The sequence below is a fragment of the Adiantum capillus-veneris genome, chromosome 10 (genome assembly GCF_014529385.1).
Source record: "Adiantum capillus-veneris isolate H3 chromosome 10, ASM1452938v2, whole genome shotgun sequence".
Classification (NCBI taxonomy): Eukaryota; Viridiplantae; Streptophyta; class Polypodiopsida; order Polypodiales; family Pteridaceae; genus Adiantum; species Adiantum capillus-veneris.
The window spans coordinates 19,963,031-20,107,209 of record NC_140940.1 but is presented as its reverse complement, the minus strand read 5'-3'; the positions used below and the strand labels follow the sequence as shown (position 1 = coordinate 20,107,209).

The following is a 144,179-nucleotide window of genomic DNA, read 5'->3' as shown; positions in this document are numbered from 1 at the left end:
TCTTGATGGCTGGGTTTACGGCTTGGCCATTAAAAGTGAGGTACCATGCTGGAACCCTTTCCAATACTTGGAAATAGCTTGGATGTGGTGGAAGCTGGCAGACTGTTTGATTGTGATAACTCATAGATATCCAGTCAATTACCATCTGTCTGGCCCCCACAAACAAAATCTAGAACCTATCCAAATATGAATAAACTATATCATCATCTAAGTATTTTTGGATCTGGAATTATTTTTTTCCAAAGACTTTTGTTCAATGTGAGTAGCTCAGTAGAGTGATTGTGGTGAGATTCATAGTCAGCTCCAATAAAATAGTTTTGACCTTAGTATCTTTGCACTGACTATGAATCGCATGTTGTCCAACCTCGTGTTGGTCAGGTGGGTTCTGTTGTTGAGTATTATCTTAAGATGGCACTTGGGCATTGTGATGACCCTCCCTGGCTTGATTCAAGGATTGACCTCTAGTTGGTGCTGCCCCACCCATTGCTGATCCTGTGTTAGTGTGCCCACCCTGATAATCATCATCATCATCATCGTCATTTTCATGGTGGTGCTATTGATCCTGCATCTCCTTCTCTTTGTCCTCTTCTTCATAGTCTTCGTCATTGTTACACTGATTATTCATATACCTCTATTATTGCTTCATTCACTAGTGCTGTACTGTATACACCAACCTTCTCTTAGAGGTCTGACTAAATGGATTTGAAGGCATTTTGTAGATTGGTCACATTCAAAGTTAAATTTCCATTTATCTCCCATTTATATCCATTATTTGTACTAGAGAATGATAGATATATTTGTCCATTATAGCATCCTTTGTAATATGATGCTTCTGGTGCAGCTTTTGGTAATCCGCTCATTTTTCTTCCAGCAAGATTTGAAATTTGTCAATGTTTTGCTGAGCAATTCCTTTTTCCTCCTCCAACACCCTGTTTGCATCAGTTAGTTTGTCTATCTTCTTTTGGAGGCCTTACACTTGTCTGTTGTGGTGTTATTGTAGAAGCTGTAGCTCTAAAATTTGTTGTGTCCACCTAGCTTTGTCCTTTTGATCCTTTCCAGCTCAGCTCGAGTATCCTGAAGATCTTTCTTCAATTTATCCAACTTTGAGCTGGAAATTGATGCCTGGGCTTCCATTATTTTCCCTATAGACTTAATAATGGTATTCCAGCCAGATTGAATTGCCACAATGCACCCTTGTGTGATAGTATCTGGATCAATCCGGTCTATTTCATACACCGTCATTGGGAACGCATAAGCTAATGCTGCACGACTTGGCTTCTTATCACATAGTCTCCCATTGAGCGATTGCTTTTGTAGATGCTGCAACCTGTCCCATTTTACAACGGTCGTCTGATTTTGGGTGGGCTCGATGCCTGGTTGTCACTCAGGCCTGGTGTTGGTCTGAGCTCATTCAATGTTGGTCTCTTTTCCAGTGCCTTGTGTTGCTGGCGGCCAGCCTTCTTATCCTTGCATTGTGTCTTATGATGGATTTTCAATGCCTACTGTCTGTTGTGCTCTAGACTTAAACCCTCTCAGAGCAGATCCATTTTTTAAACTTCTTGCTAGCTGACCCAATCCCTGTCCGTTTTGCTCCAATTTGCACAGTCTCTTTCCAGATTGCTTTGTTGCAGTGTCCATCATCTACTCAACTCTCGTCTTGGATGTCTCTCTAGTTCCAGCTTCTTTAGACGACTTCACTGTGATCTTTGATGCTCTGTCCTTAGTCACCTTGTCCCAAATTTTCTGAACATTGATGCGCACTGGCGCAAAATCTTCCCAATAGAGGAATCGCTAGACATACCAGGCTTTAAATAGGTTTTTGGATTTAGCCTTTCCTGCCTACTACACCACATTGGTGTACATGAACTCGCTTATGTTTGTACTAGATTCTGGGTTCTAGATTTTAGCTTGTAACATGGAAAATGAATTTTCACAAAGGTATGGCGGGTTATTCTTCAAGCTAAGAATTTTTGCAATGAATCTATATACTGTAGTGCATTCCAATGCTACTACTGGAATGCTCTGAGCACCAAATTTTTATTTCTTTCTTGCCTGATCATCTTCCTTTAAAGATTTACTGACCTCATCAATTGTAGCTAGTCTAGGATTTTAAACACGTGGGCCAACTCACTAGGTGTCAGTTCTAGTGTTCTGCCATTGACCATTGTTGTGCCCTTGTCTGCTTGGTATGTGGTGAGCACCTGCTAGGTAATACCTGCATCAAAGGGCAATGCTGCGGCCTCCACCAGTACCTCCAACCTCCATAAGCTCAACATGGCCTGCTCTCTCTCTTGGAATACATACTTTGCAATTTTGTTGTGCTGTACTACTCCTATGCTACAGAAGCTTTGAGGCTCTCCACTTTAGCAGTCATGGTGTCTAATGTTCTTGCATTGTTTTTTGGGGTTTTTGTTTGCCCATACAAGACTTAGACGAGCAAGTTCGTGTAGAGGAGAATTTACTTGTGGTGGTGAAAGAGCCATATAGAGAGTATCTAAGAGTGTCGGGTAGCATCATTGCAACTATTGAAGAAGTGGTGTGTAGCAAAGAAGGTCTCTGTTGCAAGCTCAAAGAGGTCTTTGCAAATTGTGAAGCAAGCGACACAAGAGGATGCGACTAAAGTTAAGATGGGCAAACCTTTTGCATAGTTATACACAAACCCACCATGAATGCACCACTCCTTGGCTTTTTTGAAATGATGTGCACCATTTGTGACGTGTCACACATGTATTGGTCCATTATAATTATTATTACTGACAAGATCCTTTTGATGATTGTGGCCTTTATTTTTTGTTGTTGGTGACCGTTAGGTGATACGACTAAATTGTCCCACGAGTTCTTTACTAGCTTATCGGTTTTGGGTTAATATGAGGTTGAGTCTGCATTGGTTCTAGATTTTTTCCCAATGTTTTGATATGAAACAAGTTCAAAGGTTCATTATTTGATTCAGGTGATATCACTAGTACTGGTTCTACTAGAATTTCCTCTATTTTGGAATAGTATAGCTTGATCTTGGTCCCAGTGTATCCTCTTGGTAGCAGTAGCCCTAACAAATCTCTAATCCTTACAATACCATTGGAGAACACCCAATTCACCTCATAGGGTCTTGACCAAGCTATTTTCAGATTTGGTTTCTTAGGTCCCATCTTGAACTGATAAAGCAATACCAAATCACCTTTCTTGAATTTTTTGACCTTAATCTTACTGTCATGCTAGTGCTTCCTCTTCTGTTGGACTAATCTTGTTCTAACATGTATCTCTGTCTGATGTCATCCAATCATAAAATCTCATCCAATCTCTGCTTCAGATTATGTTTAAACTCCATTCCATATTCAACTGCCATTCTTAGACTGGGAATAGCAAATTCCATTGGTACTACTGCCTCTCTGCCATACACCATCCTGAAAGGTGTCATGCTAGTAGTGACCTTGTAGGAAGTTCTATAGGCCCATAATGATGACTTAAGCTTAGTGTCCCACTTAGCAGCTCCTTTTGAACTATCTTGGTGAGGATAATTTTGATGCTTTTATTATTGCTTTTTGCTTGGCCATTGCACCTAAGATAATACGGTGTTGATTTTCCGTGCTTTACTAAAAACATCTTGACAGTATTTGAATAGTTTCATTGGTAAAGTGCATTCCTTAATCAGAAACTATTTCTAATGGGCATCCATATATGCATATGATGTTTTCATACAAAAAATATAGTTGCTGATTTAGCAGTGTTGTCCAGCAAGGCCTTTGCTTCAACTCACTTGTTGACATAAAGGTGGTCACAACAATATTGGTCAAGTGGTTGTTAAGTGGTGGTCAAGTAGTACAAAGTGCTGTCCAAGTGGTTCAGGGGTTTGGTCAAGTGGTTCAAAGTGCTTGTCAAGTGGTATAAAGTGCTGGCCAAGTGGTTCAGGGGGGTGGTTAAGTGGTTCAAGGGGCTTGTCAGGTGGTATAAAGTGCTCAAAACTGCTGTTCAAGAGGTCCTAAGTGGTTCAAAGAGCTGATCAAGTTTTTCAGGGGGATGGTAAATGGTGGTTAAGTGGAACAAAGTGCTGTCCAAGTGGTTCAAGGGGTCGGTCAAGTGGTTCAAAGTGCTGGTCAGGTGGTTCAGAGTGCTTATCAAGTGGTATAAAGTGCTGGCCAAGTGGTTTAAGGTGTGGTCAAGTGGTTCATAGTGCTTGTCAAGTAGTATAAAGTGCTTAAAAGTGCTGATCAGGTGGTCCTAAGTGGTGCAAAGAGCTGGTCAAGTGGTACAGGGGGCTGGTAAAGTGCTCAGAAGTGCTTTAAGTATTTTTGGGGGCTGGTAAAGTGGTTCAGGGGGGCTAGTGAACTGATGGTCAATTGGCCAAGTGCTAAGAAGTGCTTTCAAGTGTTTTAAAAGACATCTTTTATCACTCTGCTATGAAAAGTGCTAGCTTTTCAACAGGGGTGATTAACTGTAATTTTAGAGATAGTAGTCAGGTGATCCCCCCCTCCCCCCCATCTTTGATGTAATCCTTCCCAACTCTCTTTAATATAGTTCACTGCCTCCCCCCCTTTTTTTACAGTGCTAGCTACTGTTAAAATTGCTGGCCAAAGTCAAATTTACAAAGATAAATCTTACAAGTTCTCATATGGGGGCATGTTGTTATAGATTTACGCGAATACGTCATTTGACATATCATATGCATTATGCTCACCTTCCCTCGGGGACATGGAAAACCTGATGCATCGCACCAGATGGGAGTAGATTACAACAATGGGCTTGTTGTCCAAAAGGACATAAGTATCATCTCGGCCATTTACCTTGTCATAGAATAGGCCCTCAACCACATAATTTTTTTTCTTAATGATGTTGTTCCATTGATCCTTTTCTTCTATTTTGGTCAGGTGCTTTGTGTTGGTGTATTTCAGGACATAGAAGTCTACACTTGCCTCCTCTGCAGTCACTACAAAGTTCTGGCCAACCATCAAGGCATTGCTAAGGTCATCATGGTGGCCAGCATACATGGGGGCGTATTCAACTTCATCCTCGCTCGACGCTTCTCCATCGCTTTCATCCATAACTGTGGGTTGTATTTGCAAGTATACCCACCCCTACACATGACTTTTGTTGGCACATCTCCTCCATTGACCTTTGATGCACGCACCACAAAATCAAGAGAGCAGTCTATGCCTTAGTCCGTGCATATCCATTTGACTATAGCCATTGACACAGTGCCAGGATCGAGACCATGTCATGCACTTGCAATCCCACTCTATAACTCTATCGACATCACCGAGCTTGACCTCCCAAAAAGCACGATCGATTTTCTTGCCTGTCTGTGGGCATTGAGTTCTAAGAGTTGCATTGAGGATTGCAATAACGCTTGAAGCGTTATGCAGCTCCCACCCGTCAGATTTCAAATGCTCCTGTGTGAGGGCTCTTTTGACCACTGCACTAGCCCGGTCGTGTTTATCGTTTCCCTGGCTTGAAGCAAAGAAATTGTGAGTCATTTCGACACCTATCATACTGAAAAAACGTGCAACAAAACAAAATGGCCACCTTGCTTTAAATTGTGACGTAGCACCATCCGACCACACCCAATGTCGCTTGACATTATAGCCATGTCTTTTCAGCCATTCATTGTGCAAAAGAAAATAGTGCTGCACAAACAAAGTGTCATGTGTCTTGTCGTTAGAGATGTAGAAGTGAGTCGTCTTTTGTATAGCACCAAGTGCATCACGTAAGTATGAAATGTGAACAAAGATTGTGACCTAAGATGAATAGCAATGCATTGAATGGATCTCATTCTGCACCTTGAAGGAGTAATCCTCTGCAAAATCCACTATAGACATCACTACATCGTCAAGAAAATTGGCATTGCAAAGCGTGAATTCCATGAGGAGATCATTGACATCATCAAGAGGAAGAGGCAAACCCTTGTTGAAGTTTCTCGTCCACAGGTTGAAGGGGAAACCTCAAAGACACAAGGGATGCAACTGCAAAATAAGGAGAATGATGGAGCTGTGGTAGGATGCTACCAATCTAGTGGGAGAGTGAAGCAAGTGCATTTCTCAAATGATGATGAAGAAGTTGAAGATATTCCTAGGAGTTACTATTCACGAAGTCATTGGGCAAGGGCTACTACAAAAACTTTGGTCAAGGTAGGTGATCTTGAAGAGCCATTTGTTGCCTTGATTGACCATGGTTCAGAAATAAACATAATGTCAAAGAGTCTCTACAACAAGTGCAAATGGCCGATGGACACAGATCATGGCTGGATGGTAAAAGTGGCAAACAATTCATCCGGTAAATTGTATGCAGCATGTCCAGGTGTGAAGGTAACAATAGGTGATGTAAAGATTGACCAAAACTTCTTTGTACAGGATACATCTTCATCTCATCTCATCCTTGGACAGCCCTACATTGTGGGAGTTCGAATGGAAACAAAGGTAATGGATGATGGTTCAACATATGCTAGGATACGTAGCAAAGATGGTAAACGAGCTGTCCAATTTCTCACAGTTTGTGTGAACCATGAAAGAAATCGTGACAACCTCAGAGAACATCCTCTACCAAAGGTGAGCAAAGAGTTTCATGATCATAGAGAAATAATGGGTTTTGGCCAAGTACCATTGTAAAGCGGGATTGCAGTGGTACAGAAAGAAAAAGGGTCTCGCCTGATCCAAAAATAGGTGAAGCGTTTTCAACGAGCTCCTTGGTAACAAAGAATCGATCAGTATGTTTTACAAAACTTGAAGATTTGAAGAGATGTGAGAGGCAATATGTGCATAATGTACAAATAGGCATGAAAAAGAGTGGGTTGCTAGAGCCTACTGAAAATGTTTTGGGTTTGTGTGAACAAGTTTCTTTTGTAGATACTATGGGTGAGCTTGATGCTACAATGGGGTCTAATTTGCATCTTGAAAATGAAGTTGTGGAAGTTTGCTCTATGGAAATGTATCAAGTAATAGAAGCCTTTAAAGAAAGCCAAACAGTTGGCCTAGAAGTCCATGTTGAAACTAAATACAAGAGTGTAGCAAAGAAGGTGAAACCAGTAGCTTCACCCTTACCACCAAACAACAGGGAAAAGATTGAGCAGGCTTCTTTACAACCAAGTTTGAGGAATCCTAAAAAGATTGGGCATACCTTCACAAAGGAGTCTTTCCAAGACTTGCAGATTGGTCGCAAGGAGTTTCTAACACAGGAGGAGACAAAGTGCTTCAAAGAAATGCTTTCAAAGCATGGTAAGGCTTTTGCATTTGAGCCACATGAGATAGGATGTGTTGATCCTTCTATTGTAGATCCTATGGTAATTTTCATAATACCTCATGTGCCTTGGAATCTGCGGCCTATTCCGGTTCCAAAGGCTCATTTGCCAAAGTTAGTAGAGCTACTGAATGAGAAAATCAAAATGGGAATCTTGGAGCCTTCTTGTGTTCCATACTCAAACAGGTGGTTCACAGTTCCGAAGAAGAATGGTTCTCTACGCTTCATCCAAGATATGCAACCAGTGAACAAGGTGACAATTAGAAATGTAGGTACAGGTCCAATTGTGGATGAGTTTGCAGAGGCATTTGCAGGGAGGGCAATCTACTCAATGGGGGATCTCTACTCAGGGTATGATCAATTTCAGCTTGCAATCGAAAGCAGAGACTTGACAACCATGAGAACACCTTTGGGTTTGGTAAGGATGTGTACCTTGCCACAGGGAGCAACCAACTCGGTTGCACATATGATGAATGGGATGAATAAGGTCTTACGTGACTTTATTCCTCAAATCACAATGCCTTTCATTGATGATTTGCCTATCAAAGGATGTGAAGAAAGTGACAAAGATGAAGCTTTGGATCTCAAGGGATGTCGCAGGTTTGTGATAAATCACATAAATGATTGTGATAAAATTTTGTCTAGGTTGGAAGAAGTGAATCTTACATTGTCAGGGAAAAAGTCTATGTTTGGTGTCAATGAAGTGCTTATTGTGGGACACATGTGCGGGCCATATGGTAGGAAACCTTGTCCAACAAAGGTAGATGCCATCCAAAGAATGAAAGAAACGTGCACTAGCATCACTGAGGTTAGAAGGTTTCTGGGAGCATGTGTCTTCTATGTTATTTGGATTCCACATTATGCACATGTAGCTGATCCTCTTTATCAGCTGCTTAGAAAGAATCAGAAGTTTAAATGGACAGAAGCACATGTAAAATCCATGAAAAAGCTAAAGGAGTTGCTCCAGTCAGCAACAACTTTGAGAAAGGTAGACTATGAGTGTCAAAGGCCAGTAATTGTGACAGTAGACACCAGTCCTACATGGATTGGATGGGCAATAGGGCAAGATGAGAAAGAAGGACACAGGTATGTGGTAAGATGTGGAGCAAAGGTGCTAAGTGCTCGCCAAAGAAACTATCCACAGATAAAGAGAGAGTTATGGGGTATGGTTACAGCCTTGAAAAGTGGGAAAGAGTACCTAATTGGTGCATGTGTGGTTGTAGAAACAGATTGTCTACCACTTCTTGGGATGATTACAAGCTGCTCAACTCCAGACATTGCTATGTTGCGGTGGATTGCCTACATTAAGTCCTTAAATCGTGAGTTTAAGCACATTGTAGGTAAAGACAATACAGTGGCAGATATGCTATCAAGGGCAAGGTATGAAGATGAGTCACAAATGATTGATGAGGGAGATTATGTAGGCACAAAGTTCTATTCTATCTCTCGTATCAAAGGTAACAATGTCTGCATGACTAATCTACTTGAATCATTCTTGAAAGTGCTTTATGAAGGTGATTGGCTTCTTATTGGAAGCTACTTGAGTACTCTAACAAAACAGGATGATTGGTCTGAACAAGAATTCAAGAGGATACGTAGGAAAGCATATGGGTACTTTTTGAGGGATGGTTACTTGTGGAAGCATCCTAAACAAAAGGGTGCTACACCACAAAGGGTTATATGTAGAAAAGAGACTCAAGTAAAGCTCATGCAAGAGTTTCATGAGAGTTTATGGGCTGGACACAGGGGTGTATGGGCAACCTTCTCCAAGTTGAAAGAAAAATACTGGTGGAAGTGTATGTATAAAGATGTATCTCAGTTTGTAGAGACATGTGTAACTTGTCAAGTGTATTCAAATGTTCGACATTGTGATGGATTGCACCCTACATATCCACTAGCCATGCACTATAAATGGGTTGTGGATCTAGTCACAATGCCTCTAGGACTCTGGCAGATGAGATACTTGGTTCTTGCACGAGAAGACCTAACTAATCAGGTTGAAGGAAGAGCATTAAGAGCTAAAACCACAGAAGTTGTGTGCAGATTCCTTCTTGATGAGGTGATTTGCCGTTATGGTTGTGTGGGAAAGATCACTGTAGATAGAGGTGAGTTGGATGCCGAAGAAGCAAGGGAGTTCTTTTCTAGATTAGGAATCAAGCTTTCTCTTACCACAACTTACAACCCTGAAGGCAATGGAAAGAGTGAAAGAGGGCTGATCTTACAAAGAAATAATGTGGCACATACCGGAGGATGTGCAGGTTTAGAGGGGGTGGATGTCGTGCTGTGACACGTACAAAGTGGGAACGCATGCTACAAGATCTATCTTGTAACTTTTTAGATACATAATTATCTTTCCTATAATGTACATATGCATATTTAAGTATAATAATAAGCCTTCTATCTCATCCTATTATTTTTCTCAAGGGTAACCTATCCTTACTTTACCATCAGAAAATACTATGGGAAAAGCTCAATAGCTCCGCCTCTTTAACTTGGGGCAAAAAGCATTGATTCTTTATTTCTACTATCTCATTATCATCTCACACCCTAGCTAGATCCTATATCTAGGGTAAACTCCAATATCTATATATTCTATGTATTTTTTATACTTTTCTTATTTTTCTTTTTAAATAGCTACTAGGAGGGAATCAAATCCTAGTGGGACACTAGGTGGCATGATTTCAAAGATACACTTATTTTAATGCATTATTGCAAGCATGATTACAAAACTTTGTCAAGGAGCAATGTCATGCTTTCATATGGCATGAGGTGTCCTTTGGAATTAAATGAAAGTCTAGGCTAAGGGGACCACGGGAAGACTTTTGCTGCCAGAAATGGATCCTATTTTGATGAATTTTTTTACAAAAGGTTCCAATCCAAATTGGAAAATGATTTTAAAATGAAAATCGTAGATAATGAGCTGAAGTTTCTGCCCATATTTTTACTTTTTTATTTGGAGCCACGGTTGAGGAGATATGATCAAAATACTGGACCCTAGTCTGCCCACATCATGCAGGGACAGCTCATTTCCAACTTTTCCAATTCCTATTCACACTGGCTCCTTGGGGGTTCCCTTCACCTATAAAAGGGGACCTCTTCTTCCTTGAAAAGAAACTCAAGCATTCAAGCCATTGATGAGAGGAATTCTTGAGGGAGTGAGTAGTAATGCCTAATTGTACTTAGCCCCATTAACATAAGCCCAAGCCTACACTTTCTCCTAGAGGAAGACTAGCCATTCTTGTACACTATCCTTGGAAGATCAACTCTAATCAAAGAAGGTGTTGTACTTGGCGTATCAATCAACATTGAATTCTCCCCTCTTCTTCTCTCTCCCATCAATAATGGTGCCGAAGGGTTTCAAGTAAGATGTGTTTTACATTGATGTTTTCTTGATTTCTTGTTGTTTTCATTTTCATCTCTAATCCAACATATATATATGTATCTAATCTCTTCTCCTTAACCAAACCTATCTCTCTCATTCTTAGTAGTTCATCCTCTCTAGGTTCTCTTTGCTACAGGTACATCTCTCCCCGCAGTATCCTTATTGCCTACGGGCAAGAATAGGGCTTGGGAGGGAAACTTCTCATCTCTTCACTTCTCTCATATCTACATTTCTCACATACTATCCTGGATGAATAACCCACATGATGATCATTTCTATCGCTTTCACTCTGTACGATCTATTAGAATTAACGTATGGATTAGCCGTAAAATACACTTTCAACAACGTATAGTGTTTCTCTTTGGCCCTGAAAGGCTCAATGAAATACTTCTATCACCGGATCTCATCATAATAACTCTCATAGACTATAATTTTTCTTTTGATGTAAGCGTAGTTATCTTGCTATGAACCAAGAGGATTTGTACACACAATTAATCCCAATCACTAGACAAAATATATATATTATGGTAAGCACAAAACTACAATTCCAAAGAACAATTCGTAGCCTATTTGGTCAGCCAAGATTGAATGCCATTAACTCATCCATTAACCCTTTCATATTACCCATGATACGATATGACCATAGCCTTGATGTTTTCATCTTCGTATTGTTTTGACATTCTCTTTTGTGTTCTTTGTTTGTTTGTGTGAGTGCAAGAGAGAAAGAGTGAGTCTTCTTTGATTGCACTTCTTTCCAAACCCTAGTCTTCATGGCATCTATGGTTTAACTCCTTCATATAGTTTTTGTTGAGTTCTCTCACAAACTCTCACAGCCATAGCCCGGTGCTTTCCTATCAAGACCGCAAATTTCTCGACAGCGTAGGATGTCTAAGGCATGATTTAGAGTCCAAATTCAAACTGTGGACATAGCAGGGTGTTGTATAGCCTTAGGCAAGCCTCCTAGTCAAATTTGGTCCAATTTGGAGTTGATTTGACTTAGGAATTCATCAGAACAGAGATCAGGCTTTTGGAGCAGATTCTTGATCATTTGACCAACCTATAGTTGTCAGAATCAAAAAGTAAAAATAGCTGTGAGTTAAGCACATCAAGGGGAAGCTTTAGTGCAAGTTTGAGCTGAAACAGAGCAAAAAGACATCCTACGCGTAGGATGTCTCAAGCTTGATTTAGGACTCCAAATCAACCTATGAGCACACCACTGTGATCAGCACATCAAGGAGAAGCTGGGGTGAAAATTTCAAGTCATTCAGAGCAAAAAGACATCCTACGCGTAGGATGTCTCAAGGCCATTGTTAGGTCCAAATGAAATTCTGAGCATACCATTGTGTTGCTGAGCATATAGACATCCTATGCGTAGGATGTCTCTAGGCCAGTTTTAGGGTCCAACTGTACCTTTAACCATACAGAACTGTTCACAGTGTCACAGAGATCCCAAATCTTCTTTCAAAATTGAATTTGGACTCATTTTGACCAGTCTAAACTGCACTTCACTGTTTTGGCCATAACTTTCACAAATGGTATCGGATCAGAAAAGTTTTTATATCAAAACGTAGCCTGAGAGCGGCTCTACAGATCTTAGAGCAAAACATGAACTAAATGCATGCCTATGGCAACCATTTAGATCAACTTTGAAAAAAACATCGTTTGAGGCTTCAAAATACATCGGCAAGTTAGGAGGTGTCTAAAAGCGACAATTTGCGAGAATTGTGACGAAACGGTTGCGGTTTTGGACATAGTTTTGACTTTTGCCTAACCAAAGCACTTGAACACAGTGGACTAAGTCTACTTGAACCAAGCAAAATCTCTTAAGCCGGTAAATCATGTCTACCCTAGATTCAAACGCATCTTACACTAGCTTGGAGATCCCGACGATAGAGGAATATCCTCCCACAATGGATCTTCCAAACTTGCAATTGATAAAGACCCATCTTGTTGAGAGAGTTTGGATGATTGGTCATGAGAGCGAAGGACTATATAGATACATTGACGACAATGAGGTCAATCTTTATAGGTGCTCAGATCCATACCTAGAAGAGATAACGGATTACAAGCTCTTATATGTCTACACTTACGGAGTCGACTGTCAATGGAGTATAGTTGTCGACAAGTATGGACGAGAATACAGAGTTGTAGAAAGCACAAATCCATAGACTGTACTAGAAAGAGGTGGATATTTGGTCAATGAAGGACCACAAATGCCTCCACCAAACACGAGAATTCCTATAGGAATTCCAAGAAGAGAGCCACCATGATTCCCTTCAAGAGTGATAACGAAAGAAGGATTGGGAGAGTCTGTGGTTAGACTTGTAGACAATCGACGAGTTAGACCATCCCAAGTCCAGAAATGGGTAAACAGAAAATACTCCGGATATAAAGATCTGAGAGATCACGTAACGGCTTTTAGAAGAGTGATTAGAGTAGAGGAAGTTTTAGATTTTGCGACACAGTTTGCGGGATTCGGATTGACTCTAGAAGATGATGCAGCTACATGGTTTGACTCGATGGAAAAATGGGATTTTGAGACCCTAGATGAGTTGTTTGAGGAGTTTATTGAAGAATTCTCGCCAAAAGGCATTGCTCACAAAACGGTCTCACAAATCCATATATTCAAACAGAAAGAGGATGAATCAGTACGCAAAGCATCATTACGGCTCAAGAGATATGTTAAGCTCTGTCCGAGAGCGGAATTACCTACGCAAGCACGACTGATGCTGATCTTTATCCAGGGAATGAGACATGCGGGCCTTCAGAAGGATCTGCATATTATAAGGAGGATGACGCTAAACGAGTTGATCAAAGAAGCTCTTTATCTAGTGGATAACTGTGAGGCATACAAAGAAAAGGACTTAAAGAGTCAAGGAGATGACACATCCTCTCAGCACAGTGTTTCACAGATAAGTGAGTCCATTGCCAAGCCAATGGCACCTATTGATCAAGAAAAGCTTATCGACGACTTGGTCAAGAGGTTGGTTCCTCTTGTAAGGTCTGATTCAGGAGAGCCGAAGTGCTGTGAAATTGAGAGAAAATGGACGAACCATACGGGGGAAGAGTGCTATTATAGCATGGAAAATGCTAGGGAGAGGTATGCACAACCTGTTCCAGAAGCACCTACTCCACCTAGATACATTACGGGGAATGCGCCAGGACCAGTAGGAGTTTTAATGCCACAGCTTGTCTTAGGACAACAACCTCTGCTGCCAGGTGCTAGAATGCCGGTAGACATGAGATACATGCCAATGATGGAAGCATCAAATAAACCAATGCTAGTACCAGCTACAATGTGGTATAGCAACCAAAGTGAGTACTACCCTTCAGAGCAACAAAATGTGAGAGAAACACATGGAGTGGTGAGGCCAGTACAACGTCCACCTCCTGGGTTTCAGTCGAAAGAAAGAAGGTATGAAATGGACGAAAAGACATTGCGATTCATTGCAAATGGCGGCTTATCTAGGTCAAATCTTGCTTATAGCCAAGAGGAAATGCTAAAAGAATCTCCTCAACCAGAGACAGATTGTAACAAAAGTCGTGACAACCACTTGGTCAAACAATGTCCTCATACGGAGATCATTGAAGTAAATGCCTATTGTCTTGAGTGTGGCATCACTCACTTGATCCCCGATTGCCCAAAAAACCCAAACCAAATCAGGAAAATCACAAGAAATGTATCAGGGATTGTTCAGCTACCTAGTAGCTCAGAAAATGAAAACGTCGTACCAGTTCAAGTGGTTACGAGAGCACAAGCCCAAAAGAAAGCTGATGAGAATCCAGAGACAAAGAACATGGAAAGTGACACGAGTCCAAAGACAGATGATAGACCAAAGACAGACGCACCAAGTCAGAAAACCAAGAGCAAATGAAATAGTTGGAAAGCTAGAAAGACTAGGATGAAAGCACGCAGGGAACGAGAGCAAAAATCCCTAGCTGAGAAGCTTACCGAAGCCGAGGAGAAGATAAAACAACATGAGGAAAAGGAGGCACCTTCTCTTACACAGATGGTTAAACCTCTAGAAGAACCATCCACGGATGAGAAACTGAGACGTGCTAGTTCAGGAGGATCTGTGTTGGCAGAGAAGGTTAATGAGACATTAGATGCCCTCTTGAAAGCCTATGATGTGAGGCTCAAAAACAACCAAACCCAAGAACACAGGTGGATGACATATCCCTATGCGGAATTAGAAAAGCAAAAATTTGAAACGTGCCATAAAATGATTCAAACAGCCCAAGCTTTACTAGAACCACTAGTTGCAAAACCTGAGGATGTGATCCGTGTCATGCCTACACAAGTAATCCCACCAAACGAGGAACTAAAAGAGCCAGATTCTAGTCATGAGCACAGACCAAACCTCAAAGACCCAGCATTAGAACCAAGGATAGTACTGAATACGGATAACTCTTCCGAGGGATTTCACCAAGCTATACGTGAGGATTGTAAAGAGATAGATGGTCTTGACGAATTGTGGAAACAAGTCAGAGAGTCCAATGAAGCCGATGAACTAAGGAGATGAGTAGACAAGACTGGTACCACCAATAGAGGAATTTGAGACTAGATCTCAAATGAATCTAGAGGTGCGATCGTATTGGGGCGAGAAAGGATATGTACAATCTATGGATAGTCAACCCCATTGGCTAAGAACACTACCTTCCTACATGGGAGAGTACGAGACCAAGTCAGATGTGGTTGCAGTCCCATCACAGAGACTGTCTCCCAACAAAGCCATCGATTCGAAGGGGCTAGTAGATATTCTATCTACCCCAGTCACCTGTACAATAATGTTTAGCTGAGTTGCTCAGAATAAGACCAAACATGTGGGCTAATGTGGGTAAATGTCTCGAGAAATTTGGTGTAAAAACCCCAATGACTCAAATCGAGGAAGGCATCAAAGAGCTTGAAATGCCTCAACTAGATACTAGGCCAGTGCCATTAAACAAGGTAGGCGAGTATTACGAAGGAGAAGATGGAAACACCACCCTTCCTTTGGAATTCAATGGTGTAAAAACCATGGCAATCCTTGACAGTGGATCTGGTGTAGCCATTGCAACCAAAGAGGTTTGGAAAAAATGGGGAAAACCTGCCTTGATATCCACACGAATGACCCTGCAGCTTGCAGACGGACACAAGAAAAAGCCCCTAGGACTGCTAGAAAAAGTACTTGTTACTTCTTGTGGCATTGAATATGAACACACTTTTGCTGTTGTTGACTTTGGCAAGAAGAACAACTATGACATCATTCTGGGAAGACTATTCATGCGACAATTGAAAATGGTCCAAGATTGGGGTTATGACCATATATACCTGAGACATATGGAAACCATAACAAAGATAAACTTGAGTGACCATAGCTATAGGGATGTGACGAGAACACCGATTGAGGAGTTTGATTCCACCACAGTATCAGGATCAGAACCTTCAGCTTGGTTAGGTAAGCCTAAAGAACTATGGATGTGTGGAGCTTCACAATGTGGTAGCTTGAAACGTGAGGATTGTATCCTAGAGCGAGTTATAGAGGATAGGGACTATACCCCAAAACCATTTCCTGAAGAAGAGGTAGAGCCTTTTGGATGGGAACACATCTTGGCTACTCTGGACGTGTGCGCCATGGAGGATGCTCCCACAACAAAGTTTTGTGATGAAAATGGCTATGATGTCGTTCCTTATTTTGCAGTGAGTGTAATCCAGGAAAACAAAGAGAACCAGACATCAACAAGCTCTCGAACTAAGGAGCAAACAAAGAAATGTGGAGAATCAAAAGATGAAGAAGACGACGAGTTGTATGACTCTGTAGAACACTTCGAGCTTCCAAAAGATCAACGACCCGGGAATCAATGTCATCGCTACACGAATAAAGTGCATCAAAAGTGGATTCCAAAGTCCTCGGTGAAGACACAGCCACCACAAACATCCTTATACATGGCTCCTAATAAGGATGCAAAGACTCAGCTAGGAGGAATACGACCAGAGCAAAGAGCTAACAATGCTCTAATCAATGGGCTAGAAAAGTCCTCCAAGAAACTACCACCCACGAGCAAACAGACAGTAACTTTCCACTACCAGACAAAAAATCAAGGGAAAGTACAAGAATTCAACCTTGCGGAGGATAGTAGCAATAGTGATGAATCTTACGACATCCCTTATCATCAACTCAGGCCATCACTATCACCAACCCCTTCAGTAACAACCATGACAGGTCAAAAGAACAGGACAATAAGTCAAAGCCAAAAAGCTCGACAAATTTGGATACCAAAAAGCCAGATCGGCCAAAAACAAATATGGATCAAGAAGACAAAGATCTCTAATGACAAATCACAAGATCCAACACCAAAACAAAAACAAGGAAAGCGTGCACGAACGGGTATGAATATCACAAAGTCGCAAGCTTTCACAACTCAGTTTTGGGCTCCAAAGAAGTTGATTCAAGCAAAAAAAAGTCAGGAATTCATTTGGATTCCAAAACAACCACAGTATCAACTTTCAAAGCTTAAATCCCGTCCCCAACCCAGCGTACAAGGGGTGAAGCAAAGACCACTGTCGACTCACACAACAAAAAGGTGGATCCCAAAGAAGTCTCTTCAAACACAAACGAAGCACGGGCAAGTATGGGTTCCCAAACGAGTGTCAGCAACAAAACAGCCAATAATCGCAAAGAAATGGGTCCCAAAGAAGAACAACAAAACTGCTGTCAGTGCATCGCCGCTTGAATTCTTACAATTCTTCCTACGATTACAGTACAGTTAGAAGAGAGCAAGTCGCTTCAATCAAGCAACGATACAGGAGCTTCAAAGACCATTACATTGCTTAGAATAGGAAGCCTTGCCAACAAATACCAATAAGCAAATTGCTTATACCCACATCTTGCACAACATAAATCTTTTCCATGCATTGATTGTGTATGCATAATAGGGCTACATTACAAGGCCTGCATAGGCACAACTTTTAATTGCCCAAGCACAACACATACCCTTTGCGATACACTGTCGTAAAGGATGACTCCAAATAGGAAGGGGGGAGGCATTCTGAATGCGTACCTAACATTATGACTATTAGAGGGCAATGTTTTGTGAGATGCATTGAATTTTTGCGTTTTATTGTGATAATTTTTTTTGACGAAATTTAGAGTATATGCCCTCATAGTAGTGTTACAGAGGAGTATGGGGACAAAATCCATATATGAGCCCCTAGGGACATGGGTATAGTGTACATAGCATTTAGATTTCTATTTGAATGATTTTTCTTTTGTTGAGTTGTTTTAAGATTTTCTTTGTTTATTATTAAGAAAAAAATTAAAAAAATCCATAATCCACATGAAGAAAAGACTGACGAGAGGCCTGAGCACTACAAAGAGAAGAAGGTACAAGAAAACGATGAAACTTCACGAAGTATGTCTCAGCAGCCACTACAACAACCGAAGAACTTGTCACAAAGCAGTGTCAACATGCAATCGACAAGTCATACAAGTCAGAGTCGAGTAGCTAAGCCACAAAATGAGTGAGGTGTTAGTCCCAAAGCTTCAAGTAATATTCTCTGTGGTCTAAGCGTCTTAGCTATTCCAGGTACTGCTCAAGCTGGAAGAGTTGAGCATATTTACGTTGTGTCGCTCATGCTGGTATAGGTGAGCAAAAGAGTTGAAGTTTAAGTACTTAAGTTTGGTGAAGTGAAGGAGAAGGTCCAAAAGACACTCACGTACTGAGCACAGTGAGATATGAGTGGAGAAACTTCTACATCGAAAACCCTTCTTGGAAAGGTGAAAGCTATTGAGACATCTTTTGATGTCACATGTGCTACATTTATTCCTCGAACGCCCATCATCTCCTTCTTTCACATTGCATGCTTTTGTTGACAAATTTCTCATATGCATATAGAGTGTCCCATAATTGGCACTTGCATTAGGCACTCTTTCCGTGTTTCACCCAAGCACTCACCTTTCATGAACATGTACTTCACGTTCAACTGCTGAACTCCAATAAGAGCGTATACCAAAGGCATTTTTTTCCCACCGAGTTTTTTCCCTTTGGTCATCCAGGTTTCAGACCCTAATCTAAAGACACCTATCACCACCCTCTTGTACATACTCCTTCTACATCAAAAATAAAGAAATGCTACTCAAATCAATTGACAAATGAATTGGAGCACCAATTTCAGATCATAGCATACTTCTCCTCAATGGCGAGTCGAAAAATGGCCTACAATGACAAAGCTACAGACAACACTAACAACATGATTGCACAGGAACAAAGAAGTTACCAATGAAGAAGAACGGACACAAAAGTAATCAGAGGATCGCAAAAGCTTGACCTTGATAATGCGCATCGAATGCTCGGCAGGGTTTTGAACCTCAAATTAGAATAATTAAGTCTTGGATTTGGCCTGACAGACAGACTTTGCATTGGAGTGCAACTTGGCCTAAAGAAGTTATGGGTATAGCCATACAATTTCTACAAAATCCTTACAAAGTTGTCATTGGCTCACAAGATCAGAAAGCTAATCACTCAATTCTGTAGATTGTAGAAGTTGTTTCTGAGAATCACAAATACTCCGAATTGACAGATTTGCTGGAGCAAGTGATGGATGGAGCTTTCTCTATCCATGATGATAAGAGTCAAGTTAAACAACATTGGGTTCTTTTTGAATTTAGATCTGGCAGTAGACCTATAATGACAGAAACAGATGCTGCAGCTCGGAGCGTGGATATGAAAGACATAAAGTTCGTCATCAATTATGATTTTCCTGAATCATGTGAAGACTATGTACATCGGATTGGACGAACAAGACAAGCTACTGCAAAGGCTATAGCCTATACTTTCTTTCCAACAACAAAACGACAACAAAGACCACATCGCCATCGACAATCACGTCATGTCGGGGATAACATGAACGCGGAAGGGGGGAATGTTGACCGTTGGGTCAACAACACAACATAACTCAAGTTTCGTACCAAAGTCTTATCTTTTGCGAGTTATGAAATGCTGTGGATTATGGCTATAAACGTCATTTGTAATGAGTAGTTATTCTAGTTTCAGAAGCCGGGGTGCAATGGCACTTCCAGATTGTAAATACAAAGCCATTTGACCTTTCAACCCCATTTTTGGTTAAACCTAAGGTAGCCTTAGTATATAAGGTACCTAGGTCATTTTTGTAAGAAGACTTTTAATCATAATCAAAGTTTTAGCGCTGCCGTCTACTGTGTGTGAGAGAGAAAGAGAGTGAGTGTGAGCTTCATCCTCTCGCTACACCCGGCTCGCTCAACACATTGGAGATCCGACTGCACCATTGCTGTAGGCTCGAGGAGAGCTACGCGATGACGCGAAGCATTCCACGCGAGACGAAGCGCACACGCCAACGCATCTACGAGCTATTTGTGGCCATAAGTGTATCAAACGATGTCTGTTTTCTACGTGCTAGTAGTCTATAGAATCGTGGCCACATAAGCTACGCATAGGTACTCATAAATTTTAGTTTCGAGCACTTTCAAAATTCGGCTCTTTCATCCTACGCGTTTTCTACAGATGGGTTTAGAGTGAGGGTTTTGAGTGTAGAAGCTTAGGGACATGTGTATCCTAGTGAGGGGATGGTGTTCCTTAAGTTTCGTACAAATCTGGCATGACTAGGTGAGTTACCTTTCGTATGTGTGTATGTGGCTAGGTGGTGTAGTTGAGAGCAGTGAGGTTCTTGATTGTGGTTTAGTTGGCCTTCTTGAGTGTTGTATGTGTAGGATGGTCTCAGCCTGACAAGCTAAAGAGATTTCCTCTGTGTGCCTATCGTGTGATCTGTGTCCTCGATTGACATTATGTTGATCTAGGTAGTGTTTGCATGCACTTCATGGGTGTGTGAGTCTCTCCCGTCCAACATGCCTTTTGCAACATCATTATTTCTCATTACATTGTCAGCACCATTGACTCCATTAAGGCATGCCATGACAGTAGCCCATTTCAAAAATAGCTCATTGTTTGAACGAGGAGTCTTCACCTCAGACAATGTATGACAAATGTTAGAGAAATATAGCCTCCCAAATGTCTCTGATGTGGGTTGCAACACCGAGAATGTTGGATGACTGAGAAGTTGCAGTAGAATGCTCCATTGAAGACCCTCGAAAAGCCCATTTGTTTAATTACGCCAACACTTAGCAACTGCCCTACATATTTTCTTTGCCTCCTGCTCATCAATGTCACCATCCTCTTGTGCTCGTGCCATCCTTTTTTGCATGTTTCTTTGTTCCCTCTTCTTTTTGCAACCAAGTAGTTTTGTAGACTCGGCATAAGATCCCTTGGGATATGCTGTGTAGCAGATAATGGAGGAAGGTAGAAGGGGCTTTGTACTACCATTATGAGTATTATGTGATTCCATGTGGAACATGCGAGGATGCTATTGACACAACAATGAAGACAATCAAGCCTATAAAAATAAATAAATAAATTTTTTGACCTTAAGATAAGTATCACAACTTAATTCTAATATAGATTGAGTCTGATAAGTAGCACATAATTATCTAGCTTGATTTGCTAATTTTCTTCTTTAATTTGTGGCAAAAAACAGCTAATTTTACCTTAATTAATATTTAGATTAATTTTATGTTGATGAGGTAATTAACCCATGTTCCTAATAGTATTTCTTAGCTATAATAATTAACTTAGGAATATTTGAGTTAATTAAGTAGGTTTCCCATCAGTTTTTGATTAAAAACAACTAATTTTTGCCTAATTATTTAAGAGAACCTAATCAAAGGATAATGATATAATTTTCCTAGCTTCTTAACAATCTTATCCATCTTTGATAATTATCTTCTACTAATCTAAGCTTAATGAGTATAATTATCCTTAATTTAAGGCTAAAAGGATTAATTTCAATCCTAATATGGTTTAATAATTAATTAGATTAATATATTCGCTAATGTTAATCTAAGCAATTAGCAATCTATTAAGAGTTAAGAGAGTAGTTTATAATGTAAAGAGGTTTAATCTTCTTAATATATTAGATTAGTTAAGAAAATAGAGGTCAATTATCATAATTTTGCTAATTTTAAAGAGACTAGGATAATTAACGTTGAGAATCATCTAGAGTTCTTGCTCTCTATTGATTTTTTTATAGAAAACTGTCTATGTGAGAGAGAAATGGCTAGGACTCCGAGTCTAATTCAAATTAGAGGCTTAGGGCCCTATTTATAGCTTTTAAGGCACACACAGGCTCTTTGTGACTGTATCTGGCAATTCCTTGCTGCTCAAGCAGCTCCCATCCTCAAGAAGGTGCCATTTGCTGCTATTTCTATCCTGACAGGTCCTAAAAAATCAACCTTGCTAATTTTTGACTATTTTTATAAATATTTAAGAAAAATATCTAGGAGGCCATTAGTAAAAGTCTATACTTAAATGATTATTGAAACCATTCAATTTTTCTTAACAATTTAAGTTACATTGAATCTTTTGGAGGGACTAGCAGGGTCAGTTTTTGTCCAAATTTAATTTTGAAAATTTCTAGCCCTGGGTTTGCTGTGCTTAAGATTCCAAAAATACCAATTTTTAATTTCTTTTGAGATAGTGTTTTTCCCTGATTGTATGACCAATGCTTTGAATTCATTCGTGGCAACTAGAAAGGTGGAAACCTTACAGTTTAAAAAAATCCCTCAGTAGGTGAAGGCTAAGGATCCACCAAATGGTATGAATAAACACTTGAAGAAGAGAAAACCAAGGTCTTCTTTCCTTTTGGTGGTCAAAGTGCTGATATGATCTGCAAGCAATACATTATCGATTGATTGTCATCTTAAGAATGATTTCCAAAAATCATCGATGGGCACATCATGCACATTGTGCATAGTAGCTTGAGTGGTAACGAAGGCTTTCCATAATGCAAGAAGAGACTCCAAGAAAAGCATAGGTTGTAGGTGCTATAAGAGGACTTTATGAGGAGAACCTATCCTTGGGTTTGTCAGGTAGCACCTCTTTTGTTCTTCCCAAAGTTGGAGTTTTTTGAGATAGAGATCCATCCTAAGCTTGAATATATGGTAATTAGCATTGGAGCACTGCGAAAAGTCCTTTCATGTATGCACACTATGTCTATTGCTATCTTCAACATCATACTCTACTTTAGTGCTGAAATTTATATTACATGAAAGATTGCTTCCCTCAGATTTTCAGTTGAGATCATTCCCTATATACTTTTCTGTCTCAACCACTTGTAGACCCTCAAATCTATGCAAATGAATGGAAATTGCTAAATCTAGTCACAACCTTGTTGTGTTGAGAAAGTTTCTTTTGTGGATACTATGGGTGAGCTTGATAAAATAATGGGGTCTAGTTTGCATTGTGTTAGTGAGGTTATGGATGTATGCTCTATGGAGATGTATCAGGTGATAGAAGCGCTTGAAGAGGAGAAATGCTTAAAGAAAGTGACAGGACCCGAATTGCAAGTGGAAACTAAATACAAAAGTGTTGCAAAGAAGGTGAAACCAGTGGCTTCACCCTTACCTCTAGACAATAGGGACAAGATATAACAGGCTTCTCTGCAACCAAGTTTAAGTAATCCTAAAATAATTGGGCACAAATTCACTAAGGCATCTTTCCAAGAGTTTTATGTTGGCTTTGGCAACTTTTTAATACAACAGTAAAAGAAGTGTTTTGAAGAAATTCTTCCAAAACATGGTAAGGATTTTACATTTGATCCTTTTGAGATAGGATGTGTTGATCCTTTTATTGTTACTTCTAAGGTAATTTTCACAATACCTCATGTATCTTGTAATTTATAGCCTATTCTAGCTCCAAAGGCTCATTTTCCAAAGCTAGTAGAATTGCTAAATGAGAAAATTAAAATATAATTTTGGAGCCTTCTCGTGCTCCATACTCAAATAGGTGGTTCACAAACCAAAGAAAAGTGGTGCATTGTGCTTCCTACAAGACTTGCAAGTAGTGAACAAGGTGGGATTTAGGAATGTAGATACAGGTCCAATTGTGGATGAGTTTGTAGAGGTGTTTGGAGGGAGGGAAATCTACTTAACAGGGGATCTCTACTCAGGGTATGATTAATTTAAACTTGCAATTGAAAGCAGAGACTTGACAACCATGAGGATACCTTTAGGTTTGGTAAGAATGTGCACCTTGCCTCAAGGGGCATGATGATTTTCCTATCAAAGGATGTGAAGGGTGCCACAAGTTTGTGGTAAATCACATAAATGATTGCGATAAAAAAATTTCTAGGATGGAGGAAGTGAATCTTACTTTGTTAGGGCTCATTGTGGGGCACATGTGCGGGCCATATGGTAGGAAACCTTGTCCAGTAAAGGTACATGTCATCCAAAGAATGAAAGAAACATGTACTAGTATCACTGAGGTTAGAAGGTTTTAGGGAGCATGTATCTTGTATGTTATTTGGATTCCACACTATGCCCATGTACCAGAACCACTTTATTAGTTGTTGAGGAAGAATTAGAAGTTCAAATGGGGTGAATAACATATAATAGCAATGAGGAAGCTAAAGGAGTCGCTACAGTCGGCACCAACTTTGAGGAAGGTGAACTATGAATGTGGAAGGCCAGTCATTGTGATTGTGGTTACCAGTCCTCTACAAAGATTGGATGGGAAAATGGTAAAATGATAAAGAAGAACACATGTATGTGGTGAGATTTTGAGAATTGGTACTAAGTGCTTGCCAAAGAAATTATCCAAAGATAACGAGATATTTGTGGGGTATGGTCACAGCCTCACAAAATGAGAAAGATTACCTATTAGAGCATGTGTGGTTGTAGAAACAAATTGTCTATCACTTCTTGGGATGATTACAAGTTGCTCAATAGTAGACATTGCTATGTCATGGTGGATTGCCTACATTAAGTCCTTATATCCTAAGTTTAAGCACATTGTAGGTAAAGCCTAATACAATGGTGATGATGTAGGCACAAAGTTGTATTCCATCTCTAATGTCAAAGGTAACTATGTATGCATGTCTAATCCACTTGAATTGTTCTTGGAAGAGCTTTATGAAGGTGATTGGATTCTTATTGGAAGCTACTTGAGTACTCTATCAAAACAGGCTGATTGGTCTGACCAAGAGTTCAAGAGGATACATAGGAAAGCATATGGGTACTTTTGAGGAAAGGTTACTTGTGGAAGCATTTAAACAAAAGGGTTCTACACTACAAAGTGTTATATGTAATGAAGAGACTCAAGTAAAGCTCATGCAAGAGTTTCATAAGAGTCTATGGGTTAGACACAGGGGTGTGTGGAAAACCTTCTCTAAGTTGGAAGAAAAATATTGGTGGAAGGGTATGTATAAAGATGTATCTCAGTTTGTAGAGTCATGTGTAACTTGTCAAATGTATTCAAAATGTATGGCATCGTGATGGGTTGCACCCTATATACCCACTAGCCTTACTATAAATGGTAGTGGATCTAGTCATAATGCCTTAAGGACTTTGGCAGATGAGATACTTATTTCTTGCACAAGAGGACCTAACTAACCAGGTCGAAGGGCGAGCATTAAGAGAAAAAATCAAAAAGTTTGTATGCAAATTCCTTCTTGATGATGTGATTTTTTGTTATGTTTATGTGGGAAAGATCATCGCAGACAGAGGTGAACTAAATGCCGGGGAAGTAAGGGAGTTCTTTTTTAGATTAGGAAGCAAGATTTTCCTTACTACAACTTCAACCCTGAAGGAAATGGAAAGAATGAAAGCGGGCATCCTCCAATCATCAAAGCTTTGGATAAAGCTTGCAAGGAAAAACTTGGAGAGTAGCCAAGATTATGCCATATGCTTTATGGGTTGATCGTACAACATATACATCTGTAACTAGTTATATATAGCTGGTTATATGCACGCAGAGTTGATGTGTGGTCAAAAAGTTATCATGGGTCAATTGAAGAAGACATTTCCACATGGAATGTTCTACCTTTGCAGGATGGGGTTAGCATGGAAGAGCTTCTTGCCTTATGTGGCAACTAGAAAGGAGGCATGAAGACATTGAGGTTGCAAAATTGCACTTGAAGAATACAAGAATGAAGAACAAAGAATACTTTGGTAAGACACACATGCCTAAAATAAATTCTATTGAAGAGGGTGATTGGGTTTTGATGTATGATACTAGTCTTGATAACCAGTATACTGTCATTCAAAAACTCTCAAGAAGATGGTTTGGACCAGCTTCAGTCCAAAATCAAATTTTGGAGCGAGCTTTTTTTCTTCATCTCTATGTGTGTGTGTCCCTCCCCCCCTTCTCTCTCTCTCTCTCTCTCTCTCTCTCTCTCACACACACACACACACACACACACACACACACACACACACACACACACACACACACACACACACACACACACACACACACACACACACACACACACACACACACACACACACACAAGCATGAGAGTCGAGCATTTACAAAGAATCAAGATTTAGTGCATTTTAATTCTCTAAAATTGCAAAATAGTAGGTAGATTCTCTATTTAGTTTATATTGGAAAATGCTTCAAATTTTTAATCTTAAGTGTGCCCTTTTGTTTTTCTTTTGGATGGAACTTAGAAGCCATGTTTCTAGCATTAGAACATTGTTTGGGAGCTTAGCTTCTAGAGCACGCTTCACCCTTGTCCTAGAGTGAATCTTAGCTGGCTTTTGAATCACAAAACCATCTTTGACTAGCTTCCTGATGTCATGCAATGAATTTTCCGTATAAATTTGGTTAACCTCAACAGGGTTGAGCCACACTTTTCGCTTCCCACATTTGAGAACACTAGCCCATGAGGCGTTTCTATAGTTTGAGAGAAACCATGGCCTTCACCCGCTTGAGAGAGAGAGAGAGAGAGAGAGAGAGAGAGAGAGAGAGAGAGAGAGATAAAGGAGAATTATAATCTACCAATGTTGCCCTTGTGTTGGGGCAGCAAGCCAACTCTCGAGGATGAAAGGGACCGGCTAGGGCTTGAAATATAACATACCATGTTTGAAAAAAATCAATTTCACAAACATATAAACATCCCCTTAGGATAGATTCAAAGAAGAAGTTTCCTAAGTAACTGGCATTTTTTGCAATTTAACTCTATTTTCTTAAAGGAAAAATGATCAAAATACCCCTCTAATTTGTGGAAATTCCCAAAATACCCCTCAAATTTCAAAAATTTCCAAATTACTCTTGTATCTATTTTGCTTCAATTGTTCACGATCCCTAATCTTTATTCTTTTTTGACAATTGAGATCCCTATTTGAATGCTTAGCAATTAGTTTGTCACAAATTACCTCCCAAAAAAGGTAATTATGTCAAAAAATAATGAAGCGATTCATCTCCAAAGCCTACATAACAAGCTCAAATTCTAGTTTAGTATCTTGTATCAATAAACAATCAGTCTCCTTGTGAAAAGCTACATATTTTTTTATCTTTTGGGTGTTTTTGAGAGGAAAAAGTTTTTTCTTACAAAGATGGCACGATGTATGGTCAAGAGTCAAGATTTACCACATTCATTTTGTCTTGAGGCTGTCATGTGTGCTATCTATGAAGCATGGCATGATAAGAAGCCATCTATTCTTCACATGCACGTTTTTGGCTGTTTAGATATGCTTTGGTGCCACAAATGAATTACAAAAAATTAGATAATAAGGTTGTCAAATGCATGTTGATTGGTTGCAGTCTTGAAAACAAAGGTTATAGGTTATACCATCCGCAAACAAAACATATCTTGGTTTCATCAGATGTTGTATTTGAGGAAGATTCTATTCAACCTTTGTTATCATGTACTAGAGATAATAATGAAGCTCACAACACATTTATGAAACTTTTTTATGATGAAAAATTGAATGTAAGTTCTAATGAGGTAAATGTACAACCTATGGGGGTTTCAAAAAATTCTACAAAGCAGCCTACTACTAATGCATATGTCCATGATGTACTTGATATGGAAAGAGTTGAGAATGAAGAGGCTAGGTTATGCCAAATTCATTGATGCATATAGTAAGTTCTAATGTAAGTTCTAATGAGGTAAATGTACAACCTATGGGGGTTTCAAAAAATTCTACAAAGCAGCCTACTACTAATGCATATGTCCATGATGTACTTGATATGGAAAGAGTTGAGAATGAAGAGGCTAGGTTATGCCAAATTCGTTGATGCATATAGTGCATGATAGTAAATTGGATGGACCTATGTCTAGTCATACTCATTTACATTCTTGACATGCATTATATGCATCAAATTGTTATGAATTGGCTATTTCTAGTTTATGTGATGAAGAGGAACCTCTTTCTTTTGATGAAGCACAAAATTCAAAAAGTTGGATGACTGCCAATTAGAATATAATGCATTTGTGAAACATGTAATTTATGTCATTGGCCTCAATGCAAAAAGGCCACCGGTACAATGTGGGTTTACAAATTGAAACGCAAGCCGGATGGTGAGATTTATCGCTACAAGGCTAGACTTGTTGCAAAAGGTTATGCATAGCAATAAGGCATTGACTACGACGAGACTTTTTCTCCTACTTGCCGTATGACCATTGTTTTTTTCTATGCGCATTAAAAGATTACTTTGGATAGAATGTACATCAATTAAACATTGCTACTACTTTCCTGAATGGTGATATATTTGAGGAAGTATATGTAATGTAGCCTCGCGATTTTGTCAAGAAAGGACAGAAAGAAAGTGTGCAAATATAAGAAATCTTTGTAAGGGTTGAAGCAGTATCCTCATGCTTGGCATGAGAAATATGAAACTCACTGGGTTAAAGAAAGCTTTTTTAACATTCCAACTGAAAGCACTTTGTATGTCAGATATGGGGGTGATGTATATCTCACTATCAATTTGTATTTAGATAGAGACATTACTATGTAAGTTTGCACTTGAGGACTGCAAACCTATTGCAACTCCAATGGAAACACTTTTAAAATTGAGTCTTCATGATGTTGGAGATATGTGGATGTCAGTCTTTATCAAACTGATGTTAAATGACTTATTTATGTATGTAATATGAGGCCAGATAGTCAGTTTGTAGTCTCATAGGCCATCAAATTTATGATAGCCTAGGGTTTAAGCATTAATAGGCTGCTAAAGGATCTTTTGCTACTTGAGTGACACTTTACATCTTGAGTTGATTTATCTCAAGGGAGGACCATTGCTATATTGCATTCAATTATTGAATTTGCATTTAATTTTTCAGTGCGCATTTTGACACTGGTTTTTGCATATTTTGTGACTTTAATTAGTCTTGTTCAAAGCATCAAATCATTGCATTGGAGGTGTGTGAAGACAATACTACTTGAGCTCTCTTTGAAGAGCTCTTTAGCACTGAAATCGGAGATCGAGAACACCTTGCTTGCCATTGCTCAATTTTATCTATTAATAGATGTGTGTGTGTGTGTGTGTGTGTGTGTGTGCACGCGTATTTTGTGTGTGCAACAGCAAGACCAGAGAGCCTAAGTGTGTGTGTGTGTGGTGAGCATTAAATGTTCAAACCCCTCTTCCTTGGAAAGTCAACTTTCCTTGCTACAACCGTGGGAAGGTTGACTACATAAGGAAAAAGGAACTTACCAAAGAGCAGGCGCCCACGTTCAAAGGGCCGAACCCCAAGCAAGGCATTTTTTGGGTCTGTGAATGGATCACTTGATCAGTAGTTGCTAGTATCAGGTGTGCACCCGTGGACTGCATCCCCACAAGGACGGACACCATCGGCTACCCCAACTACCAAGTGCACCAAATTGTAGCCTATAAAGGCTTGAGTTCCACCACTGCTTAAGAGCTCCTTCTCGTGCGTGATCCTCTCATCATTCTCTAAGCCTTCAAGGCGCACCCCAACCAACTACATAAGGGCACTGTCTCACGGCCTCGCTAACCAAAACACCCCAAATAAGGGGCGATGTGTTGCTTGTAGTAAGTGTTCCAAAGCACTAAGGGTCATCCCTTTAAGACCTTGCTCCCATCGAGCTGTAGCAAAGCCAATTTTAGCAAAGTTTTTTAAAGCCAAAGCTTTGAGAAGGACCATCAAATTTCAAGCAGAGGCTTTTCAAACACTTCAAACTTCAAAAGCAACCAAAACTTCAAGTTTTTGAGATTCAAAAGAATGTTCTCTCTCTCTCTCTCTCTCTCTCTCTCTCATTTAATTCAAAGTTAGATCTTTTGCATTTGAGCACAATGACAAAAGCAATGTAATCCATCATCAAGGATATCAGTAAGTGCCATTGTGAGGAGTTAGACACTATCCTTGGAGAATTTCCAAGCTATAAGACCGCTACCTCAAACACTTTGAGAGAAAAGAAAAAGTAATTTGCAAGGGGAGGACCACCATCAAACTGCATTGCATTTAGTTTTTCTTTTTTAAGCATTGCATTTAGTCTTGCATCAAATAAAAGTGTCAAGAACTGCTAGGATCCCGGACATTTCAAGGATTGTTGGAGGTTTAAAGCACATAGCAACATCACCAATATCCATACTATAGCATCGTAGAAGAGATGGAGATGAAGCCAATGGCCCATGACTTGGCAGTGAAGATGGAGATCTACTTTTAGTATGTGTGACTACCCCACTCTGTGTGACTATCAGCATGTGTGGCATTGAGTCTCGGTCATTTCTCTAGTCCAAGTTCCAAGGGGAGGTTTTTTTTGGGTTTGTGGCCTTTGGCCTAACGCTGACATCTCGTGTGAGAACCATCTCTTGCACATTAAGCAGTCTAGTAAGCAAGTAAGCACATGGCTTAGCACATGTGGAGAAGGTACATTTGACCCTTGAGAGGTGCATCTAGCCAGATGAGCTACTATTTAAGTAGCAAGCTCTTGTACACATTCTCTCTAACCTCAACCGAATCATTCCATTGTATGTCATCAATTCATCAACGAATCAAGTTATAATTTGAGTCTTCTCTCTCTCTCTCTCTCTCTCTCTCCCTCTTCCTCTCTCTCTCTCTTTCTCTCTATATGGAAAGTTACTTTTACACATGTGTAATAGCATGGGTATTCTCATTGCCAATGGTGTACCTTTGTGGAGTGGAACCAATGGATTTACATGTAGGAGACATAATGGAGACAATGTGATTGACTATATGCTACTCTCCAAAGACATCATGTATTGCATAAAGAGTTTTATGTTGGGCCAATGGACCCCGGAATCCGACCATTGCACCTTATGTATTGACCTTTCATGTGGACAAGCAACTAAGCATGATAATCTCAGCCAAAGGAAAGAGAAATTATCACTATGTATGGATTTCAAACGGGCACCAATGTACATTGAAATGGTTGAGCAAAAATTATGGATGAAGAAGCTTCAATATGATACACCATTGGAAACTAAATGGGAAGCTTTCAAGAAAGCTATTTGTTCTTGTGCGAAGAATGCTTTGCTATAAAGCATCTCCACGGTATCAACAAAGATAGATCACGCAAAAGGTGGTTTGATAAAGAATATCAAGATGCTCGAAAGTCCTTGATAAAGCTTGATGCAACTATGGACAAAGACGACTATCAAAGTCATTTGCATACATACAAGGCATTGATTCAAAAGAAGAGAAGAAGATGGGAAGTAAAGCAACAACTTTTTTGAGTCGAAGAAAAGGCACATGCATGTGGAAGATTTTGGAGAAACTTGAGGGGCAAGCGGGTTGAGAATTTTGGTAACTTGAGTCTTGTGGATATGTACACATATTGTAGGCAATTACAAGAGCATGAAAATGTTGAAGAAATACCATTTTATGGTTCACTCCCATGTATGCCCTCTTTTTTTACTATTGAGGATGTATGCGGTGGGCTTGAAAAGTTGGCCACTCGCAAAGCGGGAGATCTTCAAGGTATCAAGCCGGAGATGATCAAATGGACGGGAGATTTTACCCATGAGTGGATGTGTGATATGTTCAACCTTGCACTTCAACATGGTATGCCTTATGATTAGAGTACTAATTGGGTTAAGCCTTTGCATTGCATAAAGGAGGGGATGTAAAGAATGTAAACAATTATCGGACTATAATGATTGGGTCTCTTATGGAAAAGTTATTTGGGTGCATAATGGAGATGAAATTGAGTGATTGGGCTGAAGAGAATGACAAGCGTGGAAAGGGACAAGCGGGTTTTTGTCGATCCCATAGCACCATTGATCATCTTGTCACTCTTCGTGTTCTCATGGAGGAAAGCCAGTTGAAAGGCAAGCGATTGTATTGTTGTTTTGTGGACTTTAAGAAAGCCTTTAATATGATTCCACGTAACGATTTGTGGAGAAATATAGGAGAACTCCAAGTGCCAAGTGAGTTTATGCTTGCGGTTTCTTGAATTTATAAGAAAGTGATTTGTCAATTGCGCATGGGAAGAGAAATTTCAAAAAAAAAATTGTAAGTGCTATTGGGGTTAAACAAGGATGTCCATTGTCACCAACTCTCTTTGGTCTATGCATCAATCAATTGGAACAAATGGTACTTGACTTTATGCAAGAAGAAGGCATTGAAGAGGTCACTATTTGCAATGTGGTAGTCATGCTTTGTTGTATGCGGATGATATAGTGCTTCTAGCACACACTTTAGAAGATGCACAAAAGTTTATGGTTGTCCTCGAGAACTTTTGCTTGCATAGCGGGCTGATTGTGAATGAATCCAAAACAAAGGTTATGCTTGTGAAAACCAACCATAAGGAGAAGCCATGCATTGTGTACAACAATGAGACACTTGAAGTTGTTGAGAGCTTTAAGTACCTTGGCATTGAGGTTCCATCCAATCACAAGTGGCATGAATGTGCTATGCGTCGTTTAGAAGCGGGAAAGAGAGTATATTATGTATTTGAAAACATGTGTAATGCAGGAAACATCAAGTGTTGGGCTCTCAAGAAGTATCTTTTTGATGCATTGGTGACACTGGTTCTTCTTTATGGAGTTGAAGTGTGGGGCGAGAGCATCTCAAAGTCTACTTGGAAAGAGTTTGAGAATGTCCAAAAGCGTTTTCTTACAAACTTTCTCCAAGTGAAGACACAAACACCATATATGCTCCTACTTCTTGAGTGGGGATGTCTTGCAATTGAGGTTATGGGCATGGAAAGGGTTGTGGAGTACATGATAAAGATGCATCAAAACCCCTCACATCAACTTCCTACAATTGCATGGGAAGCAAGCAATAAAGTTCAAAAGACGCATAAAAGCAAGATCTTGAGCATGGGATGGATGAAAGATATAAAAAAGTGGTTTGGGAGATGGGATGCATTACACTTGCTACATGATGCTTCAATTGTCTCCCAAGTGAATGAAGCTTTTCTACAACGCAATGTATTACGGCTTGGGAGAAATCCGGTGGGTCACGCTTCATACATTACACCACCCATATTGCTCCCACCCACAAAACCATATTCTTTGCTGAAAGAGAAAACTGTACTCACACTTACATGCTTGAGCCTATCCCCTTGTCGGCGATACGCACTATCGCAGCCATTCGGATTAGCTCCCACTTCCTTCGATGCGAGATAGGGCGTTGGGGCAATGGAGAAGAGTCAAACCGACTGTGCACATTATGCTCACTGCAAGTTCGAGAGTCTGAGTACCACACACTCCTAGAGTGCTCAGATTTTGGTCACATCCGAACTTGGTTCTCTCACATTTTCAGTCATAACTTAGACCTACATACTTATCTATCTCTTTCATCAACATGGTCTACATACTGAGAGTAACGGCCACTTAACTTACCAACTCACTCACTAGTGGTTTTACATTGACCGATGTACATAATTCTTATTGTGTTGTATTTTCCATAAATGTTTTTGTTTACCTCATCGTTATTTGAGTAGTGAAAAAGAGGATTCAACTTTGTGCCCCCATTTCCATTGTGTGCTCTCTGCGTTGTGTGCATGTGTGCTTGTAAGAGCTCAAGCTCTCTCCTTTCCTATCTCTAAATTATGTAAGAGGCATGATTGTATTCTCTTTTCAAGCCATTTTTATGCAATATTTTAGTGGGTTTTAATGTTCAAGGTGTATGTTCTCTCTCAGTCAATTTGTATTCCTCTAATACCAATAATTTCCACCTTAAAATATCCACATTAATTACAAGTCACACAAGTCTACTGCTATTAGATTAGTTGTGTGCAATAAATATACCCAGTTGGCTTACACCACAAAAGTTTTAATTCACCTCAAGTAATTATATTATCCACAAGTCTAGTAATCCATTCATGGAGCCTACGTAATATGATATGAATGAGGTCTTATGGTATGGAGAAATAGAGGTGTATCCCATATTCCCCAAAAATTCTAATTCAAAAATAAGCTATTCTATACCTGGTAAATCTCAATGAGACTTTTTCTTGTAATCACTAACTTATGCATGTTTCTTTGGCCCATGAAGTCTTGGCTCTCTCTCTCTCTCTCTCTCTCTCTCTCTCTCTCTCTCTCTCTCTCTCTCTCTCTCTCTATGCGTGTGTGTGTGTGCGCGCGCGCATGCATGCTCGTGTGTGCATGCGCACACATAAAGGAGGAGACATAGAGAATGTAAATAACTATCAGATTATAATGATTGGGTCTCTTATGGAAAAGTTTTTGTGTGCTTAATGAAGATAAAATTAAGTGAATGGGCTGTAAAGAATGACTAGCATGCAAAAGGACAACTGACAAGTAGGTTTTTGTCATTGTCATATCACAATTGACCATCTTCTCACTTTTTGTATCTCATGGAGGAAAGCCAATGGAAAGGTAAGCGATTGTATTATTTCTTTGTGGACTTCATGAAAGCCTTTGATATGATTCCACGTAACAATTTGTGGAGAAGGATGGATGAACTCCAAGTACCAAGTGAGTTTATGCTTGTTGTTTCTCAAATCTATGAGAAAGTGATTTGTCGATTGCACATGGGAAGAGGAATTTCAAAATCTTTTTCAAGCACTATTGGGGTTAAACAAGTATATTCATTGTACCAACTCTCTTTGGTCTATGCATTGAACAATTGGAACAAATGGTACGTGACTTTATGCAACAAGAAGACATTGGCTATTTACAATGCAATAGTCTTGCTTTTGTTGTATGTGGATAATGTAGTGCTACTATCACAAAAGATTATGATTGTCCCTGAGAACAGTTTCTTGCATAGTGGGTTGATTGCAAATAAATCCAAAACAAAGGTTATACTTGTGAAAATTGTCCATGAGGAGAAGCCATGCATTATGCACAACAATGAGACACATGAAGTTGTTAAGAGCTTTAAATACCTTGACCTTGACGTTCTGGCCAATCACGAACGGCATGAATGGGCTATGCATCGTTTTTGGAAGCTGGGGAGAGAGGATACTACGCATTTGAAAACATGTATAATGTGGGAAATGTCAAATGTTGGGTTCTCAAGAAGTACCTTTTTGACACATTGGTGACACTAATTCTTCTTCATGGACTTGCAGTGTGGGATGTGAGCATCGCAAAGTCTACTTGGATAGAGTTTGAGAATGTCCAAAAGCGTTTTCTTATAAACTTTCTCCAAGTTTGGATACAAACACCACTTATGCTCCTACTGAGTCAGAATATCTTCCAATTTAGGTTATGAGAATGGAAAGGGTTGTGGAGTACATGATAAAGATGCGTCAAAACGTCTCACATCGACTTCCTCCAATTGCATCAATTGCATGGGAAGCAAGCAAAAGAGTTCAAAGATGCAAGCAAGCAAAAGAGTTCAAAGATGCATAAAAGGAATATTTTAAGCACAAAATGGGTGCAAGACATGAAGAAGTGGTTGGGAGATGGGATGTATGACACTTGTTACATGATGCCTCAATAGACTCCCAAGTAAATGAGGCTTTTTTCTACAATACCAATGTATTATGGCTTGGGACAAATCCTGTGGGTTGCGCTTTATAGATTACACCACCCATATTGCTCCCAACAACCAAACCATGTTTTTCATCAAAAGAGGAAACCATACTCGCCATTATATGCTCACGCATATCGTGATACGCACTATCGTACCCATTTGGCTTAGCTCTCATTCCCTTCAATTTGAGACAATGTGTTGTGGCAATGGAAAAGAGTCACATCAACTATGCACATTATGATCACTGCAACTTCGAGAGTTTGAGTGCCACACACTACCAGAGTGCTCAGCTTTTACTCACATCCGAACTTGCTTCCCTCACATTTTCAGCCATGACTTGTAGCTACACATTTTCCTCTCCCAGCCACACTGTGGGCTCTCCATTGCAATTCTCATCACCACGATCCTAGAGCATCAAGAATCACTTATCAGCATGATATATAGTACATCACATGTATCTTTTGTCCCATAGGTCATATTTGATCGTCGAGGATGATAATATAATCTCTCTCTCTCTCTCTCTCTCTCTCTCTCTCTCTCTCTCTCTCTCTCTCTCTCTCTCTCTCTCTCTCTCTCTCTCTCTCTCTCTCTTTGTGTGTGTGTGTGTGTGTGTGTGGAGGTCGTACCCTAAATGTCTCTCTCCCACTTTCCTCCCTGGACGAGAACGGTCTTGTGGGGGGGCGTTAAGGCACTACCCCCCCCTCCGGCAAGCATTAGTATCAGCAATGTTGTTGTTTCTTAAATGCCCCATTTCCATGTAGCTACGCAATTCGAGAAGGCCATTCATGCTTCTTCATTGCCCCGCCATTTGAGAAGGTCGATTAGTGTCAGCACAACTAGGTCATGGGCGCCCGCACAATGTTGGTTTTTCTCTTGCTAGGTCATGGGTGCCCACATGATAAGAATCTTTGCAGACTCGTAAAGATTTACAAAGTCAACAAGTAAGGGCGCTTTCCCTCCCTGCAATACGATGACTTATACACCAATATCCCGCACCCACAAAAACTTTCTTGTGGTGGAAGCTGTACTACCGGAAAAGGCCCTACCGCCCATCAAGATGTAAGGATTGTAGCCCTAGCGGCCAAGATTCAAGAACTCATCAAGGAGAACACTTGACTCAAGCAATGCTTGTGCAAGCTTGAGGAAACGAAAAAAGAAAAGAGCCAACCTCTACTTGCAAAAGCACACGAGCTCAAAACCTCACTTACCAAAACAATCAAAGCATCTCAAAAAGAAGTCCAAGAGGCAACACGTAAAAAGATTGACAATGAAATTTGGGCAACATTACAAGAAAACCGGCTACAGGAATCCCTTGGCCTGAAGGTCAGGATTGGGGACTCCACTCACCATGGCACATAGATGAGGACACTCTTGAAGAAGCAATCTTGAAGCTCAACGATATTCTCCAACCAGTAAAGATCATCTCTTGGATCAACGACACAGATAGAAATGTACCACCCAAGCATTGTATCCTCACTCTCAAGGACAAGGAAGAGCGGTGGAAACTACTACGCCAGTCTCATCTCCTCAAGGGATTATAGTTTTGGATTGCCGAAGAATTGACCCCGAATCGACTCAAGGCCAAAGCAAGTGAGCTCAAGAAGGTGCATGAAGCCCGTAAATAAGGTAAATGGGTAGTCTATCGAGGCAGTGAAGTCGTCATCCAAGAGTTCCAAACTCCCAAACTAGCGCTCCCCCTCCACCTGACCCCCCTTAAATTTTTCCCTTTTTCTCTTCCATTATCCTCTTGATGGACCCTCAGTCCATCAAGGTAAATGGGCAATCTACCGAGGCGGTTAAGCCGTCATCCAAGAGTTCAAAAATCCCAAACTAGCTCCCCCTCCACCTGAACGCCCTTAGATTTTGTCCCTTTTTCTCTTCCATTATCCTCTTGATGGACCCTTAGTCGCTAACTAATATGTACCTATGCTTCATCTGAAAGCAACCGTTGTAATGTTTTGTCTCCGATCCCATGGGTCATATTTGACCTCCGTGGTCAATAACTCTCTCTGTCTCTCTCTCTCTCTCTCTCTCTCTCTCTCTCTCACACACACACACACACACACACACACACACACACACTTACACACTTTTTTGGGTAAAATTTTATGTCACTAGTGGGAAGCCTCAAAGTGAGGGAAACCACTGTCACGGCTAGGGACTTGCTACGCGCCGTGTGCAAGCCACAAAGGCTCCTAGCACACAGTCATACAACAGAAAAGCTCACAAGGAAGAATGGTGTGTCACTCACCTTCCTGCGTAGTTGCGAATGAAGGATTCCCGCGCCGCGAAGAAGAGGGAGATGCCGCTACGCCGCGCTCAACCGCCTCGCCGCCGTCGTGCCGCCGCAACGCTCGATCACACACACACTCTCACTCTCTCTCTCTCTCTCTCTCTCTCTCTCTCTCACACACACACACACACACACACACACACACACACACACACACACGTACACACACACACACAAGGAGATGGTGAAGGAGAAGGTGGAGATGGACCAAGAGCGGCTTCTATTGCACAATGAGAGAATGAGTAAAAATTAGGTTTAGTGGCTTTTATATGAGCTCACCCCATTCACACTTGGGCGCCCATACTTAGCCAACTAACTCCTTGAATATTCCAGTTAGAGTGCGCCTGTCATCGGCGATCACCCTTACCCTGTTCCTATTGGTCCGACAAGCCCGGTACCTGACTCTAAACAATACAACGTTTATAGATCATAGGGTGTCCGTGTGCCGTGAGGGTTAACATGCCCCCCTTCCTGATGTAGATTCCGTCCTCGGAAGCTATCCAGTTGAAGCTCGTTCGTCGAGATGGAAGAGCAGTCAACATGGATGTGCGTAGCCTTCTTCAATCACTGCAAAATCAAACAACATTGCCACAGTAATTGCATTCTCATATACAATTAAAAATCATATGCAATTTTAGACAGACAAATTGATTGGTAACAGAATTTTAGACAATTTGTCAGCAATAAACATTAAATTGCAATATAATCAAATGCATAAACAGATGTAAAGGTAAAAAATTAAACAAGTCCGGGGTCGCTAATTTAACGGTCAAAAGGCATTAGAGCTCGACTATTAATACCATGGGTAACTTCTCAATTTTTTCTGGTCAATTAAGTTGTTTAATTGCGAGAGCCAAGTATTTGATGTTCGAGGGCTGACTAGAGGCTATACCTAGAAGACCTTGTAGTTAAGCTACGATAAAAGGAATTTCTCATGAAATCATCGCCTGACTGATTACCTTTTCTTTGACCCCCCAAAGTCTTTTCACATTGATTCAATTTTGATGTGTGTGCTTATTTTGTATGCCTTGGGTTTTTTGCTTTTCAAGGAAAAGCGCCCACACTGGGAACCTCTAGGGCTCTAGTACCATAGGTGATACATGTGAGTGAAGTACCAATTTAAGCAGGGATTTCTCTTCCAGCTTAAAATTTTACATTGTGGCACTTTGATTTTTTGTTTGTTCATTTTCAGCATTTTAATTTTGTAACTTTGGGGGGTCATATAACACTGTTACCCTCCCCAGGCTCATCACATTAGTAAACTCGCTTTATAATACTTAAGCTAAAGGTCAATAGGGTTAAGCCCACTAGAAAGCCCTAGTACATTTCACACAATGCTGCCTAAATTGGATTAAGAACCTAAGTAACCATTGCTTATTAGGAAGGCATTCCCCATGGTATTAAGAGAAGATTTCTAATACCTAGCTTGGTCAAACTAGCTTAGTCGGACTGCTTGATTTTTAAACCTAGACAAGTGATTATGACAAAACATTACATTGAATTAAATGTTTGATACTAAGCAAATGCGCTGAATATTATGCTACCAATCACAATCAAAGCAGACAAACATGGATGCTAAAAGATAAGGGCAATGCTAATGGACATAAAACACCTGTTTGTGTTGATGGTCGCGCTTGATTTGAAGTGTGAACGAGAGAAAGGTTCCATGAAGGTCCAAATCCTATCAATAGCAACACGCTCCTGTACACACTAGGAAACAAAAGGAATACCTCCAGGAGGCACATTAGTGGGAAAAGGTACCAACACTTATTGAACACAACAAAAAACATAAGGAACCCTAACCTAATTATTTGCACTCCCCCTAAAGAGTCAAGGGAATAGGATATTGTAGAGGTTGGGGGGAAACCCTAAGGCTAAACCCCTATCCTCGTCATCGAGATAAACAAAGTCATCATCCATGAGACCATATGTGCCATCCGTGTAGTCATGTAAATTTTCTTCTTCATCATAGGTGCCCATGTTTACTAAGAAGGTCACTAGATGCCTATAGTCATCTTGGTCAAAAGGGTAGGCTTGTGCAATGGGAGAAACGCTCTCTACTAAGTATGGCTCAGACGTGGTCAAGAGACGTATCAACCATTCTAACTCCTCAAAATTCCTCTCACATGCTAGCGTACCTATCAAATCCCATTCACATGCAAGCACTGGAAAGACCATGTGAAACATTTGTGAAAAGTAATGAGGGTACCTCTCACCCAAGGCAGGAGTGGATGACTCTAGCGTACTAGCCATATCTATGCACGCAAATAGATGATGGTTAGAGTGCAAATATTACAAGGGTCGTGTTCTTGTGCATAATTTGTTTTTATTATTTTGTGTTATGGCTCTTGCTCTTTTACTTTTTTATCTTTTTTTTGTGAGTATAAGGCTTTATATATACATTCCCTAAGATTGGAGATTGAGAGGTCAGGGAGGAAGGTTGAGAGGGAAGCAAGTGAATGACGGATGTCAGCAAACACTCCCCCCTTCCTTGGGTAGATCATACTTTTTGGAATGATGTCGTCACCTTTTGAAACCAATTGTTCCAAGTTGTTATGGGTAAAGGCTTTAACCAATAGTTTTCGATCACCCTATGTGTTTCATCTAGTTGCAAGGGTGGTAAGGTACTCTCCCATGATTTTATTTGCAACATTGTTGGAGGTGGTGAATCTACAACGGGAGGTGCAAACTCTTTCTTGCTTGTATGGATATGTACAATGGTAGGTGGAGGTTGTGTCGAAGCTTCTATTTCCGTATAGGAACTACATAAAGAGCAAGAAGCTTCATTTGCTTTTCCTGTTCCTGAGCTAGGTGGAACAAATCGTTCTTTCTTTGGTACCCAAACTAGCTCTGGAGCAGGTGTGTCGCATTCCGTGATTTTTTCCTTTCCACGATTTTCAATTTGTTTTGGAGCCACAGGATTGGGTTTACATGGGCCAGGTGACAGGTAAGAGTACAATTTACGTTTGGGCACCCAGATTTGATCATTTCCTTTATAGTATCCTTGGGCTTTTAATAGTCGTTTAGGAATCCAGTGCCACGTTTTCTTACATTTCTTGGAGCGAGTGGGACGTTTCTTACGAGGCTTCCGTTTTTTAGCATTAGCCATGGTTACTAAAGAATCTTTAGGGACCCACTTGTATGCTTTCTTTGTTATATTAGGATGGTTCTTGTGTGTCTCAAGCTTTCTTTCAGCTACATCAGTTGAAGATCTAGAGAGTTGGGCTATGGGGACGTATGGTTCAACCTCCTGGACATGCAATGTCTTGGGTTTTATTTCCTTAGGCAATATCTCAGGGACTATGGCTTGAGTGGTAGGGATAAGAGTTGGTTTTTGCATTGTGACACCCCCAGTCCCCCAATCAATAGTGCATTTGGTGGCTATCATCCACGTGCGTCCTAGGTTTATATTACCCTCCATAGTTCCAGTAGGCATGACCAAAAAGTCTTGAGCTACAATTCCATTGTCATAACTAACAGAAGTGTGCCAGATTCCAAAAACCGTAGTTTTTTTCTTGTTGACACCCTTGACTTGGATAATACTCTCAGATAGAGGTGGCTTCCCTAACTGACACCACACCCCATAGGATAGCAGATTATATTTAGCACCCGTGTCCAATAAGGCATTATATAGCACTTTTCCATAGGCACTATTTAACTCAATAGGGTATCGTAGAGGTGTGTCAGAGTCCAACCAATCCTCTTCGATTTCCACGTGGAATGCATTTGTGACTCCAAGGTTAGCCTCTCGTTTTTGTCTTATATGTTGTTGTCGCTCCTTAGCCTCAGCTTGAGCTTGTATCTTCTTTAACTCGGTTTGTGCTTTGGCGGCCTTCTTTTGATGAATGGCCCGTAGTTCTTCTTGGCTTAAAGGATCATAATATCTTTTGAATTTACTCCCATTGAGGAATCCAATGGTTTCAACTCCATCAAGAGTTTCCACACGAAGGGTACCTTGTGGGGTAATTTCACATACTCTATATGGTCCTTTACCAGCATATTTCAACTTTTTCTTCTCTTTACGTACTCCATACATAAGGACTTTATCACCAACTTTGATGTCCTTGTCCTTCACATGGCGATCAAACCACTTCTTTCTCCTATCCTTTTCCACAAGAGAATTTTTCACAGCCAACTGTCTCTCTTCGTCTAGTTTTTCTAAGATATACAAACGCTTGGTTAAGGGGTTACCATTCCATCCTTCTTGCGAAGCTACCCTAAGACTAGGAATGACAAACTCCCAAGGCATAACCGCTTCTTGGCCGTATACCATTTTGAATGGCGTACAATTAATAGCCACTTTATAAGCAGTACGATAAGCCCATAGAGCAGATGTCAACTTCAAATCCCAATCAGTGCGATGAGCTTCTACCGTCTTGGTTAAAATAGAGATTAGAGTCTTGTTGGTGCTCTCGGCTTGTCCATTAGCTTGCGGGTAATAAGGTGTAGACTTATGGTGGGATATCATAAAGGTCGTGGTAAGCTCTCTTATTACCTCATTTATAAAATGGGTACCATTATCACTAACAATTTCAAAAGGGCAACCAAATCTTGTGATAATGTTCTCAAAAAGAAACTTAGTTGTTGTCCTCGCGTCAGCTTTTTGTGAAGCCTTAGCTTCAGCCCACTTTGTTACATAGTCCGTAGCAACTAGAATATATCGAGATTGAGTGTTGTGAGCTGCGGGACTAATTGGATCTACAAAGTCTAAGCCCCATTTTTCAAATGGTTGGGTTACTTTAATAGGATGTAAGGGCATTCTGTCTTTGCGTTGTGTGGTCTTGTAACGTTGGCACTCATCACACCCTTTTGTAAAAAGTGATGCATCCTTAAATAAAGTTGGCCACCAATAGCCTGATTGCAACACCTTTCTAGCAGTCAGGTCTCCTGAAAAATGTCCTCCTGCTATGCCCATATGTGTTTCTTGCAAGATATACAAATATTCATCCTCACGGGCACAACGCCTAAGAATATCGTCCTTGCCTAGTCTATACAGAGTTCCGGCAATCAAACAATAGGGTTCACATTCTTTTACTAGCCTTCGAGCGATATCCTTACGAAGTTCCTTGGGTGGAAAACCATTAACTAAAAAGTTAACAATGTTCTCACTCCATTCAGGCATAGTCTCAACTATGAATAGGGAAGTATCGGGTAATTCATCATCAACTCCTGTAGGGGCTTCACCATTGGGTATGCGAGACAAATGATCAGCCATGACGTGCCTTTTACCGGGTCTCACTACAATCGTGAAATCAAACTCTAGAAGAATTAACAACCATCGTGTGATTCTTCCTGTGGAGCATGGCTTGTTTACTAGATACAACAACGCTTGATGATCCACATAAAATACAAACTTGTTTGCCAGAAGGTAGTAGCGAAATTTCTTTACTGCATAAACCATTGCTAAACCTTCTCGCTCTGTAGTGGTGTAGTTCCTTTCAGCATCGTTCAATTGACGGCTTGCAAAGCTAATGGGATAGTCCAATTTATGTTCTCCTGGTTGAGTGAGAACACACCCAATAGCAAAGTTTGATGCATCAATATGCACATGGAAAATGACATGCCAGTTAGGTGTCCTTAAAATCGGAGCACTTGCTAGTGTTTTCTTCAATTGTTCATAGGCCTGGTCACACTCTTCAGTCCATTTAAATTCAATGAGAAGCTTGTACAAAGGACGTGCTATCTCAGCGAAAAATAAAATAAACCGTCGATAATAACCCACGTGTCCCATGAACCTTTGAACTCCCTTGTAATTGGTTGGTGGTAGTAACTCTAGAATCACTTTAATTTTGCTCTCATCGGTTGAGATACCATTCTTAGATACTATATGCCCTAAAATAACTCCATGCTTGACCCAAAATTGGCATTTGAACGGGTTCAATGAGATACGATATAACCTACACTTTTCAAACACCTTCCGCAAACATGATAGATGTTCTTTCCAAGAAGAGTAAACACAAAGGTCGTCTAAGAAAGCTTCACAAAACTCTCTCAAATATTCTTTAAAAGCAGTGTTTATTAATCGTTGGAATGTAGCAGGGGCATTTGTTAAGCCAAAAGCCATCACACGAAATGCAAACACGCCAAATTCTGTGATGAAGGCAGTTTTAGCTTGGTCCTCTAGCGCTATCGTGATTTGGTTGTAGCCTGAGTACCCATCTAGAAAGCTATAAGCTTCCTTGCCTGCAACTCTTTCGAGTACATGTTCGGAATATGGTAGGGGGTAATGGTCTCTTCTAGTAGCTGCATTAACTTTTTTGAGGTCCACGCACACCCTGAGTTTCCCATTCTTTTTTGGTACGAGAACTATTGGAGACACCCATTCAGAGTGTTCAATAGGATATATGAAACCACATTTGATAAGCTTTTCTAGTTCTTCTTGAATGATCTTTGCGTACTTAGGATTCATCGGGTAGGGTCTTTGTTGTACGGGCTTCGCAGTGCTAATCATAGGGATTGTAGGTTGGACCACAGAAGGTGGAACACCTTTCATATCATGGTATGTCCAAGAGAATATGTCCTTGAATTCCTTGAGAAGCTCTTTGAGGACCGCCTCTTCAACTTCTGTGAGGTCTTGGGCAATAAAAATAGGTTTTGATTCTTCACCGGGTTCGGCTAATTCTATTTCTTTAACTATTGCCGGACCATCATAGATTCCATTATTCCCATCGATAGGTATTCTTTGGGCTTTTGTGTACACAACCTTTGCTTCCCCTGTGGTGTAAGATTTGAAATGTTCTGGTGCAGGATGCAAGTCTGTGGATTCTGGTTGTGCTTTGGTCTGTGCTTCTATTTCTGCTTTCTTGTGTTGTCGAGCTAACTCTTGGTTTTGACGCCTCCTTGCAGTGCGGCTCAACTTTGGCTTGTCTATGATCTCTAATTGGGCTATGTCATGGGGTCGTGGTCTACACCACATAACATTTTGGAGATATTCACCCCAATCGTCTACCAATTTTTGATGAGCATCACATGCTCCTATATAACTGAGCCATTCTACTGAGGATCTCTCCTTTTTTATCCTAGCACGTACATTGGCTCGATATCGACGCCTCTTAAAGTTTTTCTTTTTCTTATTTGAGACCTGCTTTTGATTTGCATTTAGATCTGGCTCACTAAAGGAGTCCTCGTTGGTGTCCTCTTCACTCTCGGAGGAGCTATCATCGGTTGATGTGCTCGGTCCTTCCGAATGTTTTGACTCTGAACTTGCTCCACTCTCTAATTCATGAGATTCAGAATCCGTTTCACTCTGGGAGTCCGTGTCTGAGTCGTGTTGGTCAAAGTCTTCTATTGAGCTATCGGTGTCACTGTCAGATTGGTCTACAATTGCCTTGCCCTTAGAAGATGCATGTATGGCACTTATCATGTTCAGAGGTGCAATTTATGGTACCTCTTCCCCCTCTGGTGTGACCCAAGTGGTTCCTCTATTTCCCCAGGTATCTATGGTTGTAGCTAGGTGTACCCAGTCCACGTTGTCTGATTCCGTCATACCCGGTAACACATCCATGTAAGGAGAATCTTGGCCAATGTCTGTATCCTTCTTACAAGTGTAACAATATTGTAGTGGGGCCGAGTGAACTGTGGTGTCAGAGCGATGATCAATAATGGTTTTACTCCCTAAGGGGTGTACCTTACCAGTCACCAAATCCACTCTAAGGACAGAGTCTTGGAATTGCAAATAGACATGATTTTTAGACCAATCATGAACCATTTGTGCTTCCCTCATGAATGGTCGTCCTAAAATCATTTCATATGACATAAGGTGTTTAGAGAAATCCATTACAATGAACGTATGTCGTACCTTGTGTCCTAGAACTTTGATCTTAAGATCCTTGAGCATCCCCATAGGTTTGGCTATGGTACCATTTGCCATCTTTACCACAATGTTAGTAACACTGAGGCGGGGTTTTCCCATGGATTCCCAACAATCTTTTGTAACGATGCTAACTCCCGCACCACCATCAAGAATTCCCTTTATAGTTAATCCCTTGGTTGTGATGGGTAGGGTTGCATTAGACTCGTCGCCTTCAAAATACTGCCCTAATTCGTTAATGGGTACCTCGATCACAGACTCGTGTCCATCTAAGTCAAGTGATTGCACATGATTTTCCTCATCAATCATAATCGAGTCAAGCCTATTTGTTTGCGCAAACTGCGATAATCCCGTTTGTAGCTCTCCGTTAAGGAATGCTCGAAGTGCAAAGAATAACTCAGGATCTCCATACAGCTTTGCTATGATCGTGGTTCGGACCTCAGAAGACATGAAGTCCACTAGTTTGGCAACATTCATTGGCATTTTGCAGGGTGTAGGTCCTTGACTAGGAACTGGTGAGGATGGAATCTCATATTCCTCAATGGGATCAGGTATTCCTTCGTTAAAGATCCTTTCCAACAAGAAAGGTGTATGCTCACTTTCTGATGTCCCGTCCTCACTCCCTTCTTGGATGATACTAGGTATGGCTAACGGTCTATGGTTCATGTGGGGTGGATGAACTTGCGTGGGAAACACTGTGTCATGAATTTTGACATGCATGGGTTCTGGTTCTAGTTTCCTTTGAGTCTCCTCCACTAAACCTCTTAGATGTTTCACCTGCTCAATCTCGTCTACTGGGTTTGGGTACGTCCCAATCTTCTTTTTACGATTCTTCCCTTTTTGCCCCTTCGGTTTATCTTGGGGGTCTTGGATTGGATTTGGAAACACTTGTGGTGTTTTCAGAGGCTCTTTATGGTTTTCTCTTATTCGGTTTTCGTTTGGTTCCATGTTACGGTTTTCTTTGTCGGTCTTTCCCTTTGTGGTATTGGTTCTAGTCTCCATTCTCTCGATTGAATCTGAATCATCCTCGAGGTCATTCATATACACGGGGTCATCTCTTGTTCCTATGTTTGTTTTGGAACTTGGCTTTGAATTTCTCGTATTCTGCGACCTCTTCCTTCGTGTCTTCTTTTTCTTTGCTTGGATAACTGACACGGTATCTCTCTCTTCGAGGATATGGCCTGGCCCTTGAAGCATGGACCGTGTAATCGCATAAGCGGGTGCGACGGGTGGTATTGGCGATGTCACACTAGCAATTTCGACCAAATTTAGGGATGTGATTTTAGGCGCATTTGGGTTATAGGGGCATTGGGCAATCAAGTGATCTATGCCGCAAAGATTACATGTGAGTATTGGCATTGCAGACGTGCTCCCTTGATTCATTTGCATCTGTGCAGCATTCTTTTGCAGCCTAATAGGGCACTCCGCTGCCCGATGTGGTCCACCACACTCGTAGCATTGAAGAGGTGGCCTCCTAGCCTGGGTGTTGATATTTTGACCTCTGGATGTGAGAGCAGCAGCTTGATAAACCGGCTTGACTTGCCCCCAACAATCTTCCATGTAGTATATAGGACACTCTTCCAATGTATCAAGTCCGTAGGCAATACTAGTGTCTATTTCGTCCTCACAGCCATCTGCATAAGCATTAGATGGCTCGCAACCCACTTGGTTCATAGGGGCGACTCTTGGATGCGGGGGCTGCAGTCCTAGCACAGGAGGTGGTAGCGGTGTAGGTTGTACAACATTTTGAGATCTAGGGACCATGTGTTGCGGTAGTTGCTCAACAGGTGGAGCAGGCATCAATACAGGAGCTCGAGGCGCATCCGTCTAGGCTACAGGTGGTCTATTTGCCATCATACGTTTGATCATTAAACAATCCTTAGCTTGGTGACCATACCTACCACATGCGTTGCAAGTTCCATTAAATTTTACTCTAAACGTAGGGCACTCACTAGTGCTATGTGGACCTAAGCAAATGGAACACCATTGTTGCTCCCTTCTTCGATACATGTGACTATTTTGAGGGGGTCGATTATCCTTAAGAGACTCTTGGATTGCCTTGGTGATGTCTGTCAAGAATGTCTCAAATACCTTTGGCTCATTGGCAATGGGCTTTGCAGTCATGGGTTCATACTCAATGGCTTGTGAGCTAGTGGATCTCATGTCAGTAGACACCCTCATGCCTGCTATCATCAAGTTGTCCTTTAATTGGATTGCATTGGCAGTGACATCTTCCCAGGTTGTGATACCTCTAATCACTAGTCCATTATAGATTCCTTCATTCCTCAACCCTCGAATGAATCGATCAAGCAGTTGGTTATTATTGAAGCGCTCATTTACAGGGCAGCGAGAGTTTAAGTGCTTTAGACGACTAATGAAGTCCCTTACTGACTCTCCTTCCTTACGTTCGGCCTTCTGTAGCTGAGATGCTACACCCCAAAGCACACCTTCTCGTATGTACTCCTTTAGAAACAACCTTCGAAGGGTAGGGTAGATTGTTTTCTCGTCCACCCTTAGGGTTCTATACCAATCTCCAGCCTTCCCACTTAATGTCAAGCTTAAGGCATTGCACTTATGTAGTTCGTTGCGTTCCCCTAAGGAATCACATACTTGTTCAAACACTTCAATGTGTTTTCTAGCATCTTCGTCCCCATTGAATTTTTGCGTGAGTTTGGCAATTTGTACTGCCTTACTTCTAGGCTCTCTATCAGATGCATGACGCATATTTTCCGCGATAGATCGACCTATGGTTTGAGCAAACGCTGCCAAGTAACCTATGTGAGGAGGTAGGGCCGGTGGAGGTACTCTTGGAATCATATGTGGGAGAGGGACGGGTACCGGTCTTGGCATATGTGTGGATGATGCAGGATATGGAACATAACCGGGCATAGGTCCACTCGGATAAGGGCTAGGGAGCGGCACTCGAGGAGCATAAACAAGTGGTACAATTGGAGGTGTGGGGGCCATGTGTGCATAAGGGGCTAGAGGCACATACGGTCGAGGCCCCATATTAGGTACTACGACACTAGGTAGTGGCACTGCGCTAACCGTAGATGTCATCGGTACATTCTCTGTCAGGTCTATCCCTGGAGTGAGCACTGTGTTTTCCTTAATAGAGGGTTGAGCCAAGTTAGGGAAGCTAAAGTTGTCGCTCGGAGGCTCAGATTGCATAGAGACCCCAGGTGAAATGACATAAGATGGGTCCATGGGACTCATTAGAGGAGTCTCCATTTGTGATAGAGTAGGCTGTTGAGCCTTGCTCGTATCCAGAAATCTCATGGGGCCAGTTGAGAGTATATTACCCCTCGGTTTTGCCTTTCTGATTGAATAATGCCATGGATAACATTACACATCATTTTCTATTGATCTTCGATGCTCGTGGCACTAGAGGTGGATCGTACAATCTCTATCCATCCTACATGGTAGGCGTGGCCAGAGTGTAGATCCGTCAACACCTCAGTGTGGAGGTCGTATGTCCAATGATCATTAATGAACAATCCTTCTAGAGTCGACGTGTTAACGGTTTCTTGTGAGGTAGAAGCAATGTTGCTCCCCGTGGTTTTACTTGTCACCAACGGTACTCTAGAGGGAACTTCTGAAGGAGGCAGCTCAACAAGGCCTTCTTGGTAAGAAGTTGGCAGGATATCCACATGGACACTCTTTGGGGGTGTGGGGTCTACGTGCGATGTGAAAGGAGAGTCCACTTCCCCACCCCCTTCATGTGCTTCATTTGCATCAGGTTCCGAGCGAGTAGCTCTACCTAATGTTTCCATGAAACGGCTAAACATACTAGTACTAGGCTGTGGAGCTTTGGGAGGTGCATGGCCTTCTCTCTCAGTGTTTTGGGTAGGGTATGCTTCCATGATTTCTGAGTCGGAGGAGGAATCACTAGCGGCTATTTTAGGGTCTTGGGTGGTGCTACCTTGTGTCCTCGCTGAGGGTCTAGAGCCTATCGTGGATGGGTAATGGGTGTCTGTATGAACAAAGGCACCCTCAATATGCTCATGTTCTAGCACCCGCCCAGAGCGTAAGTGCATGTGCTTTTGATACCCTAAGGTGTCAAAAAGCTGCTCTAGGAGGCCTTGTGACTAGTTTTTTGCGTGTTTTTTGTTTGTTTTTTTGCTAGATTTTTTAGAGCGTGTCGTGGAATGGGCCGTGTGATAGCTCGAAACAAGCGTATCGCTAGGAGGGACGGGCTGTGCTTTACAGCCCACCGTTTGGTTCTATTTTGCTCTAGAAAAGCCCGAAACAGTCTTTTCCTAGCTGGGGAACTAGGCTCCAAATAGCAAGTCCTAGTGTGCAATGAAGGAGAGGAGAGTGTAAGACTTATCCCAAGTGAGCTAGAAACTGATCTACTTTGAATCATGCAGGAGAGATTGTAAAATTTGTAAAATTTGCTTATGTAGAAGCTCATTTTATCTCTCTCATGATTGTTATGTATGCATAACCTTGCTACTAAAGAATATCATGTGAATAACCAAAGACACATTTTTCACTTGGGTTTTTTTCCTTTTGAAAATTCAGGTATGCAAGACCCTAGCTTTAGGTTTTCATTAATGTTTTTTGTGTGCTTTTGGCTTTCAATAATTGGCTTTTGTAGCTTGTGTTGACACTTAGCTTCAAAAAGCTTGGATTGTAATAAAAGATCAAGAGGCTTCTCTACAAAGGGGATGCTTGCTCAAGGATGCTCAAAAGAGCATGAATAGGTGTAATCCTTCCATGATTTTTATCTTTTTCATCTCTCCATTCTCTATGCTTGGCTTAAGTAATTTTTGCTTCTAAGCTATGGTTTTTTCATGTTCAAAAGCTAGGCATACTAAAGTTTCAACACTTGGCTTCGTGAAAATTAACTCATCAAAAAATTAGGTTTTATGTGTGCTAATCATAGGTAATTGTCCTTGACTTTAGGTTAGTGTAAGTTCATTTCTCATTAGTCCTAAACTCTTAGTGATAGTCTTAATACTCCATTCATTTCTAACATGACTTAGGGCTACGATTAGGTTTTAGTCTTTTAGTCCAATTGCCATTAGCATCTCATGTTGGAAGCAATAAAAAAGGGCTTAAAAATGAATCAATGAAGCAAAAACATGTCAAGAAAAAGTAGCAAAAATGTTACTAGACACATGAAAATCAAAATCTTTATGTTATGTTGTGTTTTTGTGAGGCCTAGCACCTTAATGGCACTTGGCAGGCGAGGGGAATCACCTTGGCTTGCTTGGTCAAGGCCCTAAACCGATGCCCTGGGTTGATAGGGGTTAGTTGTCACCTTGGTAGGCTAGTAGGCTTTTGGAACACCTTCTTGAGGGTTCAAGGAGCCGAGAGTCGTACCTTGATTTGCCTTGGGGTAGTAGCCTTATGATGTGCTTTACTTTTTTCAATGAATGACAAAAACAAAACTTCCATGAGCTTCAAAAATCTTTGACAATGTACTAATATATGTACTAATAGATTATGAGCTTTTTTATAACCACGCAGCTCCCCGACAGCGGCGCCAAAAATGTCACGGCTAGGGACTTGCTACACGCCGTGTGCGAGCCACAAAGGCTCCTAGCACACAGTCATACAACAGACAAGCTCACAAGGAAGAATGGTGTGTCACTCACCTTCCTGCGTAGTTGCGAATGAAGGATTCCCGCGCCGCGAAGAAGAGGGAGACGCCGCTACGCCGCGCTCAACCGCCTCGCCGCCGTCGTGCCGCCGCAACGCTCGATCACACACACACTCTCACTCTCTCTCTCTCTCTCTCTCTCTCTCTCTCTCTCTCTCACACACACACACACACACACACACACACACACGTACACACACACACAAGGAGATGGTGAAGGAGAAGGTGGAGATGGAGCAAGAGCGGCTTCTATTGCACAATGAGAGAATGAGTAAAAATTAGGTTTAGTGGCTTTTATATGAGCTCACCCCATTCACACTTGGGCGCCCATACTTAGCCAACTAACTCCTTGAATATTCCAGTTAGAGTGCGCCTGTCATCGGCGATCACCCTTACCCTGTTCCTATTGGTCCGACAAGCCCGGTACCTGACTCTAAACAATACAACGTTTATAGATCATAGGGTGTCCGTGTGCCGTGAGGGTTAACAACCACACAATCAAGATAAAGTAAAATGAGCGTGCTACATTTAAAATCCCTAAATGGGGTAAGGATAGCACAAAACTAGAAACAATTATGAAACCAACTCAAATGTCAGCAGAGCTATCTCATTACTATGAAATCAAAATGAGTCTTGAAGAGAAAGATCAAAAAGGGATTTGTCAAGGAACATTGAATTATTTCATAAGAGTCAAATAGACCAGAAATCCTCATAGCCAACCAGTGTAAAGAAACTGGTGATGCCCAAGGGGAGAGCATAAGCAAGCACAAGTAATTCTCAAATTGAGCAATGGACAATAGAAGATTGAGTGGTCTTTAAGGAAGAAGAAGGCACGCGTATGAAAATGAGCCTCCATTGCAATGAACACCACATTGCCCATCTGGAATTTGGTGTTTGTGCTAATTTGAAGCACACCAACTGGGCTACTTCTGATACCCAAGAATAGGCTTTTCAGCCATGCCAATTATCCTTGATTTTCACAAGGAGTTAGCACCATGGAGATCATTAGTTTTATGCCAACTAGGTTCATAGTGATTGCCCAATCCAAAACAACACTTGTTAGCCACAAAGAAAAGACAATGGCCAGTTGCATCTAGGGTAGAGAACCCAATAAAAGGAGGAGTTCCAAAACTAGGACAAAAGATAAATCTATCCTATCTTTTTCTTTATTTCAATACTTGATGAGGTCAACATTTTGTATGAAAATATTTTCACGTTAGCTATCGTTCCACATAAATTGGATTCACAATCATGGAATATCATAGGAGATTGGACGCCATACAATTTGAGCGTCCCCAAACTGGCTCTTGTACCCTACAACATCATTTACTATACAAACGCCTTTTTGTGCCAAGGCAAAGACCACCCAAGCTCCCATATTTGCCAAAGTAGTTGGGAAATCACATTGATCCAATGCAAACTATTCAAATTTAAGGAGTTGCTAGGAATGGCAATTTGAGGATGCTAAGATATTCGTCTCATCATTTTTTCCAATCATCAATAAGACAAAAAACATGGGGTCACCCTGATTAAATCTTCAACATATCTACCAATGCAAGGTATGCCAATGGCTTAGGGTTGCTTTTCCGCTACAAAATCCATAAGCAAATCGAACACAACAAAAATTTTAACCCCGCTTTTTCCCTTGGAGTAAACTTTTCCATTGCCAATAAACACAAAGGCTTGGTCACAAAAGATTCCAAAATTTTAAACATAAAAGCATGAACATGAGTAGCTAGCAAACTTAGCGTTGGTGGGAAATGTATGCGATAAGGATAAGTTGCATAATAGGTAAGTACACTAAATGGTGAGGGGGTGTTTGTTAGTGCCTTTGGGCCCTTAAGTAAACTGTGTGACCTTGCAATCGTGCCTCTAACAATTCTACTCGCCAAACTTACACCATATCATCACCCTCTTTCTAGTGTCATTAAGCAAGCTCGCCGGGTGGTTTTCAAACTTTGGAATTAGGCCCAATATGGAGACCATGCTTTGGACTCTACTCAATTCTCTGTTGCTCTGAGATTTGGAAACCATGTTGTTTTGGTTTTTTGCCTTCAATGCTCAATCTTTCGAAATATAAAATTGCAAGAGACCAATATTTTTTGTGACATGTTCAACAAAATCAAGGAATATGGTGGGTCTAAGGATAATAGTTTCGGATCATTCAACCTAATGTTGCTCTTGGATATTTATACCATGATGATGTTCTTGTAGGTTTTGTCTCTTAAACATCTTCTCTACTAGAATCTATTATTATAGAAATTGTTATGGAGTAGAAGAAACCTTCTTCTCTATACTAATAGGAGAAAGTTTCAATCATTATCTACTTTTGTACAAAATTATACAATTACAATCACAATCTTTGGCCAATTGGCTCCTTGAACTACCTTGAAGTGTTTCGTTCTTTTGTGTTATATTTACCAATAGTAGGTGTACACTTGTACCTATACAAAATAATGAACTTCAGATGCATGGGCACTAGACATGAAGACATAGCATAAGATGAACACCTTTTATTTCCAAAGCCATCATATAGACATAAATATTATCATACATCATGTTGTCTTAAGTCAACGTGGAGTTTGCAAGGGTTGAAGATGTTTTAAACAAACCTTGTCATCTGTTAGTAACACATACCACAAACACAACACTACTCACTAGGAGTTCTGAACATCTTCAAAGGCGTTAATGTTCAACAAGTTGTAACTACTTTGCATCTCTCATCTTCAGAGGCGATGATTACATAGTTGCAAATGAATAGACTTCTCAAATACATGCTCACACTAGTTGTCTATATCATATAATGCTTCAATACTCCAAAAAAACTTTCAAAATAGTGCAAGTGGTAGTGCATTAATGCACTTTCCACCTATATGCTACTAAATTAGATACAAGTTACAGACCTCAATAGCTGACAACCGTTAGTTCATCCTTGGAGGGTGGTCGACACTACTAGGGCACAACATTACTAGACCCTATAGCTAGTAGAAAATGCAAGAAACAATTTCTGCAGTTTGCATGATATTGTGTTGCTTGCAAACTCACAAATAAGTTGTGGCATCAAGAAAACTTGAATTGACTTGGACACTCTACAAAAACTGTCATTTAGAAATGACGATCATGCAACTTGTGTACTTGCACTTGACACGTATACCTTCCGCTAAGGTGATCGCAAAAGACATAAGACAAACAAGATGGCACTACAAAACTCAAAACAAAATTGGATCTGGATACACAACACAAAAATTAACAAGGTGAAGGTTCACGTAGGCATTCTCAAAGAATAAAAAGAAAGTCATGTCATTGAAGGCCGTGAAAAAAAAAGATGCATCGACAAACTCCAATCAATAATGAAAATAATAGAATTTGAAATGTCCACCTAACCCTCTTCTCCTCTTAAGGCTTCTTTTTGAAAACCAAAAACTCGAACTAGTTACTATCCTAAGGGAAATGAAAGGGTCCCTGTTTGTTCCAGTGCAAGCAAAAGGAACCCAAAGCTGACATGTTGTGGACTTTTCACAACTGTCCTTGTAAAAGGCACACTGACAAAGAGACCATTTACCTATAGTATTCTTTAGATAAAAAAGGTTTGCAATAGATAATTTCTGCCACTATTCAAATAACCCTGCTATGAAAGATAAAATTGACCAAATGTTGCACCAATGTCGCAAGTTACAATTTGCATGCGATGCAGCCGCTTGGCAATTTCATGTTTGCAGAAACAAGATATGAACCTTGAGCCTTTATTCAGAATCTTTTAAGTATCTACAATGTAGAATTGTACAGAATACAAGCTCCAACAAAAGTACAATGTAGTCAGAATAATGACAACTATGATCATCTCTATATAATACGAAGCCCCTACATGTAACATGGCAATGATATGCAAGCCCCATAAAACAATGGTATATATCACCACAAAAATCATGCTTGACAATCACGGCAGCTCTCCTGATGACCACCACTGGACCATACACAAAGTGTTCATTATGAAGGCCCAACCCGTCAACTGCACATGCACACGATTAACCACAGCACCCACTTCGCTGGGGATCTGTTCTGCCACCTGCACTTGTGCCTGTTGCACCTCCATAGCCAACCTTGATGCCATATGACTGTCATAAAACCACAGCATTAAATACACTTGGCTGAGAAATCATGATCATGAATGTAATCTTACGGTCCAGGGGGGCAAAACAAGCAAGACTCCACATGTAATCTATTCTCAGACCTTTAAGCCTATGAAACCTGGCCCCATACAAGAAATTCAATTTTATAGAAAAGATGATACTTACATTTAGAGCCTACATCTCCAGTTGTCACAGAATTCTTGGCGGGGGAGAGATTAGGAGTTGGGGATCGCCGTTGCTCTCGGCCATTAGACCCCCCCCTCTGACATAGGGGTGAACTGGGGATAAACTAGGGATGTCGGTAAGCAGTTACCTCTAATTCACCGAGGGGATCAGACAGTGGATAGCACCCGGGATCCGCAACACCTAATCCTGGCATTTGTTCGCATTTGGTCTCATGGACAGGCTTCCTGATGCCTCACTGTCCACCACGCCAAGCCATGGCTAGCATGTTGAGCTGACTCTATTGTAGAGAGGGTATGCAACTATCATCTGCCTGGGCATGCATGGCCTGCTAGAGGCTCACAAAGTGCTAGGCTAAGTCCTATGCTAAACTAGGACTAACGCTAGACTGAAGCAGAAGTTTGTCCACGTGGCGCAACTGCAGTGCGCACATGACATTCCCCCTGTCAGAGGTGAGACACAACTGCCGAGCTTCCTTTGGATGCTTTTTGTACTCCAGATGCTTGTGGATGCATATACCAACGAAAACTCCTCCAAACTTGTGGATACTACAGATGTAGGTATTGCTGCGATGTAAACACCGACCATACGAATCACTAGATAGCCGTACTACTATCGCAGAATACTAGCCTTGATGATGATGACTGCCTTGCAGCAAGTACAACCACTCGCATAGAAAACACTGCGGGTGAAGATGAAAGGTAAGGGTGCTCGGAGGTATTTCCAAGGGTTGCTTGTTGACAGAAGTGGATGCACGCTACATGCAAAATGCAGAAGAGGGTGAGGGGTCCTTGCACCAACTCCTTCCATATCCGCATAGGAGGCAAGTAGATCTTGAATACAAGTAGATCTTGGTATTCAAGATCTGGATTTTCGTCTATCTCATGTCGATACTCGTCCAAAGACATAGTGATGAAGACGGGAGCGCACCCGATGCGCAATGGACTAAGGGTGGCAGTGGCTATTAAGTCTGGGGTCGGGGCGCGAAGCTTCTTTTGAGGGAAAAAACTCAGAGAGGTTCTTTGGGTTCTAGGTTCTACTTGGGTTCTTGTGGTTCTTCCCTTGAGTTCGCGAAGCCTAAGCACGCACATAGCTCTGATACCAATGTCAACCTTCAAGTCCAACGTAAGTGTTTACTGATTTAGCTCGATCTAGTACTTTGCACAAACACAAGGTTACTTTACTTCACTTGAAAGGAGAAACTGAACTGAACACAATGAAGAGGAGAGAGAGAGAGAGAGAGAGAGAGAGAGAGAGAGAAAAGAGAGACGATCAAGCATGTCGGGTCACAACCACGCTCAAGGGCCCCTTGCTCTGTTGCCAGAGCAAGTACTTGCTTGTTATTACTTGCAAAATGCTGATACAATGGTCCTAAATGCCGACATCTTGAGATGTTGATGGGTACTTGCTAGAGATGCTTTGTACTACCGAGATACGGAGGGGTACTTGCTATCAATGCTTGGTACTAAGGCTGAATGCTGAAAATCTAATGATTCCGAGACCGACTTCTGCAACTTAGTAGCTCATGTTGAAAGCGCTGATTTGCTGGCTGAATTGTGCTGATGCTTCATGCTGAAAAATGCTGGCTGATGAGGCTACAAAACGCTGAGGTGCCGATGATGGCTAGGCTGGCGATGAGGGTGTTGCGGGTACGGCAGGGTACTACTGACATATGCTTCTTCTGCTTCTTACCTTCGGAGGAGAGCCCCCCAAATCACCTATATAACTCCATCATGCTGGGTCGAGCAGTCACAAACTGAGCCCACGACCTTGAAAAATTTATGCTTAAAAAAGTCACTTATTATTATTAATGAAGTTAGAGATTATCCACACCTACATGCTGAACTGACTGTACTGTGCAAGAGAAGGTATGGAACTATGATCTGCCTGGGCATGCATGCTAGCGGCTCATAAAGTGTCAAGCTAGGACCTATGCTAAACTAGGATTGACGCTAGATTGTAACAAAAGAATGTCCACGTGGCGCAACTGCAATGCAAACATGATAGAATGGGGGATCAACAAGGTTGTATTGTATGTACGTACGGATCCTATCCGTATACTATATTTGTACTATACAAATCCATATCGTACGGATAAAATACCTATGGTTTTCTTTAAATAAAATACAAATATTGAGGCCCAGTTGTCTGCATGAGTTCCCTTAAGTGGGGCGAGGGTTTTTCCACCCCTTTTACTAAGGTTTAAAGTTGAATTTAGTCTAAAAAATAACTAGGGAGTCTCTGCAGGTAGTGTAGAGGTGCGGGTAGTGTAGAGGGGGCGGAACACTAGTTTAGGGTGTAGTCTTGCCAATGAGCATTAATCAATTGTTACTTCATCATGAGGTCACACATTGTCTTCAAGTACAGGTACATGGGAATAGGTAATGTGTAATTGTAAGAATAGATGTCGCAAGCGACAAGTCATTTGATTGATGTTTTGGGTAGTTAGGTCTTTTCAATCAGCTATAGAGTGATAGTTTATAAGTTTCTATTGCAAAATTCCTATTTTCTCTATTTTGTAAGGTTTTTTTACCAATGGTGCATATTCTTACATACCTTTAACCTTAATCCATACAAGACTACATACCTTACATACCGTGTGTGTGTGAGTGTGTGAGAGACGAAGTGAACCTGTTGCAAGTGTATGTAAGTGTACGGGTGAGTGTGTGTGTGCGCGCGCGCCCGTAGCTAAGGAGGAAGTGGTGTACGTGTGCGTGTGTGTGTGTACGTGTGTGTGTGTGTGCGCGCGCGCGTGTGAAAGGGACTATGTGCGCCTGCATGAAAGGGTGTGTGCTCTGTAGGTGAAACTAAGGGCTGCTGCGGGCAGTGTGGAGTGCACTGTATACACACCAGCCAAGGCAGCACCAATCGCAAGGGCAGTAAATCGAAAGTACGGGGTGCAACTGCAAGGAAGCAGACAGTTTGCGATGAAGGGAACCCAATAGCAAGCGATTAATCCGCGTCGACGGTAGATTCAACAAGGGATTAATCCATGTCAGTAGTGTATTAAGCAACACATGCAAAGGGTTATGCAGCATGCAAGCGAGCATGCGAAGAAGAGAGCTCACGCGTAAGCTCTCTCTCTCTCTCTCTCTCTCTCTCTCTCTCTCTCTCCCAATCATGAGGAGAAGCCATGCATTGCGTACAACAATGGGACACTTGGAAGTTGTTGAGAGTTGTAAGTACCTTGGCCTTGAGGTTCGGCCAATCCCAAGTGGCATGAATGTGCTATGCATCGTTTGGAAGCTGAGAAGATGGAGGCTGAGAAGAGAGCGTATTATGCATTTGAGAACATGTTAATGCGGGAAATGTCAAATGTTGGGTTCTCAAAAAGTAACGTTTTGACACATTGGTGACAACGATTCTTCTTTATGGAGGTGAAGTGTGGGGCGGGAGCATCTCAAAGTCTACTTGGAAAGAGTTTGAGGATGTCGAAAAGCGTTTTCTTATAAACTTTCTTCAAGTTAAAACACAAACACCATATGCTTCTTGAGTCGAAATCTCTTCCAATCGAGGTTATAGGCAGATGCATCAAAACCCCTCACATCGACTTCTTATAATTGCATGGGAAGCAAGAAAAAATGTTCAAAAGACGCATAAAAGCAAGATCTTGTGCACAGGATGGATGCAAGACATAAAGAAGTGGTTTGGGAGATGGGACGCATTACACTTGCTACACGATGCCTCAATAGACGAATGAAGCTTTTCTACAACGCCAATGTATTACCACTTGGGAGGAATCCGGCGGGTCACGCTTCATACATTACACCACCGGTATTGCTCCCAACTACAAGCCCATGTTCCTCGTTGAAAGAGGAAACCGCACTCACCCTTATATGCTTGAGCCTATCACCTCGTCAGCGATACCCACTATCACTTCCATTCGGCTTAGCTCCCACACTCTGAGACAAGGCATTGGGGCACTGGAGAAGAGTCAAATCGATTGTGCACTTTATGCTCACTGCAAGTTCGAGAGTCTGAGTACCACATACTACTAGAGTGCTCAGCTTTTAATCACATCCAAACTTGCTTCGCTCACATTTTTAGCCACAATGTGGGCTCTCCATTGCGACTCTCATCACCACAATTCTCGAGCATTGAGAATCACTTATCAGCCCCACACATACTACTTCACATGTAGCTTTGGTCCCATAGGAACTTCGAGGACGATAATAAAATCTCTCTCTCTCTCTCTCTCTCTCTCTCTCTCTCTCTCTCTCTCTCTCTTCACACATCCGTTGATAAGGCATAAAAAGAGAAAGGACAAGTGCAGGAAACATTTTAAAAAAATCAGCTCACCTCATTTGATACATCGAAAATTCCCTGTTCTATCTTTTTGTAAATTTTTGAAGCTGTATTAATGAAGGCCTACAGAGTCACAAATGAAAACGCCCAATTAGAAAGCTTATAGTCTTAATAAGACTCCTTGTAAGATAATTGACAAATGAGATTTCAATTAGAGAAGAAATGAAGAGCTACCTCTTCCACATTTTGTGCTGTCTTTGCAGATGTTTCCATGAAAATAAGGCCGTTTTCCTTAGCAAACTGCTGTCCTTCTTCAAAAGTGACAGCTCTCCTATGAGCAAGATCACATTTGTTCCCTATAAGCATGATAGTCATGTTTGAATTGGCATGATTACGTGCATCTTCCAGCCAGCCTGCAAGATGGTTGAATGTCTCTCTTCTGAAAAACCACCACAGCATTCCTTAAATAAATCATGTTGTAATGACTCATATTTTGAGACCAGCACTAGAGATAGATGTTGACTTCTGCCTCAAATTTCAAGGCTGGCCCTAAAACAGACTTTGATGCAGGCAAGCGTGCAAGATAGACAACCAGGAAACAGACACAACAAAAATTAACAGAAACATGGGGAGATCATTTGCAGAGACTAATAGCAGGTACTGGAAGAGTACTTATTCTGCAGAGAATACATCAGTCTAAATTTTAGAACCATCATTATATTGTTTACATCTGTTATTAAAAGAGCACAATACTTTGAATCAATTGGCTAGATGATCAATCAGGTACAACATCCAAGTATGAATCAAGACACTCCCGATTACCAGGTATAGGTTTTGAGCCCAAAGGCAGCTTCCCATACAAGAAGTGAATCCCATGACACTTATAAATTTGCTACCCACTTGGCTGGGTTAATAATGCCTCTGGAAAATTTGAAGTCTTTCATGTCTATCTTGGAAATCATTCAAGGCATTAGTTACAGAAAAACTAAAAGGAAAATTTTCCTACATAAAGCCCATCTTGAGACAATCTTTACGTAGGCTCTAAGGAAAATATTCCTCACGTTTTGGATCCTATTTGTAGGAAAATAGGGATGTTCTTGTAGACAACCAAAGTAGAATTTGAGAACAGTGTTCTATTTAGAGGATGTCCATATATTAATTCCAAGAAGAGAGAGACTAGATTCTGACGAAATACAATAAACCACCCCCCACCCCCCTCCTTTTTTCCCATTATCATGCTCAAGTAGTTCATAGGTTACCATCACTCTCTAGAGCATAAGGGGTATGTATTATAGAATCTCAATGTTTTGATAAACTGTACAGGGCTACAGGCTCTACATGGAAAATTCATAAGCTCCTGACAACCTTTAGCAAAATCAGAAAAAAGAAGCTCGCTCCTAAACAAGCTTCATTGGGTGAGTCCATGAAGGAACAAAGAGGAGAGAAAGAGGATACAAACACTGAGATTCGAGAGAACCTTCGTCTTTGGACTTTGCTTTGCCTTTGTTGTTGTTAGATTCCTTGAATTTGGCTTTATTTTCAGCAATCAACTTCTTGCAACGATCTCATTTCACAGAACTTTCTTTCTTTTCTGGCGAGAAAAGGGGCAGTATTATGTGTACATAAGAGACCTCTAGGGATGCTCAATGGCCTATCACCCAGAGAAGTACAAAAGCAGTGCAACAATGTGTAAACATCAAGGTGGTCTATACGATGAGTGTAAAATGAGCCATTGTGGGGGTGCACAATGCATGTGATGTGGGCATGAAAAGAACTGACAACCTCGCCCATGTGTGAAGAAAGACACATCAACACTGCTCCACTGCCCTGGAGGAGCTTGTTACATCCCCAAACATCAGGATGGGCGCCTGAGCTATGTCGGAATTAACTCAAAAGAGGCAAACTCGACACATGGCGGCTCCAGATGCACTTGCCAAGTCTGCAAGAAGAGGGGGTGCCCGTTTTGAGAGAGGGCTGATTTTGCTCTTCAAGTGACTACAATGTGTGTGTGAGCGGTGGGTGAAAGTGATCACAGCTTCAATAAAAAGCTTGCCTTCTCCCTTGCTCTATGTAGCGCGATGATTTGCTCTCGCACATCTCTCTCTCCCCTTTGCACATATGGTAATGCCCCACTAGTTGGACTTCTCAAATGACCATGTACAATTCCGGGGTTTTATGCACGTTTGCCAAGGCAAGAGCCTTCTGAATAGGAACCGGGTTAGCTAATAGCTAATCCCCCTCAGGTGGTACGCACAGTTCCATCGCGAAGGATTGCAATAACGGAGAGTTTTCTCGCATGAAAACTCGTCCGTTTCAAAGGGGAATTGTCACATTGTGTGCAGGAGCACCAAAGACGCATGACGTGTTCGCTCCGCCCAAGACGATCCAAAACAGAAAATTACAGCGTGCTATATTTTTCTGCAGGTTTAGGGTTTCGCACCTAAACTACAGGACAACGCTAGGGAAGCCTCGGAAAAGCCTCAGGATGCTTAAACAGGGTTTTGAGCACCTGACAATGTCAAAACAGGGAATTCCAGCATGCTGAAATTGACTTGCAGCTCATTGGAAAGCTTCCTAACCGCAAGGGAAAGTGTCCTTGACGTGTACTTTAGACCTACAGAGGTTTTTGCGCCGTTATACTGGCAAAATTGGGTCAAAAACCTGCAGCCATGGGCAGGTTTGGGACAGCTTGGTGACAGTTAGGTGAAAGCGTTCGGATCGTTTATTGCAGTAAGAATAAAGAAATACCGAAAGGGGCGCCAGTCTTTGGGGCCTACAGGGTGTCGCTGTTTGCTTGGTAGCACTCTAGCTGCCAAGCCGTGCTTTGTTTGAAGTGTTAATTCCAATCACAGGTTTATTCGTGAAGTTTTCCTCTGTGTCATAAAGTCAAGGAAAGTTATCAAGTAAAGAATCGAGTGAAAGCTAAAGTCTACCGCCCCATGGGCCGGTTTCAGTTTCCCAAGGTCAAAGTCCAAGTCTTCTGTAGTTGTGCTACAAAATATGTGTGTCAGGTCACTTTTAGTGAGTTTACATATTTATTAGCATTTTAACCAATTTTTGGGATCGTGGGGTTTTCCAAGCAGGTAGGGCAATTTCCCAACTGTCCTATACATGCACGATGCCCTCCCTTGTAGTGCAGAGATCCAACGCTTTGGACACACCCTCCCTCTAGCATTTTTCTCTCTCTCGTGTTTTGATGTACGCGGCCTCTCTAGCGTTCTCTCTCTCTCTCTCTCTCTCTCTCTCTCTCTCTATATATATATATATATATATATATATATATATATAATTACAATATATATATATATATATATATATATATATTGTAATTATATTTTGTTCTCCTAGATTAATTTATTTTCGTTAATCTAACTTTGTATCAGATACACCGCATTGTAACTTTCTGATCTCATAGGTCACTTTGGCCTTTTGAAGATGTTAATATAACATTTCATTTCTCTCTCTCTCTCTCTCTCTCTCTCTCTCTCTCTCTCTCTCTCTCTCTCTCTCTCTCTCTCTCTCTCGTTTTCTCCCAGCGATCTCTCTCCCTCTTGCTAGCGCTCCCTCTTCCCGCCGTGTACACACCCTCTACAATGTGTCATTGCCTACAGGTTGTTCCTGTGCCCGTACGGTGGGCAGTTCATGCTAGGAGCTCTACTATGAGGAGATTTATCGTGATAGATTCGAGATCCATAGGCTACCTAATCCCGAGAGGAGGTTTGATCGCGGTTGTAGACAAGTTCATCACCCGATTCACCCTTTTCTGCCGCTGCACCTTTGACACAGCCTACTTTGATTTGAACCATTTTACCGATGCGCTACATCAGCAGCTTCAAATCAGTCAACTGCACCTCCGCAGAAAAAATCAAGGAGAATGGCAAAGGCAAAGCTTCTCATGCAAGGATCATCAGGAGACTCAACTCTATGATTGCCATCAGACCGACCACTTCCGCAATGACAAGGATTTCCCTTAGTAGGATCTCGGAGGTGAATGTTCTTTCGTTTATTGAAATCTCACTTGATTTCTCTCTCTCTCTCTCTCTCTCTCTCTCTCTCTCTCTCTCTCTCTCTCTCTCTCTCTCAAAAGAGGCGTTGCTAGACAGATCCTCGCTTTGGTGAGATTTGGCGACGAGTCCAAGAAGGATTACGTAGCCCAAAAAGCAATGGCGGTCTCGACACCCATCGTGTCACGTGCACATCTAATCCTATGTGCATGTGGACAAGTTGCGACTCATACTTCTAGGGTTTAGGACAGCCTAGGAAGTGTTTTGGCACCCTTGTGAGTCTGTACGCAGGACATGCATGTCCAAGCACTTAAAATTAGTTGCATACCCTCTGATTGCACGTGAACATAGCCAATGTCTGCTACGTGTAGGCATTGGGGAGTGTTCACATACATTTGTATTAGTACTCAGCCTAGGTATTTATCTGCACATGAATCACCTCTTATTAATAGTTCATCAACTTATTAATAAGTGAAATTTTAGCATTATTTTACAAGGCCGTGGGGCTCAATCCGGTACTCCTCGACCCAGCTTGCATTCCCTATGTAAGTGATCCCAAGAATCACTTTTCCAACGCAATTCAGTACCCTCAATACCAGTACCCAGTACCCGGCAATACCATCAGCATCCACGGCGTTTTTGCATCAGCGTTTTAAGCCATGACGAGCAAACCATCAGCGTTTTCAGCCATCAATTGCAGATTGCATCACCGTCAGATTTCAGCCCTAGCATTTTTCAAATCTGCAGATTTCAGTCATTGTCCGAGCGTTTCCAGATTCAGCCCTCAAATCAGCCAGCGTTTCCAGATTGCAGATTTCAGCCATGGTCCACGCGCCAGATTCAGCCCTCAGATCAGCCAGCGTTTTCAGTTTTCAGCCCATCGCCGACATTGACGATAGCAGATCAGCCCATAGCCTTGTCGCAGTTGCAAATCCTATTCAACATACCTAGCATTTTGCATTTTTGCTTTTTTGTTTTCTCCAAATCCCAAGCATATCATCGAGAGCATTGGTTGCACATTGAGAGCATTTGTTGCAAGTGTTCAATGCAGTGCGCGAACACAAATTGGTGATTAACACAACGAAGAGTGAGTTCTTTCTATCAGAAATACACTTTTTGGTACACGCTATTTCTATTAAGTGTTAGCATGGATCCAACTAAAGTGGCAGCCACATGAGATTGGCCTACATTGAAGAATGTACATGATATTCGTAGTTATTGAGATTGTATTGTTACTATACTCAAATCATGAGACTGTTTATTGAGACTACCTTGTTGCACACGAAAGGGGTACCACTCTGTTCTGCCCCCATCACAAGAGGGGGGACCTAGTCTATGAGACCATCACGATGGGTGTGGAGTGTCCGGACATACATAGTGTGATCGTGGCCAATCACTTTTATAAAAGGAGGCCAAGGCCTCATTTGTAAGGGATGACCTCCACAGAGTGCCAATGGTCGGCCTATGAGGCTCGACTAGCATGAGGTCACCTCGAGGGGGTGAGGTTGGGTGGTGTGGGACCCCCGAACTTGTAGGTGCACGCGCACGTCCTTGGACGCTCGCCCCAGCTAGGGGGTATTGTCGGATGGTGACTAAGATTGGGTGGAGAGTCCATGCAATACAGATAGAGCCATACAAATAATGCCGCACTTCTTCAAACATTGACTACGGCATGAAGCTCTCTCTTATACGTTGGATAACACATGTCAACATTAAAAAGCTTCTTGCTCTCTCTCTCTCTCTCTCTCTCTCTCTCTCTCTCTCTCTCTCTCTCAAGTTGTTTTGAAGAGAGAAAGTGTTTGCAAAGTTTTGCACATAATAGTTATCTTCGTGTTTCCGTCCAATCCCTTGTTGAAATTGATTACAGCGTGACACAGGTTCGCAGCAAAATGTGTTGACAGTTTTAACAGAGTTTCTCTTGGGCATGTAGCTTTGTAATAGTTTCTTTTGGGCCTTTATTATGCCTTCAAGTATGAGCCTTGGGGCAGTTCTAGTAGATCACAGCATGGTTGCACATCTCTTGAGTGACTCTTCAGCAGTTACGTTGTGGGTTACTAGATTAAAAAAGAAGTATCAAAAGCGACGCTCGACCCTAGGGCCAATTTGGTTTGTGGGTTACAAAATTTAAAAAGAAGTATCCAAAGCGCACCAGACTTTAGGGCCAGTTTGGCCAGGAGAAATTAGCAGCAAGGGAGAAGGCCATGATCAAGGACTATTCCCTTAAAGATGGGCATCCATTCTATAAGCATCGACTTTATATCCCTAGGAATTCAAACTTGAAGGAATTAATCTTATTTAAAGGACACAACGCTCCAACAGCAGTCACCCTGGTTACTATGAGGAGGAGCTATTCTCGGCTAGGATGAAAGGAAATGCACTTAGCTACATCAACCAATGCCTATCTCGATTGATTCCTGTAAAAGCAACTTATACAGCATCAAATATAAATCAATTTGGAAGTGGAACTCAATCTCGACTACAAGTGTGATCTTCTCTTTTTCACGTGAGCTCCATAGGATTGTTGTTGATAGCTCTCTTGCTGAATTTGTCAGTGCTTGTCAATTGTTTTTGTAAGCCATTCTTTGACTTGCCATTGTGTAATGAAGCTTTGTTGTTGCCCTTGAAGATAAGAGTTTCTCTTGACAAGCACGTGAAGACTTGTAGTTGTTGCTCTTTGACAAATGATATAGGTAGCAATTTCCTTATGGTTGGTATTTGATGTAGAAGAAACATATGCAAGAGGATTAGGGTCATTAGGGTCTAAAACCTAGATGACCAAAGGAAAAAATCCCGGTGGGAAAAAAGTGCCTTTGGTATGCGCTCTTATTGAAGTTGAGTAGTTGGACCTTAAGTACTTGTTCATGCATGGTGAGTGCTTGCAAGTGTTTGCTATTTCGGTTCAATTCGATGATTGTTGCAATGACGTATCACCTTGCCAATAGCTTGCCGGTTACAACAAAAGCAAGGCACACAAGAAAACATCTAAAGAAGAAAAACTAAATCACCTTATTTATATCTAAATGAACAAAAATAAAAAGATTAAAACAAGGAAAGTATTTACTTGAAAAACGCTTTTAGAAAAGCTTGAGCAAAAAAGTTAGAGAACCTTACTTGACCAACAAGTTTAAACAATCACAACAAGGATAAGAAAGCACAAAAATTTAATCCAAGAATTCCGACTCCACATGAGCACACAAACACGACAAAAGAACAAATACTTAATCCAAATGTAAGCTAAAGACTAAAATGTGAAACTACTACATACCAACCTAGAATAGGCAAAACATAACCAAACTCGTACGATGTTGAAAAATTGACAACATGCGACCTTGAATTCACTGCTTCTCCAAACATGAAGTATAAGATCATCACCTTTAACATGCATAGCCCAAACAACAGCGATGACATCTCTACTCACATTATCAGTGCCCAAGGCTAAGTGCAGGTTTGTATAGAGTTCATTCATGATTAGAACAACGTACGCTAAAAACGAGCTAAGTTTCTCAAGAGCGTAGTTCTTAGCGGCCGATTTTGACAAAGTTTATTCACTTAACTTTAAATAAGTTGAGTATGTCATCCTTTGATCACCTTGAGTCTGATGGACAAACAAAAAGGATGAGACAAACATTAGAGGATATGTTGAGAGCATATGTTTCTCATTGGCAATCTGATTGGGAAAGGTACCTTCAACTTTGTCTATATTAGTAGCAAGCATTCTGCTTCAAGATTTAGCCCATTCATGGCTATGTATATATTTGAGCATAAATCCCCTATTGCTATCGGCTTAGACAAAGTCAAAGATCGCCAAGCTTGCGATTTATGCAAAAAATGCTACAACTGACAAAGGATAGTAAAAGGAACAACTCGTGATTGGATTACTGCTGTAATCACCTACCAGACAAATGACTCGCCAGAAGTTGAAAATCGCAACTAAAACACTTGAAAACAACCGAAAACATTACACCTGCACTTTGTAGGCAACACGAGAATGGCGGAGTCCCGCTCCAAAGAGTATTGGCCCTCGAGTGGAGCAATCTTGTCGGTATTTCTTTATTATTCTTCAAGAGAATTTACAATTGTGCAATCTAGCACTCCCAAATTCTAAGAGTTTACAAAGAGTATTGGCCCTCAAGTTGAGCGCCCTTGTCAGTCTTTCTGGTCTTTCTTTATTATTAATCAAGAGAATTTACAAATCTCTGCATTTTATGACATAAACTGCTCTTGTAACTGGCACCCAAGAAAGCATGAGCTGCAATGTCATCATTATCCGTACGATTCCGCAATTTGCAGCCTGATTTATGGTGCCATATGCGGCCGATTTTGCGGGCAGTTGTTTGCTGCTTTGCTGGCCACCTTTGCCTACTTCATGCGTGACCAGTTGCCACTACTATCACATTGCCACGTCACATAGTTACACAACTACTTATGCTAACCAAAAGGTCTCCAGGGACTCTTGGTGTCAAGGATTCCAAGTTTATGTGAACAGTAAAGCATTATAAGCTTCATGATTCATCACAGAGAAAATAGGGCTGTAGCCTACAAGTTGGCACTTCCTTCAGACGTTATGTACATCCCATTAAAGAGGCAAATCTGATAACATTGTGCCTATTGAGAAAAGTGTTTGGGAAGATACTCTGAATATATTTCTCAAAAATCCAGAGACTGTTTTGAATCAACATACTTGGCACGCTCACGGAAGTACCTATGACAAGTACTTTAGACATGTGAGCCCTTCCCAGGAGGAAGTAGAGGAGTGTGAAGGAGCTATATGTACATCAAGGAGGCGTGCGTGAAGAGTGTAAAATGGACCAATAGTACCAAGTGATGTGGCCCTGGTCCATGTTTAAAAATACTGAAGTTTTAAGACCAGCACCTCAAAAAGGATCGATAACGCATATAGTTGTTTGTGCATGTATGGGCCATGTAGCCCTCTTCTCTTTTCTGTTCGGCCATCTATAACATGTGTTGCTCATTTGCTAAATATACAATGCATGTGTAGTCTTTTTCAGATGCAGCATGAAATAAATGGTGCCTATGGTCTCATGTCTATTGAGTGAAAGAGCTGTTCATATCAGTGGAGCTTGTTAGAGAAATCCATACAATTTTGTATGTTTTAGGTGGAGTGCAAAGTCATGCGAGTATAGGTTTGTGAACATGTACCCTTAAAAGAAGAGAGGAAGAGCGAGGTACCCTGAGCTACCAAGAACCCATAGTGCAGTCCTTGCTCTCTTGATATGCATGCATGAACATGCACATCACACTAATCAAAGGATGGCATTCTAGTGAATTAAATTAATGACTCATGTTGACCAGCTAATATGAGAATATAAAAATGATATTACCTGGTGATGTCATAAACAAGCAAGGCACCTGCTGCTCCTCTGTAATATGACCTTGTGATTGACCTAAAAGACTCTTGGCCCGCCTGGAAAAAAATTAGCATATTCAAAGTCACTATTAATGCTATAGCAGCACACCAAAAGGACCTTCGAACATACACATGCATTGTCTTTATTCATGAAGCGAAATTAATGAGAAGAATGTCCTACTCATTCTTTACATACGATTGTAGTTTCTTAATGAAAAAAAAAAACCTTGCAACGAAGTTCCTGAACTAACAAAATAGAATATGCTATAAATGCAATGGACCCACGCACAACGAAAAGGGAGTTGTTACATCGCCATAGCACAATTGATCAGCACAAAGGAACTAGCCACATCTTAAGTGAGTCAAAAACAAAGTTTATGTTCGCTCATTAATAATCTACATGTGATCACCACACTTGGACAATAGACCCTAGATAACTCTACCTGCACACCCATATTGGCATTGGGCTGCACAAAGAATTCGATGAAACCTTGCTCAGGACCGATGTGGGCATCAAATTTGGGCCCTAGCACTGTAGATATTGTAACCACATCACAAAGCAAAAGCATCACTAGCAATCTTGGACATGCAAGAGAGAGAAGAGATAAAAAGAAAGAAAGTTCTATAAGCGTCATGTAGAGGCCAAAGTCGACTTGTAGGACTGAAGAAATATATCTTTGTTCACATTACATTAGAGAGAGAGAGAGAGAGAGAGAGAGAGAGAGAGAGAGAGAGAGAGAGAGAGGCTCAAGATTGCACTAATAGTTTTCATTGAATACAAAATTGACAACCATAGGCTCTTATAAACTTCTCTAAATGCATCAGCCCGCTTTCTTTCTACAAACTTCTTGACCTTCTTCCCTTCTTGGTGTTTTTCTTGGTTAACTTTGTTCCCAACTGATAGTCTGATAGGTTAATGATCTGGTGAGCAATGAGTAGCCATCCTGAGCACAGTCGCGAGCATTGGCCCCAAAGTTTCGGTACTTCTTTTATATTGCTTCACAAAGGTACAATTGCCCAGGGGCTCTGTCTCTGCTTCAGCACACGCTGGAATTGCCAGAGTGAGCCCCCAGGGCTCATATTTAAAGGTCCTTGGCCCAAAAGCATCATACATGAAAAGTTGTGACTCCCAAAAGCTCTCAGGCTAGAAATGAGCACCCAAAAGCTGTTTTGCAACTTTTGGGTGTTCCGTCGTACAGTTTGCCACATCAGCAACGCTTCCACGTTTTGCAGGCTGGTCCATACACTTTGCCGCGTTAGCACTTTTTAGGGATTTTGGTCTTTGATCGGTGACATCCATATGGCATAGTTGGATCCCTTTTAATACTCTAGCCCCATGGGGCCTTGCCACATCACTCACTTGTGACATACCCCCCTCTTAAAAGAAGAGTAATCGCCCACGATTAGACCTGCAAAGCAGACGCTACCTTTATGCATACATGCCGATGCCATCATTGCCGAACAAAAAATTCTCTAGCATGCATTACATTATACGGTCATCCTGTCATCTCATCTGCATCAGAGCTCCCCATATTCCAATATAGCAATGTTAGCCATCACACCCAGACTGTGCTCGTCATAGCTTCACAAAATGCTTTACAAATGACACAAAGTTCACATGTGCAAAAATATAACATAAAGACTTCCAAATACAACCAAACACTCCTCACACCGAAGTCTACATCGTTCAAAGGCTTCCAAGTACAACCAAACGCTCCCCAGACCGAAGTTTTCATCGTTCAAAGGCTATATACAACCAAATGCTCACGAGACCACAGACTGTGTCACTCAAAGGTTTCCAGTTACAACTAAACGCTCCCCAGACCACAGTCTCCGTCGTTTAGAGGTCCCAACTACAACTAGATGCTCCCAGGCCGTAGCCTACATCGGCCAGAGGTTCTCAAGCAACAATGAGACCAAAACCAACATTGAAACCATAATCAAACAAACTCAATCGATGACAAGTTCAAACAAGATGTAATTTAAACCAAACAACGTTCAAACAATATTCTCAAACACTATTCAAGATCTCACTCAAAATTCAAACTAGCAATTCTTCTCATTGGTTTTCCATCTCCCATGCTTATAACTCCATGTTCCTCCATCATACTACCTGATGTTTGCAAAAAGCCCAAACATAATTTTGACCCATGCTGCCAAAACCCTAATTTGTTGCTGTCCGATACAAAAGGAGTATGATGATGTGCTTGAGAGCTCGAAGGCACCTCAAAATTGGAGCCACCCTCCACCTCCATCGACGCCGGTTGCTCTCTCAGTCTCGTAATGGTGGAGGGTTCAACGACAACACGTCAGCTTTTCTTCGTCGCTCCATGGCTTCAAACACTGTTTTTCAAGGGTGACAAGCGTGCAAAACCTCACATCTTGGCCTTCTTCATGCAAAAAGTGAGCGCACACTTCGTTGGCACCTACAGTCCTCTTGTAGTTGCAAAGCTTGCAAGTCCAAGTGTCACAAACTGCTACGTCGGTACAGTCTGCCACGTGGCACTGCAACGCAAAATGCGAGTGTCCGTACAACTGCCACATCATCAGTTTTGACACTATCTTGTGTGTGTGTGTGTGGGTTCAGCTTTATTTATTGTCTGTGTCACTCGGGCCCCATCGGACAGGGTCCCATAAGTTGGTGGGAACTCTTCTTTTAAAATAGGCCACTTGGCAAGTTAGTAAAACTTCTTTTGCTGCTTTTGCTTCTTCTACTGCTTCTGCTTAGGGTTTAGGTTTCTTGGTCGAGATCTGCAGGTTGGCTCCGTTCTTCAATGGCTTGACACGTCAACAGTTTCTGACATTCCCCCATAAAGTAATCATCCGCGATTACAACATAATTGCAAAACAAATCAAGTTAGCTCAAAAACTTCCAAGGTCATTCCAAGAGACATTTAGAGATACAATCAATTTCCTCAATCCAGATTAGAGCTCTTAATATCCTAGGTCGTTGGCTCACCAGAAAAATCTCATCCAATAAGAAGTCTCATTCCAGATCAGAGCTCTTGATATTCTGGCGTAGTAAAATTAGCCATCACACACAGACCGTGCTGATCTCCAACAGGTGTCTTGATACACTAAAATTACATACCCAGGCAATCTGTCACAAACTGATGACGTGGCATGCCTAACGGACCAAAAGACCACTGATAAGTTGTCCCAACTTATGGCCACCTGCCAATAGGGTCCTCGGGACACTAGCACAAGTAAAAGAAGCTGGCGGGCTGACTGTACGGATTTTTCCGCATTTCGCGTTGGCTGAGTCTACAGATTTCTACATTTTGTGCAGGCTGTGCTGACTTGGCAGAGTACGGATTTTGGAATTTTCACTGGACTGATTTAGCGCTAGCTTTTGGGGATCCACAGCTTGACAGCTTTTTATGTAATAGCTTTTCTATGGCCAAGGGCCTTTAAAAAAGACCCCTGGGCCTCTCTGTGGTTGACATGTGTTGAAGAGCCAGTGGGCAAAGAGGACCCGCGGGCAATTGTACTTTGCTCAAGCATTAATACAAAAAGAAATACCGAAAGGTGCCGGACCGTGTCGACTAAATTGAACTATAAATTATGTGTGAAGTATTTTAAAGTGATTTTCTCTTGTGTGTCGTTCCAGATTCTCGACTCGGGATGCCCAAGTCTATTATAGTGGTATCAGAGCTCAATCGATTTCTGTTCTACCGGGAAATCTGATCCTTTTTTCCGCCACACATGGATTTTGGCAAGATTCAGACAAATCCTCCTTGACACTTCTGGAACGGGAGGCAACGGAAGTGAATGTTGACTTTGCTCAAGATGAGTGCTCCGAACTGTGCTCAAAGGTTCCTTTTACTTACGGAAGCGAGAGACTTCCATTCCTTTAGTGAGAGAGTGCAATGACCACAAACAAAGTGAATGCTACTGTGAATGAAGGTGCTGAGACTCAGAGAGAGAGAGAGAGAGAGAGAGAGAGAGAGAGAGAGAGAGAGAGAGAATACGACACTAGACGGTTCTCAAACCCTCCTCCAAGGGTCCCCCCTCTCTATGGCGAGAGAGGTCTATGCTATGATTGCACAAATCTGGTACAATGGTCTAGATGAAATAGACTTGCTGACGATGTCGACGACAATGATGACGACGACGAGGACGGGCTGAAATCTGAAAACGCTAGGACTGAAAAGCTGAAATCTGCTACCTGCTGACTCTTTGCTGAATACTGGTACTGTCTCGGCGAGGACGGCAACGGCAACAACGCGACGATGATGCGCTGAAAACGCAGATGCTGAAATCTGCGGACAGCGGGCTGAATCTGAAAACGCTGGCTGACTCGACGGTACAGCGAAGATCTGCTGCGGGTAGGTGAGATCTGCGAGGCTAGGGGCTGGATCTACTATGTCTTAAGTGCTGAAAATTGAAAACGCTCATGTACTGGGGCTGATCTGACGCCGGAAACTCCAAAACGCTAGGCTAGGTCTGCAGCTGAAAAACGCCAGGTAGAATCTGCTACTGATGAAAAACGCTATGCTGTATCTGCTGCTGAAAACGCTAGTGAGAGGAAATCCCAAAACGCTGTCAGTTCTGTTGCCTGGAAACGCTAGGTCTCTTGCAGCTATTGCTGAGAAGGTACACTGCAAGTTGCTGGAACTTCTTCTGTCTCTTCTGCCAGAAAGTGCTAGCGCTAGGGTTCTTTTATAGAGACTAAGAAAATTTGCCCTACTCACTTGTCCAACAAAGTCACTTATTAAATAACAAGTGAAAAATGAGTAAATAGGGAAAATGGATTCTATGCACTGTAAAATGCTCATGATGGGTACTGACTGTTGATAATGTTGTGTGCAACCCGAGGATATGCAACTACTCTTAAGTGCCTGGACATGCACGGCCTGCGCACAGGCTCACAAAGGTGCTAGAACACTTCCTAAGCTAACCTGAACCCTATACCTGTGTTACCATATGCATGTGGTAGTGATGTGTGTGAACACACTAGGACCGCCGGGGCATTTTTTCCCTCTTTAGGAGGTTTTTTCCCCCGAGCATTGTATATACGCCCATCACTCTAGGGCTATCTATCTTTCCATTGCACACTAAGTAACACACTCTATTGTGTGCCTTGAGCTTCCTTCGTCTTCTCCAAGCTGTGTGTGTTTCTCTGCAACCCTAATTCCAACAATTAGTATCAGAGCAGGTCACGTCCTCCCGGGCTTAGTGGCCAGCTGCTCCAGCACACGCCTGCTCAACTTCTCCCATTTCAGTGAGCTTTGGCGAGCGTTCGCAGGTCGACAAATATTTTGGGAGATCTCGAAGAGCTCGATCTGCTCAGAATTTTGATTTGGGCTCATTTCGGCCTCCGTTTCCACTACAGGCAGTACTGCACAGGCTATTTCGTCATTTTGTGCAGAATTTCAGTCAGTGCCGTTTTCTGCATAACAGGTGCCTTATAGTCTTCTACGGTTTGTGCTATATAGCACAAGTTGTTCCCGCTCCGTTTCTCCTATTTTCGGGCAGTTTTCACATCAAGTGCAGCATTTACCATGGCTGACAACAACAACACAGATGTGTTCAAGATGTTTGCTGCTGAGGATAGGTTGGATGGGGACAACTACCCTATGTGGGCTTATATGATGCAACATGTTCTTGTGTCAAAGGGTGTCTGGAACATTGTGCAAGGCATTGATGTACGTCCTGGTTCTGAGGATGTAGGCGATGTTGAGGATGTTGCAGGTCTTGCTGCAAGGATTGCAGCTGTTAGAGATGTTTTGCCTACGGCAGAACAAGCTCGTTGGGATGTTAAGGATGCGCAGGCTCATGCATTGATTGCGTTGTCTGTGAAGCGCACCATTGTTCCTCACATCCGTTCAGCAAAATCTGCAAAACAAGCTTGGGATATTTTAGCAGGTTGGGATATTTTAGCAGGTCTTTATGCAAGCCGCAATGAGGCTAAAATTGCTTTGCTACGTAAAGAGCTGGAGTCGAAGATTATGCATGAGGAAGATGATATGGACACTTTCCTTGCTAGTGTCAAGGATATCAATGAGCAGCTTATTTCTGCAGGTGAAGTCATTTCAGACAGTTCCCTTGTGCAGACTGTTCTTGATGCCTTACCAGATTCCTACCAGACTTTTCCTAGTACTTAGAAACTGATGACCCAAGGAAATCCTGAAGTTGTCAAGTTTGATGCATTATGCACATTGCTGTTGCAAGAGTCACTTTCCAGAAAAAACAGGACTAGGCAGCGTGCAGTTGAACAGGCTTTTATTGCTTCTCAAAGAAAGGGTGGTAACAGCAATGCAGCCACTTCTTATGGTTCTGCTGCGAGTGGCAAAAATTATGTTCCTAATGCTTCTGCTGGCAGTACTTCGTCTGGCAATTCTGGTGATAAGGGCAAAAAGAAGATGCGTTGCCATTATTGTAAAACCAATGATCACTTGATCAAGTCGTGTCCTAGTTGAAGGCCAAAGAGGCTAAGAAGAAAGAGGGTGGTTCCACTGCAAATGCTGGTTCCACTACAAATGCAGCCATTGTTGAGTCTTCTGTGAAAGGAGACTACTGTGATGTGCTGATGTTGATGCAGAATGGGCTTTTATTCACTGCTTGTCTTCCACATGCAGGCTTGTCGTCGTTCAGATCATGTGTGGTATTTCGACAGTGGTGCTACAAAGCACATTACCTCACATCGTGAATTGTTTACCTCTCTCGAGTCTGTCCCTCATGGGAATTCAGTCACTTGTGCCAACAACGCCTCTTATCCAGTTCAGGGAGTTGGAAAGATTGTGCTCACTGCTGCTAATGGCAGTTCCTTCACACTTGTTGATGCACTTTATGTACCTGGGATCAAGAAGAATCTCTTGTCTGTATCCGCACTTGCTAGACTTGGACTTGTAGTCAAATTTATCGATGACAGATGTACAGTTCATGATCTCAGTTTTGGTGATGAAATTGTTGCATCTGGGCTTTTGTGCCGTGGGCTGTATAAGCTCACTTTGTATGACAAGTGTTGGACAAAACTTTGCAAATGCTGTTGCAGATTCAAGGGCTATTTCAGATGCAAAACTTTGGCATGCACGTTTTGGTCATCTGAATTTTGCCAGTTTGCTGCGTTTGCAAAAATCTGATATGGTTGCTTCTTTGCCACCTCTTGAAGCACCTGTCAAACATGTTTGTGAAGGCCGTATTTTGGGTAAGATGCAGCGTTCTAAATTTCCAAAGGATGGTTCAGTTCGGGCCACATGCAGGTTGCAGCTTGTGCATAGTGATGTTTGTGGGCCCATCCAAACTCTGTCCTTGGGCAATTACCTGTACTTCGTGACTTTCATTGATGATTACTCCAGGCATGCATGGGTATTTCCGCTTAAAGCGAAGTCCGAAGTTTTTATGTGCTTCAAACAATTTATGGCTATGGCTGAAAATGTCTCGAAATGTACTATGGGCACCCTCCGTTCCGATCGAGGGGGGGAGTACATGTCTCATGAATTTAATGCATTTCTGGCTAGTCGTGGGATAAAACACCAATGTACAGTGCCTTATACACCTCAGCAAAATGGTGTTGCTGAGAGAAAAAACAGGTCACTGACGGAAATGGCACGATGTAGGGTCAAAAGTCAAGCTTTGCCGCATTCTTTTTGGCTTGAGGCCATTATGTGTGCCACTTATGTACTTAACAAGTATCCTACGAAAGCTTTGCAGTCTATTACTCCATATGAAGCATGGCATGATAGAAAACCTTCTATTGAGCACATGCGTGTTTTTGGCTGTTTGGCATATGCTTTGGTGCCACAAGTGCAACGCAGAAAATTGGATGATAAGGCTGTCAAATGTATTTTTGTTGGTTATAGTGCTGAAAGCAAAGGTTACAGGTTGTATCATCCGCAAACAAAACGTATTTTGGTTTCTCGGGATGTAGTGTTTGTGCAAGATTCTGTTCAGCCCTGGTATGTAGCTCACAGGAACATTTGATGACACTTTGTTGCCTCTTTTCAGTGGTGGAAATACGAATGTAAGTTCCAATGAGGCAAATGTACAGCCTATGGGGGTTTCTGAAAATATTTTAGATCAGCCTATTACTGATGCAGATGTACATGATGTACTTGATGAGGAAAGGGCTGAAAATGAGCAGGCTAGAGGTATGCCAAAATGGCTGGTGCACACTTTGCGTGACAGTAAATTGGATGCACCTTTGTCTAGTCGTACTCGTTCAGGCTCTCGCCATGCATCTTATGCATCAGATTTTTATGCTTTGGCTGTGTCTAGTTTACATGATGTTGAGGAGCCTCTGTCTTTTGATGAAGCACAGAATTCAGAAAATTGGATGGCTGCCATGCAATCAAAATATGATGCACTTATAGAAAATGACACATGGACTTTATGTGATTTGCCTCTTGGCAAAAAAGCCATTGGTACGAAGTGGGTTTACAAGTTGAAACGCAAGCCGGATGGTGAGATTGATCGCCATAAGGGTGTCTTATTTGAGGAAGTATATGTAACACGGCCTCACGGTTTTGTCATAAAAGGACAAGAGGACAAAGTGTGCAAATGTAAGAAGGCTTTGTATGGGTTGAAGCAATCTCCTCGTGCTTGGTATGAGAAAGCTGACACTCATTTGGTCAAACCAGGCTTTCGTAACAGTCCAACAGAAAGCACATTGTATGTAAAGCGTGAGGGTGATGTATTTCTCATCGTGGTTCTTTATGTTGATGATTTGCTGATCACTGGACCAAATGAGAGACATATTGCTGAATTTAAGGCTGATTTGAATGCTACTTTCAAGATGAAAGATTTGGGGCTGTTGCATCATTATTTGGGCATACAGTTTAAGCAATGTGATGGTGGTATTGCCTTGTGTCAGAAAAGTTACATAGAGACGTTGCTTTGTAAGTTTGGACTTGAGGATTGCAAACCTATTGCCACTCCCATGGAAACAGGTTTGAAGTTGAGTCTACATGATGCTGGCGATCCTGCTGATGTCACTCTTTACCAAACTGCTGTTGGCTGCCTCATTTATGTATGCAACACGAGGCCGGATATTCAGTTTGCAGTCTCACAAGTCAGCAGATTTATGCATAGCCCAGGGTCTAAGCATTGGCAGGCTGTCAAGAGAATTTTCCGCTACCTTAGTGGCACTTTACATCTTGGCTTGTTTTATCCCAAGGGGGGATCATTGCCGCCAGACTTACATGCTTTTTCGGACTCAGATTGGGCTGGTTGTTTTGACACGCGAGTGTCCACAAGTGGTTTTTGTTTCATGCTTGGAAGTTCATGTATATCATGGTTGAGCAAGAAGCAACCTACTGTGGCCACTTCGAGTTATGAGGCTGAGTACAGGGAAGTCTTCACAGCTACGGTTGAGTGTGTATGGCTCAGACGCCTTATGGCTGATTTGGGTGTTGGACAGGACACTGCCAACACTATCTACACTGACAGTCAGAGCGCATTGGCAATTGCGAGGAACCCAGTTATTCATGCTCGCACAAAGCACATTGAGGTGCATTACCACTATGTCAGGGAGAGGCTCTCAGCAGGAGAGATCAACTTGGCTTATGTGCCAACACACGACAACCTTGCAGATCTTTTCACGAAGGCATTGTCTCGTGAGAAGCTTGAAGCTTTCCGCAAAGCTTTGGGCTTACTCCCCTTTGTGGACTGATCATGTCCTCAGGGCATGGCACTTCCCTTTACTCATGTGCCAGCTCTCGTTCACCGCATCACTCCAGGGGGGATTTGTTACCATATACATGTGGTAGTGATGTGTGTGAACACACTAGGACCGCCGGGGCATTTTTTCCCTCTTTAGGAGGTTTTTTTCCCCGAGCATTGTATATACGCCCATCACTCGAGGGCTATCTATCTTTCCATTGCACACTAAGTAACACACTCTCTATTGTGTGCCTTGAGCTTCCTTCGTCTTCTCCAAGCTGTGTGTGTTTCTCTGTAACCCTAATTCCAACAACCTGAGATAGCTTGTCCACATGCACATAGGGTTTGGATGTGCACTTGTATTGATCACACTAAAAATACTCACTCTCTCAACATGAAACATGAGAAAACCCTTTGAATAAAATACTCATATCCCCCCCCCCCCCCTTTACTAAATGACACCTCCTTTTGGGAGGTGGTACTGAACTATATGGCGTCGAGGGAGCAACAACTGTGGGAATCCTACGAAGAACGCTTCTCTGGCCCACTCTGATGCATAGGTCGTGCAATACTTGAACTTCAAGAAGGTTAGCAATGCTTGCTTCTTTGGGCCGCATCGAAAGCGACACAAAGTGATATGTGGCGGCTTTAATGCTCCAACTACGTCTATGAACATGGGTCCACCTTCTTCAAGAATCTCCAAGGAGGAAAATTCCTGAAACCATATCCAACACAAAACCATAAACATACCCATTCCATGTAGAGTAACTGGAAAAAAGACTTTGCATGCGAAAATAGTGACAGAGTTCCAAACCGTTCACCAAACACACGCAAAAAGTGAGATCGAATCTTGGCCTTTCGACCTAAATCTATCAGCTGTGGCAAATCACAATAGAAATGCCGATGCTTGATGGAAAATCTTTCTTGTGCTCTTGCTAAGACTGTGTCATGCCAAGGAAGAGACATGTAAAAGCGATTGACAAAACGGACAATCGGTAAACAATGTGAAAAAAGATTGTGCATGAGAACAAAGCGACAGAGTGCCAAACCGTTCACCAAACACAAGCAAAAAGTGAGATCGAATCTTGGCCTTTCGACCTAAATCTATCAGTTGTGGCAAATCACAATAGAAATGCCGATGCTTGATGGAAAATCTTTCTTGTGCTCTTGCTAAGACTGTGTCATGCCAAGGAAGAGACATGTAAAAGCAATTGACAAAACGGACAATCGGTAAACAATGTGAATTCCTTGAATGCAAACTTTTGTTCTTTTCGAGAGTGATCCGCATACATCTGTGCTCATCCGTGAGTGAGTCATGTGCATTGTACAATACGGCATGCCTGTGAAAAGGGAACACATAAAGACAAGGACAAAAATACAAGAAACCGGCACAAATGAAAAACTCAAACAATGCATGTTGATTAATCATGCGAACACAAAATACTTCTTGAGTGGGTTTTTTGGACCTCGACTCGAGAGCCAAGATCGGTTCTTCGTGACTAATCGTATCTGCAATGAGGTTAGCTTCACTAGAAAAATCATCATCTAAACCATCATCCTTGTTAACAATCACATCGCTATCATGTAAAACATATGTATCGTGCTCTGGAGAAGAAAAGACTGAGAGAGTCTCCTTCTCCTGTTTCTTTTCAAGCTTCACCTGCACATTAGAAATGAGAGGTAAAGAATGAATAACTTCCTCACCACCACTTTTGGCATTGAAAGTGAGAGTATTGTCTGCCCAATCAATGAGAGGGTTATGCTCATCAAACCATCGAATGCCTAGAATTATATCACATCCTAAAAGAGGAGACACTTCAAACTTTCGATGGAAGGAAGCTTGTTGAACAGTGAATAACACATCAAGGCACTCTCGTGTAATGAGAGAGTCCATACCGGGAGCGAAGCCCAACACCTTGAGAGGAGATGTCTGGCTAACCTCCAAGCGGGCTCCGTCTACAAGAGAGTCACCAATCACATCATGCATACTGCCTGAATCAAACAAGATCACCATGCGTATACCATTCACATGACCATAACACTTCATGAGAGACTCCTCAACTAGATAATCATGAGAAACTTGGGACACACTAGTGTTCTCATTTATGGCATTAACAGAGGATGTGGGTTCTCTGGGTTCTTTAGGTTCGTTGGATGGGTTCTTAAGACATATGTTCTTTATATGACCCTTGACGTGACATTGATAAGATCGACCTTCCTTAGAATAAATAATATGTTCTTCTGGCATTATGTATCCTCCTATAATTCCTTGTGCAGCTTAGGTTTAGCAAGTGTGTTAGCTTAGGTTTAGCAAGTGTGTTAGCTTTACCCTTAATTTCATTTTGAGAGTTCTTTTCCGAACGATTAGAGAAAGAGTGGCTATAGGAGTTATCATTCTTACCATTCTTACCAATCTGTGGGTTCTGAAGGAGTCTGAGAGGTGCTGTGAGAAGACTTGTTCTCCTTAGGCTTTCCTTTGTTGTGCTTCATCTCTTGGGAGAGAGCAATTGCTACCGCTTTGTTGAGATCCACGGGGTCCAATACTTCTACATCAAACTTGATATACTCGTCCAACCCGAAAAGAAATGCCTCTTTGCGCTCATCATCCGATTTGCGTAATTGGGGCTGAGCTGCAAAACACGGTTAGAGAAAGACATGGCTGGCATACCATTTTGCTTGAGATTGTGCCAATCTTCTTTCAACCGCGCTAAGTACTGAGGTAGCATAAACCGCGCCTTGTGCTTGTCTTGGAAGTCGGTCCCTATTGAAGGAAAGGGACATGCCTTCTTCGGCTTCCTCTAGGTGCGCGGTCAATTGTGCCTCTTGACATGCATGATACCAATTAATGGCGTCACCGGCAAGATACATGGCTGCCGTCAAAACTTTGCTATTTTTTGTTTTCTTAGTTGTCGCAAATAAGCATTAAATTGATGCAACCAAGAATGAATAATTAGCATCCATCTTACCGCCATACTTACTGAACGTCAACTTCTCAATGACTGGATTGTTGGAGTCTGAATCTCTGCTTATGCTACCAGATGAACTACCCACATCTTTGACCGGCTCGGACTTTGAGGTGAGTACTTGGTGGACCAACTCTTGCATGCGTCGGTCTCTCTATGCCTCACACTCTAATTCCAAGGCCGCTCGTCTGTCTTCGACCGCTATGTGCTGGGCTTCACGTGCTTGCTCACGCTCAAGCTCAATAGCTGCTTTTCTTTCTTTGGCCGCCAAGCACGTTTGCTCATGCTCCAGAGGATTTTGTGCAACCCGTGGCGTGGATGGGGAAGGGGGAGGATCGGAAAATCCTCATGGGAAAATTCTTCGTCACCACCTCCATGCTCATCACCTTCACGCAAAGTATCATTCCGCTTCGAGTAATGACCATACATTGAGCTCTTGGGTACTTAAGTTCTCGAGAAACTTGGGTTCTTAAGGTTCTTGAGTTTCTTAGCTTGCAATCGATGTTTGAGAAGGCTTTTTCTCTTACCCGAGCTCGACTCTTCCCTGCGGGCGCACCCTTTGGCGGCCTTGCACTCACATCAAAGTTGCTTTTTCCCACCTCACGTCGATTGGCCGGCCGCTAAGTACACGGTCCGCTCTCAATGAGTAAAAAGAGGAACAAGGGGAGGCTGGACAAGACCATCTTTCTTGGGTTACCTGTCACTCTTCAAAAACGCGATTAAGAATCGACACGCACAAGTGGACTTGGGTTACGTGCGACCACAAGAAGGAAAAAAAATTCTTGTGATTCTTTCCTTGAGTGATACAGAACACTGCCAAAGCTTTGATACCAATGTAAGGTGCAGCGGAAGTGAATGTTGACTTTGCTCAAGATGAGTGCTCCAAACTGTGCTCAAGGGTTCCTTTTACTTACGGAAGGGAGAGCCTTCCGTTTCTTAGTGAGAGAGTGCAATGATCACAAACAAAGTGAATGCTACTGTGAATGAAGGTGCTAAGACTGAGAGAGAGAGAGAGAGAGAGAGAGAGAGAGAGAGAGAGAGAGAGAGAGAGATACGACACCAAACGGTTCTCAAATCCTCCTCCAAGGGCCCCCCTCTGTATGGCGAGAGAGGTCTATGCTATTGATTGCACAAATCTAGTACAATGGTCTAGATGCAATGGACTTGCCGACGATGTCAATGACAATGATGACGACGACGAGGACGGCTGAAATCTGAAAATGCTAGGGCTGAAAAGTTGAAATTTGCTAACTGCTGACTCTCTGCTTAATACTGGTACTGTGCCGGCGAGGACGGCGAGGACGACAACGCGACGATGATGCGCTGAAAATGCAGATACTGAAATCTGCGGACAGCGGGCTGAATCTGAAACCGCTGGTTGACTTGACGGTACGGCTAGGACCTGCTGCGGGTAGGTGAGATCTGCGAGGCTAGGGCCTGGATCTGTTGTGTCTTAAGTGCTGAAAACTGAAAGCGCTGATGTACTGGGGCTGATCTGACGCCGAAAACTGCAAATCGCTATAGGTCTGCAACTGAAAAACGCCAGGTAGAATCAGCTACTGATGAAAAACGCTATGCTGTATCTGTTGCTGAGAACGCTAGTGAGAGGAAATCCCAAAAACGTCAGTTCCTGTTGGCTGGAAACGCTAGGCCTCCTAACGGTCTTGCTGAGAAGGTGCACTACAAGTTGTTGGAACTTCTTCTGCCTCTTCTGCCAGAAAATGCTAGTGCTAGGTTTCTTTTATAGAGACTGAGCAAAGTTGCCCTACTCACTTTTCCAACAAAGTCACTTATTAAATAATAAGTGAAAAATGAGTAAATAGGGAAAATGGACTCTATGCACTATAAAATGCTCATGATGGGTATTGACTGTCATGCTAATGATCATGCTGTGTACAACCAGTTTACATATTTTTAGCATTTATTAGCCATTTTACAGGATCGTGGGGTGGCCTGAAATTACAATTTTAGATGCACCCACTCTAAGTGCTTGAACATGCACGACCTATGCACAGGCTCACAAAGGTGCCAGAACACTTCCTAAGCTGACCTGAACCCTATACCTAAGATAGCTTGTTCACATGCACATAGGGTTAGATGTGCACGTGACAGCCAATCAATATGATTTTCTCGAGGACAAGGGCAATAAGACCAAGGAATTCAAGGAGGGTGGACAGGCAGAAGTTTCAAACCCTTTCAAGGTTTCGAAATGCTTCCAAGGCTTTAGCTTTTATTCAACAGTTTGACATAGCATACTTAGAGCACTCCAAAATCAGGAGGGCAGCATCATTTTTTAAAGGAAATGCACGAGCGTGGTGGTCCACTCTTCTCTTAAGGAAAGAAGCCCCGACCAAGTGGTTAGAGTTTAAACGGTTCTTTATTTCCTCCTGGATGACTTAGGAGTACGTACGAGATGTGATTACCACTTGGGACCATCTTCGGATGATTAAGGCTGACACTTTGGATGCTTATCGTGAGAGATTTTGGGATGCTTTTCTACCCAATTCTTCTTTTGAGAAGGTCACTTTCAAGCAACAAATCGAGTGATTTTGCTATGGACTTCCCAAAGAGATCCGAGATTATTGTCTTCAGCAGAAGTCCGAGTCCATACAACAACTGATGGGACATGCTAAGCAAGAATTTGTTATGCATTCGGGTAACCTGACTTACCCCCCTCATCAACTTTTGACACCAAGGACCGGACAAAATTCGACAAATGATACTAGAAGGAGAAGGAAGGTTCAGAAAAAGAAGGATGCACAACCTCGATTGTCTGAGGAACAGAAATCAGAATACCTCAAGAAAGGGAAGTGCTTTGACTGTGGAGAACAAGGACACAACTCTGCAAGGTGACCCAAAAAGACACAGCGAGGACCATCAAAAGAGGCCAAAGAGTTCCAGAGCAGCTAAAGAACGTGGCAGAAAAGGAAAGGTGAAAGCAGGCCTGGTACCAGATTGTATGGGGACCGACCCAGATCAGATGGATGAAAGCACAAAACTTTGTCGCGCATGGAGCAAAGTACACGATCAGGAAGCCCTCATCTTCTTCGATGGAGGAGACAAGGCCAGCTTCATTTCACTGAATTGGCGGCTCGACTTGGAATTACGCCCGACAGAATGAAGCCACAGGCGGAGGCAGTTCTAGTGGCACCCGGACGGGATGTTGCCATTACACCTCTCATTGGCGAACTTTGTTTGCATTGTCAAGGGTATTTAGGACACGAAGACTTTTACATTATTCCTTTGGAAGGGTGTGACGTCCTCCCAGGAATCCCTTGGTACCGGTCGATTATCGGGCCAAGAAAGCTACTTTGAAGAATGAGAAGGGCAGGAAAGTTGTACTTGATGTAAAATTGAAGGGAGAGTCCGTCCCTATTGTATCAGCTTCGGCCATTTCCAAATTAATGAAATCCAATCTTTCCATTTTACTCGATCTACTTGAAAGAGCTGAATGATGAACAACGAGCTAACATGTTTGAATTGGATAAGGAACGACAAGAATTTTTGCACACACAGGCTGATTGTTTCTCTGAAGGCCTACCAGGCAAGTTACCTCTACCTCGACCATACGATTGATTTGATTCCTAGAAGTACACCACCGAACCGGCCACCCTATCGAGTTAGCCGAGCCCAAAATGAAGAAATAATGAACCGAGTGAAAGAACTTCTAGAAAAGGGTCTCATCCAACCTAGCACGTCACCTTTCTGTTCTTCGGTAATGCTAGTACTAAAGAAAGACATATCTTGGAGAATGTGCATTGACTATAGAGCTCTCAATAAAATCACCATGAAGAACAGATTCCCTATTCCAAGGATCGATGGTATCCTCGACAGACTACAGGGATTCTCTTGCTTCAGCAGAATTGATTTGAAAAGTGGATATCATCAAATCCGAATTGCTCCGGGGGATGTCCACTGTTAGGTGCAGCGGAAGTGCATGTTGAACTTTGCTCAAGATGAGTGCTCCGAACTGCGCTCAAGGGTTCCTTTACTTACGGAAGGGAGAGCCTTCCGTTCCCTTAGTGAGAGTGCAATGGACACAAACAAAGTGTATGGACACTGTGATTGCAGGTACATGAGACTGAGAGAGAGAGAGAGAGAAGAATACGACACCAGAATGTTGTCAAAACCCTCCCCCGAAGGACCCACTCTCTATGGCGAGAGCGATCTACTTATGATTGCAGAAATCTCTACAATGCTTGGACTTGCCGACGATGAGGACGACGACGACGAGACGGGCTGAAGTCTGAAAATGCGAAGGGCTGAAATCTGCAAATCTTTATCTGCTGAATTCTGACTCTATGTCAGTGACGAGGTCGATGATGACGGTACGACGATAACGCGCTGAAAACGCAGATGCTGAAATCTGCGTTTTCCGGGCTGAAACTGCAAACTTCGATGGATCTGACCGTGCGGCGAGGATCTGCTGCGGGAAGGTGAGATCTGCGAGGTTCGGGGGTTCTACTGCGATGTCTGACTGCTGAAAACTGAATCGCTGGTGCTTAATGAGGTTCCGTCGCGATGAATCTGCAAAACGCTGAAGTGTGATGCAGATGCAAAAACGCTAGGGCTGATCTTTGTCTTCTACTGCTGCCGATGGTTTGCAATGCAAAACGCTAGGCTGATCTGATGGGGTTCTGTCACCAGGATGATGCATAAGCAAAAACGCTGGCTGCTATGGTCCAAAAACGCTAGGTGTTGCAGTCTTGCAAAACGCTAGGCCTCTGTGGGGTTCTGTTGAGAAGCTGCCTATTGAGCAAGGTGCTCCTGCTGCCTCTTCTGCCAGAAAGTGCTAACTCTGGTTTGTTTATATATTATCTTAGCAAAATTGCCCTACCTAGTTCCCAACAAAAGCACTTAATAAATAAGTGAAAAATGTCAAAAATAGGGAAAATAGGTCTAATGCACTGGAAAATTACCCTGATGGATTCTGATGGAAATGCTGATGATCATGCTGTGTCCAACCAAAGGATATGCACCTAAATTAAGTGTCTGGACATGCACAGTTTGCGAACAGACTCACAAAAGTGCCAGATCACTTCCTATTCTAGACTCACTTGACTGAACTGAACCCTGGTCATGCTGTAGCTTGTCCACGGACACATAGGGTTGGATGTGTCACGTGACATCTACAAGACAGCTTTCTGGACAACTTTTGGTTTATATGAATTGCCTTTCGGACTCAAATGTTCCAGCAACTTTTAATCAAATGATGGATAGGATTTTCAAAGTGCATCAATCTTTTGTGGACACTTTCTTTGACGACATTATAATTTTCACTAAGAACAAGGCAGAGCACAGACATCATCTGATACTATCACAAAATGACGATGTGGCAGTACTTCCCAGACAGAGGAGCGATGAAGTGGCAGCATGTTGTACGGACAAGCCCGAAATCTACACTGACAGGCTCACATGGCAAATTGTACGGATTTCCCCAATATGCACTGACAGCAATTGACGTGGCAAACTATACGGAATTCCGTAATTTGTGCTGGTTGCTTTTTAGGGCAAATTTTAGACCAGATCCTTTTTGGGAATTGATTGCTTTCGAATTTACTGCTTTTGGGTCTTTGCTTTTGGGGCATCCCTTGTAAGAATAAATAGACCCCGGGGCCTCACTCTGCAGAGCATCTGGACGCAGAGTCTGAGAGCAGAGGTCCCACGGGTGTCGTACTTTGCTCAAGCACTAATATAAAAAGAACTAATGCGCCAGATTTTGGGGCCAATACCTCTGGGCACGGAACTACGCCGGGCCGTGTCGACTCAAATTTTAAAGTTGTGAAGTATTTTAAGTGATTCTCTCGTGTGTCGTGCCAGATTTCCGACTTAGGGTGCCCAAGTCTGTGATAGTGATATCAGAGCATTAGGTGTGTGCTTTTCATGAATATCGGTCCTAGCAAAGAGCAAACAAGGCACTTGGGCACTTTGGAAATTGTGATTGAAGACTCTTCGTGCACCGACCCCGGACTTATTAGCCACTCCCACCCTTTCATCGTGCATCGGGCACGCTCCCTTCTTCATCGCTCTGTCTTACAGGGCATAAGCCATAAAGAATCCCAATTTACATATGGGTTCTCGTGGAGAATCTGACATAGATAACACCTCTCAGCGGGAAGGCAAAGAAAAGTTGAAACCCGGCGCGGGAATTGAAGAAAAGAATGAAGAATAGGGTAAATTTTCGGCAAGGAAGTTTGCTAGAACTTAGAAGACCTTCAAAAATCTCTTGAATAGTTGAAAATTTGGATATGCGACAGAAGTCAAAGTCGATCTCTCAACAAGCCTTACGCATTGACACGAACAAATCTTATATCCAACAAATTTGGAAAATTACGGTTTTTTTGCAAAAAAATTCACAGTGAATGGAATTAATGTTTTTGGAAGCTCTTATTATCTGTGTGCAGATAGATAACTACTAGGAGCTAGGAACATGCATTTGGAAGCATGGAGCCAGACATTGACTCTTTTGCAACGAGGTGAATCATTTGCTTAACATTTTGCCTGTTTTACAGATAAAATCGAGGATAACATGGCAAGGAATTGCATTTGAAAGAAATCGGAAGCGACGGCAACTTAGAAATGAATCTGTCGATTCAAGATAAAAATGATGAATTTTGTTTGATAATTGAATGATTGATGCTGATGAAATTAGATTCTAGTACATCAAGATTCCCATATGAATGAGATGATTGAATACTGTGGTGACCGCATCAAGAATTCCTATCGGATGAGATGGCTACACAGGGATCTAGGTGCATCAAGACACGGATAAGATGACTAGATGATTGAAACACTTTGTTCAGTATGAACTAAGTGTGTGAATGAACTTCTTTGAAGTAGGAATTTCCGAAGATGATTCTGATTTATGTATGAAATTAATGTTTTCTGGAAGAACTTTCTATTTGTGTACAAATAACAGGATCGAGAATAAGATGATGAATTAGGAGCAATGACAGCTCTAGAATGAACCCGATAACGATAAGAATCATGAATTTTGTTTTGAATCAAGATAAATGATTGAATGGAATTATCGTGACAGCATCAAGAGTTCCCAAGGGATGAGATGGCCACACAGCTAGAACTGAATGATTGAAACACTCTGTTCAATATGAACTCAGTGTTTGATTGATGGATTGGAATTCCCAGAACTCACATGACTGTGTTTGAGTGCAGACGAAATGATTGACGAAATGACTGCAGCATTTCAGTCTCAAGAAATCTATGGACATGATAGCAATATGGGATTATTTAATCCGACATCAGTAAGGTCCGGTGCAGATCTAGATGCGATTGCTAAATACGTTGCTAGGAATCATGGTCCTAGATCAGAATGGACTCTATGTGATATATCTGAATGTGATGTGACTTACAAGTGCTCGATTTGTGTCGTCTAGTGCGTCGGTACTGAATTGGTTTATGGCTTATGTGTGATTTTGCCGGCATAATCGAGGGCGATTACAATTCTTTCAAGAGAGGGGTATGTCACAAAATGATGACGTGGCAACACTGCCCGGACAGAGGAGTGATGACGTGGCAACATGGGCTGTACGGATAGGCCCGAAATCTGTGATGGGGCAGGCTGAAGTGGCAAACTATACGGATTCCCGCGATATGCACAAACAGCGATTGACGTGGCAAACTGTACGAAATTCCGTAATTTGCACTAACTTCTTTTGAGGACAGATTTTAGACCAGATGCTTTTTGGAAATTGACTGCTTTTGAGTTTATTGCTTTTGGGGCACTGCTTTTGGGACATCCCTCGTAAGAATAAATAGACCCTTGGGGCCTCACTCTGCAGAGCATCTAGACGCAGAGTTTGAGAGTAGAGATCCCGCGGGTGTTGTCCTTTACTCAAGCACTAATATTTAAGAAAATACCGAGGCCAATACCTCTGGGCACGGAACTACGCCGGGCCATGTCGACTCAAATTTTGAAGTAGTGAAGTATTTTAAGTGATTCTCTCGTGTGTTGTGCCAGATTTCCGACTTGGGGTGCCCAAGTCTGTGATAGCTACAGGTCTTTTAAGCATTGTGGAAGCATAGATTGGTTATCAATGCCCAAAAGAGTGAGTTTTTCTTGCCGGAGATACATTTCCTAGGGCACGTGGTATCAGCAGAAGGAGTGCCGATGGACCTGGCCCAAATTGAGACCTTCTGTGATTGGCCTGACTTAGAGAATGTTCATGAAGTTCGAAGCTTTTTAGGCTTGTGCTCTTACTATCGGCGGTTCATAAAGTTTGCAGAGATAGCTTCACCTTTGCATTTACCGACTCAAAAAGGAGTCCCTTTCACGTGGGGACTGATAGAGGTGACCGCTTTTTAGACGCTAAAGTAAAATTGACTACCGGACCAGTGTTGGCTTTGCCAGACTTTTTTTTTTTTTCCAAGAAAAAGATCCTTCTATTAGTTAATGAAAACTGCCCATAGGGCTACATCCACCTCAGCAAGAGAGGGCTACACCAAGCATGATGGGGAGACTCTCCCAATGAAAAAACAGCATATCTACAATGGGGCTAAATCAAGAGATGGGAGGAGGGAAGAGCCACACAGGTGGACAGTAGTGCCATCTGAGCACCCCCTGGACCATGGTGTAGAAAGGCCCAGGGCGCCAAAGTCGAAGGAAAGCCTCGCGGCGCTCCCGCATGCGGTCGGAGCTGCCCTGTAGTCCCTCAAGCTGTCCTCTGAGAGTATGGATCGCTCTAGCCAAAAGTCACGAACAGTCTCTGCTGGTGGCACAGGGCGAGCCTCAAAGATGCGGAAACAACGGGCCCGCCAGATGAACCAGAGAGCTAGGCCGCTGATGAGCTCCCAACACTCCTCTCTCTCACTGCACCACTCCTGTGGAGTAAGGTCTGTAGCAGGCTGGAGTGTAGGTCGCCCCCCCTGTATCACTATCATCCTGCTGGTGGAAGATAGCTCAAACTAAAGTGCCGGGCCCGTGAGGGTGGACCAAGCTGCTGCCCCCCAAGTGTACTGTCGAGCCGTAGAGAGGGCAGGCATCAGCCGAAGAACTCGTAGCCATACCTATTGGGCCAAGGGGCAGTCCCAAAGACAGTGTCGTTGACTCTCCACCAACTGGTCACAGGCTGTACATGCGGCCAAGAGACCACTATGCACAAGCCAGCTCCCTACTGCTGTGGCTCTCTGTGCAACCAACCACTGGAACAAAGTGACGCTCCTCGGCTGTCTGGAGTCCCATAGCCTCTGCCAAAAAGCTGCCAAGAACTCAACTGTGAGGCCGTCCTCCTACCAATGACGTGTTGCAACGGGGCGGGCATCTCTCTGTGCTGCAAGTATATGACGTCCAAGCCGAACAGTGTACTGAAAGAAGGGGACTCCTGGGCGGTCTGCAGAAAAGAAGGGGTCCCTCCAGAGCCACTCACCAGGATCCCACTGTACTCGTGCCAGTGGACAGCACTCCCGAGCCCATAGCCTCCAGTGTCCTGTCTCAAGAGCTGCTGGGTCAGGGTCTATGACGCAAGTCCTCCCACAGATGCCCACAACTCGGATCCTCTGGAAACAGCACTCTGCTACCTGCGGGGCCTCTACTGCAACTCGCTGTAATCGTCCCACACCCTGAAGCTCGAAGAACAGGGCTGGGACAGTCTCAGAGCAAGCCCTGACTGAAATGAGAACCTCCAGTCGTGTGAAGGCTCCCATCCACCGGGGTGCTACTGGCTCGAAAGGCGTGAGCCACTCAGTTGGAACTGACTCTGAGATGTCCTGACACATGCTCTGAACCCCTCTCATGCCCTGTAGCTGGACAGCCTGCACCTCCTCTAACAAACCTGTGAACTCTAGCCAGTCACCTAGAGAGAGCGCTGGACCTGCTGCCATGGGACCCCAAGAAACATGAGGCCTACTCCCAACCAAGTGACCTCTCTGAGTGCTAACCATGGGGTTCCAGACGAGGGGCTACCGTCGGCGCTCCTCCGTGCACGTCGGCTGTCTCTGCTATAGGCCACGCCGTAATAGCTCCCAAGAACGCAGCAAACTCACAGCGAATCGGTCCTCCAGTCTCCTGCTCAAACCAACTCGACGCAACTCTGTAAAGATCCATCTGGTCGAAGGTTGCCAAGGGCCTCCTGACTGAGGCACCCTGGCACGAAGCCTCTGCAGCAAGAACTCCTTCCAGGGCTCCTCGCCTGGAAGAAGTCCTCTGACGACGAACTTCCCAAGAAGGGCTCTACTCTGCTGTGCTGGATCAATGATCCCAAGCCCTCCCTGCGAACAAGGAAGTGTGATGACCGATCAAGCCACCTTGGCTCGGGCAATCTGAGTGTCGCGACCTGACCAAAGGAAGTTCCTGATCAGCCTCTCTACCTGGCCGATGCAAGAACTCGAGAAGATCCAGCAAGAAGTGATGTACCACATAGTCGCCAACAACACCTGGTTGGCAACTACTACTCTACCAGCCAGCGAAAGTCGTGCTGAGCTCCAATGCAACAGCTTTCTCCTGATGGACAAGAGAAGAGGAGCAATCTGCTGCTCGGGGGACAAGTCCAAACCAACCTGACAACCCAAGTACCAAACTGCAGTCCCTGGAGGAATCCACCTGAAACCCTCTCCTGGCATCCAATCTGGCACAGGAGCACTACCAACCGAGAAAGCCACTGTCTTTCTCCAGTTGATCAGTGCGCCCGATGCACAGCAGAAGGTCTCCAAAGCCTGCCACATCTGTGTAAATTGGCCTCCTGGCCCTCTAAGTACAAGGCTGAATCGTCTGCAAACTCAGCGTCCAGGAGCTCATCTCCCCGGATAGGGAGTGCTAAGCCCCTCAAACCAACCTGCTGTGACACCAAAAATCTGCTCATCGCCTCCGCATAGAACAGAAAGAGAAAGGGGGCAAGAGGACAAGCCTGTCTGACCGATCGTGTGAGCATGAAGCGCTCACCTCTACCTCCTGCCAAAAGCACCTGACTGTGAGCCTGTCTGTATAAAGCTGACATCCCTCTGATCCAAGCATCTGAGAAGCCCATCCTGCGAAGCGTGCCCTCTAGAAAGTCCCAGTCAACTCTGTGGTATGCCTTCTCAAAATCGAGAAGAAGAATCACAAGGTCCTCCCCACGGAGACGTGTCAGGGCAGAAGCCTCCCAGAAAGTGAAGATGTTGTCAAGGATACTGCGTTCCTTGACAAACCTGTCTGAGTCCCATGTATAAGGCTCTCCAAAAGTGGTTGAATCCTCAAACTCAGAGCCTTGGCAAGAATTTTGTAGGTTAAGTTGAGGATGGTGATGGGACACCACTGTCGAATCTCATCCAAGGAGCCACCCTCCTTCGGAATGAGGTAAATCAGGCCCTCACTCATGCTATTCGGCATCACTCCTGTGTGCAGAATGTACTGAAAGGCACTACAAAGATCTGGGCCAAGCAAGTCCCAGTACTCCAAGAAGAAGCTGGGAGTCGGCCCATCCTCACCTGGACAGCTACCACGAGGGAGGGCCCTAAGAGCCGTGTGCAGCTCCTCAAGCTGAAGAGGTATCTCTAGCCTCTGGCGCATCTCCTCAGTCACAAGACAAGGCATCTGCGCCCAAACCTGCTCCCTACATGCATCCTGTCTCTCTAACTGGGGCTCAGCCGACAGTAGCTCACGGTAAAAGTCAGTAGCAACTGCACGCATATCCTCAGGCTCACAAACAACTGACCCATCGGGTCTCCTCAGCTGATTGACCTTGGCATGCGAGTGCCGAGGTCCCACTGTCTCAAAAAAAGCACCTGTCACTCTGTCACCCACCTGAGTCCACTGAGATGCCTGTCGGTGAAAGCCAAACTCATGGAGCCTCTCCTCTGTGCAAGCAAGCTCCTGTCGAGCCTGCTGTAACTGCTCCTCCAACCATGGACTGTCTGGATGCTGCTCCTGCATCCTCTGTAGTGAAGCAATGCCTCGTCTGAGACGCTGCTGCTCCTCTCTCACTGCAGCCCGTCGAGCCAAAGACTCCTGGAGAAAAAAGTGGCTAAGCTGAGCTAGGCCTAAGGCCACTCTGTCTGCAAGAAGATCCTGGCTGTCCATGCCCTCTGTCCAAAGAGCCTCTACCCTCTCTCTGAGTGCTGAGTCCAACAAGACCCGCTCTGGGATGCGAAGCATCGTGCTCCCACTCCTCTGCATGTCTGCCAATGTGAGGATCACTGGTGCATGGTCCGAGAAGGATGTCCCTGCCAGGATGCCCACTGATCCCCCCAAGTCACTGAAGTGGTCACTAGTGTAGAAACGATCTATCCGCGATAGATTCACTCCTCCCACTCTGCGGTCCGATCTAGAGAAGGCAAGACTCTCTGGAGGCCTCACAAAGCCAGAATGCTGCCATGTATCCGAGACCCTCAAAGTCATACACAACCTCTCCCAAGCTGTTAGCTCGACTCCATGTACAGTAGTATGGCTGCCTCCGATCCTGTCAGAGGGGTCCTCCAACATGTTGAAGTCCCCTCCTGCACACCAATGGTCAACCTGTGGCAAGGACTCAACAATCTGTGACCAAAACTCTGCACGAGCACTCGCCACATTGGGCGCATAGATGTTCAGGAAGCCCACAAGGCCACCCTGAACCTGCAAAGTAATCCACTGAGCCCTGCCGGGCACAATAATCCCTTTGCCCACAATGGCCTGCTGCAATGAGTCCGCAATAGTCATACATACCCCACCCTGGATGCCTCCAGGTCCAAAAGCAGCTGACCAAAAGGTATCATCACGTCCCCGCAAAATCTGACCACATCGGCGAATGCGGCTCTCAGACAAATGGTGCTCCTGAAGCATAAGGAGATCAATCTCTCCTCCCACAAGGCAACGCTGAAGCTCCTGACGCAATCGGCCCCGCTGTCGCTTAAACTGGGGCCCACCTAATCCCTGCACGTTCCACGAGACGATCCTCATGGGGAGCGAGAGAGAACAGATGCTGCCGCAGCAGCAAGACGGGCTATCTTCGAGGCAGGCTTGGATGGGGAGTAATCCGCATCCGAGCGTCCTCTAGATAGGCGAGCCTGTAGTGAGTGCCTGGCCCAAGCCCAAGCAGAGCGAGCCGTGCGCAAAGCAACCTCCTCTGTCCAGGAGTCCTCATGAATGTATACATAGCAAGGCAAACACTGCGTATCAACAAAAAAGTACACCACAATGTGCCTACATCCTGCTGAGTCTGGGGGTGTCACCGCAAACTTGGCCAGTGGCCACAAAGTCTGCAGCAAATCTGTAACTCCAAGTTCTCCGATGTGGTGAGAGAACTCGAGAACCTGTGTCTGCAACCATCCCACCACTGAGTCTAGGGACCACTCTGTCTCGGTCCGACCACAGAGGGGAAAGGAGAAACCAACTGCTGAGTCCAAGGCCTCTGTCCCCCTAGCGGCGAGGAACAAAGCGTGGACCCTGAAGCAGGCTGCCTCGTGGTCTGCTACGGAATCGCCGAGAAAGCGAGTGAATCTGTAATCGAAGAAATCCAAGCGGCGTCGGAGGTCAATGCTCGTCAGACCACGAGGGATAGCTGCAAGGGAAGATGTCTGCATCTGCAGAGGGGGCCGCAAGAAGGGCTGACCCTCTCTCGCTAGGCGACTCGTGGCAAAGGCACTGCCAAGAGATCTCCTAGCCGCCGGCGAGGGACCAGTCTCCTGAGTCGACTGAGGTACTAAAGCAGGAGGAGGGGGAGAAGGAGCTGGGGGGGACGGAGGAGAAGAGAAGCGGGGTGGGACGACAAAGACAGGGGGGCGAGGTGGGGAGTGGGCGGGAGCAGAGGGCGGGGGAGGGGATGAGGAGGAAGAGGGGAAATCTGAAGGTGGGGTGGCTGGCGAGGGTGAAGCGGAAGTGGAGGCTGACGTAGGGGGCTCCTCCTGCTCAAGAGGACCAAAGCGGTCCCCGTGGGAACCCACTGCTGCTGAGTAGGCACCTGAGGGCCACTCTGAGTGCCAGGCTGCCGCTGTGGCCCCTGGCGTCGGGAACCCACTGCTGCTGAGTAGGCACCTGAGGGCCACTCTGAGTGCCAGGCTGCCGCTGTGGCCCCTAGCGTCGACGGCCACGGGCCTGCTACCATCCCTCTTCCGCTGGAGCCCCAGGCTCGGAGGGTGGCTCAGAATCTGTGCGCTGTGCCGCTGGCTGTGGCTGCGGCCCAACCTTGGCAGGCTGGGGCTGAGGCTGAGGTGCAGGTCATGGCCTCCTCCGTGGACAGGCCTTCGCTAGATGGCCCATCTGTCTGCAAATGAAGCACTGGTTCGGGAGACCCGAGTACTCCACACTCTGTCAAAACCAACCCCCACTCACCCGAGGCAAAAGGATGACCTTCGGGAGTGTGTGGGTATCTCTGACCAAAACTCGAACTGAAGGGATGCCAGCCGCCTTGGCAGCTACTAATGCTGCCGTACGAGGTGTCTCCAGGACAGTCCCGGTGGCGGAGCCAATCCTGGAGAGAAGTGGAAGGTACTCCCTCCGTAAACCCGGAAAGCAGATTGAGATGGGGATGTCTGCCTCCTCTACTAGCACATCCGAAGTCGGGTCAAAACCATGTCGCCACTGTCGAAAGTGGGCGCGTGATGCTCGGATGGCCAATGGACTCATAGCTATGACCTTGGAGGCCATCTCGAAAGTCTCGAACTCGATCTGGTAGTACCCCGTCCGAGGATCTGGACATCCAAAATCTTGCCCACCTCTGCGAGAAGGCGGGCCTGGAGAAGGTCTCGCAGCTCTCCTCTGCTAGGACGGGTGCCGAGAACCTTGCAGATGACAGAAGTCGCCTGCAAGCGCTCTACCTCTGCGGCAAGGCTCGCTTGCTCTGTCGGCAAAAGAGCAAGTCGAATGGTGGGCTCAACGGGGTCGGGCGAGGGGGCTTCAGGCGAGTCCCTCTGTGGCGGAGCTGGAGCCTCCATTTGTGTCTACTGCTGAGTCGAAGAAGCGGATGGTGAAGAAGAACTGCAACCGAGTACGCCAAACACTAGTCCGAAGAAAAAACGATGCGGAGCCAGGTGCAGAAAACCTTCGGGGGCAATGCGGACGGGGGGGGGGGGAGAAAACAGCCAGGGAATGGGGGGGCAGCGGGCGGGTTAAAGGGCAGCTAGGGGCGAGAGCGGCGGGCAGCTGGGGGCAACGGTGGCGGGCTGGGCTGGGCGAGGGAGACAGAGCGAGGGCGAGAGGGGGGGGCAGGGAGGGCAGCGCGAGGGCGAGGGGGGGCAGCGCGGGGGGGGCTGGAGGTAGCACGAGGGCGAGAGAGAGGGGGGGGGGTGATGGGCAACGATGGCGCAGGGGGGGGGGGGGGGGGGGGGGGGGGGAGCGTGCAGCAGCAGCGAGCGTTCAGCCGAGTGCTTACTATGGCTTTGCCAAACTTGCAAAAGTCATTCAAGTTTATTGTGATGCTTGTGGTCGTAGTCTGGGAGCGGTTTTGATGCAAGAAGGCCATGTTATTGCTTACGAGAGCAGGATGTTTTCACGGCCAGAGTTGGTAGCACAGATTTATGAAAAAGAGCTATTGGCAGTTAGTTATCCATGCTCTTACACAGTGGTGACACTATTTACTCGAAGTTGATTTCACAGTCTTTACGGATCATTAGAGTTTACGCTACTTCTTGTCACAGAAACAGTTTTGGGAAAAGCATATGCAATGGGCTAACATCTCACAGTTTCACTTACAGATTGTCCATGTTCAAGGACATAAGAATTTAGTGGCAGATGCATTATCTCAGAAGCCCTTGGTTCTAGCTATTTTCGTGATACATCACCGAAGCTTCGAGGATATGGTTGACCAATACGCCACACATCCTAACTTTGCTGATATTTTTACCCGCATATAGAATGGGGAGACAGTTTCAGGCTATTCCAATTACGGAACGGCTATTTGATGTGGAAAATGATGATGTGTGTTACACAGACTTTTGAGGGAAAAGGTCGATAGAGTGCAATTGTCAACATTTTACAGGCAACCGCGGCATAGATACCACCTTGAAGGGTGTGGAGCCCTACTTCTATTGGCCGAGGCTCAAAAAGGACGTGGATGACCTTGTTTGTAGTTGTTTAGTATGCCAAAAGCTCAGGTTTGACAGGCATAAGGCACAGGGACTTCTACAACCTTTACCCATTCCCTCCCGCTCCCGGGAAAGCATTGCTATGGATTTCATCTTTGATCTCCCCAAGACTCAAAGTGAGCACGATGGCATTTGGACAGTCATTGATAGATTTAGCAAACAAGCTAACTTTATTCCAGTAAAGAAGACAGCCAAGCATGTTCATTTGGCGAGATTGTTCATTGCTCAGATTTTTCGGTTACATGGCATGCCTAAGACGATAGCTTCGGGCAGAGATCCCCAATTCACGAGTTTGGTTTGGAGGGCAATTTGGAAGAACACTGACACGCGGTTGCAGTTCTCATCAGCATTCCACCCACATACAGATGGGCAATCTGAGATAGCCAATTCAGTGGTTTTGGATTTATTAAAGTCTTACATCTCCGATCAGAAGACTCAATAAGAAAAGTATTTTCCTTTGGTGAAATTTGCCTACAATAACACGATTCACTCTTCAACGGGGAAGGCGCCATTTGAGGTAATCGAAGGTGCTAAGAAGGTCCCTCCTTTTCTAAGTACCAAGGACAAGATTTTTATGCAGACCACTACACAAGGGATTTGGACACTGCTTTTACCAAGGTTCGCGAGGCTTTGGAAAAGTCTCGAGCTAGGCACAAGAAGGCAACAGATAAACATAGACGCAACTTGAAGTTGAAGGAAGATGATTGGGTGTTGTTACGTTTTGAGAAGGCACGACTAAGGAAACGAAAGGGAAAGGAGCGGCTTTTTCCAAAGCTTAGCATGAGGTATAATGGCGCTTTCCAGATTCAAGAAAAGATAAATGAAGTATCCTTCAGACTCAAAGTTGCCAGACACTTGGAAGATTCACAATGCTTTTCATGTGAGTCTTTCGAAACCTTTTAAGGGTGAGATGCCAGTTGACAAGGAGCCTGATGAGCAACCTGAAGTAGAAGAGAGCGAGGAGATACGCGATCCAAAACAGACACTGGCCCATAAAGAAAGGAAAGTGAAAGGTAAAGTGAATCGGCGTTTATTAGTGAAATTCAAGAACTATCCGGCATTGGATGCGAAGTGGATGGAGGAGGAGGACCTAGCGCCAGCTTTTGGGGATTTTGCGCTGGGCTGATTTAGCGCCAGCTTTTGGGGATCCAAAGCTTGAAAGCTTTTCAAGTAATAGCTTTTCCATGGCCAAGGGCTAAGACCCATGGGCCTCTCTGTGGCTGACATGTGCTAACGAGCCGGTGAGCAAAGAGGACCTGCGGGCAATTGTACTTTGCTCAAGCATTAATACAAAAAGAGATACCTTAAGGGGCGACGGTCTTTGGGGCCACTCTCTCTCTGGGCGTGGAGCTCATAGTTACCTAGAACTGGATTTCAAAACACGGAACGAGGAACAGCAACGGTCATGAAATGCCATTCCCTGTTTTGAACACTCACGTTTCAAACACATAACGGGAAGTTGGAATGGGAACAGGGAACGAGGACCTAAAAAAGTCCATTCCCTGTAACTATGGACTAGAACTAAGCCGAGCCGTGTCAACTAAATTGAACAGTGAATTAAGTGTGAAGTATTTTAAAGTGATTCTCTCTCGTGTGTCGTGCCAGATTCTCGACTTGGGGTGCCCAAGTCTGTTACACGATCTCATCCAATTAGGAATATTTTAGTGGTTAGCACATCATAATGCAACACAAATGCTCACATATGCATAAAGGCGCCAATGAAAACCCACCCCCGGGCAAATAACCATCCAGGTCGGGGCCATGAGCTGTTCAAGGACTCCCTCATCACTCCTCCCGCAAATAACCTAAAAAATTCCGACCGGGAGATATAGAGGCCTTTTACAACCAAACACTCCCCAAATCGCAACCTGCTTCGTTTGGAAACGCTCCCTTGACATCTCGTCTGTATCGTTCGGAGGTTTTCCAACAAACAATGAAACGCTCCCCAAACATCTCATATGCGTTGTTCCAATGTCACGTGACACATCCACCCTATGTGTCTACGGACAAGCTACAGCATGACCAGGGTTCAGTTCAGTCAAGTCAGTCTAGAATAAGAAGTGATTTGCCACTTTTGTGAGTCTGTTCGTAGACCGTGCATGTCCACACACTTAGATTAGATGCATATCCTCTGGTTGCACACAGCATGACCATCAGATTTCAATCAGAATCCATCAGTAGCATTTTTACATTGCATAGACCTATTTTTGACATTTTTCACTTATTATTTTTAAGTGACTTTTGTTGGAAAGTAGGTAGGGCAATTTTGCTAAGTTTGTATATAAGCTAAAACAGAGCTAGCACTTTCTGGCAGAAGAGGCAGCAGGAGCACCTTGCTCAACAAGCAACTTCTCAGCAAGACCAACCCCCGCGACAACTCTGGCATTTTCTCTCAACAGAAGGCCTAGCGTCTTTGCACCAGATCAGCCAGCGTTTTTGCACTTGCAGATTCCCGGCGACGACAGTAGACAGCAGATCAGCCCTAGCGTTAGCAGATTCCCACAGCAACACAGCAGATTTCCCCGCAAGGTCGGTTTTCAGCCCTAGCGTTTTTGGTTTGCAGATCAACCTCACCGTTTTTGCAGATCATCGCGATAGAATCAGCCACAAGACCAGAGTTTTCAGTTTTCAGCCTTTAGACACCGCAGATCAAGTCCCGAACCTCGCAGATCTCACCTTTCCGCAGCAATCCCTCGCCGCACGGTGGGATCCACCGAAGTTTACAGTTTCAGCGCGTCGTCGTCACATCGTCGTCATCGACATCGTCACCGATATAGCATCAGAATTCAGCAGATAAAGATTTGCAGATTTCAGCCATTTGCAGTTTCAGATTTCAGCCCGTCTCGTCGTCGTCCTCATCGTCGTCGACATCGTCGGCAAGTCCAAGCATTGTAGAGATTTGTGCAATCAACAGTAGACCACTCTCGCCATCGAGAGTGGGGCCTTCGGAGGAGGGTTTTACAACTCCCTGGTGTCGTATTCTCTTCTCTCTCTATCTCTCCATCTCATACACCTTCACGCACAGTGTCCATTCACTTTGTTTGTCCATTGCACTCTCTCATAAAAGAATGGAAGGCTCTCCCTTCCCTAAGTAAAAGGAACCTTGAGCACAGTTCGGAGCACTCATCTTGAGCAAAGTTCATCATTCATTCCGCTGCACCTTACATTCAAAGTTCAGACAATACCAAAACAACATTTCTCACTACTCCACCTGGGAGTAAATCACCAAGCATTGAAACCAGTATTAAAACCAGGTCAAACAATTCAAATCGACACCAAGACAGGTTTAAAACAGATACCATTTATTTCAAACAAATTCCAAACAAGTTCTCAAACAAAATTCAAACTGAAAAAGCAATCTCGACATCAGTCGAGCTCGAAAAGAAGACTAGCTTTCCATCTTGAAACCTGCACCAAGATTACGGTTAATTTTCTTCCATAAGGTTGTAACTGACCACAGCATGGTCCAGAAGCTCTTGAATAGTCGAAACAAGCCTCAACAGAAAGTGTTCCTGTGGCGGTGATGGTAATCCCAAGACATAGCAATCACACTGGGCCTCCAAGGTAATCAGTTTGAGAAGGTCGAGAAATTTCAAGTTATAATCTGCTAGGGTTTTTGTGGCAAGCCTTTCAAGATACCCCACTCTGCCAGAAGTTGCAATCCGAAGGAAGATGTCTCAAGGCATGTAACTTCGAGCAAAAAGTTTATTAATAGCTTGCCAAGTCCTTGGAGTGCACGGCTTAGTAGCTATAGACTTCCACCACTGCGTGGCACTACCTCTAAGACAAAACAGTGGCTCGAAAAATCTTTGATCTTTCTCTTGCAAATGATCTCTATGGCTTCTACCTCGTAAGACAGAGCGATGAAGACGGGAGCGCGCCCGATGCGCAATAAAGTAAGGGTGGGAGTGGCTAATAAGTCCACGGTCGGGCCACGAAGCTTCTTTCATAAAGTTCTCTGTAAAACTTGGAAGCGCCATCTTGCTTTGTCTACTCTTTGGTAGGACCGATATGCTTTCAAAAAAGCACACGCCTGAAGCTCTGATACCACCGTCACGGGGAAGGGCACCACGTGACAACGGAAAAGAACAAACAGAACAACTTTAAGCACTTCAAATAACAATTGAACTGAAAGAGAGACAGTGCATGACACACGAGACGGGGAGTGGTGGAGTTTCCCCCTAAGAGAGCATTGGCCCAAAACTTGGCGCCCCTTTCGGTATTTCTTTATACTTTCTCAACTCAGTATGGTACTCCACGCTCTACACCTTCACCCGAAAGCGTGCTAGAGAATGAGCCCATGGCACATATTTGAAATCCCTTGGCGTCTCAAAGCAGTCAAAAGCTACCCAACGTAATCACGAAAATCCGTACACCTACCACGTCAGCATCGCAAATCGTGCAAGTCCGTACAGTCTGCCACGTGGCACTGCAGCACAAAATACAAGCGTCTGTAGAACTGCCATGTCATTAGTTTTGACGCTATCTTCTGTATGTGTGTGGGTCAAGCTTTATTTATTGTCTTTGTGTCACATGGGCCCCATTGGACGGGGTCCCATAAGTTGGTGGAAACTCTTCTTTAAAAAGAGGCCACTTGGCAAGTTGGTAAAACTTCTTCTGCTCCTGTTGCTTCTATTGCTTCTGCTTAGGGTTTAGGCTTCTCAGCCCGGATCTGCAGGTTGTGAAACCGGCCTGTTCAATCCAAAAAGGGCGGTAGACTTTACTTCAAACCTTGATTTAGCTTTCACCCACTATTAGTCGTCTATTTTACCTGTACTTTCAAGACACAACAAAGGGGAGAGAGATACAGGCTGCTAGATTGCACCTGTATGAGTAGACGGACACCAGATTGGCCCCTAACTTAGGCGCCCCTTTCGGTATTTCTTTATTGTTCAAAAGAGGGAATAAACGCTGAGGTTCCCTACAAGCTGCCCCGCACAAACTCGGCTGAATTTCCACTGTTCCAGCCCGATTTCGGCAACATAACTGTACTAGAACCCTTCACAGTCAGTATTCCCACGCATTGAATGACTTTCCCGACGCATACGGGCACTTTGCAAAACCTGGCGAGAATCTGCAGCACGCTGAATTCTCTGTTTTCAGCCCTGAAAATGCGCCAGATCACCTGTACAACGGTCCCCTTGCGTCCCCGAACCTCCTGGGGGTATTAGGGTCCGTTTAGGGCCAAAACCCTAAACCTGCAAAAATACACAGCAGGCTGTAATTTGCTGTTTCGGGCTCCGTTTCGCGTGCCGGTCGCATCCGTAGCAAGTCCTCGAGCTCCCGCACCTGTAGGGCTACTTGCCCTTTGAATCGGACGAGATTTCTGGCATGAAACCTCTCCGAATTCACCTGTACCTGCGGGGGGATTAGCCGCTAGCTAATCTAGTACCTGTGCAAGAGGCTCTTGCCTCGGCAATCGCGCATGAACCCACACAACTGTACATTGGTCAAATGAAGAGCCCACTAGAGGGGCATAACATACTGCCAAAGGGGAGAGAGAGGGCAGTGCGTAGCGTGCAGGGCATCACTCCTGGCACCGCACTGTGCATAAGAGGGAAAGCAAGCACTCCATAGCTCTTAACCTGTGACAGAGACTTGCAAAATGAGCCTCCCAGCTATAAATCACGTTTTTGCCTTCTCTATAAGTAGTAAACTGGCCTCAGAGTGCCAAGTGTCACTCATTTGTGCATTTTCCCGCTTTAGACCCTCGGGTCTAAAAATATCTCACCTGCAGCCTCTGTTGACTTGGCCACAGAGTAACAAAATGATCCCCATGTCAAACTGCACGTAATGACGCGAAGACATTTTCAGGTCCCAAAATAGCAGTTCCCTAAATTTTAGGAGATGCTGCCATTGTATCTTTCTAGGTCATCCGGCCCTCTTTGTACACTGCGGCCACATCCAGAACTGAAATGTAGCCTCTGTAGCAAAGGATTCCACTTTGGCTAGTCAATGACCCAACTTGGCTAACCATAGTCCTTGTCCAACCTTAGTGCTCTCTTGCCCTCAGGCGTGGACTCCCTCTAGACAGTTCCACACTAGCTATGCAATGCAGGGCAGTTAGATTTCCCGAGGGGTGTTTCCAAAAAGTGAAAGTAAATAGATAATAAGAAAGAAATCAACAAAAAGGATAGATAGTAGTCACACACTGGTGACATACCCCCCTCTTGAAATCTCAAACGTCCTCGTTTGCATCTATGTCGTACATGCTTACTGTCAACACTGATGTATTCAACACCTGTCGACACATATACGACACATACATGCTTACTGTCAACCCTAGTGTATTCAACACCTCGTCGACTCATGTATTGCCTGCGTGTGAACCCTGTCCCAATGACATAGTGGTAGCTTCGCACTCTGCCATTGCTTTGAGTCACTAACTTTCCAATGACAAAATGGTAGCTGCACATTTTGCCACTATCTTATAGTACACGTTGGATCCCGTAACACTTTCGAGCAAGCTCCGTCCACATGGATTTACTTCAAGCAGATTTTTGCAGCAGCATGGTTATCTGATGACTTTGAAGCAGATGTCATGACAGAATGGCACCAGCTAAATGCTGCCACTTGCAAAAATCTGGATGATTACAATCGGAAGTTTTGGAAAGCTCTACTTCCAGTAACTTCCTATAGGTTTGTGCCATTGACAGAACAGATTGAAAAATATTGTTGTGGCCTACCCAAAGGATTGAGAAAGTACTGTACGAAGACAAAAGTCACTACTTTGACGCAGCTCATCGAGGTAGCAAACACTGGCAATGGTTTGCTCAAGGGAGAAGATTGTGAATTTAACACTGGCGTCAAGGCAGGATCAGGCAAGAAAAATTCAGCCAAGAAGCACGTTCCCAATGAGGCTCCTAAAGGGACTCAGGAGTCAGCCAACGCAGGGAAAGATACAGCTACGGCTAAATCAGAAAAAGGACCAGCAAAGAAATGGAAAAGACGTTTTCCTCGCAAGTCAGAAGAGCAAAAGAAGGTCCTGAGGACAGAAAACAAATGCTTTATATGTGAGCAGCCTGACCACATTGCTTACAATTGTCCTACAAAGAAAAGGCCAGCTGATTCTGATGACAAGGAAGACAGGAAAGGAAAGAAGCACATGGCTGGTCTAGTGCCAGATATGGTGGGCGACAAGCCAAATTCAGATGCAAGTGAGCTTTGCAGAGCATGGGGAAAGGTCAGGGATCAAACAGTGCTTATCTTCTTTGATCCAGGTGCCAAAGCCAACTTTATTTCCCCAGAATTGGCTTCAAAGTTGGGAATCAGACCTGAAGAGATGAGGTATACAGCAGAGGCAGGGTTGGCATGTCCTGGCCATACAGAGGCTGTGACACCCATCATTGGAAAGTTGCGTCTACATATTCAGTCCTATGTAGATGCTGAAGAATTTTACATCATGCCACTGGACGGATGTGATGTGTTGTTAGGTATTCCTTGGTTGTTTCATGTACAGGGAATCATGGATGCCTACAACAAAAAGATCACTGTACAGAGCAGGGGAAAGACTCACATTCTGGATGTAAAGCTTAAAGGGGAGTCTATTCCTACTGTATCAGCTTCTGCTATTACTTCTGTAATGAAAAAGCATCTTTCTGCGTACTTGGTTTTTGCACGTGAAGTGTCAGATTGTGATGAATCAAATTTATCTGTGCTAGATAAAGAAAGGTCAATGTTTTTACAACAGTATAGTGACTGTTTTTCCAATTCATTACCGTCTCAATTACCGCCAAAGAGACCCGAGGACCATGCGATAGATTTGGTGCCAGGCAGTAGCCCACCAAATAAGCCTCCGTACAGGGTTAGTGCGGCTCAGCAGAAAGAGATAATGGGCCAAGTACAGGAGCTGTTAGAAAAGGGGCTGATTCAGCCCAGTTCATCTCCATTCTGTTCTCCAGTGTTGGTGGTGCAGAAAAAGGATGGCTCATGGCGTATGTGCATCGACTACCGTGCACTGAACAAGAATACCATCAAGAATAGGTTCCCTATACCTAGAATTGATGATATTATGGACAAATTAGAAGGAGCAGCTATGTTTAGCAGGATAGATCTAAAGAGTGGGTACCATCAGATCCGCATTAGATCAGAGGATGTGCACAAGACTGCTTTTAGAACGACGTTTGGCCTTTACGAATTTTTAGTGATGCCCTTTGGTCTCACAGATGCTCCTGCTACGTTCAATAGGATGATGGACAGAATTTTCCGTCCACACCAGCAGTTTGTTGGTACATTCTTTGATGACATGATAGTCTACTCAAAGAATGAAGAGGAGCATAGGCATCACTTGGCCATTGTGTTCAAAGAGCTACGCAGTCATAGGTTGCTCATCAATGCAAAGAAAAGTGAGTTTTTTCTGTAAGAGATTCACTTTCTGGGACACATTGTCTCAAAGGATGGTGTCAGAATGGATCCTGCAAAAGTTGAAGCGATCAAGTCATGGCCAAATTTGAAGACGGTGCATGATGTCTGAAGCTTTTTGGGACTATGCTCCTATTACAGAAGGTTTATCCGAAATTTCGCTGAGATTGCTTCACCTTTACATGCTCTTCAAAAGAAGGCGACTTTAGATGGACACAAAAAGAGATTTCAGCTTTTAATCTCTTAAAGGAAAAGATGACTTCAGATCCAGTCATTGTGTTGCCAGATCTTAGGAAGTCATTTGTGGTCCAGTGTGATGCCTGCGGTAGTAGCATTGGTGCAGTGCTAATGCAAGATGGCAGGGTAGTAGCCTATGAGAGCAGAATTTTGCAAGGGCCAGAGATGACCATGCAGGTCTATGAGAAAGAGTTACTGGCTGTGATTCATGCGCTCTTAAGTTGGAAACACTACCTGCTAGGTGCAAATTTCGTTGTCCAAACGGACCATCAAACCTTGCGATACTTCTTGACACAAACAAAGTTATCTGAGAAGCATATGCGATGGGCAAATATCTTGTCCATGTTCCATTTTCAGATTGTGCATGTGGAAGGCAAGAAGAACGTTGTGGCTGATGCCTTGTCAAGGAAGCCACAAATTTCAGCTGTGTCGATTCCTTATCATCATGAACTTGATGATATGAGAGAACAGTATGCAAATGATGAAGATTTTGCAAGGGTCTTCGAGCAACTAATGGATGGACAACGTCATGAACACTATCTTCTCAAAGATGGGTTCATGATGATGCATGGCAGATTGTGTGTCACAAAGCCATTGCGACGCAAAGTTATGGAAGAGAGTCATGTCCCACCGTATGCAAGGCATCGTGGTATCGATGCTACAGTTAAAGCGGTTGAGACATTCTTCTATTGGCCTACATTGAGAAGAGATGTGGATGCCTTTGTGCGAGAATGCCTAATATGCCAAAAGGTCAAGTTTGACAGGCAAAAGGCACCAGGGTTATTGCAACCACTACCTATTCCAGATAAACCATGGGAAAGTATTGCTATGGATTTTATCTTTGATCTTCCGAGAACACAGACAGGAAACGATGGTATTTGGACCATTATTTGCAGATTCAGCAAGCAGGCTCATTTTATTCCTGTCAGGAAGAAGATAAAGCCAGATCAGATGGCACGCTTGTTTATGAGCAATATTTTCAAGTATCATGGCATGCCACAGTCGATTGTTAGCGACCGTTATCCACGCATGACAAGTTTGTTCTGAAGAGGCTTGTTTGAGAATATGGGCACCACGCTCAAATTCTCTTCGTCATTTCATCCTCAAACAGATGGGCAGTCAGAAGAGGCAAATTCTACTGTCCTAGATCTGCTGAAGTGCTATGTGTCAGAGCATAAAGGAAAGTGGGACCAGTATTTGCCATTGGTGGAGTATGCATACAATAATACAGTGCATTCATCAACTGGCAAGGCACCCTTTGAGATAGTTGAAGGTGGCAAGAAAGTTCCTCCCATACTGCATACAAAGGACAAGATATTTGAAGCAGATAAGTATGTTCAGGACATGGATGAAATGTACAAGAAGGTCAAAGTGGCCTTAGAAAGGACTCAGGCAAAGCAAAAGAAAGCAGCTGATCGTCACCGTCGTGAAGTGGTATATTCACTTGGTGATTGGGTGCTTTTACGCTTTGAAAAGGCAAGGTTAAAGAAGATGAAGGGCAAGGAAAGACTGTTTCCAAAGCTCAGCATGCGTTACTATGGGCCTTTTCAAGTATGTGACATAATCAGTAATGTTGCATATAGGCTGAAATTGCCTGACAGTTGGAAGATTCACAATGCGTTTCATGTGAGTCTTCTCAGACTCTATGTGGGTGATGTGCCAGAAGATATGCCAGCTGAAGATCAGCCGGAAGTCGAGGAACTAGACGAGATCTTGGTCCCGGAAAATATTTTGGCACACAAAGAAAGGAAAGTGAAAGGCAAGGTTGCTAGGCGTTACTTGGTAAAGTTCAGAAACTATCCACCAATGGATGCTAAGTGGATGGAAGAAGGTGAACTTGCAGAGTCACCAACTGTGTTATCACTTTACCTGGAAGCCTTCGATTTGCAACCTACCTTGACCCCTTGAGTTTCAAAGCTACATGGATTGTCAGTGTGACAATGGCTTCTGAAACAAATGATGTACATGGTATTTAAAGTGAGCTCAAATCAAATACCTGTTACATGAATGTTAGAGCTGTACAGATTGTCAGTTTGGCAATTGCTCTTATGGAATGTCCAAAAGTTTGGTTAGTGCTATAGAAGTGAGTATTTCTTGTCAGTTTGTCAAGGATACAGTGATTTCAAGAAAGTGGCTGCCTTGCGGACCTTTGAAGCCTCTGTAAAGTTTCCCCCTGCATAGGCCTTGTCAAACTGCTGGAGGAATGAAAGAGCCTTCTTCCTGTCATCAAACCCTGTAAAGGTCGTGAATGTCACACCTTTGCCACCTTCTTTGTACGGAGTTGGCCTCTCCAGCGGCGTTAAATTGTCATATGGAAGTGACTGAAACATGGGAACACTATTAGGGTTCATCTGTGTTCCTTGGCCGCTATTAACTTGACCTGGAAATGCCATATTTGGCTGCTGATTTGTAATTCCAGCCATACCAAAATTTGCATGTGGCATCCCAAATTGGCCCTGAGTGCTTTGAAACCCTGGTAGCATGCCTGTGACACCATACATGGGGTTAGGCATCATCGTTTGAGCACCCCCAAACACTGTTCCTGGCGTATAAAACTGATTTACAGGTGCATGACCAGCCATGCTCTGGAATACGGATCCACCTCCAAAATAGCCAGGGTGTACTGAAGGTGGTGGGAAGACCTATTGCATAGCCTGTAGGTTGCTTCCCTGCCCATTAGAACTAGCTATAGGCTGCTGAAAGGTGGCGGGCTGAACTGTACAGCCTGAAAGACTGGCATCTCAGCCACCTGTTCTTGCACCTTAGGCATAGGTTGTGGAGACTGCATGTTCTCCGTCAAGTGTACAGGTGTTTCCATTGACTGTGCGGTATGAATCACCTGTGCTCGAGCCTTAACAGGCTTTTGAATATGATCCAGTGACCCTACTTGCTGAGACGGAACAGGAGGTTGCAGAAAGGCTAAAAACCTCGGATTCTGCATTACTTGTGTGAACATAGCCACAGCAATAGCCAACTGGGTCCTGAATATATCGTTATCTGTCTGTGGTGGTCTTGAGGACTCACCCACTTCATGTGTCTGTTGACCTTGTGAAGAGGAAACCTCTTCAGTCACATCATCTGGTCTGTCAGCCATAATTGCAATTCCTTGTGTCTGGTCTACGATCCCCTGTGTCTTCAAGCCCAAAACTGACCAAGGCTCACTTCTATGGGAAAAAGTGATTTAATCCCGTCGATGGAACCATGAAACCGGCCTGTTCAATCCAAAAAGGGCGGTAGACTTTACTTTAAACCTTGATTTAGCTTTCACCCATTATTAGTCGTCTATTTTACCTGTACTTTCAAGACACAACAAAGGGGAGAGGGATACAGGCTGCTAGATTGCACCTGTATGAGTAGACAGACACCAGATTGGCCCCTAACTTAGGCGCCCCTTTCGGTATTTCTTTATTGTTCAAAAGAGGGAATAAACGCTGAGGTTCCCTACAAGCTGCCCCGCACAAACTCGGCTGAATTTCCACTGTTCCAGCCCGATTTCGGCAGCATAACTGTACTAGAACCCTTCACAGTCAGTATTCCCACGCATTGAATGACTTTCCCGACGCATACGGGCACTTTGCAAAACCTGGCGAGAATCTGCAGCACGCTGAATTCTCTGTTTTCAGCCCTGAAAATGCGCCAGATCACCTGTACAACGGTCCCCTTGCGTCCCCGAACCTCCTGGGGGTATTAGGGTCCGTTTAGGGCCAAAACCCTAAACCTGCAAAAATACACAGCAGGCTGTAATTTGCTGTTTCGGGCTCCGTTTCGCGTGCCGGTCGCATCCGTAGCAAGTCCTCGAGCTCCCGCACCTGTAGGGCTACTTGCCCTTTGAATCGGACGAGATTTCTGGCATGAAACCTCTCCGAATTCACATGTACCTGCGGGGGGATTAGCCGCTAGCTAATCCAGTACCTGTGCAAGAGGCTCTTGCCTCGGCAATCGCGCATGAACCCACACAACTGTACATTGGTCCAATGAAGAGCCCACTAGAGGGGCATAACATACTGCCAAAGGGGAGAGAGAGGGCAGTGCGTAGCGTGCAGGGCATCACTCCTGGCACCGCACTGTGCATAAGAGGGAAAGCAAGCACTCCATAGCTCTTAACCTATGACAGAGACTTGCAAAATGAGCCTCCCAGCTATAAATCACGTTTTTGCCTTCTCTATAAGTAGTAAACTGGCCTCAGAGTGCCAAGTGTCACTCATTTGTGCATTTTCCCGCTTTAGACCCTCGGGTCTAAAAATATCTCACCTGCAGCCTCTGTTGACTTGGCCACAGAGTAACAAAATGATCCCCATGTCAAACTGCACGTAATGACGCGAAGACATTTTCAGGTCCCAAAATAGCAGTTCCCTAAATTTTAGGAGATGCTGCCATTGTATCTTTCTAGGTCATCCGACCCTCTTTGTACACTGCGGCCACATCCAGAACTGAAATGTAGCCTCTGTAGCAAAGGATTCCACTTTGGCTAGTCAATGACCCCACTTGGCTAACCATAGTCCTTGTCCAACCTTAGTGCTCTCTTGCCCTCAGGCCTGGACTCCCTCTAGACAGTTCCACACTAGCTATGCAATGCAGGGCAGTTAGATTTCCCGAGGGGTGTTTCCAAAAAGTGAAAGTAAATAGATAATAAGAAAGAAATCAACAAAAAGGATAGATAGTAGTCACACGCTGGTGACAGGTTGGCTCTGTTCTTCAGTGGCTTGACACGTCAACACTTTGTGACATGTATCTCTTTCAGCGTAAGGTGCAACGGATGTGAATGTTGAACTTTGCTCAAGATGAGTGCTCTGAACTATGCTCAAGGTTCCTTTTACTTACGGAAGGGAGAGACTTCCGTTCCTTTAGTGAGAGAGTGCAATGGACACAAACAAAGTGATGAACACTGTGAATGAAGGTGTTGAGACTGAGAGATAGAGAGAGAAGAATACGACACCAGAATGTTGTCAAAACCCTCCTCCGAAGGCCCCACTCTCTATGGAGAGAGCGGTTTACTATTGATTGCACAAATCTCTACAATGCTTGGACTTGCCGACGAAGTCGACGACGATGAGGACGACGACGAGACGGGCTGAAATCTGCAAATCTTTATCTGTTGAATTCTGACTCTATGTCAGTGACGATGTCGATGGCGACGATGCGACGAGGACCCGCTGAAAATGTAGATGCTGAAATCTGCGTTTTCCGGGCTGAAACTGCAGACGCTCATTGATTTGACCGTGCGGCGAGGATTTTATGCGGGAAGGTGAGATATGCGAGGTTTGGGACTTCTACTGGGGAGTGTCTATGCTGAAAACTGAAACGTTGATGCTTCTGATGATCTTGTCGCGATGAATCTGCAAAACGCTAGGGGCTGATCTGCAAATCAAAAAACGCTAGGGTTGAATTTGGGGCTGCTGCAAAAACGCTAGGCTTCTACTGTCCTGCTGTCGCCGGGTTGGCCTGCAATTGCAAAACGCTGGACTGGTTCTGCACTTGAAGAAAAACGATGGCTGTTCTTGGCTGAAAACGCGGAGTCTTCTTGCCGGGGGTGTCTTGCTTGAGAAATTGCACTGTGGATGTCAGGTCCCTGCTGCCTCTTCTGCCAGATTATGCTAGCACTGGGTTTTCTTATATACTTGGCTATTAAAATTGCCCTACCTAGTTCCCAGCAAAAGTCACTTAAAAATAATAAGTGAAAATTGGGGGTAAAAAAGGGAAAATAGGTCTATGCACTGTAAAAATGCTCCTGATGGAAATCTGATGATCATGTTGTGTGCAACCAGAGGATATGCATCTACTCTGAGTGTCTGGACATGCACAGTCTGCGAACAAACTCACGAAAGTGCCAGAACACTTCCTAAGCTAGGTTAACTGAACAGAAATGAACCCTTGTCATCAAGTAGCTTGTCCACGTACACATAGGGTTAGATGTGCACGTGACATTCAGTTCAATTGTTTTGAAGCGTCTAAAGTCTGTTCAGACTATTCTTTTCTAGGCACGTGGTGTTGTCCTGTTACACCAAGCTCTTGCACCACCACCTTGGCCTCAACCATTGGAATTCACCTCATCCCACCATGTTTGCACATCGAGACATCTTCAAGAGGTACTAGGTTGAGAGGATGCCAAATTCGCAAAGAGAGTAGATCTTCACATGTGCCACGTGGACACGCTTCTGCCATAGTCTAGCATGAGTCTTAGCTTAGGACTGAGCCTGGCACCTTTTGATGACGACACCTTGACATCGTCATCGCAGATCCCTACCTTGACGACACCTCGACATCGTCATCGCAGATCCCTACCTTGACGACACCTTCGTCATCGTCGTCGCAGTCCCGGAGTCCGGACTTGACGACGACACCATCGTCGTCATTGTCACAGTCACCATCGTCGTCGTCGTCGTCGTCGACATCATCGTCTCCGACACAGAACCATCGTCAACTTCATTGTCATCAACAAAGATCCTTAGTACCTCGTCGTCGACTTCATCATCTTCGATATAGACCTCGTCGTCGACCTCCCCGTCTTCGACATAGAACCCGCAATACCCGTCGTTGGCATCATCGTCTTAGACATAGAACCTCAATATCCCTTCAGTACCTCAGTACCCAGTACCACAGCATCAGTACCCCTTAGCATCAGCATCCAGTCATTGTAGTAGCATTTGTGCAAGAATAAAGAAAGTACTTGCTCTGGCAACATAGCAAGGGAGCCCTTGAGGGTTGGGACCCAACATCCTTGTGTCGTCTCTTTTCTCTCTCTCATCATCTCTCTTTTGTTCAGTTCAGTTCAGTTCAGTTCTTTCAAGTGAAGTAAAGTGTCCCTTATGTTTGTTTGAGGAGTACTAGATCCGAGCAAAATCCTTATTCTCTTCCGCTGCACCTGACATTGGTATTAGAGCTTTGGCAGTGTTCTGTATCACTCAAGGAAAGAACCACAAGAATCACAAGAATTTTTTTGTGCTTGTTGCGGTTGCACGAACCCAAGTTCGCTTGGGCATGTCGATTCCTAATCGTGTTTTTGAAGAGTGACAGGAATCCCAGGAAAGAAGGGCTTGTCTAGCCTCCCCTTGTGCCTCTTTTCACTCATTGAGAGCGGACCGTGCACTTAGCGGCCGGCCAATCGACGGGAGGTGGAAAAAAGCAACCTTGGTGTGAGCGCAAGGCCGCCAAGGGGCGCGCCCGCGGAAAAGGGCAAAACTCGGGTGAAGAGAAGATCCTTCTCAAACACAGATTGCAAGCGAAAGAAGAACTCAAGAACCTCAAGACCCTCAAGAACCCAAGTTCCTCGTGAACTAAAGATCATAGTGCATGGTCATCACCCGTAGCAGAATGGATACTTCGCATGCAAGTGATGAGCATGAGAGGCGACGAAGAGTTTTCCCCACCAAGAGATTTTTCCGACCCTCCCCCTTCTCCATCTACGCCACGAGTTGTACCAACTTCCATGGAGGTGATGGTCAAGTCAATGATGGAGATGATGGCACAACTAGAAAGAAAAGAAATACAACAAGAAGCGACTCGCATTGCCTTGGAACGAGAGCGCAAAGAACGCACCGAAAGAATTTCCATACAACAAGAAACGACTCGCATTGCCTTGGAACGCGAGCGCGATGAACGAAAAGAAAGGAAAGCACAAAGACGAGCAATCTGAAGAAAGACGAGCGGCCTTGGAGGCCGAGCGTGAGGCTCAAAGAGAACTCCGCACTCAAGAATTGGTTCGATAAGTACTTGCCTCTAAGTCCGAACCAGCCAAAGATCGTGGAAGTTCCTCAAGTGGCACAAGCCACGATGCGGATTCCAACAATCCAGTCAAAGAAGTTGACTTTCAATAAGTATGATGGTAAGATGGATGCTCGGTTATTCATTCTTGGTTGCATCAATTTAATGCTTATTTTGCGACAACTAAGAAGACAAGAAATAGCAAAGTTTTGACGACAGCTATGTACCTTGCCGGTGATGCCATTAATTGGTACCACGCATGGCAAGAGGCACAGTTAGCCGTGCACCTAGAGGAAGCCGACCAATTCACGTCCCTTTCTTTCAATTGGGCTGATTCCCAAGACAAGCTCAAGGCGCGGTTTATGCCACCTCAGTACCTCGCACGATTGAAGGACGATTGGCGCGCTCTCAAGCAAAAATGGTATGCCGGTTATGTCTTTTTCTAATCGTGTTTTGCAGCTAGGTACCCAACTACGCAAGTCGGATGATGAACGCAAAGAGGCATTCCTTTATGGATTGGACGAGTATATCAAGTACGATGTTGAGGTGCTCGATCCAATCGATCTCAACAAGGAGGTAGCGATTGCTCTCGCACAGAAGATGAAGCACAACAAGGGAAAGCCTAAGGAGAACAAGACTTCCACAAGTACCTCTCAAACTTCTCAGAACCCTCAGAACGGTAAGAACGGTAAGAACGGTAAAAACGGTAACTCTTCTAACCAATCTTCCAATAGTCTCTCAGAAAAGAATCCTTCCAATGAACCTAAGGGTAAGGCTAACACAATTGCTAAACCTAAGCTCGCTCCAGATGAAAAGGTAGCACAAGAAATTTTAGGAGGATACATCACGTCGGAAGAGCAAAGCACTTGTTCTAAGGAAGGAGGTCGTTTTCATTGTCACATTAAGGGTTACATAAAAAGAACGTGTCCCTAAGCTTGAATCGAATGAATCTAAAGAATCCACAGAACCCACTTTCTCTGTCAATGCAATTAATGATAACAAGAGTGTGCCCCAAGTTTCTCCTTACCACTTGACTGAACTAAACCCTGGTCATGCTTATGATCATGTTGTGTGCAACCAGAGGATATCCATCTACACTGAGTGTCTGGACATGCACAGTCTGCGAACAAACTCACAAAAGTGCCATAACACTTCTAAATCTAGACTGACTGGACTGATAGAACCCTTGTCGTGATGTAGCTTTGTCCACGGACACATAGGGTTGGATGTGTCATGAAACCGGCCCGTAGGGCGGTAGGCGTTGGCTTTCACCCGAAATTCTTTACTTTAAGCAAACACACTGAGCACTTTGCAAAGGAGACCTGTAACGGGAATTAACACTTAATCACACACACGGCTCGGAAGCTAGAATGCTCCGAGCAGACGCCGACAACCTGTAGGCCCCAAAATTGGCGCCCCTTTCAGTATTTCTTTATTCTTTAGGAGGGTAAAGTACAAAGAAGAGTCCTGGGAATCCTTTGACTGTATCCCACTAGATACCGCCTATTTTGGCCAAATTTCGGCAGCATAACAACCCCAAAACTTGCACGAAACCAATTCCCCTGCTGGAACTCGCTTCTAATGGCGTATACCCTCTGATTCCTGTCCAAAAACAGTAAATTCAGCACGCTGTATTTACTGGTTTTTGCCCTGTTTTCAGCCCCAAATAGTCCCCTAACTGTCCTCTGCCAGTGGGGCACGATTCCCAATGATCCTGGCGTCCGTGTGGCTGAAAAACAGTAAAATTACAGCGCATACACAGCGCTGATTTTGCACCTGTACGGTGAGGTTATGACCCTCACCAGTGCCTGCTTTGGAGCAGCAGCTAGCTACCCCTGTTCCTGCTCAAGGAGGCTCTTGCCTCAGCACAAAAGCATGAACCCACACAACTGTACATCAGTCAAATGAGTAGCCCTCTTGTGGGGCATCACATAACTGCACGTAGGGGAGAGAGAGAGCAGTGTGTAGTGTGCAGGGCATCACTCCTAGCACCACACTGTACATGAGAGGGAAAGGAAGCACTCCATAGCTCTTAACCTGTGACAAAAACTGAAATGAGGCCTCTCCCAGCATAAAATTCAGCGCCACTTCTTCTGCAAGAGGAAAGTGCATGAGAATTCGACACTTGGCGCATTTACAAGCATTTGCCCGTTTCGGGTTCGCCTCTTAAAAATATCCTGACCGGTTGCCCAGTTGACTTCGCGGCAGAGTTATAAAATGTTCCCCTAGTCATACCGGAGGTAATGACGCGAACACATTTCACGGCCCAAAATAGCAGTTCCCTAAATTTTAGGAGATGCTTCCGTTGGGCTTCCACTGGTCTTCTAACCATCTATCCTCATTGGGACCGCATCCAAAAGTGCAATGTGGCCCAACTGTCGGATACTTTTTGTTGGTAGTCCCACCTTGACTTTACGCCTTAATTGAGTTCGCTTCCTAGTATCCACCAACTTGCTAAGTGTGACGGGGGGACCTTTATGATCTTGCTCTGAGCCTAGACATCCTCTTACCATACGAATTCGAGAGCCAACCACTTCCCGTCTGCGGGTGAATCTACCGTTCACATTGGCCATGCAATGTCAGACCGTTTGCTACTTCAAAAAGAGGGTCTCAAAACAAATAAAAATAAACCCCATTGGAAAGAAACCAACCACCAAGGTTAGCAGTAGCCACATCCTTGTGACATGGTTAATAACTGCCACGTCCCCGTGACATACCCCCCTCTTGAAATCGCAAACGTCCTCGATTGCATACCATAAATACACGCCATTGATGATCTTGTGCTATTAACACTCTTTTATCATCGCATGTATCCGCAAGAAAGGTCGTAACATACATAGATACAAATGACTTAATGAGACCTTCATACTTTTGCCATTTCCATCTATGGCACTGAATTCATATGTACATTTGATGAACTAGCTCTATCATTACCCCTCCTTTGCACATGTTGGGTTGGGGCATAAGTAGGCTGTAACCCAAAGGCTTCAAGGTAAAGCTGCAATACATTTGGTGACTCTAACAGTTCATGATCTTCCATCCACTTTGCATCCATAGGCGGATAGTTCTTGAACTTCACCAAATAGCGTCTTGCAACTTGTCCTTTAACTTTTCTGTCCTTATGTGCCAAAACTTGCTCAGGTACCAGGATCTCATCAAGTTCCTCAACTTCTTGCTGATCCTCAACTGGCATATCTTCTGGCACATGACCCACGAAGGGTCTTAGAAGACTCACGTGAAACGCATTATGAATCTTCCACGCATCAGGCAATTTCAGCCTGTAAGACACATCGCTGATCTTGTCAAGCACTTGAAAAGGCCCATAGTAACGCATGCTGAGCTTAGGAAACAGCCGTTCCTTGCCCTTCATCTTCTTTAACCTTGCCTTTTCGAACCTTAGCAGAACCCAATCACCAAGTGATAACAGCAATTCACGACGGTGACGATCAGCAGCCTTTTTCTGCTTTGCCTGAGTCTTCTCCAAGGCAACTTTAATTTTCTTATACATCTCATCCATGTTCTCAACATATCGATCTGCCTCAAAGATCTTGTCCTTTGTATGCAAAATGGGAGGAACCTTTTTGCCGCCTTCAACAATCTCAAAAGGTGCCTTGCCAGTAGACGAATGCACCGTATTATTGTACGCATACTCAAGCATAGGCAAATACTGTTCCCACTTGCCCTTATTATCTGACACATAGCATTTCAGCAGATCTAACACAGTAGAATTAGCCTCTTCTGACTGTCCATCAGTTTGTGGATGAAACGAAAACGAGAACTTGAGCGTAGTACCCATGTTCTCAAACAATCCTCTCCAGAACAAACTGGTCATGCGAGGATCACGATCACTGATAATTGATTGTGGCATACCATGGTACTTAAACACATTGTACATGAACAAGCGTGCCATTTGATCAGATTTTATCTTCTTCCTGACAGGGATAAAATGGGCTTGCTTGCTGAACCTGCAGATAATGGTCCATATACCATCATTCCCTATTGGCGTCCTTGGAAGATCAAAGATAAAGTCCATAGCAATGCTTTCCCATGGCTTATCCGGAATCGGCAGTGGTTGTAACAACCCTGGTGCCTTTTGCGTGTCAAACTTAACCTTTTGGCAAACTATGCATGCTCGCACAAAGGCATCCACATCTCTCCTCAAAGTAGGCCAATAGAAGAATGTCTCTACCGCTTTAATTGTTGCATCAATGCCACGATGCCCTGCATACGGTGGGACATGACTCTCTTCCATGACCTTATGTCACAATGGCCTAGTGACACAAAGTCTGCTATGCATCATCATAAAACCATCTCTAAGGAGGTAGTGCTCGTGATGTTGCCCCTCTTGTAACTGTTCAAAGATCCTTGCAAAATCTTCATCAGCAGTATATTGTTCCTTCATGTCATCTAACTCATGATGATAAGGAATTGACACAGCTGAAATTTGTGGCTTTCTTGATAACGCATCAGCCACAACATTCTTCTTGCCTTCCACATGCATAATCTGGAAGTGGAACATGGAAAGAATGTTTGCCCATCGCATATGCTTTTCGGATAACTTTGACTGTGTCAAGCGGTATCGCAAGGTCTGATGATCTGTTTGGACAACAAAATCAGCACCTAAGAGGTAGTGCTTCCAGCTAGAAAGCGCATGAATCACGGCCAAGAGCTCTTTCTCATAGACTTGCATAGTCCTCTCTGGCCCTTGCAAAATTCGGCTTTCATAAGCTACTACCCGTCCATCTTGCATTAGCACTGCTCCGATGCTACTGCCACACGCGTCACACTGGACCACAAATGACTTCCTGAGATCTGGCAAAACAATAACTGGATCTGAAGTCAACTTTTCCTTTAAGAGACTAAAAGCTGAAATCTCTTTTTGGGTCCATCTGAAAGTGACCTCTTTCTTTTGCAATGCGTAAAGAGGCGATGCTATCTTTGCAAAATTTCTGATAAACCGTCTATAGTAGGAACACAATCCCAAGAAGCTTCTGACATCGTGCACAGTCTTCAAGTCTGGCCATGTCTTGATAGCTTCGACCTTTGCGGGATCCATTCTAACACCATCCTTTGAGACTATGTGGCCCAGAAAGTGGATCTCTTCGAGGAAGAATTCACTTTTCTTAGGATTGACAAGTAACCTGTGACTGCGCAGCTCTTCGAACACAATGGTCAAGTGACGCCTATGCTCCTCTTCATTCTTCGAATACACTATCATGTCATCGAAGAACGTTCCAACAAACTGTTGATGCGAGCGGAAAATCCGGTCCATCATTCTGTTGAACGTGGCAGGAGCATTTGTTAGCCCAAACGGCATCACTAGAAACTCATAAAGACCAAATGTCGTTCTAAACGCAATCTTGTGCACATCCTCTGGCCTTATACGAATCTGATGGTACCCACTCTTAAGGTCTATCCTGCTGAAAATTGCAGCACCCTCTAAACGATCGAGAATATCATCAATGCGAGGAATAGGAAACCTATTCTTGATGGTATTTTTATTCAACGCACGGTAATCAATACACATGCGCCATGAGCCATCCTTCTTCTGCACTAGGAGCACTGGGGAGCAAAAGGGTGAAGAACTAGGCTGAATCAGCCCCTTCTCTAATAACTCCTCAACCTGGCCCATAATCTCTTTCTGCTGCGCCGCACTAACCCTGTAGGGAGGCCTATTTGGTGGGCTACACCCTGGCACCAAATCTATCCGATGGTCCTCAGGTCTCTCTGGCGGCAATTGCGACGGTAATGAATCAGAAAAACAGTCACTAAACTTTTGCAAAAATGCTGACCTTTCTTTATCTAACACAGATAAATTTGACTGATCACTATCTGAGACATCACGTGCAAAAATCAAGTACACAGAAAGATGATTCTTTATTACAGAAGTGATAGCAGAAGCAGATACAATAGGGACTGACTCTCCTTTAAGCTTAACATCCAAGATGTGAGTTTTGCCCCTATGCTGTACAGTGATCTTTTTGTTGTAGGCATCCAAGACTCCATGCACTCGGAGCATCCACGGGATCCCCAACAAGGCGTCACAACCTTCCAACGGCATGATGTAAAACTCTTCAGTGTCCACATACGACTGAATATGCAGACGCAGTTTTCCAATGATGGGAGTAACACACTCTGAGTGGCCAGGACATGCCAACCCTGCCTCTGCTGTGTACCCCATCTCTTCAGCTCTGATGCCCAGCTTCATAGCTAACTCTGGTGAGATGAAGTTGGCTTTGGCACCTGGATCAAAAAAGATGAGTGCCGTCTGATCCCTAACTTTACCCCATGCCCTACATAACTCACTGGCATCTGTGATGGGCATGTCACCCACCATGTCTGGCACTAAACCTGCCGTGGGTTTTGGCTTCTTGCCTTTCTGGTCTTCTTTATCCTCTAAGTCAGCTCGCCTTTTCCTTTGTGGACAATTGATAGAAAAGTGACCAGGCTGCTCGCATATAAAGCATTTGTTCTCAGCCATTAGGACCTTCTTTTCCTCGAGCGACTTGCGCACAAAAGGCTTCCTTTTCTGTTTCTTTGCCTGCGCTCCAAAAGTCCCGGCTGAATCCTTGTCTTTGATGGCCTTTTCTGACCCCTGTGACGCATCAGGAGCCATTTTCACAAAGGGATTCTTCGCTGAATTTTTCTTTTGCTGCCCTCCTTTGTCACTGCTCGGAAATCCACTGTCCTCTCCTTTCAACAAGGCAAGACCAGTGTTCGCAACTTCCATAAGCTGAGTAAGGGTAGCCACTCTGTTCTTTGTACAGTATTCGCGAAGCCCTTTAGGCAGCCCACAACAGTACTTCTCTATCTGCTTTGTCAATGGCACAAATCTGTAGGAGGTCATTGAGAGTAATGCTTTACAAAACCTCCTATTGTACTCCAGCAAGCTCTTGCACGAAGCTGCCGTAAGCTGGTGCCAATCTGTCAGGACATCGGCTTCAAATTCATTTGATAGCCAAGCAGATGCAAACATTCGCTTGAAGTAAACCCAAGTGGCAGGTGTCTGTCCTTGCATTAACAATGTCATCCACCATGTAAGCGCATTGTCCTTTAAGAAAGTGGCAGCTTTCCTGACCTTCGAGGCCTCTGTAAAATTCCCTCCCGCATAAGCTGTATCAAACTGCTGGAGGAAAGTGAGTGCCTTTGTCTTGTCCTCGAAACCACTGAAGGTACTGAACTTTACCGCTGCACCACCTTCTTTGTAAGCCTTCGGCTTCTCTAGTGCCCCCAAATTGTCATACGGAATGGTCTGCAACATGGGCACTGTACTAGGCATCATCGGCACGTGTTGGCCATTCACATTTTGCGTCAGAGGTGCGATATCTGGCTCCTGTCCAGAAAAACCAGCCATGCCAAAATGACCCTGTGGCACCCCAAACTGACCCTGGTTGGAGTGGAAACCTTGCTGCATGCCGATACTACCATACATGGGGTTTGGCATGATGCCTTGCATACCCCCGAACACTGTTCCTGGCATGTACGGCTGACTTCCAAACGCATAACCAGCCATACTTTGGAACACTGATCCACCCCCGAAATACCCAGGATGTACCGTGGGTGGTGGAAAAACTGAATGCATAGCTTGGTATCCAGCTCCCTGTCCATTCAAGACAGCATGCTGGCTCTGAAAGGTGACGGGCTGAACTGGCATAACCTGTGGAATAGACGTTCTAGCCACCTGTTCAAGCACGGGAGGAACCTGCTTTGGAGCCCCAGACTCCGCAACATGCGAGTGTTCCCTTTCCTCCTGCGTCACATGAAGTACCTGGGCTTGAGCATCAACAAGCTCCGTACGCGGCGTAGGTCGCCTATTTTGCTGTTGCACTGGTGGCACTTGCAAGAATTCCATAAATCTCGGATTCTGCACCAGCTGCGAAAAGACATTCACCGCGGCAACTAACTAAGTCTTGAACGCATCATCCTCAAGTTGCCCTGTCATAAAGCCCTGTACTACTGGAGGGACATTCACGTTGACAGGAGGTACAGACTGACGTGGCCGTGAGCTCTGGCCAATCTCAAAAACCATAGGAATCTCCTGCCTGTCCTTTGAAGAGGAACCCTCTTCCATAATTCCCTTCCCCTTGTCGGCCATAGTGTAATCCCCGTGTTCCTGCACTCTGTGTCTTTATCCCAAAACAATCCAAGCTCACTCTTAAAGGAAAAAGTGATTGATATCCCGGCGACGGAACTATGAAACCGGCCCGTACGGCGGTAGGCGTTGGCTTTCACCCGAAATTCTTTACTTTAAGCACACACACTGAGCACTTTGCAAAAGAGACCTGTAACGGGAATTAACACTTAATCACACACACGGCTCGGAAGCTAGAATGCTCCGAGCAGACGCCGACAACCTGTAGGCCCCAAAATTGGCGCCCCTTTCGGTATTTCTTTATTCTTTAGGAGGGTAAAGTACAAAGAAGAGTCCTGGGAATCCTTTGGTTGTATCCCACTAGATACCGCCTGTTTTGGCCAAATTTCGGTAGCATAATAGCCCCAAAACTTGCGCGAAACCAATTCCCCTGCTGGAACTCGCTTCTACTGGAGTATACCCTCTGATTCCTGTCCAAAAACAGTAAATTCAGCACGCTGTATTTACTGGTTTTTGCCCTGTTTTCAGCCCCAAACAGTCCTCTAACTGTCCTCTGCCAGTGGGGCATGATTCCCAATGGTCCTGGCGTCCGTATGGCTGAAAAACAGTAAACTTACAGCGCATACACAGCGCTGATTTTGCACCTGTACGGTGAGGTTATGACCCTCACCACTGCCTGCTTTGGAGCAGCACCTAGCTACCCCTGTTCCTGCTCAAGGAGACTCTTGCCTCAGCACAAAAGCATGAACCCACACAACTGTACATCAGTCAAATGAGTAGCCCTCTTGTGGGGCATCACATAACTGCACGTAGGGGAGAGAGAGAGCAGTGTGTAGTGTGTAGGGCATCACTCCTAGCACCACACTGTACATGAGAGGGAAAGGAAGCACTCCATAGCTCTTAACATGTGACAAAAACAGAAATGAGGCCTCTCCCACCATAAAATTCAGCGCCACTTCTTCTGCAAGAGGAAAGTGCATGAAAATTCGACACTTGGCGCATTTACAAGCATTTGCCCGTTTCGGGTTCGCCGCTTAAAAATATCCTGACCGGTTGCCCAGTTGATTTCGCGGCAGAGTTATAAAATGTTCCCCTAGTCATACCGGAGGTAATGACGCGAACACATTTCACGGCCCAAAATAGCAGTTCCCTAACTTTTAGGAGATGCTTCCGTTGGGCTTCCACTCGTCTTCTGACCATCTATCCTCATTGGGACCGCATCCAAAAGTGCAATGTGGCCCAACTGTCGGATACTTTTTGTCGGTAGTCCCACCTTGACTTTACGCCTTAATTGAGTTCGCTTCCTAGTATCCACCAACTTGCTAAGTGCGACGGGGGGACCTTTATGATCTTGCTCTGAGCCTAGACATCCTCTTACCATACGAATTCCAGTGCCAACCACTTCTCGTCTGCGGGTGAATCTATCGTTCACATTGGCCATGCAATGTCCGACCGTTTGCTACTTCAAAAAGAGGGTCTCAAAACAAATAAAAATACACCGCATTGGAAAGAAACCAACAACCAAGGTTAGCAGTAGCCACATCCTTGTGACATGGTTAATAACTGCCACGTCCCCGTGACATGTCATGTGACATCCCCTCCTTTTCAAAATGAGGTACTGGTACCGAACTGTATGGCGTCGAAGGAGATCGCCAATAGCATCCGGAATCCTGGAAGGGACTCTTCGCCGGCCCACTCTGATGTGTGGGTCGTGCAGTACTTGAACTTCATAAAGGTCTACAACGCTTGCTTCTTTGGGCCGCGCCGAAAGCGACAAAGTCTTCTGAGTCTCCTGCAATGCTTCAACTTCGTCAAGAGTCATGCTTCTTTCTCCTTCAAGAATCTCCATGGCTACAAATTCCTGAAACCACTTCCAACACAAAAACATGAACATACCCATTCCATGTAAAGTGAGTGGAAAAAATCTTGTCTTCCTCAAAGACTGTGCATGCAATGTAGATGAATAAAGATAAGGAGTGCCAAACCGTTCACCACACACACGCAAACAATGAGATCTAATCTTGTCTTTCTAACCTAAATCAATCAACTGTGGCAATTCACAACGGAAATGCCCATGCTTGGTGCTCGTACTTTCATGTGCTCTATCTACAACTGTCATGCCAAGGAAGAAACATAGAATGTAAATTCCTTGAATGCAAAACATTTCATCTTTTCATGAGAAATCCGCATACATTCGTGCTCATTCATGAGCGGAACGTGCTCAACGTACACTATGTCATGCCTAGGAAAAGGGATCACATAAAGACGCTGACGAAAATACAGGGAACGATCACGAATGAAACACTTGAACAATGCGTACGTACTAATCATGCGAACACATAATACTTCCTGTGAGGGTTCTTTGGACCTAGGCTCGAGAGCCAAGATCGGTTCTTCTTGAAGGGGTGCTTTGGACCTAGACTCGAGAGCCAAGATCGATCCTTCGTGATTGATCGAATCTACGAGGTTAGCTTCGCTAGAAAAAGCATCAACTAACTCATCCGCCTTGTGAACAATCACATCATCTTCATGCAAATCATCATGCTTGTCATTATCATGCAATTCATCATGCTTATCATTGTCATTCAAATCATCATGCTTATCATAATCATGCAAATCATGTATGTCATGCTTGGAAGAAGAAGAGACGGAGAGAGTCTCCTTTTCTCGAATCTCTTGCATCTGTGCCTACACTTGAGAAAAGAGTTGCAACATCTTTTACATGTGTTGGTCGTTCATTGCTTTCCTTGCTTTGTTCTCGAGATCCATTTCTGCTTTTCTTTCTTCGTGCTCACGCGCTATGGCTGCCATTCTTTCTTCGTATTCACGGTCTATGGCTGCCCTTCTTTCTGCTGTTCTTGCTTTGCACTCGCGCTACAAGGCGACCCATTGCGCTTCTCATTCTATCCTCCTATCCATAATCATCTCATCGGAAGCCTCCATAGGAGTTAGTACAATCCTAGTCGTAGATGGGGAAGGGGGAGGGTTGGAAAAACCTCCTGGTGGGGAAAACTCTTCTTCGCCACTCCCATGCTCACCAGAAGTATCCATTCCGCTTCGGGTGATGACCATCCACTGAAGTCTTGGCTTCTAAAGTTCGAGGAACTTGGATTCTCGTGGGTCTTGGGTTCTTGGGTCTTGAGGTTCTTCTTTAGCTTGCAATCTGTGTTAGAGAAGGATCTTCTCTTCACCCGAGTTCTGCTCTTTTCTGTGGACACCCCCCTTGGCGGCCTTGCGCTCACACCAAGGTTGCTTTTTCCCACCTCACGTCGATTGGCCGGCCGCTAAGTGCACGGTCCACTCTCGATGAGTGAAAAGAGGCAAAGGGGAGGCTGGACGAGCCCTTCTTTCTTGGGTTTCCTGTCGCTCTTCAAAAACACGATTAGGAATCGACACGCCCAAGTGAACTTGGGTTCGTGCGACCGCAACAAGCAAAAAAATTCTTGTGATTCTTGTGGTTCTTTCCTTGAGTGATACAGAACACTGTCAAAGCTCTGATACCAATGTAAGGTGCAGCGGATATGAATGTTTGAACTTTGCCCAAGATGAGTGCTCCGAACTGTGCTCAAGGGTTCCTTTTACTTACGGAAGAGAGAGCCTTCCATTCCTTTAGTGAGAGAGTGCAATGGACACAAACAAAGTGGTGAACACTGTGAATGAAGGTGCATGAGACTGAGAGATAGAGAGATAGAGAGAGAAGAGAATACGACACCAGAGACGTTGTAAAACCCTCCTCCGAAGACCCCACTCCCTATGGCGAGAGCGGTCTACTTATGATTGCAACAAATCTCTACAATGCTTGGACTTGCCGACGAAATCGACGACGATGAGGACGACGACAAGACGGGCTGAAATCTGAGAATGCTAAGGGCTGAAATCTGCAAATCTTTATCTGCTGAATTCTGACTCTATGTCGATGACGACGGTGTTTTCTGGGCTGAAACTGTAAACCTTGTGGAAACTGACCGTGCAAGAGAGCCTTCCGTTCCTTTAGTGAGAGAGTGCAATGGACACAAACAAAGTGGTGAACACTGTGAATGAAGGTGCATGAGACTGAGAGATAGAGAGATAGAGAGAGAAGAGAATACGACACCAGAGACGTTGTAAAACCCTCCTCCGAAGACCCCACTCCCTATGGCGAGAGCGGTCTACTTATGATTGCAACAAATCTCTACAATGCTTGGACTTGCCGACGAAATCGACGACGATGAGGACGACGACAAGACGGGCTGAAATCTGAGAATGCTAAGGGCTGAAATCTGCAAATCTTTATCTGCTGAATTCTGACTCTATGTCGATGACGACGGTGTTTTCTGGGCTGAAACTGTAAACCTTGTGGAAACTGACCGTGCAGGCGAGAATCTGCTGCGGGAAGGTGAGATCTGCGAGGTTCGAGACTTGATCTGCGATGTCAAAGGGCTGAAAATTGAAAATGCTGATGGTTTCTTGATGTTCCGTCGCGGTGAATCTGCAAAACGCTGGGGCTGATCTGCAAATCAAAAACGCTAGGGCTGAAAATGGCTCTGCTGTCGCCAAATGTCCTGCAAATGCAAAACGCTAGGCTTCTTGTTGAGTCTTCTGCCGCCAGGGATCTGCAAGAGCAAAAACGCTGGCTGATCTGGTCCAAAAACGCTAGGTGGTTGCTGTGGAGCAAAAACACTAGGGCTTGGGGTTCTGCTGAGAAGTTGCCTGTTGAGCGAGTGCTCCTGCTGCCTCTTCTGCCAATTAGTGCTAGCCTAGGTTTGCTTATATACGAACTTACTCAATTTGCCCTACCTACTTTCCAACAAAAGTCACTTAAGAATAATAAGTGAAAAATGTCAAAAATAGGGAAAATAGGCTAAATGCACTGGAAAATTCCCCTGAAGGATTCTGATGGATTCTGATGGGAATGCTTATGATCATGCTATGTGCAACCAAAGGATATGCATCTACACTAACTGTCTGGACATGCACGGTCTGCGAACAGACTCACAAAGTGCAAGAACACTTCTAAATCTAGACTGACAGGACTGACTGAACCCTTGTCGTGTTGTAGCTTGTTGTCCACGGACACATAGGGTTGGATGTGTCACGTGACACGTTGAGAGGATGCCATTGATGCCAAATTCGCAAAGAGAGTAGATAGAAAAACTAGAGTAGATAGAGTAGAAGTAGATTGAGAGTAGATAGAGAGCTTGAACTTTGAGGCCTTGATGCTTGAGGGAGTAGATTCTAGATACTAGATAGAGAGTAGATAGATCATATACATCAAGCCTTGGGAGACCAGAGGGAGCTTGAGAGCTTGCAAGAGTAGAGGGAGGGAGCAAGTGAGGCTTGAGGCTTGAGCTAAAGCAATGAGCATAGGACTCGTCCCTCAAGAGTGGAGAGCTTGAAGGTTGAGCTTGAGTCTTGAGTATTGCACATGCCATAATGCATTGAGGAGGCCGCCTTTTAAAGGCCTCCGAAACACCACCTAAAAGAGCCCCTTGGCCTTGTGTAAAAGAGCCCCAAAAAATTGACCATTTATAGCCCATGTGATTTGAATTTAAAAAAAAAACTGCCCGTTTGGCCGTTCCTAACCGGCTCCCATTTCGGGACGGCGACGGGCGTTCTGAATGAAGCAGCGGATTTCGGCTCTGCCAAGCCGTCTAGCTCCGTCCTTGGCCGTTCCCCCGTTCCCCGACCCTCTATTTCTATGGAGAGGTCATCAAGGTAGAGGTCATCTAGTGTGCACGCACAAATGGTCGTAGCATAAGCAGTCTTTTATGCCAAGTGCCCAAGGCAAAAACCATCGAGGGCATGCCACATCTTTATTGGACACCCTTGCATAGTTGCATATGCAACTTGTTATCAGCATGGAGGGCCTTTCCTAGTGATCTCTCTCTCACACATTCTCGCGGCATTGCAAGTGTTCTCATGTGGCACTCCACACAAACACGAGGTTACTTTACTTCACTTGAAAAGAGAAATTGAGTTGAACACAATGATGGACCCTCAAGGGCCCCCTTGCTCTCTTGCCAGAGCAAGTACTTGTTTTATTACTTGCACAAAATGCTGACACAATAATGCTAAATGAGGAAATGTTGAGATGCTAATGGGTACTTGATGCAGATGCTTGGTATTGCTAGGATGTTGACGGGTACTGTTGTGGATGCTTGGTACTTGAGAGGCTAAGTACTGGGTATTGTGGGTACTTTGGTGCTTGGTATTGCAGGGTACCCTGGTTACTGAAGGTACTTAGGTGCCAAGGACACGGAGGTCCTGGTGATCCTACGCTAAGCTAGGCAGGAGCCAAGCCAAAACGCAAGGGATGCTAGATGTTGAGGTACTGCGTTGACGACGACGATGAGGGGTACTTGTGTTGCAGTGCTGCTGAGGTACTAATGGGTACTGCTTGAGATGCTTGGTATTGCGACGACGACAATGACGGCGACAACGAGGCTGTGGGCTGATCTGTTATCGCCGGGGGCGGCGATGGGCTGAAAACTGAAAACGCTGAAGATGAAGATGAAGATGGCTGAAATCTGAAAACGCTGGTGGTAATGCGGCAAGGACTGCAGCTGCGACGAGGCTATGCTGAAACGCTGAGGGCTGCTGAAGAAAACACTGATTGATGGTTGCCCAAGCGCTGGTACTGCTGAGAGGCTCATCTACTACTCCTTTGCCTTCTATTGGCGCCCAAAGAGATTCTTTTATAGGTCCTTTAGACATTTGCCCTACCTACTTTTAATAAATATTATGTCAAAGTCAGTTGTTAATAAAAGACTTAAGTGACCGTTCATATGCTTATGTGCTTAAGTGACTTAATTGTACAAGTGAGGGTATGCAACTATGACCGGCCTGGACATGCACGTCCTGCTAGAGGCTCACAAGGGTGCCAGGCTAGATCCTAAGCTAAGACTGACACTAGACTGAAGCAGAAGCATGTCCACGGTGATGCAAGTGAAGTGCGCACGCGACACTAACAACATCCAATTGCCATAGGCTATCAACGGCAATCTGTCATTCATCAGTGCTAATTACAGACTAGGTTCACATCATCAAATAGAGCACCACTATTTCAAAGGCTTCCATTGAATCTATCTTCAAAAACAATAATGGTTGATCTCAATATTAAGCAAGTCGGGCGCTGATCCAAAGTCTGGTCTTGGGAGGTCAACAATATCAAGCAAGCAATACACATATAGAAAGCTTGTTGGAAAATTCAAGCCATTCATGATCTCAGGTGTCCTATCTCTATCTACCTCTATAATCTCTCTTATTGAATCTCAATCGTGATAGTGTGTGTTTCTATCGATATAGTCTCATACAGACTTCTCTCTCTTTCTGGTGCAACTCTCTCTGCATATATCTCTCTCCCTTCTCTATAACACCTCATAGTTTCACCTGCCATAGTTATGAGTTTAACATAAAGCACTCTTAAAATGACAAGCCTACTAGAAGTAATCAGTCCTTGAAAGAACACTTTTCTATCCTCTAGAGTTACCAATCTAGTGTTAGGAGATCACACTTCGTGTAGATCTCAAACGAGCTAACACCAATTCAGTTAAAAAATATCGTGGCAGAGCTAGCCAAAGTTAAAGAGGAAGATTGAATGGGAAATTCGGGAGGAAAGGGTATTGCACGAGATTTTATTAAGCTATCACCAAAGTGGTGCGATTTCCTTCAATTGTGAAACCGTGACACTGATTATCTCTACGTATCAGATCGTGATACTCTTTTTACAACTGACAGCTCATCAGGTTGAGCTTTTGAGCCACTTTAAAACAGAGAGTGGCATTCCCCTCCAATGTCATAGGACACCGCTGCCAATTCCCTCTCACAGAGCTGGCATATCCGATCCTCTATCCTAGTTCATTTTTCTTTACTGCCAATCTTGGCACTCCATTGAAACATTGTATATGATTGGTCCCATAGGTCAACTTCATCCTCCCTAGGAAGTTAAGAATATATTTCTTTCCTTTCATTTTTTAATTCTCTCTAGAAAATAATCACAATACCGTGCACTGATATACAGAATGGCAGTGGATATGTTGCTTCAATAGAAGATGACTCAAAAAGATATTCAAGTCAAAGGCAATCCAACAGCATTAAGCAGAACATAAAGTGAGTAAATCTTACTGTGTCCCAGATTTGAAGCTTGATTGGTTTGTTATCTATAGTTATCATTCGAGCCCCGAACTCCACACCTATCGTCAAATCGTGCACAGGTTGAAATCGCTTGTCGGTAAATTGCAATAGCAGGCATGATTTTCCCACCCCTGCAGTGTCAAGTCTTTTTCAGCATCGAGTCGCGAGATGGACATCAGCAAAACATATCCATTAATCAAAGCTTTGTGAAGCATCACCCACAGCAAGTACGACAAAGACACACAAATCAATACAGTAAAGAGAACACACTCTTACCAGTGTCACCAATGATAATATATTTGAAGAGATACGCGTACGACATTCCGGCTGCAGCAATGAAAGCAAAAGACAAGACTTGTGTCAAAACACGCTCTCTCACGAACCCACATACCGAAATGTGGTAGCATGTAAATTCAGAATCCACACAACAGCATGAAACTCAAAAAAGACTAGTGCCAATTGTCATCCACATACTCAGAACGCGGAGACAAAAAAACAAATAAAGCGACCTTTGAGCAGAACCAGATCACCTGTCTGCCTCGCAACGAAGCTGCTGACGTTTCGATTTCTTGCGCAATGGATAGAAGGAGCAGCGTGGTAGAGGAAGGAAGAGCGAGCGAGAAAGAGAGACAGAGAGATAAAAAGGTTACTTCTTTCTGTATCTGCTATTTTGAGTCGGCCCCGAAGGTGAACAATATCATTCACCACAATATAAATAATCACAAGTCGGAACAACTGTCCGAGCCGCCAAGTTTGGTTTTTATTGGATGCATGTGCGTGCTACCCGTTTTGGGAAAAAATTTGCGGATGGAATCTTGTGTGGATGCCTCGAGCAACCAGACGCCGATGCATGCATGTGGGGGGCAAGGTCGTCCCGTACGCCTGAGCAGCGAGGCTGCGGTGTCACCCTGAGCAAGAGGCGGCAGCGCTTGAGATGGAGAAGGGGTTGGGAGGGGGTTGAATGTATTTTTTTTAAATGACAGGTTTCAAGTTTGAAGCACTGATAGTGCCTTGCTCAAGTGGTTAGCGCAACGAATGGGACTTGATTCTGTCCGAGTTCAAATCCACAAAAGGGTCCTAAGTTTTGTTGCTTCGTGTGCGTCAGAGAAAGCCAAGAAAGGCATCCGCGTAGATTCACGTGCAATATAATATCGAAGCTGCCAGTAGGGGCTTCCAGCTAAGGGAAATTCGAAAAATCCCTCATTAGGAAGGGTATAATCGATCTGAGGTGTGTGAGGGGAGATAGCTCAAGCAGAAGGCCGGGCGGGGGGGAGGGGCGCAAACGAGAGACGGGAGAGGGGAGAGGGGAGCCAAAGGTGTGGTGGGGGGGGGGGGTGCAGAAGTTCCGCAAGCGACAGGCGAAGGAGGGAGAGGCAAATGTTTTTCTTTTCAGCACACGATCGTGCATGGGCTTGTCATTTACAACAGCTTTGATAGAGTAGAGTTCTCTACACTCCCGTGTTCAAATCCTCCTTAGAGGTTGAGTGTCGACGAGTATGAGTTCCAAAGACATAAGATAAGATTCGGAAGAATCTTGGAAGAACTGAATAAAGTAGAGTGTGAGCCAGTAGTATATATTGGACGCATGTGCTAGTAGTGTTCACAGAAGACCTGTAAATAGTTACAATGGACCTATAAACATTGGAGTTTTACGGGCCACCAAAAAGTTTGAAGGTTTTGCAAAACAATAAAATTTATCGAAGGATTGAGATAGTCACTATTAGTAGAAAATTAGAGGGTATATGTGCGTGAGAACAATAGTTTCAAAGATTATGCACCCCCCAAATTAGTTTTACCAAGTTTTAAATTTTTGAAAAATCTGTAAATGCATGTAAAAGTGTCGAAGTGAGTTTGGTGTTAATATACTTGCCACCTATCAGTTTTTCTCACCATCATGTATGTTGCACAATTTGTAAAGCCCCCATATGAGGAGAAGCCAATAGTGCATATATACTTTGTGGATTCGAGTTTGCATGCTTATGAGGTCTTTATTTGTGATCATGGATGGTACAAAGCTAATTTGGGAGCCCCACTTTGGAGTCCGGGGCACGGTGCGCAGCCTCGACTAGGGGGTATGAGGGGCTACCGGTCTCCCCCAAGCAGGTGTTTGGGGACAACATTCCACCTTGCAAATTTTGAGGGAATATTCTTATAATATTTCTTGTAATATTAGGCCATATGTACATGCCAATAGTACAATGGCCAATGACCAATGGCTGTGGGCGGTGGGTTGGCATAGTCAATATTGCACATGCCACACACACACACCTATCTACCACCCACCCGTAGGACTATATAAGGAGCTCATCTCCATCAATCATGGCATCCTATGTTGAAGGATAACCAACCTCTTGTATTCCTACCTATTAGCTCTAGTTGTATATATCACCATCTAACCTCTATCTTGAGAGCGCATGGGTGGATGACGTAATCACTTTGTAATAATGCTAATCTAAGTTTTGATTTGCCACTAATCCACTTTGCATCATATCTCTCTCTACTCCCCTTGCTACAAGATCATATTTTGTTCTACATTTCTTACATGGTGTCAAACCTTTTAGGTGCCCATAGCTAACATTAAGTAGTACTTGTATTACCTTGCTAAATCAATCCTTCATTATGTCGTCGTCTACAAATGTTGATGCCGATGCTACTTTGCTACACTCTATGGAAATTCAACATTTCTGCAAATTTGGATTCGTATGAATTACTAGATATTGTGTTGGGGAAAAATGGTGTTGAGCCAGATACTGTTGCAACAACTGACTTGGAAAATTCAAGTCTTGTAATTCAAAGTCTAATCTTCAACGTGCTTGGAAGAGAAGGGATGTAGATACATTATGCACCATTGTCTTGTGTGTAAGTGATTATATTCTCACTTTGATTCAGCATACCACTAAAGCACATGAAGCTTAGAGCATATTGGCTTGCCAATATGAGACACACAATCACACCAAAAGCACATGAAGCTTGGATCATATTGGCTCGCCAATATGAGACACACAATCACACCAAAATTTAAAATCTAGAAAATTAGTTTGCTGCCAAGAAACTTGCTGACAGAGAGAAGGTGGAGGCCTTTATCAAGAAAATTAAGGATCTTCAAGATAAAATAATTGTTGTTGGTGTGTCCATTTCACTAGAAGATTTAATTCAACGTTGTATTTGCATACTTCTAGCCAGATATAATGATCTTGTTACAGGACTCAACATTCACGTTTGTCCAACCTCTCTTACATTTGAAGAACTAAGTGCAATGTTGCTTGAAGAGGAGCTATGACTCAAGACTAGGGATGGCAAGGGTGATGCCACTTTCACGGCTCGCACAAAAAGGCAAGGGGACTACGTCAAATGCCTCTAAGACAAAGCCCAAGAAGAAGAAATTTATAGGTAGTTGTTTTTATTGTGACAAGAAAGGTCATAGTGTTAAAGATTGCGGAAAGATAAAAGCAGAAGAACAGTACCATGAAAGCTAACTCCAAGTGTTGATGGTTCTTAGATTCTTAATGGTGGAGCATCCTAACATATGAATAGTAAGAAAGATTGTATAGGTCTTGGAAGCCTCTATATGAATCCATCAGTGTTATTTCTAGGAATAATATAAAATATCCAATAGAAGGGCCTAGTGTAGGGGGAATGGACGGAGCTTTTGGAGGGAGCTTTTTTTGGAAAATGGACCGTTTGGCAAAATTATTGAAAAAGCTCTCTCTATCAAGTTTGTGCTCATTTCTCCAATCTTATGCAAAAGGCTCCTTCCATCAATGAGTGATAGACACATATCTAACACACTCCACATAACTTTTATTTCCCAATTTCTCTCCTCTCTCCCTCAATAGAAAGATGTGACCTTCGGTGCATGATCCACCAGTCAAACCCCCAATAAGAGCATCAATGTAATGATGGGTAGTGTTTAAAGCAAGGTTGTTGTTGTTGTGCTTAGGTAAATAACAAGCATTGTGCTTCTTTTCATCGCATTTGGGTTTCCCACCTCGTCACTGTAAAAGGCGAGGACGGTCCCAGCAGGCGGGAAATGCCCCTTAGAAGGCTGACCAACGGGGAGCAATCACACTGGCAATAATTATCGCAGGTAGTTACTGCAGTAACTCCTGACAACTATAAATAGGATCCGCTACATTGTAATCGGGCTTCTTAGCTGTTTTGACTTTGTCTTTTAGCTTTAGCTTTCTAAGCACTTTCGTGTTTGCGAGCTCTTCGCCTCTAGCTTCACCCTGTAATCATTGCTTTTGTAATTATTTGAGCTTAAACCCATTATACAATGTACTGGTTATCCTTGAGCTATTAATCTACTCTTTCCAGTATTTCAGTTATGTCTCTCGTTTTAGTATAACATTCCGATCAGATCTCTGTTTCAGTCTAGTACTTTGTTCCAGTCTCACTAACTGAACTGAAGACATAACCAGTAGCTCTAAATTTTAACACTAGAATTAATTGCTTAAAGAGACCAGCTCCAATTCCATTTTTGTGATCACGGTGGTTAGAGATGTTCGCTCTTCAACCACAAAAATCTTATCTCCCAGTTAGAATTTTTAGCTATACACATGGCGCTCAAAGTCAGTCGTGGACGTAAATCGTCAACTCGATTAGGTAATGATTCCACCCGCGTCGACCCTATTCCTAAGGTATCAGAAAGAGAGTTTGATACTAAAAAGGACCCTGAGAGTGAGATTGTGGCTCAGGGGGAGCACATTCATGTTGAAGAGGCTAGGGACTCTCAGCACTCCAGTCATTCTAGAAGGAGAAGGGCCGAGCGTGAGGAACACAAAACCAGGAGTTCTCAGTCCACACACAAGGCAGTTGACGCCAAGGGCAACAAGGGCAGTTGTCACAGTTCCAGTGAAAGCCAAAGAAGAGAGACAGAGACTAAAACTGAAGAAGAAGTTGACTGAGATGCTGACACAGATCACTACAGAAAGTCTTCATGACAAAATCATGCTCCCAAGGTTAGAAGAAGCAGAATCGATGCCGACCGGCATGATTATACTTCTTCATTGAATATATTTTTTCCAGTGTTCAAAGGAGGAAAGAAAGATGATCCAGATGTTCATATTCAAGCTTTTGAGCAGTATGCTGAGTTGAAGAATATTGATGAAGATGACTAGGGATAATATTTTCCTCAGACATTGAAAGATGCAGCAAGGAAATGGTATTACCATTACCAGCTTGCCAACTCAGACCATACAACAAATTGCTCAAGGCTTTTAGACTGGAGTATTCAGACAGCATAGGTGATGAGGACATCCTCTGTGAGCTAGACAAGATCAGACAAGGGAAGTTGTCTGTGACAAGTTATGTTGAAAAACCAAGGAGTTAACCAGGCAGTTTGTAGGAGCCACCATAAAAAAAGAGGCTATGCGCATGGTTTCTAAATGGGTTCCGTAGTAAGAAGCTCAGAGATCAAGAGGTACCTGCACCAACAAAGAAATTTAATCATTTGGTGCAGAGAGCTCTGAAGCTTGAACAGCAAGCTAAGAAGGAGAGAAGCCACAAGAAGACGAGGTCCAACAGTAGCAATTCTTCCACTGAGAATTCCGATTCTAGTGAGCAAGGACAAGGCTAAGAAAGGGTCTTGGTCCAAGAAGCTTGATGAAATGGCCTGGCAGATTGCTAAAATCAGCTAGATCAGACAACCAGTTAGGAGAATGGAAACCTCGTGCTCAAGGTGCACACCTAAAGATCATGTTTCCAATGAATGTCCACAATGTACCTATTGCAAGGCGTATGGTCATTTATGGAACAATTGTGGCATTCATATTCATCAATTCAAGAAGGGAATGGATCTGTCTCTAGTGGCATTTACCAATGCTGAACCAACTAAGGTAGAGACAACCAGTGTACCCCAAGAGGAGAAATCAGGTACCAGTGGCACTGGTACTGGGCAAGGCAGATACCAAGGGGGTACTGGCCGAGGCCGAGGTCGTGGTAATTTTCAAAATTGAAGCCTTTCAAGTATGGACACTTTGCGGCTCAGTGCCCAGAGGCACCCAATACTCTGGCTATTGAGACGAAAGCCCTAGAGCCACTTCCAGTACGAGCAATTACACGCCGTAAAGGGGTACTCATTGAGGAAATCCCAGATGAGCTGGTAAAACCAGTTAGTCCTGAAACTAGCAAATGGACTCAGTAGAGAGAGGTATGGAAGGCAAAGGGCAAAGAGAAGGTAATCGATGAATGGCAGGAGCAGAGAGAACTGGCGGCTAAGATCACAGAAGATCTAGCCAAGAAGCTACCAGAGTAGCCAAAAAGTTCTGATGCTTGAGTCATTCAGAAGATACCAGCCCAGTCTTCTGAGAAAAGATAGCCAGATCAATCAGGATCTGGAATTTTTGAGACTATGTTGGCTGCAGTCCAAGGACTAGTGGAAGATCTAGGAAACGTCAAATCATATCTAACTGCAAGGGGAAACAATGAAGTGGGCAAAGCAGACACTAGAACAGAGGATTGGCACTGTGAAATAGTCCCTATTCCTCGACTTCTGATAATAACTGCAGTCGAGAGAGAGAGAGAGAGAGAGAGAGAGAGAGAGAGAGAGAGAGAGAGAGAGAGAGAGAGAGAGAGAGAGAGAGAGAGAGAGAGAGAGAGAGAGAGAGAGAAGAAATTAATGTTAAAATTTGTGAAAGAATTCAAAAACTGACAGTTGAATTATAAGACATCACAAAAACTTTGCCTGAAGCAGCAAAATTCATCAGACAACGAAGAAAGGCTGAAGCCGATACCAAAACAGTTGACTTGGCAGTTGTCAGAGATGATGGTGACGGTAATCCAGGTAGACTACAAAGTCAGGAAACACAATGGGAGCCACTATCCAGTGTCATACTGGATGGAGGGGCAAGTGTAAACATCTGGGGGCACATCTTTAGCAAAGAATGGGTATCACAAACTTGAAACTGGCACCCTTTAAGGTTCGAATGGCCGATCACAGAGTTGTGCAGGCAACCAGGATGATTGAAAATATGCAAATAAGGGTGTGGAAAGAAAATTTCAAGACCAACTTCCTGCACTGGATGTATAAGGCGCATACAGGATGCTACTGCGACGGCACAGGGCTGTTCACAATTATGCCAATTAGACTTTGACAATACAGGGCACCGGCAGAAGAATTCAGATCCAAACAAACAATATCAGATGCTAGAGGAAGGCATTGCGACCAGAAGAGCTTTGCTGGAAGTAAAGAAAATTGAGAGGATACTGGCATAATGAATATTTTTCCATTGGCCGAGATAGACCTAAATGAAGTATTATTTGACAAGGATCAGGCTAAAAAGCAGAGGAAGCAATGTCCAGATCAGTTCAATGAACTGAATCCTGGAGAACGACCAGTTCAGCTAACTGGACGGCCAAAGAAACCAGTTGACTTCAAAGAAGAATTCTCAAAATCCAGTACACTAGCGGCCACTGAAGAGAGGCACTCCGAAGAAGTTACTGGAGTTCCAAATGACAATTCATAACTAACAGGTCCATCCTGGGATTATGCTGAGGAGTCAACCAAAAGGAAGGGAGGTGGGCCAAACTGGTTGCTTCTAGATGATCAAGAAATTGAAGAATGGAATTTGGGTTCCGAGGAAAGTCCTCGATTGATCAAAGTAAACAAGCATCTGAGCCCAGGAATGAAAGAAAAAGCCTGACTCATGTTCCAAAAATACAAAGACGTATTCGCAGGGGAACATACTGATTTAAAAGGCGTAGATCTAGAGGTCTGTCAACATAGAATACCTCTGAAGCTAGATGCCAGACCAGTGCGTCTGCAACGGTACAGAATGAATCCAAACTATGCTAAGAAGGTCAAAGAAGAAATTGACAACCTTTGGAAGGCTCGGTTCATCACAGAGGTCGCTAGTAGTGACTGGATATTCCCTATTGTGGTAGTGCCAAAGAAGAATGCAAAGCTCAGAGTTTGTGTGGATTATCGAAAGCTGAATGCTCAAACCATCAAAGACCCTTTTCCATTACCTTTTACGGATATGCTTCTCGATGAGATTGCAGTCCATGAGATGTATAGCTTTATGGATGGCTATAGTGGTTATAATCAGCTAAAGAATGCTCCTGAAGATCAAAGTAAAACCAATTTTATTATTGAATGGGATGCATTCATGTATTTGGTCATGCCATTTGGTCTTTGCAATGCTCCAGCAACATTCCAACGTTGCATGATGGAGACATTTGGTGAATTCCTGCACCGATTTCTCGCCATATTTACGGATGGCTTCATTGTATTTTCAACTGAGAAGAAGCATTTATTGTTTCTAGAAATGGTTTTCCAACGTTGCAAGGAGAACAGGACCTATTTAAATCCATTCAAATCTGTTTTCCTGGTCTAGAAGGGACAATTACTGGGGCATATAGTGTCCAGGAATGGCATAGAGATAGCCAATGATAAAATCTAGTGTGTCCAGCAGGCCAAGGCACCCTGCACAACATCAGAGCTAAGTTCATTCTTGGGATATATCAATTTTTATAGAAGATTTGTTCATATGTTTGCTTCCAAGGCATTACCTTTATATGAGCTCACCAAGAAAACCAGCAAGTTCAACTCGACTGCTGAATGTGAGGAGAGCTCCCAATGTCTTAAAAATGCCATTATCAATAAGCCAATACTCCGACAACCGGATTGGGATGTCATCTTCCATGTGCATGTTGATGCTTCGGGACCAGCAATGGGAGCAATACTGGCTCAACCAGAAGGAAGGACTGATTATCTAGTGTATTTTGCCAGTCAAAGTTTCACTCAAGCTGAATAAGGATATACTACCACGCAGAGAGAAGCCTTAGGAATGGTTTTTATTGCCAGCAAGTTGTGACATTATTTATTGGGCAAGCTATTCCATTTCTATGTGGATCAACATGCATTATTATTTTTTATTAATAAAGTTATTATCCGAGGAAGATTGATCAGATGGATGATGTTCCTGATGGAGTTTGAATTTCGTATATTTCATGAGCCCGATAAATCTCATTGTGGTGTGGATTTCCTGTCCAGAAGTACTGACGGCTACTCAAAAATATCCTTGAGAGATGAGCCAGTAGATGCAGAGTTGTTCAGGTGACAGCCGAGGAAAACACAGATCCAGAATGGTATGATGTATATCAGTTCCTTTCCAAAGGAGGATTCCCAGAAAACTGGACTCAGAATCAGAAGAAGGCTCTGATTTTAAGAGTCTGAAGTTCACCATCATAGGAGGATTTCTCTATAGACTGGGAGTAGATGGGGTTCTTTGAAGGTGTGTGCCAATGGCAAGTTATTTCTGAAGCACACGATGGGGATTCTGGAGGACATTTCTCCACTGATATTACTTACAAGAAGATTTTGCAGGTTGGATTATGGTGGCAAACTCTGATATCTGATGTTCAAAGTTTTTTCAAAACTTGTGATATATGTCAAAGAATGGGCAAACCAACAACAACTGATATGACTCCACTTACTCTAGTCCAAACACTGGAAGTATTTATGAAATGGGGTCTGGACTTCATGGGACCATTCAAGAAGGTCACTCCAAAGGAAGAACCGGTATATCTTAATGGCTACCTGTTATGTCACTAAATGGGTGGAGGCCAAGGCTCTTCCAGATAATACTGCAAAGTCCACTGCTATTTTCCTATTTGAAAACATCATTTGCAGCTATGGATGCCCATTGAGATTGTGTCCGATCAAGGGACACATTTTATAAATGATACCATGGAAACTCTCATGGAGATGCTCTCAGTTAAGCACAGGAAATCAACTCCTTATTATCCTAGGTGCAATGGTCAAGCAGAGAGCAGTAACAAAACCATCAAGAACATTTTAACCAAGATTATTCAAAAGGAATCACATCAGTGGGATCTTAAACTACAAACTCCTCTATGGGCCTACATAACAGCTTATAAAGTTACCACCCACTGGAATGACACCTTTCAACATGGTGTATGGTACTGAAGTTGTAGTGCCTATTGAGTTCGTGATTCCCAGTCTCAGAATGGTGGTGAAATATGGATTAGATTTTAATCATAATCTTAAACATAGACTGGAAGAATTAGTGCAGTTGGATGAGTTGCAACAACGTGCCATGCTGGAACAGAAAATTGTTCAGCAAAGAAGAAAGCACTGGCATGATAGAAGAATCAAAGTTAGGGAGTTCCAGAAGGGAGACTTAATTTTGCTTTATCAATCCAAACTGGGCCCTAAGAAACCAAATTTAAAGATAGCTTGGGCTGGTCCATATGAAGTCGATTGGGTATTTTCCAATGGCACAATGAGGTTAAAGGACTTATCTGGAATATAGCTGCCAGGTGTTTATAATGGGGCCAAAATCAAGCTATATTATTTTAATGAGAAAGAGACCTCCAGAGAAGGAGCTACTGGCATTCTGGGTACTGATGACCAAGAACTTTTAGAACCAGCGAATCTAAACCTCTTCCACATACAACCAGTACCCGAACTAGTGACGGTGCCAGAAAAGTCTCAACGTAATAAAACTGTGCCAATGGGGCAGAGTCAGTAAAGTGTAAGAGCCAGTACCCAATGGGAAAAAGGGCTAGTGGGAATGCATGTGATAATCATTAAAGGGAACATGGGAAGTATTAGCCAATGCATGTATGCCACATCATCGACGGTGCACAAAACTCTAGGAACGATAAGTAGTGGAGCTTTTATGGCGCGAACACGTATAACAGGAAGGCAAGTGGGCATTCTTCCTCACAAATCTCCTACACGATGCCTACCTACTGTTACACACTCGCCATCGCCAAGCTCTAAGGACTCTTCACTACAACCACAAACCTCCTCGTCAGAAGAATCTGTTGATCACTGTCTATCCCTATCTGACACACCTTGCTGTGGCCTTGAATATACAAGTAAGTCTTCTTCCTCTACAGACTTACCGTCCTCACAGTGTATGGGTAGAAGGAAAATGTCAGAGAAGATGCAGGATACCATAGATGAAAATGCAGCAGTCATCAACTCTCTTCAAGCTTCCCTACCACTTATCCCACATAGCAAGATACAAAGGTATGTGTTTACTGATTAGGCCGAAGCACTGCTGCGGCTATGGGATTTGCATGTGGTTGTACAAGCTACAAGGATAGAGTTTGACACGGCCACAATCAAGAAGGTTCTTGATTCTTTTAATGTTGAGGAAGGCAGTGCTATTGTCAATGGTGTAAGAGTCAAAGCAACACCTGATGACATTGCCTATGCTTTCAAAATTCCCAATGAGCCAAAGCCCACCACAGTGTCTATAACAGTTTGCATAGAGATAAGTTTGGCTTTGAAAGAAGATGAAGCAGCCAAAAAGAAACGAAAGGCTAGTGCACAAGGGGTTCCAGTAGCAGGACTGGACGTCCCCTCAGCCTATAGGTTTGTTGCTGAAGCTTTTAGCTTAAAGAAAAATCCCACATATGTGCCAGAAAAGCTGTTTTCCATGCTGCTTGCAAAAAGATTAAATGCTACAACTAAAATCAATTTATGGCAGATCTTGTCTCACAATGTCCTACAGCAGACTGCCAAGCTGAAATTTCAGAACGTATTCAAAGCTTGGTATCTCTGAGTATTTCTATACTGGGCAACTGCTCCAGAAGCTAATCTCCAGGTCAAGATGGCTTGGAGTCTGAAACCCAGCCACTAACAATGTAGCGCTATCTTCAAACGAAGAGGCTCCAAGCAATCAGTTGGCTCTAACTGGACAAAAGAGGAAGACCACACAGGCGGTGGACGGTGGGTTCCAAGAAACCAAAAATTACATTGGCCGAAAGTAGTGCTTTACTGAAGCAACTGGAGAGTCAGGTCAAGTCCTTGCCTATTGAAAAGTCCTCAGCAGGCCAAACTTTAGCCATACCTGAAAAACAGACTTCAGCAGACACCAGTGCTGGAACATGCCAGCAAGAACGTCAAGCGCTGAACATGTGGCAATCAATAATGACAAGGGAAAGGGTTCATCACCTGCCAACCCAGCTAACAAAATTCCTTTCAGTGAATTGGCTTTATCCATAACCAAGAAGGATAAACTGCAACAGTTACATCATCACCCTCTCAAAGACCGATTGATTTTTCAAAAACTGGAATTGGCAGCATTACCATACATGGCTCCTGTTATGGTTTATGAGCCAGTCCAATCTGACCCGACAACAATAGCTGATGGCTCCTCGCTGCTTATCCAATCATCATGGAACACCATTGTCAACACCTTAGGACAGATGATGGATGCATCACCTTCCACTGAAGATGTGTCTAAGTTGAAAGAAGAACTGGAAAGCAGCCACCTCCAGTAGATTTAGAAACTCAAGAAGGATATCAAGGAAAAATCTCTTAGGCATGGTATTGCTGAAAATCAGTTGGCACAAACAATTAAGGAGCTACAAGCAAAGCCATGCCAGCTCGAAACAAAGAATTGGCAGTTAAATGAAGACAAGGTAGAAGCCTTAAGAAATGCTGATAGATTTGCATTAAAGGCCTCCCTTATAGAGAGATCTATCTATAATAACCTTGCTGATATTTTGACTCCACAAGGCAATGTAACCATGTATATGGACAATTTGAAGGCACTTATGGAGACCGTGCAGAGTGATTTGCAAGAAAAGATTTTTGAATACAACATAGCCTTAACAAATCAAGCCGTTATGGATTATATTGATAAGAAAAATGATCCTGATGAGGATTTTGAGAGGGAAGAAGAGCAGGATGAGGAAGGGGAGGACAACCCAGTAGATAAACCTGATGATGATGATAATATTCCTCCTTCCCCACCCTCAGGCTCTGGAACTGGGGGATCAGCTACTACAGGGGGCAATGAACCTAGCAAAGACGAGCCAGACCAGCACAAAGACTAGCCCAGACCAACAATCGGGTGACTAGTGGTCTGAGGGTCAGCAGCAGCAAGGCAATGGACAGAAGGGCAACACTAGAGATTCTCCAGTACACTAGTCACGACATAGTCCAGACAACAAAGGAAAAAGGCAAAGTTGTGGTTGACTCCTTAAAAACTGATGAGAAACACTCCTTACAGCTCATCACACTGAACAAGAGATTAAGACATCATCAAGCTCCTATCACTAGAAAGTATTTGGAGGATGATACTCTTATCTCTGATCTAGAACACTTTCAAAGGCTATATGTAGGAGCCAGGGAAATGATTCAGCACTAGAAATCAGCTCCCTTTCATGATTGAGAGCTTTGTCAACTACCTGAGCATCCCAACAGAATCCAACTACTAGAAAGGGTACCTGGACGCTGACTTTTGATGATATAACAGTCAATCCACATTGGCAGCAAAAGTCCACTGCAGACTGACACTCTCTAGCTCTTGAACTGAATCTATTACTCGGAAATAGGCCTACATATAAATGTATGAAGGAGGTCAGGACTCAACTAAAAGAAGTATTGCTTCACATGCAAATTGCCAGAGGAGTTTTGGATCAGAGGGTGCAGGCCATCATTGAAGATCGATCTTCCAGCAGTAAAGGACCTCAGACTCAAATGACAGTTAGAGAACAGGCAACTGCTCTTCGAAGACACTTTTAGCTTGTCTGAGTTACTAGGAAGATGATGCAGTAGGAGAATCAAGCTGTTCTCAATTTTTTGGAGTTTGTGCATGGTTCTCCAGTTCACTTGTATGCATTACCTATTAAAGAAGCTGAACTGCCTAGATTTTTCCCAGCTTTGTATCCTCAACATCCAGAACCAGTGGATCGACTCACTTACTTCATTATCACCAATGAACTCCAAGACTGGTATGAGTGAGCCACTATGGAATGGAAAGCCTGGCAATCACTAATCAGTGATGCCCTCAAAATGGATACTGTCATGGATCGGCAAGGAGAAATGCAGAAGGTCAAACTTTCTATGGGACAGTGGAAGATCCAGCTTCGTGGATTAATGAAGATCACAAATCAATTACTTCAACTGACTGTGGAGTCTTCTAAGATTCTTGAAAAGGATATCACTGCGAAACCAGGTCTGGGGCCACAATACAGAGAGATGGCTGAGATTCTCTTTGAAGCAAGAATTAAGACGAATCAGCCTCTTCAGCAGGGATGAATCCACACAACCTCGCATTGTCATAAATTGGCTAGAACTCGTCTGACAAAGGGCAAACGCAGTCTGTATGATCTCGACACCAAAACCTACAACGCCCTCATGCCTTGTGAATTTGAGATG

General features: G+C 43.6%; 1 protein-coding gene across 1 annotated transcript; it reads right to left on the bottom strand.

Annotated features, from left to right (window-relative positions):
• Nucleotides 1–54,768: 54,768 nt before the first annotated feature.
• On the bottom strand, nt 54,769–130,723 carry LOC147448521 (ras-related protein RABB1c). Its single transcript, XM_086521091.1, has 7 exons — nt 130,564–130,723; nt 130,310–130,360; nt 130,025–130,164; nt 68,949–69,031; nt 59,837–60,041; nt 59,657–59,725; nt 54,769–55,159 (listed from the first exon to the last, which is right to left on the bottom strand). Exons 2-7 carry the CDS (start codon nt 130,353–130,355, stop codon nt 55,070–55,072), a joined length of 633 nt encoding a protein of 210 aa, XP_086377217.1. The 5' UTR covers nt 130,356–130,360; nt 130,564–130,723; the 3' UTR covers nt 54,769–55,069.
• Nucleotides 130,724–144,179: the final 13,456 nt, after the last annotated feature.

Bases quoted from the DNA above. Each gene is read 5' to 3' on its own strand.
- LOC147448521 (XM_086521091.1), bottom strand. From the start codon at position 130,355: ATGTCGTACGCGTATCTCTTCAAATATATTATCATTGGTGACACTG. The intron at 130,165-130,309 runs GTAAGAGTGTGT...TTGACACTGCAG, and splicing joins TATTATCATTGGTGACACTG to GGGTGGGAAAATCATGCCTG. The intron at 60,042-68,948 runs GTAATATCATTT...GTGGTTTTTCAG, and splicing joins CTTGTTTATGACATCACCAG to AAGAGAGACATTCAACCATC.